Raw genomic sequence first — 143,826 nt, 5'->3', positions numbered from 1 at the left:
ACACACACACACACACACATATGAGCTGAATAAAGCACTGCACATGAGCACTACTTATTGTGAGTCTAAGGGTCTTTAAGGTAAAACAGGACTTTCAGAGCTAAATGCAACCTTAAGGGTGCCTGACACTACTGGGATCACTCTGGATTCTGGATGTCCATCTTCTCAAGCAGAGTTCTTCCCATGTACAGCCTCTAAATACATAAAGTAGCAACAACATTTAACCCTCATCAGAAAATGCAAGGACAAGGCCATGGTCATGTGTCACCTGACATTACTGGACCCAGAACCATCCTCTGGCTTCTCTACAAAGTAGCCCAAGAAGGGGATGGAGCTCCTTTCCTTCTGATACAGGAGGCTGTGGTAAATCCAGGTTCCTCAGGTCCCCCTCCCCGGAGGGAGGGAGCAAGGAAAACACACTGTGCCCTTTATCCTCAGTTCACATGACTGAGCTTAACCAAGAGAACATCAACATCAGTATCAAAGAATCAAGGCATGTGGTAATGAGGACGTTACAATAGCTGAAAATTCAGCCACAGGGGGGAAAAATGTGCAGGAGAACCACAAGCCCTGCCACCCACTTCCTCCTGATGCCTCTCCTATGGGCAGATGAACGATACCACCAACGACTCGAGCAACCGTAAGCTTCACAAGGATTTATTCCCGCTTCTTAAGCCTTAAAATGCACTCCAAATGTCAAAGATAACAGTGAAGGCTGACTCCTGCACAGAGTAGGGAGTGTTGAGGAGCCCAGAATGCAACCTTAAACAATTTAACCAGTAATTCTGTGGATTGCCTTTTTCTCAGAGGCCCTCTCTACCATCCTGTCTGTCTGACCACAGGTGGCTCTTCATTGGCTCATATAATAAATGAATGTATTTGCATCCTATAGCCACTAATAAGTACTTGGTAGCCGTAACAGACCTACTATTTTTTGCACATCATGTCAACAAATCCCATCTGCATGCTGTAGCTAAGAAAATGGAGGTCTGGAGTTAAGTTGGTCAAGGTCTTAGAGCTACTGGTTGCAGAACCTACAGCTTAGGCATCAGGCCACTGTCCTAAGTCCTTTTACTGCAGGGCTACCTGCAGCAGCATCCTGAAACACAAAATAGCAATCCAGGCATGCAGAAAGTACTCTGCTAGGAGATTGGAGCTATAGTCCTTGGCCACAGTGCATGCCTTTGTTAAACATTGGTTTTTCTCTCCACCCCGGTCTAGGAAAACCCCTGGGGTACCTCAAATGTGCCCCAGAAACCACCCAGCATAGGTCAAGGAAGGGGAGCCCAGCAGGTGGGCTCCAGGGCTCCCCCTCCCTCTGCAGTGTGCAGGAGCTTTTCCTTCACTGGGACTTGGGAGAGAAGAAGGGGGGAAGGAGGTAGAAAAGCACTAAAGTAGACAGAAGCTAGAGGGGAGGAAGAGAGATGAATCAATAGAGAGGGGACATCTGGTCACCAAATCCCCAGAGAGGGCTAGTAAAGGACTGTGGCTTGTGGGAAGGAGCCCTCCTGGCAAGCACAGAAGAACATAGATTGTTTTATCTTCTCCCCTGGTTGAAATAGTCCTTTACTCCAGATGCAGACTGCAGACGCTTCTCTGCACACAGTTCTCTTCTGATGCATTCGATTCAAAGGGACAACTACACCCCTTTTTCTTATCCCTGATGCCCACTCCTCTAAGGCTGCCTCCTCTAGGACCAGGATCTGTGGACTCCCAAAGACAAACACCACTTACACAAGTACACACACATGCCCAATCTAGGTACCCTGTGCCTCTTCTTTGATTTAAAGATGGAACCAGAAATTCTAAGTGAGTATGTGGGCTCTCAATGGACACCCAGTGCTCTCTGTTGCTCCACTGAAGAGTCAGATGACCCTTTGCCAATGCCCAGTTCTCCCAGGGACAATTTTCTTCACTAGCAAAACCGTCCTTGAGAGCACACTTCCTCTTTTCACTGAATTTCGTCTTCTGCAATACCCTTGTCATATGAATAAAGAGGAAATGGGCAGATAATGATACCTCATGCTTTTCCTTTCAACATCTTGTTCTAGCTGAGCAAGTGTAGACAAAATAGTGGCCCTACCTGAAAGGAGGCGACATTGAGGAATAAAGTCATTATCACATTAGTTCAAGACCAGCAAGCCAGATGTCAAGAGTCAAAGTCCCTGAGGTCTCACTCCATGTACACAACAATGACAGTAGATAATATATAATATATATGTCACAGGCACTTCCATGACTTCAAATGTGTTATTTAAGTCATACATCAACCCTCTGAGGGATGAATATTACTTTCCTCACTTACAGATATGGTAACTGCTTATTAGGTTAATTAATTCATCCAAAGCAATTTAGCCATTAAATGGTATCATTAGGACTCTACTCTAGCAGAGCCATGGAAGCCTCTGCCTGTACCTTCTGTTGTGCCTGTAAGTGCCTCTCCACAGCCTCAATGACAAATCATCACTTATTTTGGAGGATGCTACAACATAAACAAATCCAAGCTAGATGAGCCTATATGCTCAATGAAAGAGATACTATGTGTCTATTGCTACCTCTGTTCATGAGTATGTTGACACACTGGTACATTTGACTTCTGTGGTGAAGACCCAGCAAGGTACTTCACAGCTATGAACTACCACCTTGAACAGGTTACTTCTCTCTGCCTCAGTTTCCTCAGATGTAACATGACCAGAATACTCTGCTCACAAAGTTCTTGTGATGATCAAATCAGCTATTACATACTAAATGTTTAGAGCAACACAGGGCACACATTACATGCCAGTGCTCAGAGGTGACAGAAGAGGAGGGAAATTTATACAATCAATTTATTTCGCTTATTGTAAGACTTTCATTTTTCTACTATATGATAAACACACACACACACACACACAACTCTGATTTGTGCTCCAGCTACACTCTCACAAATTTACTCTTACTATCATTCATTTAATTCTACTGGGAGACTACTACTGTATTGTTACTCTAAGACTATCACTGACTCATATCTTGTGGAATTGAACATTCCTTCTGTCTTAGTATAGGGTTAATATTTCTTAATCTATATGTTTCAAACTAGCTTCCATGCTGCTTGTTAAGACAAACACTGAAATCCCATCCCCACATGTGGTTACTGCCTACCTGGTTTTGATTCTCAAGACCTAAGCTAGATCCAGAGTAGAATAGCAAACAGTCTTATGAGAGGAAGGAGGTGAAGGAGACCGTATGTATAGACGCAACCGCTATAAATAGTCGGGAAGGTTAATGCCTTCAGTCGCCCAGCTAATTAGGAACAATGCTCATTCTGGACTTCTCTTTGATATGATCTACGCTTCATTACTATATTAACTTGGAGAAGGATCTCAAGGTTTCATAGCAACCACCACACCCAAGACTCTCCTTCTCCCTACAGGCTTATGTGTTCCTTCATTCATCCAACAAGGAGAACATCGAATGTTTGCCAAGTAATGGCCCAGTGTTGGAGACTCAGAAGGCAAACTCAGCATCTGTAGCTCTCCAAGTTCTCTTCCTGCTAAACTTGGAGACAGCTGGACAAACAGATGATTACAACACCACATGGGGGGGACAGCAATTATGATGAGAAATTATAGACAGAAGGCAGGGTTCCCAACCTCACCCAAACACAGAGAGTTTCAGAGACGGGTGTGCAGGGCAACATTTGAGAAAACTGAGCGGATTTACCCAGAGGAAATTTCCAGCAAGACCAGTCTGAGTGAGATCACCACACCCTGCATCTGCTCTCATCCTTGAAGCCAGGAGAGAAAACTCACAAAATACCTTCTTCTTCCTCCTTCTGAGCTCAGCTTCCTTTAGGTCTTTCAACCCCTGACCCAGCCTCCTGTCCCTAACTTTCTCTCCTTCCTCCGCCTCCAGTCCTGGCCCCTGCATATCTCTCAAGGATACAGGAGAAAGGAACTGACAATGCCTTGTTTCCTTTCTGCTGCATTTTTCCTTTGAGCCTGTCCCCTCACCTCTTTCTCGGGTTCTTCTATAATCCTTCTACAATACTCAAATCACAGCTGCAGCAGGTAGCATTGACTGAACACTCACACTCGAGAGGAAGGCTCTTCTAAGGTATACAGCATTTATATTTACCACAGCATTTAATCCCTGCACTGATCTTCCAGGAACTAGAGCGGAAAGATGCCAGCTACCTACCCTGCCAACAGTGTGTGCCCCAGCCAGAGGAGCCTGTTCTCAACCAACTTGAAGAGATTCCCTACCCCCACTGCCACTCCAACTGTAGCATGCAGCCCTGGTCCAGGGACATGCATTGCCAAAGCACTATAAAGGAGATGTCATGCCAATGAAGTCATGAAAAACCAGGAAGGACCAAGAAACTATGTTGGGACAGAGGAAGCTAAGGCAACATGAGAAGTGGATGCAATGCGGTGTCCTGGCTTAAATTCTAGAACAGAAAAGGGATTTTAGTGGGATAACGAAAACACCCAGATACAGCCTGGTTTTTAGTGAGGAATCTTGTGTCAGTTTCTTTGTTTGATGAGTGTACACTCAAAAGTGAGATGTTAACAGCGGTGAAACTGGATCTCTCTGTACTATCTTTGATAAAGCCGAAAGTATTTTAAAAGAAAGAAATTATTTAAAGAACTAAGCAAACCTCATGTCATACCAAGCTGCCCTAACCCAGACAGCTGGCATACCGAGACAGTACACGCTCTACTAATCTCTTTAGGTGGGAGCTGAACTTCACTCTGTCTCCACACACGCTGGGAAATGTTGCCATAGAAACAGCCAAAGGCCACAAAGCAGGGTAACCTAGCAGGAAAGACAGTGGTGGGAGAAAGCAGAAGTGGGACCATACATAAAGGAGACTAAAGACAAGGTCTGTCTGGGACTACAAAATCTACGTGTATCAAATCCATCAACAGCATAATTCTGTTCACTTCCAGAATGGCTTAATATTCAGCTTTTTAATGCTTCAACTGGGAAAAAATAAGTGTTGTATGTGTGGTCTGCTTCCTTCCAGACCTAACAGGACTGGATGCATCTGAAACTGCAATACTAACACCATATGGCTATGTTTTGTATCAACAAAATAAAGAACCTGTGGGGGCCAGGGAAGGCACAGTTATGTGCTTAACCTGGGAAGCTTTCCCATGGTGATGACACAGGAGCCTAGCCTTAGAGGATGAGAAGGATTTTAGCCAGGGAAAAATGAGGTAGCTAGGTTTTCACTTAGGTCTCCACATGTCCGTCATTGTTTTTCTGATCAAAGACCACCTCCATGACATCCTGGAGTTTTTGACAAATGAAAGAGCCTTGGGATTAATTCATTTTATATACCTTGGGGATGAACCAGTGACTTTTGGCTTCATTAGCAAAGTTATGGATTCCCTGAGTAAATGTTCTACTCCAATCAGGTAATGTTTCACCAACCACAGGGAGCAGAGCAAGAAAAGTCAATCACAATAATGAGTAAGGGCCAGCAGGCAGAGAAGGTGTGACATGCGACTACCATGCAGAATGCTGGGTACTGGGGCCCCAGAGGCCATTCACTAGCTCCTATTGCTTCCGGGAAAGGGGCAACACAGCACAGGGGGAGGTGGTCTGACACAGTGTGGGAAGGTAATTCCAAGAGGCAAAACAAACATGCTCATTCCTAGCTGAGGATGGATCTCAATCAAATCCAAGCCTCACATCCCTCACCTGTAAAGGAGAAATGACAAACATCACCGCCTCACCTTGTAGAACTGAGAGGACTGGAGAGAAGGTGTGCCAGGCATCAAACCAAAATCCTACCCAAGAATAATCTGCTCAATAAGTGATACTTACTGTAGTTAACACGACAAGCATTTGAGTCACCAGCCTTAAACAGAAGATATAGAATACAAAGAGTAATTCATTGAGGTGCTAGTGAATCTGGTGCAGCAACTCACAACTTTAATCCTAGCAATTAGAAGGTAAAGGCAACAGCAAACAGATCTCTCTGAGTTCGAGGCCAGCCTGGTCTACACAGTGAGTTCCAGGACTATATTGTGAGACCCTGTCTTGGGGGATGAGGGGGGGAGATAATGAAGTTAGTGGACAGTGGTTTCAAACCTACTCCATGGTAATTTTTTTTTTTAAAGCACTAACTTGCTTGGTTGCAAAACAACACAGAGCTAATACAAGTGGCTGGACTGGACAGAGAGTATTCTAGCTGCAGTTAGGGAATAATTAATTGCCTGTAAATAATGAATCTGGGGAGGAGGGCGGGAATATCAGCAGTAGGAAGGAGGCACTGGGAGGGAGAGAGGACAGCATGGACAAATTCCTGCCAGTCCCCCAGCCTTCCCCGAGCTCATAGGAATAAAAATAAAATTAATCCCCTTCTCTCATCCAAGCATTTTCTCTCTGGCCTCCAGCTGATGGGTCTCTAATCCCTACTCAATCCCTATCACTCTTGTGTCTGCTCCTGTCTAGGGGCAGCAAAACAGCTCTCCCTGGAAATGAATCCTCCCTGGTATAGGGAGGAGATGACAGGATCCAGACTGGGGAGAAATCCCATTACTAAAGAAAGACGGAATGTCAACAAAGGGCAAGTTGGTATGATAAGATTTATTATGATCCAAAGCACAGGGTAGGGACAGGCATACAGTCACTCTCTGACAGAAGCACAGCCCCTTACTTCTGACAGGATTACAGCACAACATTACCCTAAGGGCCTCTGCTCACACAGAGATCCAAACTTCTGGTGGGGACAGACATGGCAGGCCTTTAGGTAGCAGCTAGACCAAAATAGGCAGATGAAAGGTTAAGCCTGGGCTGTAGAGCGGCTAATTCATTACTGTCCCTTAATGGTCCTGGTCCAACACATCCAAGTCATTTTAGTTTTGTTTATAGGTGTCTTGGGGGGGGGGCCCAAATCTTGAGCTCGATTCTATGCATCACTGGCTACTCAGTTTTCTTTATTAGGTTTTACTTTGTTTCTTTCCATGAAATACATTTGTTTTTCCTACCCTCTAAGATAAAAACTTTGTACAATAGTACTGCCAAACCTCTTATGCGGCAGGATACAAGCTAAATTCTGATTATGCTGGACAGGGTGTACCGGAAACATACACACATCATACACCACCACACCATACCCCTCTTTTGATGTTAGCATGCATGTTTTTATTCTTGATATGTTATATATGAAGCACTCACCAAAGGGAGAGAAAATCTAGGATCCACATTTTCTTCCAAATAAATTCTACTTGCATCTAAAGAGACTATATTAGATTTGAAGAGGACCTCTATTGAAAACACTACTGCTGACAATAGCACCCCCAGACTCATCTATCTCCCGGAGGCCAGTCAGCAGGGTCTTCCTGTAGCTGGTCCTCTGTTCTTTCTACCCAGCTGTGAATTTCCTGAGTGCCTGAAACAAATGTTGCTCCATACTACATCCCAGCATCTACCTTGGGGCCTGACACACAATAGGCACTTAGTAAATGTTTACTGAATACAAACAGGAGCACACAAAAGATTTCTGGGCCAGGAATTGTCCAGCAGATTCAAAGTTCAGCCAGTAGAAAATGGGTGAGAAGAGCAGAAGAGCAGTCACTGCACATTCCCAGCAAATTTCTAGATCAACAAGAAAACGCTGATGGGAGCCCCTGAGGAGGAGCAGTCAGGAGATAAGGTAAGCCAGGTCCTGTGACTAAAGCCTTAGACCCCGTGGTTTAGGGAGGACATTGCTCCCAGGGAGCTAAGTATGGACAGCTCACATGTGCTATAGTAGATAACCATCACAGATTGTCACAGATTATCTCTTTTTACCTGCATGGTGACCCTGGGGGAAAGACTGAGATCACCTTGACAGGTGTGACTCTCGTACCTTGTGGACTCCAGAATGGTAACACAATAAAAAGCATCTCACTGGAACCAGACACTCCCAAGGTTCCTGGAGGCCTTCAATCTCACACTTCTTCCCTCCCTCAAGAGATGCTCAAATTCCTATAGCACTCAACACCTCAACAATCTTCCTGCTTGCCTCTCATGCTGGAGGATTCTGTACCTGTTCAGCTGCCCTGCCCAATCCTTGAACAACTAGTTACATTTTTTTTTTCCTGAGCTGTTTCTGTGTAACAGCTCTGGCTGTCCTGGAACTTGATTTGTAGACCAGGCTGGCCTCGAACTCAGATCTCTGAGATCACTGCCTCCCAAGTGCTGGAATTAAAAGCGTGCACCACACCTGGCTGCTAATAACAATTTTTTAAACTACTTTCTTAAAGATTTCTGATTTCTACTCATCAACCCCACATCTTCCCCTCCTATCGGCTCACAGCTAAACTAGTCTCAAGCACATGGGGCAGCCCCAGCTATCTGATAGCAGCCATCACCCTCTCCCCTTGGGGTTTAGAAAGACATTGCACAGGCTGCTCAATGGGAAATGTATTGCATGCAGGTTAGCAAATGTTTTTTTGTAGATAATAGGAATCAGAGAGAGACCGTGCCCTATCTTGTTAAAAAAAAAAAAAGTTGGTTCCTGGGATAAGGGACAAAGAGGGGTGGAAGAACCACAGAATGGTTGATAATGCACAGAAACCTTAACATCCTTCGCAGAAAACATTAATAAGGGCAGAAGCATCTTCTGAGACCAAGTGATTTTTGCTCTACAAAGAGAGCATCAAGAAGCTTGGAGGTGAAGGTACCTTTCCTAAATGGTCATGCTGTCAAAGTGTCTTCTAGATGTTTATGCTTATGCCCATAGATCAGGGCTGCTTTCAAACGTAATCAGGGAAGCTTCTTGGTGCAGTGGGCAGCAGTCAATACAGAGACTCCTAACTGGTCAGTGCTGGAAGTGGGGGGGGAGGGAGGGGGCAGCTGGGTGCTCAGCCCTAGCAGGGACATTTGTATCACCAGCATCCAGACTCAGGGGATACAGTGAAAGAGGCGGCAGAAAGTTTCTGAGCCAGGATGGGAAGAACTGCTATGAAATGCTATCTTCTGGACATGACATGACTGTAGCACTCATGAACCCACAGACTAGAATCTAGTCAGTCGGCATTCCATGACAGATGGGCGAGGGTTCATGAGGCTCCGGCCCTAGATGAGGAGCTATTGGCAGTTGATGGCTTCTAGGACAGAGGGAATCTTTTTTCTTCCTTCTGGACCTGGTAGCCTGCCCGTGTTCTCGTAGATGGCCCCATACTCATTTGCATGCATACTTATTAGACTCAGTGGTTATATAAGTTTTTTTTTTCCATTCATTTATTTAGCTCATAAATAAAGTCATGCACAATTATGATACATAATACAGTATGTTCACAATGGCATGGCTAAATTAAACCAATTAACATGTTATATCACACATATTCATCATTTTTGTTTTGAGAACACTTAAAGTATACTATCTCACAAGAGGGTATATAAGATTGTTAAAGAGGAAAATAAAAGAAAAAAAGAAGACATGAAGGTGCAAAGGGGGTAGTATTAGAGGCTACATGATGATAGTGGAGGGAGGATATGGGTCAAATATGATCAAGATACATTGTGGATGTGTATGAAACTGTCAATGAATAAATAGAGATAACCCAGAAGAAGCAAAAGCCGTGGCAGCGACACAAAGGTGAAGTTGCAAAAGGATCCCAGCTATTAAGCGCCAAGGCCTCAATTAGAGAAGTCTTTGAACCTCAACCCAGTCTTCTTGGCATTGCAGGGCTCCAAAAGGGCAGCAGCCTGCCTGTGGTTTGAGAACACTGCCATAATAACAGCATCATCCAGCATCTCACTTTCACTACATACCAGGGTAGCCCTGTTTTACAGTGGTTAGCCCCGAAGGACTGAAAGGCACAAGGATTTGCTCCGGTCCCCTGGAAAATGCCTTCTTTCTTGGAACTCAATGCTCACGTAAGACTGCTCTGTTGACAACCCAGCTACCGAAAAGAGCCAGGGAGTACCTGAGTCCAGAAACAGATCTCCTAACTAAAGGAAGGGAGCTGCCTGTGACTGCTGTTCGGCTTTGAACTCTTCAACAGGGAGCATCCCCCTCACCTCACTCCCCACCCCCACCCACCACCAGAGTGAGCTCCAGTTTCCCCACCTATAAAGCAGAGACAAGTAAATTTTGCACTTTAGTTAACCAGGATGCCCCGAGGCTCAAGCATAAAAGAGCAAATTGGGGCAGAAGCTCACTCCCACTACATAAGTGACTGCCCATTCCTTCTCTGGCTTCTAAGCCTACACTGCAGCCCAGTACCCAGAGCATATGACCAGTGTCAGGAAGACCTCACTCTAGCAAGGGAGGAGAAAGTAAAGCAATTACAATACCAACCCACTGGTCTCCAACATTTCTATTTTCAAAAGAAAAAAAAGCAGTCATTAGCATAACACTTACTACTTATTAAGTCCTAAATCATACAAAGGGCTCCCCTGTGGGCTTGCTTGCTTTTAGCTGATACAACTACTCATTTTACAAATGACAAAACTTAAGCTTGGAGTTTAAAGGGTAACCAGTAAGCAGCAGGGCCAGGCAGGACAAAGCCCCAGTGCTAATGCAGACTAATACTTCCCAACTCTAAGGAGCTCACTAATCACCTAGTTAGATTCAGTGAGACCTTCACCAGGTCTTGACAGGGGGTGAGGGGAGGGGCCTAAGCTGATGCACTTCTAGGGTGGCAGGTAGATAGGACTTCGAGTATCCAGGGCTGGGCTTTACATTCCATTAAGGGGCATCCTGTATCACTGGATGGGTCTCCAAAGTTTCACACTAGCCCAGTCCCGTAGAATGTACTCAATGACTTACTAATTGAATCTAGATCTCAAAAATTCATACTTCAGCACTTCCCTATATCAAGTCCCATTGTGTCATTCAGTCTTCCTAACAGACCTATAGGAGGTGATTCTCACTTGACAGACAAGGAAACAGACTGAAAAGAGTAAGCGACCTAAGCTTTTTAGCTGTTGTGCGGCAGAGACGACCACAGCTGTCTCAGGGGATGTAAGGAAAAAAAAAAATTAGAGACCACCGGATGGCAGGAAGGGAGCCCATCCCAGCACCTGACAAGCTCACAGCTCCAGAGGTCACCCGGAACTCTCAGCTACGCCGGGGATGAGGTAGCCCTGCCCGGTGCTCCAGGAGGGAAATAAGGAAGAGGAGAGGAGGCCGATTTGGGGCACAGTGCCAGGCGGCAGAAGGCAGCTGGTGAGGTTGAGTCCCCTGACTTCACCATAACATAAGCCCCACTGATTTCAATTACCGGGGTGGATCCAGCTATGGAGGAACCCTGTCCAGCTTGAGGGGGGAGGAAGGGGAGCAGGGATGAGAGGGTTACGGGCGTAGAGGGAAATCGCTGCTAGGTGATGAATCACCGAGCACATGACCCTGCAGGAGAGGGGAGGGTACAGAGCTCCGCGGGATGAGGCGGGGGCTTAAGGAGTGAGGCCTAGCTCGCAGAGCACCCCTGCGGCCTGGATGAGGGGCTAAGGGAAGCCCCCCTCCCGCGCCGCTCCTCCTGGCGGCGGATCTCCGCAGCCCCCAGGCGCTCCAGATCCCCAGGCGCAGCAAACTCACGGCCTTCAGCTGCTCCAGCCGGTCCTTCATCCTGGCCCAGGTGCGAGCGGCGGGCACCGCGTCCCAGGTGAGCGCGTCCCAGGTGAGCGGCAGCGGGTGCCGGCCGGGGCGAGGGAGCTGCTAGCGCAGGCGGAGGCGGGCGGCGGCCGCTCACGAGGAGGAGCGTCCGAGGCCACCGAGGTCCGCCGCGCCGCCCCCTCCGGCCCCCGCCGGCGCCGCGCTCCAAATCCGGCTCCCAGACCAGCGCCGGCTCTGCGCCCGCCCGCCCCTGGACCCGCCCCGTACCTGGGCCGCGCCCCGCGCTCCTGCTTAAAGGGCCCGCGCGCGATCCAACGTCACCGGCCCGGTGTGTCATAGCATCCACGGAAGCAGAAGCATTCGGGGTTCCCGGCCCCGCCCGCCGGGCAGAGAAAAGGAGAAGGGATCTGTCCGGCTTCGATTCCGTATTCTCTGTACTGCCCATGTTGTCCAACCCTTCGCGGACTAGTCCGGTTAAAGACAAGCTGGCTCCTGCTCCCTTTGATGGGGGGAAATGTTCCGATGATGCTCAAGAGATACTCTGCCTCAAAGAAAGGAGCTGCGAGGTACAGAACTGCAAAGTCCGGGCTCAGAGACCTGGAGATGAGACGCAGTGGGTTGGGCTGCGGCGAGGAATTTGGGGGAGTTATGCTGTTGGTGGCCACAGGGCCTCTTGGAGACGTGTAGGCGGTTCGGTCACCTTTTACTAACAATTTGAATAACTGTTAGGGAAGTCCTGTTCCTTTAGAGGATTCTGTTCCCATAGCCATAAATCAGAAACCACTTAGCAGTTTGCTGCGAAGCCTGTGAGAGAAAGAAGCAACTGACTTGTAACTGCAGGACAGGGTTGGTTTGGAAAACTTAAACTCCACCCATCCCCTTGCTGTAAAGAGGCTCCGGATTTGAAGAACTTTTTTAGAGAAGTGTGGTTCCTCTCACCATCCTTCCCTCTTCAACCGTGCCCCTACCCCCGTCTCCTCCCTGTCTGATTTTGGGCATATCAAGCGGGGTGGTGGTCAACAATTGGAGCCAGCGAAGACTGGGAAGGATCTTGCTCTTTGCGTTCAGTTTTAAAGGTCGTAGATACGTCAGTTCTAACCGAACTTTGCCCTCTGCGATGTGCACTCTCCTACTGATTTCCTCCGCTGCCATAAAGACCGTCAAGTAAGGCAGGGCTTGGGCTGTGTGGGCCAGCCCTGCAGTTCTCAACTCTAATCCCTTTTCTCGCGTCCTTCTGCCGCTGTGCCCCATGCGGACTGCGAGGGCTTTCACGCCCCCTGGCGGTCGTAAACCCTATGGCTGGGGTTGAACCTCCTGCCTGGCATACACCTGGAAAACATTCTACCACTGAGCTCCCTCTAGCACCAGTCCTTTTGTTTTCTTCTAACTTTCAGACAAACGCTCCCTAAATTGCCCAGGCAAGCTTTGAACTTGCCATTCTCCTGTTTTAATCTCTCCAGTAAAAGGGATTACAATGAAACACTCTTATTGAAGTGTAGACTTCTGAAGTCTGGGCAGAAGTGTAGCAGTAAGGAAGGAGGAAGGATTCATTTTGAAGCAAGAACCAAGGAGTCCTGTTAATACATAATTGCTTTCGGGCGGAGATGGCTCAGCGGGAAAGATCACTGACGGAAGGACCTAGATTCAATTCCCAGCATCCACATGACTCTCAACCTCCTGTAACTCCAGTTGCAGGGGATGCATCGCCCTCTTCTGGCCTCTACAGGCACTGCACAATGTGGTGTACAGGTATCTGGAGGCAAAAAACACTCACACAGGTAATATTTTTTAAAGTCTCTCAACCCCATACCCTGCAAACCCCACCTCCCCATCTCATCAACTGTCGACTCAGCACCTCTACTCTACTTCTCAGGGTCAGAGAAGGTCATTCAGAGTGCTCATTGTTTTTCAAGCAGGAGGAACCTCCTGACCGCCTTCCTCAAAGCATCCTTGAGTTCTCTGTTCCGCATGCTATAGATCAAGGGGTTCAGCATAGGGGTGATGAATGTGTAAACCACAGAAACTACTTGACCCCGCTCAGGAGAATAACTGGAGCTGGGACACAAGTAGATGAGACTCGTGCAGCCATACTGCAGGAGGACCACAGTCACGTGGGAGGAGCAGGTGGAGAAGGCTTTGTGCCTCCCCTCAGCTGAGCGGATCTTCAGGATGGCATCCACGATGAAGACATAGGACAGAGTGATGAGGAGGAAAGGGATGGTGAGGACGATGACACTGACCACAAACAGAGTGGCCTCGTGGACATGGGTGTCTGCACAGGCCAGCCTCATGACAGGGAGGACATCGCAGTAGAACAGGCTGATTTCCTTACTGCTACAGAAAGGCAGACGGAAGATGAGCACAGTCAACTGCATGGCCAAGATGAAACCCAGAAACAGTGAGCCTAGGGCCAGCTGGACACACAAGTGCCAGCTCATGATGAGGGTGTAGCGCAGAGGGTAACAGATGGCCACAAACCGGTCATAGGCCATGATTGCCAGCAGAATACAGTCAGCACTGCCCAGGAAGATGAAGAAGAACATCTGGGCACCACAGCCTGCCAGGGAGACCACAGTTCTCTCTGTGGACAGGACGCTGGCCAGAGTCAGGGGAGCTATGGTAGAAGAATAGAAGATCTCCAGGCTAGCCAGGTTCGCCAGGAAGAAGTACATAGGGGTGTGGAGACAGCGATTGATCCAGATGGTGAGGACGATGGACATGTTTCCTCCGATGCTGACCAGGTACATGATGAGAAAGACCACAAAGATCAGCATCTGCACCTCGGGGAGTCGGGAGAAGGGGCGGAAGTGGAAGAGAACCATCCCAGTCTGATTCCCTTCTTCCATGTACTTAGTGCATTGGGTCTGCTACTGGCACAGGTGACGCCCCTGAGGATAGACAGATGTTAGGACCTGATGATGTTCCTGCTGAGTGATGTGCTAGACTCCCACCCTCACCCACCCTTGTCACTTCAGATCCAACTGTTTTTGTTTTTTCTAACACTGAGCCTACATTCAGCAGCTCACTCCTGTGACTGTTCTAATCAAAGAGTAACAGCTAACCACTGAAAGCTTTTGTTGGAATAGGGCGTTAACTACATTCTCACTTTATAACTCTACCTCTATCCTGTCCTCCCAAAAGTCTAAGCTGACTATACAATAACCCTACAAGGTCCTCTACAGTCCTAGTGACCTCTGCTTTTCACTCTGTCTCTGTGAACTTGCCTATTCTAGGTACCTTAATACACATGAAATTATTCAATTTATTAAATATAACCTTTCAAGGGCTATCAAAATGCATTTTTTAAAGTTTGAACTGAGGTGCCTTTTATGGCCAGTTAACGATGCTTGCAGAAGCTATAGGCATTAAAATGAAAATCACAGCATCAGGTGAGGGATCCCTCCCTATGAAGTGTTGGTTAGGGAGGCCCAGAGGCTCTCAGAACAATACTGGTCTTAGCTGCCTACCAGAAAGATATCGGTGAAACTCTATGGCTAAAGACACGGCACACACTCTGGTTGCAAGAAACAGAGAGATCAAGCCAGAACTTCACAGGAAGCTTTCTCCCTGCTGGCTAAAGTTCATAGTTCCAGAAAGTCAAAAGCCTGTGGTTGGGATTGTCACAAACTTTTTAGGTGGGTGGGAGGTATAGTTTACTACTGATGTTTTCCTAAATGGGCATATAGCAAAATTACATTATAAAAAAATTTATACTTCTATTCATTGAAGTTCTCAGCCTTGCTCAAAAATTTTTTCCTTTGCAGAGGGCAAACAGCTAATGCAGAGACTGCTTATAACAGATGACTGTGGAGTGCCTAGCCCTAAACAAAACATCTATCTGACCACTTTAGAGGTCCAAGGAGCATTGCAGAAAAGGGGGCACGAGGATTTTAAGAGCCAGAAGATAGGGAGGTGTGCTATGAAAAGCTGTCTTCTGGATGTAACATGGCTGTTGTTGCACCGCAAACTCACAGCAGCTGTGGCTACCTGCACAAGATAAAGTCATTTAGCATCCCATCATAAATGGGAAGGAGGGTGTGAGGTCACTCCTCCAGTAAGAGCTATAGACATGTTGCCAGAGGAGCTGGAGTCATTTTGTTCAGTGCCACCAGGAATTTGCCAATGCTCCAGCAAATAGTCCCTACCCATGTTTGTAAAAGTGACTCTCATTAAACTCATTGCACACAGAGAGACAAAGAATGAGAGACAGAGATGGATGAGGTAGGAGAAAAGCTAAAAAGGATGTAAGAGATGATAATAATAATGAATATGATCATAACACCTTCTATACATGCAACTTGTCCCAGATTTTTCAATTACATTACTTTCATGACTGAATAACATTCTATTGTATATATATGTTACATGGTTGTTTTTATCCACTCATCAGTTCATCAACAAAGCACAATTTCTCCCTTCTGTGGCAATTAAGAATAATGTTGGAATATTCAGCATACCAATAACTTTTCAAGCCAAGTCAGCAGAGAAATCTTAAACCAGAGTATACCACTCTCAAATCACAAACCCTTCCACTTTCGTGATCCTTTTCATAGTAGCCAAGAGTGTCTCTGGAGTTAAATTGTATAGGTGATAGTGTTAGGATGCACAAACCAACAATGGAACTTTAGGCAATCTGTGGAAGCTTTCTGCTTTAATTTCTTCATCCATGAAAAGAACAGTTAGACTCTACTCTTAGAAACATTAGGAGGATACATCTGCCTGGGCCCTAGTAAGATCTCTATGAATATTAGCAATAGTCTGTGAAACCTATGTTGTTCTAGAGGTTGAATCAATGGTTAGGTTGTTAAGAATACCGACTGTTCTTCCAGAAAACCTGGGTTCAAAACCACATGTGGTAGGTAGTAACATGGTAGCCAATAACTCTGGTTGCAGAGGATCCGACACCCTCTTCTGGCCTCTGTGGGCACTATACAAATGTGGTACACAGACATACATGCAGACAAAACATATACATAAAAAAAACAAAAATAAAACCTAAAAACAAAATGTTTTTTTCTATCTCTGATTTTCTTCTGTCACTTCAAGACCTCCTTGATGCCTCCATCTTCCCCCAAAAGTCTCCTATGAGTTCCTCCTGGTCCTATCCAATCGAGAAAGACATCAGGCATAGCTCTTCTTAATCTTCTGCCAATATGCAAGCTAATACAATACCTAAGCTCTTTGACTTTCTGTAATCTTGTTACCTTCTCTGACATCCAACAACATCTCTAATACAGATTAGACAGGACAAGATCACAACAACCTATGGATGGGGATAACAGACATTGAGTGGTATTATCAACTCCAATAGTACCATCTTCTGGGTCAACTCCTCTCCAAGGCTAATTCAGAATTCCCAGGTGTCTTCAAATGTTCCATTCCACCTCCTTCACTAATATCTTGGTTATTTTTTTATTGCTATGATAAGGCACCGTGACCAAGGCAACTTACAGGAAAAAAAGAGGTTTATTGGGGACTAGCTTACAGTTTCAGAGGGTGAATCCACGGTCATCACAAAAGGGAGCATGGCAGCAGACAGGCAGGAATGGTGCTGGAGCAGTAGCTGGTAGCTGAGCATTTCCATGTGACACCAAAGCATGAAGCAGAGAGAGAAAGGGGAGAGAGAGAATTGGAAATGGTGTGTAAATGTGTTTGAAACTTCAAACACACCCCTGGGGACACACCTCCTTTAACAAAGACATGCCTCCTAAGTCTTCCCAAACAGATCCACCAGCTGGGGATAAGTATTCAAACATATGAACCTATGAGCCTGTGGGGCTTTTATCATTCAAGCCACTATAACTGATGATCTAGCCTCCAATGTCCTAACAAGCTACCCGGAAGACACTTAATATCATTCTCATCAGTTTTAGACATAACATTCTCTGCTGACCTTTGAGGACATCACACATTACCATATTTCTTGGTATATGGATTCTTTATCTACTGCCAAACTAACTTCTCAGACCTTCCTGTTTCCTCTGGGAATTTCCTACCCCCAAAGTTTTTGATCAATCCAATATCTACACCACTGTTCGCCATTCTACAGCAACTCTATCTCTGCAGTTACCAGCAGTGTTACCCTTCAAGATGTCATGCTGGGTTTGGTAGAACAATCCCACTGCTTAGGAAGTGGAGGCAGAAGAAAGAGGAATTCAAGGTCATTCTTAGCCACATGGTAGGGTCTGAGGCCAACCTGGGCTATATCAGATTATGAGATTAGGTCTCCAAAGTGAAAAAAAAATAAACAAGGGAAGGAGAAGGAGGAGAAAAGGAGGAGTAACAAACAAAAACTCTCAAAAACGCTCTCTTATCTCTTTGCCACAATGGCCATTATCTGTTCTTTATTACAAGCAGACAAGCAATCTGGTTATATTTAATCCCTCTACTCTTTGAGACCATCTTAATGAAGGTTGCCAAGGACCTTCCAATTTCTGGATCAAATAAGTAGTTTTGAGTCCGTCTATGTTGCAATCAAATCCATTCCTTTCTTGGAAATTCCTGGCTTCTGGTCTCAGTGGTACCATTATATCCTCCCATCTCTCTGGACACTCCATTTTCAACACTTGAAAGCCTACTCTTCCTGCTCAAGACTCACTCAACTTGCCCCCCAGATCTCTCTTCCACCCTCCCATGTCCTGTGGAAGGCTAGTCTCCAAGGACTGCATCAGCTGGGACCATCACCCTCTGGCTTCTAATTGGGTTTGACCAAAGGCAGGTGCTAGCTGGAGAATGAAGAGCTATGTAATAAGATGCAGAGTGTTCATCTCCCACAGACCATCTCTCTCCCCAATCCTGTGGTTCAGTCACCACAACTCTGATTGAGTGTCATACCCTCCATAGTACAAGGTGTGGCTGAGCTCCAGTGGCTGTTTCCTTAACTTGTTACTCCTTCCTCAAGGAGAGAAGCAGTAAAGAAAACACAAACCAAGGGAATTCGGGAAACAGAAAATCTGGAGAAGTGAACAGTAACCACAGATGCAAGCATCACCAACAGAATGCAAGAGATGGAAGACAGAATCTCAGGTGTTGAAGATATGATAGAGGAAATAGATTCATTGGTCAATGAAAATGTTAAATCCAATAAATTCCTAACACAAAATATCCAGAAAATCTGGGAGACCATGAAAAGACCAAACCTAAGAAGAATAGGGATACACTTGAAGGGATGCACTCTGTCTCTGAACATATGGGGAGGGACCTAGGCCCAGCACAGGAAGATTTGGTGGACTTGGTGGAGCCCCGGTTGGGGGCCCTACACTGCCTGGGGAGTGGTGGGTGGATGGGGTGGGAGGTAGGTTGGAGGTGGGGGAGAAGGAATGGGGTAAGAGGAGGGAGAGGGAGAGGGGAATTACATGTGAAACAAGCCTGTTCCCTAACTTGAATTAATAATAATAAAAAGAGAGAAAAAAAAGTGATTGCCAAGGGAAAAAAAAAAGAAGAATAGGGATAGAAGGAGAATAATCCTAGCTGAAAGTCACAGAAAATATATTCAACAAAATCATAGAAGAAAACTTTCCCAACCTAAACAAAGACATGCCTATCAAGATATAAGAAACTTACAGAACACCAAATAGGCTGGACAAAACAAAACAAAAAAAAAGTACCCTTGCCGCACAATAATCAAAACATTAAATTAGAGAATAAAGAATTTTAAGAGCTGCAAAGGAAAAAAGCCAAGTAACATATAAATGCAGACCTATTAGAATTACACCGACTTGTCCACGGAAACTCTAAAAGCCAGAAGGTCATGGGCAGATATTCTACAGACACTAAGGGACCATGGATGCCAGCCCAGACTACTATACCCAGCAAAACTTTCAGTCAACATAGACTGAGAAAGCAAGGTATTTCATGATGAAACCAGATGTAAACAATGCCTATCCATAAATCCAACATTATAGAAAGTACTAGAAGGAAAACTACAACCCAAGGAATCAGTTACATCCATGAAAACACAGACAAAAGATAATCTCACGCCAGAAAACCCAAAGAAGAGAAACACACACACACTGCCATCACCACCACCAAAACCAAAATAATAACTGGAATTAACAATCACAAGTCAATAACACCTCTTAGTATCAATGGACTCAATTCATCAATAAAAAGACACAGGCTAACAGAATATATACAAAAACAGGATCCATCCTTCTGCTGAATACAAAAAAACGCACCTCGACCTCAAAGACAAAGAGTTCCTCAGAATAAAGGGTTGTGGAAAGGCTTTGCAATCAAATGGCCCTAGGAAGAGCACGAGAGTGATGTGGGAGGTATCTTGATAGACGGGGGCATTGTAGGGTTAGGGAGAAACCTGGTGCCAGTTAGGCTCCCTGGAACCCACAACATGACCCCAGCTAAGACTACCAGCAACGGTGGAGAGGGTCCCTGGACTGCCCTACCCTTGTAATCAGATTTGTAACTGCCCTAGTTGTCAGCATGAAGCCTTCATCTAGTAACTGATGGAAGCAGATGAAGAGATCCACAGCCAAGCACTAGGCTGAACTCTGGGAGTCCAGTTGAAGAGAGGGTAGAAGGATTGTATAAGCAGGGGTTGGGGTGGGAGGATCGTGATGGGGAAACGCACGCACTGACATTAGACCTGAGTTTATGGGATCTCATGGACTCTGGACAGACAGTTTAACAGTGAGCCGGTATGGGAGGAATTTAGGCCCTTGCATCTGAGGGACAATTGGGTAGCTTGGTCTTTTGTGGGGCCCCTGTGGGCAGGATCTGTTCCTGATTTGTGATCTGGCTCTTTGGAACCCATTCCCTATGGTGGGATGCCGTGTTCAGCCTTGATGCAGGGAGCTTGGTCCTGCCTCAGTTTGATGTGCCATGCTTTGCTGATTCCCATGAGAGGCCTTACCCCATCTAAGTGGTGATGGAGGAGGAGTGGATGAGGGGGAGCTAGGAGAATGCAGGGGGGGGAGTGGGAGGAAAGGATGGAGGGGAAACTGGTTGGTATGTAAAATAAATTTTTAAAACTGATTGAAAAAAGAGAAAAAATTATGAGTATATGGGACAGGAAAGTAGAAGCAAAACTGTTTAGGGAAACAAAGACAATTGTTGGGAGGGAAAGACACGAGGAAGGGGACATTAGAAAGTGGGGGTAACAAATGTTCAACATACAATATGTACTTGTATAAATACTTAAAATAACTTTTAGAAAAAGGAATACAAGAGAACACATAGATGGGTAGGTTTTGTCTGGGAGTTTCCAGATATTGAAATTCCTCAGCTGTGAGCAGAACTGTGGTACACACTCGCCATCTTCTCTGTGTGCAGGGCACTGAGAATAACTAGCAGACTTTCCTTCCCACCTGGCATCTGGTCTCCATGATTAAACATGAAGAGAATGGTCAGTGACCATAAAGATAACAGCTGTATCTAACAGTTCTCTTTCCCCCTTTAGTGACATGTTTACTTCTTGTTCATTTGTTTACAGCCACACCTCTAACAGCTCCCTAACAGCATTAATGACGTTGCTTGACACTCAGTGATGCTTAGAGCCTAAACTAGTGCCTGACAGTCTAAAACCATACAATGACCAATACATAGAAGATGTACTAAGTGAGATTTATAGAGCAAGACTGGGAAGATGGCTCAATGCATAAAGGGGCTTGCTTTGCAAGCTTGAGAGCGTGGCAAGACTGTCTAACCAAAACAGCAAGTTTTCAATGAAGTGAGAGGTCCTATCTCAAGGCAATAAGGAGGCAGTAATAGAGGAAAATGCCCAATGTGCTGCTCTGGCCTTAGCATACACACATAAGGGCACCTACACCAGTACACCAGTACACCAGGACTCATGTGCATGCAGCAAATACACACCCACATGCACACACTACACATGTGTGTACAGAGAGAGAGAGAGAGAGAGAGAGAGAGAGAGAGAGAGAGAGAAGGGAGAGAGACAGAGAGAGGAGAGAGACAGAGAAACAGAGAGAGAGAGAGAGAGGAGAAGCAGAGACAGGCGTAAGAGATTTTTTTAGGGCCAATGAAAAAGACAATCTTCACTTTAGCACTGAAATACTACTGCAGGACTCCCTTTCTGCAATTCTGTAGTAGAGTTTTACAGTTCTGTCAACACTTCACACTACAGAAGGCAGGGCTGGTGAGATGACTGTGTAGCCACCAGGACTGGAACCTAAATTTGATTCTCAGGACCCATATGGTAGGAGAAAACTGAATCCCCCAAATTGTCCTCTGTCTCCACATCTCCATACTCATGACACAACACATGAACATACACACACACACATACACACACACACACACACACACACACACACACACACACACACCAATGTAATAAAAACAATTAACCCAGGAGTGCTGTGAAATGTGAACTTGTGGACTTTGCACAGCTTCTGACCTCACAGCAGCTATGGCTACCTGCACAAGATCAATCCAACCTAGCACAGATGTGGAAGATGCCCTCTACAACCTCTCTCTCTCCCTCTCCCTCTCTGTCTCTGTCTGTCTCTGTCTCTGTCTCTCTCTCTCTCTCTCTCTCTCTCTCTCTCTCTCTCTCTCTCTCTCTCTCTCTCTCTCTCTCTCTCTCTCTCTCTCTCTCTCTCTGTGTGTGTGTGTGTGTGTGTGTGTGTGTGTGTGTGTGTGTGTGTGTGTGTGGTTTGTTTGTTTGTTTCAAGACAGGGTTTCTCTGTGTAGTCCTGGCTGTCCTGGAACTCACTGTAGACCACTGTGGCCTTGAACTCAGGGACCCTCCTGCCTTTGCTTCCTGAGTGCTGGGATGAAAGATGTGTGTCACCACCAACCAGACACAACCTATCCCCTATTGAAGTACTGGCAATTGATAGCTTCTGGGGGAGTTTTAGGTTTTATTTGTTTTTTTGGTTTTTTGTTTTTGTATTATTTAATGTATGACCACTGGTAGATTTCTCATGGTGTGGTGGATGTCCCAACACCCATGCATATGAGCTGCACTAAATGGATTCACTGGGTTATATTTTAAAAAGAGAACATGAAGTTTAGGGGGTCCATATCAAAGAGGATTTGGGGGTAGCCATGACCCTATTATATTGTATACATGTCTGAAATTCTCAAAAATAAAGAAAAACTAATATTTAAAAGAATCCCATGAAGCTAGGCGGTGGTGGCGCATGCTTTAATCCTAACACTTGGGAGGCAGAGGCAGGCGGATCTCTGTGAGTTGGAGACCAGCCTGGTCTACAAGAACTAGTCCCAGGACAGCCTCCAAAGACACAGACAAACCCTGTCTCGAAAAACAAAACAAAACAAAAAAAGAGCCCCATAAAGTTTAACTCACCATTCCAGACTTTTGAAATCCTGGGGAAACTTCCAATTTTTGACTCAATATATAGCCAAGTTCTCCCCACTGGTGACAATCCCTCACTCAGGCTCCTCTATCCAACATATTTCAAGTAATTTCGAAAATCAGAAGAGTAAAGAGGAAAAGGATCAAGTGTAGACTCTGACCAGGACTCAAACCCTCAGTGAGTTTCATGTCTATAAATAAACACCATTTACTAGAAGCAAGAGCACCAGGGTCCCATTGACACACACCACACACCCTTTTGTCCCTTTTCCTTTCTTATAGTTTTCTTCTTAGCTGGTTTTTGTTGTGAATTGTGTTTAAAATTTGTGTTTGTTTGTCTGGGGGGTATTTTGTGTTTTTTTTTTTTTTGAGTCAGGGTCTTACTCTATAACATATATCCCAGAATGACTGAAACTACACATGTAGGCCAGGCTGGCCTCAACCTCATGAAGAATTTATTGCCTCACAAGTGGTGCTATTACAGACATGAGCCATCACATACAGGTTTGTTTTGAGGCATATATTGACTACATAGCCACTGCTGGTCTTGAACTCATGATTCTCACACCTTGCCTCTCAAGTGCTGGTATTCCGGTGTGCACCACACTCCTGGAGTTGCACACACATTTCTCTGAGTAGACAAAGATACATATGTAATCCAACTTGACCATGAATACTATGTTTTCCTTTTTGTTGTAGCTACTAGGAAACCCAAACTAAGCTTGATACTTGGTTATTGAAAATGTTTTGCCCCAAAATGAAATTAAATTGATATTTCTATTTCCATATTTTACTTTTATCCTATGCATTTTATTTTGTGAGTTATTTTATTTTTAAGAGTATCCAAAATATAATAAACATATAAACAGAAACTTACTCTTGCCTGTTGTGACTTTATCCAAGGCACTGATGAATAACTGAGAAACCTCTCCACTCTCCACTCTTCCATTCATTCCTCTTCTGGTGGCTTTGCCAAACAATAAAAGTGAAATACTGTGATCTTCTGCTATAGGTAATGGCACTCTTCTTCTGAATTCCCAGCTACCTTTGTGACTGCACAATTCCCTACCACTTGAAGGCTGGGTTGGTAGACTCTGGGTGTCTTCTCACATCTCTTTAGAAATGTATCAGCCTCCGATGCATCACTTTAAAGTGCCAGTACAGCCTCCAAAACCATCAGCCAAAGCCTCTCCTTTTCCAGAAATTCAACTTTGACTACATAATGTAGACACTGTGTAGACTGCAGTATACTTTCTGGCTGTGCGACAAAGCATTCATTCCTCAAGGGAGGGTAGATTTCTGACTACCACCAGGCACACTTCAAACTGACATTTCTAGGGAAATGGATCTCTTCTCTGGTACTTTGCAAGGGGAATGTTTTCTCTACAGACTGGATTGTGGTGGTCATAATTTGTACCTAAAATGGTGATTCCTCGTTAGCTACAGAAGATTAAACTACACTCCAGCTTATCTGTGATTCAACACCAGAAAGCCCCTCTTAGGAGATGCCAAGGTCAGGAGCATTCATTGTCCCAGCCCCAGGGTCTAGAACACACAGCAGCTCACACAGGTCTCCTCTGCCTCCTTCCTTTCTTCTGCCTGGCACCACATCCTCAACCCAAGGCTGACTGAAACTCAAGCTGTGGTCCTTCTAATGGCTTGGCAACCACGGAGCAGAACCTCTGAGACTTCCCTTTCCTCTAAGGATGGCACACACTTCCATACACCAGCTCTTCCCCACTGCCCCTTCACCAGGGAAGAACACGGGACTTGGGATTTGTGGAGCTGGAACTCTGGGCTGTTTCTCTGTTCTCACTCTTCATCTCATTTCTGGAGAATTCCCTGCCCACTTTGACTCCACCAAGCCCCAAGAGGCTGACTTGGCTTTCCACTGGACCAGCCCCAGTAGGTCTTTGAACACAAATAGGAATTGTTTGGGGATATGATCTTGTAAACTGGTTTAATTGCTTGCTACTAGATTTGGCTATGTTTTAATCATTGGCATCATTGGCTCAGTGACAGAAACAGAAGGCATAATTTAGTGGTACCTCACCAATTCCAGCCACACAATATACAGATATATTTCAACCCTTCTATTTTTAGGTTCCCCATTTTTCTTCTCTTAATGATCTCTCTCTCTCTCTCTCTCTCTCTCTCTCTCTCTCTCTCTCTCTCTCTCTCTCTCTTTCTCTTTGTCTCTCTCTGTCTCTCTGTCTCTCTCCCCCCCTCTGTGTGTGTGTATTGCTCTGTGTGTCCTATTGATCTCCCTATTTTTCCTATTCCCTTATCATTTTACAATTTCTTGATTTAATGTGCTTTTGATCATATAGAGGCTAAGAATAGAGTCATATTTTTATAGTCTTGGAAGGAAAGATCTACTCACTCCTTGGCAGGAGTTCTATCCTATAGTGAGTCACTTTCTTATTATGGGAGTTTGTAGAGAGGGAGCTTGGTCTCAGGCAATATCTACAAGCCAAGCTCAATACACCAATGGAAGGGATAAACAATAGGGAAAAACACAGAAGGTATTCATCCTGTGTGGCCCCACTGGGGAGTCCTTGCTGGTATTAGGTTTACATGTCTTTTCAAGGTGTGGTCTGATTGATCATTGTCTCTTTCTGGGTCTACAAGATATTTGGGTCTTTTAAGCTTGAGGAGACCAATCTAGTTTCTACAACATGATCACTTTTCTGCTCTAGATGGAGGAGGCCTCCCTTCTAGGAAAATGACCCCTGCCCCGGTGGTGTGTTATGCTGTGCTGTGCTGTGCTGTTCTACTGCTCTGGAAATCCTCTGTGACTCAAGAGGAAAGGCTAACAATAATATCTCCGTACCTTCAGTAAAAGTAAAGGAGGCAGACACAAAGTGAAGGCAGAGATCCTGGCTTCCATCCTGCTTCAGTCACCCCATGGACCCAAAGTGAGGAGCCAGTGGTTTTTAGAAAAGCTGCTTTTAATACCTATCTCATTCTGGCCTATCTTCTAGACCAGACTCCAAGGAATGCATAAATGATAGTGACCAACACATCATTTTCTCCCAGGACGTTCTCTCTATACTCCCCCACCACTGATTCACCCCACTATTACAACTTATTAAGTTCAACTGCAAAATACAATGGGCATAGAAGGCAAGTCTACATATACATACACATATGCACACATTGTGGGATATTATTTTAACTATGAACAGATGAGTTACATTTGCTTATGCTGCAGAATATTACTTTAAGTGTATAAAGGTGTGTTACTTTGATTTATGCTGCATTTAATTATGTAAAGGTATTGCATTTGTTTCACCTTGCCTGCCTAAGGTGCCTGATTAGTCTAATAAAGAGCTGAGTAACCAATAGCTAAGCAGAGAAAGGGTAGGTGGGGCTGGAGGGCAGAGAGAACAAGTAGGAGGAGAAATCAAGTGTCAATGAGAAAGAAGAAGGAGAAGAGAACAAAGAGAAAGAGAGGGACATTGCCAGGGCCAGAAGTCAGGCAGCCATCAGCCAGCCCGGCAAAGAGATAGCAGAAAAATAAGGCATACAAAAAGAAAGTAAAAAAAAGGTAATAAAAAAAAAAAGAGCAAAGACCAAAACTACAAAATCCCTGAGTTTCATTGGCTTCAAATGATAAAATTAATCTTTGTGGCAGAACTATTAAATAGCATTCCCTTCCTATAAAAGATAGGTGATACCAGGTGTGGTGGCACACGCCTTTCATCCCAGGCTGGGAGGCAGAGGCTAACCTGGTCTACAGAGTGAGTTCCAGGCAGACAGGAGTACACAGAGAAATCCTGTCTCAAAAAACGGAAAGAAGACAAAGAAAGGAGAAACCATAGCTCTCATACAATTATAAAATGAACACCCATCACAAGTTGTATTTAACTCTTTAATTAAGGAAGAAATAAATCAGAAATTAAATTTGTCCAGAAGATATTCAAAGTAGCAGATACACATATGAGCAGCAGGCATGAATAAGTTACCTGGTACCAAACTAGGGAGATGGAAGGTGAGGTGTATTTCCTGCAGGGAGGATGGATAACCAGAAAGATGCATTCAGTAAGACTATATGATACGTGCCACAGAATATTTAATAATCTTGCTTTGTGGGGCATTTTGTTGTTACTCTTGGTTTGTGGTTTGGGCCATTCTTACCTTTCCAGTTTTCCAAACACTTTTAACCACTTCTCGCACTTAAACACTAACAACTGTATTCAATTTTTCCATTAATAAAGGGGTGGCCCCAGTGACCTGGACCGACCAGCTCAACCACCACCCAGGCCCACAGCCCAGCCTGGGGTTGGCCCACCCTAACATCTTCCCTTCCCAGGACCTGAACAATACCTGAAGGATCCCCATGACTGGGAGCTGCCAGGGCATATAGGAGAGAAGTTTCAGTGCAGATCCAGTGATGATAGTGTAGGAGAAACCAGAGGCCTTGAACCAACCAGTGAGAGTCTCATTGCAATGAACATCTGCAAGGAAAGGCGATGGAACAACAGGGTGCACTGTGTGACACACTGCGGCGCCCATTGCCACCGGGGTGAATGAAGAGGTGTTTGTTAGAGAGGAAGAGCACGCGGAGGAGTTTGTTGTTTTGTTTTGTTTTGTTTTGTTTGTTTTCTTGTTTTGTTTTGATTTTTTTCATTTTTGTTTGGGGAGCCTCTTGGGGGAAGGATAGGGAAGCACTGGTAGATGAGCTGAATTGGGATGCATGGTGTGAAATCCCCAAAGACTCAATAAAGAAATCATGTTAAATATAAAAAAGTCCTAGAGAAAGTAGGAATAAATGGAACATGCCTCAACATAATAAAAGCTATAAATGAGAAAAAAAGCTTCTTACTATAGAATGAAAAATTTCCTGCTTGTAACTTCAACTTCCACCATTATTTTCTTGTTCTTTGCCATTATCTAAGTTGTTAATAGACTTGATATTTCCCTCACAGGACTTTTTTTTTCCATGAAGGACATGTTACTATCAGGCAATAGGACATATAACTAGAAGTCCTGAGGACAGACTTTACCACCAAGTCTTGTCATCTAATGTGATGATACCTTTTTCTGAAAATATCTTTTGTCTTCAAAGAGACTGAACTTTTGCCAGACCTTGCAAGCTAATAATATTCCCTGAAGACATTTAAAAACTATGTACCTAAATTGTTATCCTACTGTGTACCCAGCCTGTTTATGTTTTAAAGCCTGCCTTTAAAAAAAAATCACCATTCCAGGCGGTGGTGGCGCATGCCTTTAATCCCAGTACTCGGGAGGCAGAGGTAGGAAGATCTCTGTAAATTTGAAGCCAAACCTGGTCTACAAAGTGACAGGACAGCCAGAACTGTTACACACAGAAACCCTGTCTCTGCCTGAACTGGCCTTCCCCTATAATCAGATTGATGACTGCCATAATAGTCATCATAGAACCTTCATCCAGAAGTAGATGAAAGCAGGTGCAGAGATCTACAGCTAAGCACTGGGCGGAGCTCCTGGAGTCCAGCTGAAGAGAAGGAGGAGCCATAATAAGAGCAAAGGGATCAAGACCATGATGAGGAAACCCACAGAAATGGCTGACTCAAGCTAGTGGGAGCTCACTGATTCTGGACTAACAGCTAGGGAACCTACACAGGACTGAACTAGGCCCTCTGAAGGAGGGTAGCAGTGGGTGGCATGGGCAGTTTGTGGGGCCACTGGCAGTGGGACCAGGATCTATCCCTAATATGTGAACTGGCTTTGTGGAGCCCATTTCCTATGGAGAGATACCTTGCTCAGAGATACCTAGACACAGAGGGGAGGGCCTTGGTCCAGCCTCAATGTAATGATGGGACAGACTTCATTGACTCCCCATTGGAGGCCTTACCCTCTCTGATGAGCAGATGGGATGAGGAGAATGTGAGGGATTGGGAGGAGGGGAGGGAGGGGGAACTGGGACTAGTGTGTAAAAAATAGATAAATTTAAAAAGGAAAGAAAAAAAGAGAAACCCTGTCTTGGAGGCAGGGAGAACCTTTTTTTATTTTTTTATTTTTTAAAAAGCACTCTTCATCCCCTTACCATACCATGCTTTCTGTGTTGCTCTATAAACCCAGAACAAAGCCCTTTGTTACAGATAGGCATCGGGGATAGATACACAATAGAGAGGCCACAGAGCACAAACCACAGAAAGAGACGAGGAGAACCCTAATTTGGGTTGTTCTTGATCTAAACTACTCCAACAGGAAGTCTCTTTTTCTTCATTTCTCAATGTAACATGGGACACAATCTAACATTGCATACTTTTCTTTTTCTCCTTTCAGAGAAGAAGACTGATAACAACTAATAATTCTCAAACTTACCAAAGTCAAGGATATCACATATGGGGCCTGGGAGATGGCTCAGTAGTTAAGAACATGCCCTGCTTTGCAGAGGACCCCAGTCTGGTTCCCAGAGCAAAGAGCCTATATCCATCAGGCAGTTTAAGATTGTCTGTAACTCCACCTCCAGGAGATCTGAGCCCTCTGGCCTCTGGGGGCCACCTACACTCACATGCAAATTCCCACACGCAGGTATACACACATACACATAATTTTAAATAATAAGAAAAAAATTTTAAAGAATATCATTTGTTGTGGCTTTCAAATCTGCTGGGAAAGACCAAAGACTTACACTCAATTCAAATTTACATTAAATGAATGTATTCTTACTGCCAAGCAGGACTGCAGCCTTAGAGTCAACGTGCTGAAGGGAGCTAAAGGAAGGGCTTATTTATAAGGTTGGTTTCAAAGGTGTGCATTCCAATTATCCATGGAATCCATGGCCGGACAAGAAAATTGTTTTATTTCCCTCTGTTGTTTCTCTTTCCCATTATATAGGAATAGAAAGACCACTTCATCCTAGTCCTACAGTGATAAGCAAGTTTACAGAAGCAAACATAAGTGGTTAATTTTTTTTTTTCTGAGACAGGGTTTCTCTGTATAACAGCCCTGGCCGTACTGGGACTCACTTTGTAGACATGGCTGGCCTTGAACTCACAGAGATCCACCTGCCTCTGCCTCCCAAGTGCTGAGATTAAAGGTGGGGGCCACCAAATCTCACCTGTAGGCCACTAGGACGTTCCAGGGCCAAAGTCAAAGTCCCTTAAGGAATTCCTGGTACCAAATTTAGTTTCTTTAGCCATCACAGGTGAATTATATGTGAATTATTACACAGGTCTGAGACTGGAGGAAGTCTCCAATGACTGGGATAGAGCAGTTTATTTCTGGCCTCAGGTTAGGGCTTGCTCTCACATCCCTACGTTATTCATTGTTTTTTATTCATGGGTCTCTTATATCAAACAATCCTATAAAATATTTGCAAGTTAGTAAATTTGCATACAACTCGATGCTTTCTTTTTTTCTTTTGAGCAACAATCTGCCTCAGCCTCCTGAGTGCTAGGATTAAAGGTGTGCACCACCACACCTGGTTTGACAAGATGTGTTGATACAGAAAACAAAATTATCTTTGGTTGATCTGTGGCTACACTAGAAATGGCTGTATGATCTGCCTTAACACTTTTTCTTCTTGTTTTCATTTTGAGATTATAATATAAATCATTTTTCCCTTACCTTTAATTCCTCCAAATCTTCCCATATTCTCTTCCTTGCTCTTTAAAATTCGTGGAATTTGTTCTTCCAGGACAGGCAGAAATCAGAATTTTGTCTGCTAGTCATGTACACAAAGCTGAAGAAATACAAATGACTAGAGGACAAAGGATCTGAGACGCAACATCCATGGCAGGAGGACTGATCTGAGATCAATGGAGCTTCTTGGGTTCTGATGTGTTGTTATTTTTATGCCCCCTCAAAGATACTTCCTTCTCCCCATACTAAGTCTATATGCAGCTGTTTCCCCAGTAACTCAAGTATTTGTGTCTCAGTTATTCATTTCACCTTTCCCAGCAAACCAAGACAGAATTCTGTGACTTGGAGGATCTCCTCTCTCCTCCCTCTGTACCAGCTTATGTCCCACTAGAAAGGACAGACTCTTACCTCATGTTGATGACCAGGGCCCAGACTGGGACTGCTTGAGGCAGTGTCTGAAGGGTGTGGAGTGGAGTAACAACAAATGAAGCAAGCCACAAACTTGAAGAGGGAGAGCTTTTACATTCTCACTCCCAGCCCAGTCATTCATGCCTCAAGTAAACAGAGAGAGAGAGGGAGAGAGAGAGAGAGAGAGAGAGAGAGAGAGAGAGAGAGATTGAAACACAAGCATGTGTTATCTAGTGGGAGGTGTATGTAGCTTAGCTGGTTGCCTCAGTCTCGAGGTCTCCTATAAGATTACAATCACCAAGCCAAAGCCAGAAGCTGGGATCTCACCTCAAACTTCAGTGAGGAAGGATCTGCTTTCAAAGTCACTCATGGCTGTTGTCAGGTTTAGTTTCTCTGGTGCTATTGAGGTAGGGAAACAGGTCCCTTGCTGGTCACAGCTGGAGATGTCCCTGTTAGGATTCAGGCATTATGCTGGCCTGACTCCTGTCACTTAACAGAATGCACTCAGGCAGTACCCTGGCCAGCCCCTGAGTCCTATGGCTGCTTTGTCACTATCTGTATGAAGGTGCAAGGGACCCTTTAAGAGGAAGACTCCACCCACTTCCCACCCCACCTTGTTCTTCTGAAGGGGCAGACAGGACTTTTCCTTTCTTTCTTTTTCTTCCTTCCTTCCTTCCTCTTTTTTCTTTCTTTCTTTCTTTCTTTCTTTCTTTCTTTCTTTCTCTCTGTCTCTGTGTGTCTTTCTCCCTCTCTTCTGCCCCCTTCACTCCCTTCCTTTTCCCCAATAAAACTTCTCGCTTCTCTGTCTGCCTGGCATGTTTGTTCCTCACCCGCCATGGAATCCACCGAGGTCCTCCTTGTGCCGTATGATAACAATCCCTCTGTTCCTTGCCATGCTGTCCTCTCCATAGGAAAGCTTTCAACATAGCAACTGACATATAGAACAACAAGATGGGGACAGGGAGGGAGGGAAAGAGAGAGAAAGAGAAAAGGAGAGAGAGCACTGGACAGGAAGAAAAACATGCCCCAAAGACAATGTGGTTTTCTAACAATCTCAGATGTGACAGTTGGTCATGTTTGCTGTGTTCTATTATTAGAACTGGATAATCAGTCTTGACACACACTCAAGACAAGGGAACTGCACAGGGGCATGAAGACCAGAACCAACCCAGTGGCTACAAAGCACATAACTCAAAACTCAAATTAATAAAGGATTATGCAAATTAACCTTCTTACAGCTCTCCTCTCTTCCATAGAAAGCAACCCTTTTTCTTAGTTTAAGAGGAGCTACTTTGGGGCTGGAGAGATGGCTCAGAGGTTAAGAGCACTGGCTGCTCTTCCAGAGGTCCTGAGTTCAATTCCCAGCAACCACATGATGGCTCATAACCATTTATAATCAGATCTTGTGCCCTCTTCTGGCCTGCAGGGATACATGCAGGCAGAATACTGTATATGTAATGGATAAATAAATAAATAAATATTTAAAAAAAGAGGAGCTACTTTAAGGAAAAGTATTTTGTCTCCCAAGATTGCCATATATTCTAATATGCTTGATACCCTACATATCCCCATTCAGGTTACATAATTACGTAGTCATTGGTCTGCCTCCAACAACTTTAGTAGGCCTTGTGAAGGCATCAGCCTTGTTTCATGATCCCAGACCTGAGAAAAATACCAAAATACAAAGTCCAAAAAGACAAAGTAAATGTCCACATAATTTGTTAAGTGAGCCTTCTCAAAATATGGTATTTATACCTTTCTTCTTGTTAAAACTCATCAATGACTCTTGTTACAAAGAAGACAGTGTCCACACTCTTAGAAAAGTGGTGAAGGTCCTGCCTAGCTGGACCTACCCAGCCTTGTACTCTATTACCCCAAGGCACAGAGCTCCACCATCAATTAAATCATCCCTGAACCTAACTCATCCATTTGTTAGGTTCATCTGGATCATGAAACAAGGCTGATGCCTTCACAAGGCCTACTAAAGTTGTTGGAGGCAGACCAATGACTAGGTAATTTAGCCCTCTGCCTCATATGTCCCTCTTTGTGTCATATCTGTCAATTCCTACTTGTCCTTTAGCTGGGGTGTTTTCTGAAGTACATCCCAGTGGTCTCCTGCCTGGTCCATCAACTTCTTCGGGTCACTTACTCTATGTTAATCTTATACCCAATGGCATACACAACTGTCTCCCTGATCATGAACTGCTTCAGAGTATCAACTAGGTGTTGTTCATCCTCCATGCCTATTATAAATTAGCTCTGTCTTACTAAGGCATGAAGACAATCCCTCCTAGATCTGTGCTGTTAAATGCAATTGCAAGTCCATATGTCTTCAGTGGTTAACTGTATGTAACTGTACTTTGTACTATATTTAAAAGAGTGTATTTTATTACAAAGTTTGGTATTATGCTGTTCAGGGTTTTCTTTCTTTATCCAGTCTTCATATACTGTGACTTTTACCTATGACTTTTATATCACAGTGTTTTGGATTTTCATACAAACTCTCAATCCTTGTATTGTAAAACACAAAGGGCCTGGTTAAAAAAAAAAACAGAGGAACTCTCTTACCAAGAAGCCTGCTATCATTCCAGACCTGCAGAAAACAAAGCTGTTTTTTGAAATATATTTGAATACATTTTGAGGAGTAGCACAGTGAGACTCCTTGGACTCACGGTGGCTCAGAACATATAGTAATAAATAAAGTATGCCACGAAGTATGGCTCTTACCCCATTGGGTGTTTGAATACCAATGTTCAACCTTTAATTTGTTTCAATAATTTTGTGATTGATATCTCTCAATACCACAAAGAGGGGAGTCTCAATAAATATTATCCAAATTTTATTATCAATTAAATCAAACACAGAGAATTAAGGTTCTCTTTGCAAGTTAACAAATGACACTGATATACATGAGAGTTCATATTTGGATGGCCTGCTGTGGAACCAAACTTCCTGTGTCTAGTCAACTCTAGTATTAGCTGTTTTATGATCTTGGCTTAATTTAATCACTGGGTGCATCCATCTCCTTATCTATCCACAGAAGTAAAAACACATCTCATGGGTTTTGTTGAAGATAAATGAGTTATATGGAAATCACCAATCCCCTTACACAAGGCCTTGAGGAGTTAACTACTAGCCAGAGATAACTGCACTGCTTTCTAAGGAACATCTGGAATTGAGAAATGGTTGAACATTGCAATCTCGTATGAAATAATAGTACCCAAGTCAATATCAGCTACTGGTGCACTTTTCAGAGGAAATTCAACAGGACTAAACACTTCCAACATGGCTCAAAGGACAAAAATGTTGGAAAAGATAATGAGATGCATCCTTCTAACATCATCATCATTGCATCTTTGTCTGCCATAAGTTCTGGTACCCTTGCAGTCACCAGCTGCCAGGACTTTGAGCATATACTCTGGAGTACGCAGTAGTTATTCCACCTAATCACATAATCACCTATCACATAATATCCAGACTAATGTCTCACAGACAGCACAGACTGCATTCCAGAATAGATGTGACCAGCAAATGTCTCTGAGGGACCCAAAGATCCCTTTTGGGTTATTATCTTTGCAAAAGTGAAGACAAACCTTCAGTTAAATTGAAGATGAATTTTGGTTGTGACGTCTGTCTTTCTGGCCTATGTAACTCTTTCAAACAATACAATAAAAAGTTTCGTGGGAAGGATTTCTGGATCTTATGTCTTTACAGTTCTGTAGTTGGGCTTTTGGGGTTTTGTTGTTGTTGTTGTTGTTGTTGTTGTTGTTGTTTTTATACTCTTTGGGGGCTGCCACCCAAATTATTCTGTTTCTCTTTAACTACATTTGCCTCTGGTCATTTAGCTTTCTTTTTCTTTTTAAATTTAAATTAGAAACAATTTCATTTTATGTATCAATTCCAGTTCCCTCTCTGTCCCATCTACCTTTCTTTATGCTATTCATCTTTCTTTCCTTCTCACTCCACGGCTGGCTATGTGACTGGGTGACTGGACCCTAGCATCCTCCCTACTCCTTTTTTTCTCCTCCATCCTCTTCTCTTTATTCTCTCTACATGCTAGCCCTGCTTCTTTCTCTCTCCTGCCTAGATACTAGCCATTCGGCTCTTTATTAGACCAATCAGGTATTTTGGGCAAGGTAACACAGCTTAAAGAGTTAAACAAATGCAACATAAAAGAATGCAACACATTTTTGCATTATTAAACAAATATTCCACAGCATAAATGAATGTAACACATCTTACACTAATATTCTACAATACAGTTCCCTCCTTCAGAAATATTTTTCCTGTTCAAGCACCAACAAATCCCCACCCATCCTGGTCATTTTTACCCACCATAGTCATAGCCTCAAAAACTGTTATCAGTCAGCCCTTGATGTAATTACTGTTTGAGCTGTCAAATCTCATTGGATTTTTCCTTCAAAATCCAATTTTTCCAGCAGAAACTACTTCCTTCTGGCTCTCTTCTGCTTCCTTTCTACTTAAAACAAATGGCTACATAGTGGATATGAGAACAATAAGTAGTTACTTACTGCTGAGTTTTTTTGTGTCATTGAGTGAGTCTATCACTAAATAACTGGAGAATGGTAAAACTAATGTGTACCCCATCCCTTATGAAAATGGTAAGCGATCGATGGTCTGATATCATTGCCTTGAGAGAAATGATCATCAGGAAAGTGATTATCATCCCAGTGTTGTATAACACCCTCCCACACACACTCCAGGCTTGAAATATTCCATCATAAAAGGATCTCCTTAAGCAGAAAGGTAAACAACTGAAAATAGCTTCAGAAAGTCCCTGAAACTGGCCAGAATCACTAGACCTTTCCCAAGTAAATAATAAAACTACTGAGAGTCTCTCTCCGAAAAGCTAAGCTACAAAGAAGACTCATTTATGCTCCAGTAATTAACCTTTCACCCATTTTCCTGTACGTAACCTCAATAAAACTCATTGGTTCATCCAGATGGACTTTGGTGGTATCCATATTTCTGTCTGTTGTGGGTTCCCTATCTGGGGTGAGTAGATGTGTATGTTGTATCTCCTTGGGTACAATTTTGTCACACAACACCTACTAAGAATCATAATAAAGAGCCCTTCCCTCAAAGTGTCCATTCTGTGTCTATCTTTACAGATTAGATTTGTTTTATGTGGCTCCAAAATTGAACCAGCATTTCCTCTCTCCAACTCCAGAGGAGCTCAAGTAACAAAGAAGGTTTTCCATGTTGTGTAGATACAGCTAGTGATAAACAGGGGAGGAGGAGGAGGAGGAGGAAGAAGAGGAGGCAGAGGCTGGAAGGAGGGATGGGGAAAAGAGAAAGAGAAAGGGGGAAACTAACTTAAAGGACAGAATTCACAATTTAGAGACAAGTTGAGATGAATGTATGCATTCTCCAAATAAAATGACTTAAAAGGTGAATGCAATAGAAATGGAACTCCATGGTTTTCCCCAGAATCTTTCCCATGAAAAGAAATTAGGAAGAAATATTAATAACTTTTAAAATTCAAATTTTACACAGTAGCAGTCATTACAGAGACTGGAATGTTCTCAGTTTGGGTCTTGTCTTACTGTGGCTTCAACCCTTTCCAGAGGTACAATATTTGAGATTGATGACAATCTGAGAATAGTATCTACAGAAAAGTTCAGAGTAAGACACAGATGTGACATGGGATGTCTGGGAAAGTAATAATAACACTGTTATATCTTTATTTAACTCCAAGGTTCGGGGAACACCCTGGAATAAGGGGCAGAAAGAACATAAAAATGACAGGATGGGGAGGAGTGCTGTGAAACACTTGTTTACTGGATATGACATATCTATGGTGTAGCCACTGGTAAGTTTCCCATGCTCCAGTAAATAACTGCACCCACATTCCTGCAGGCAACATAAAGTAAAATTAATAGCATGAGCATGCATTCACACACACACACACACATGCACGCACGCACGCACGCACACACGCACTGTGAAAGTAGGACAGGAATTTATTGGAGAAAACAGGTTCAAGGGGAGTGGAGGAATAAAAGAGGGTAATGTGAGTGAATATGATCAAAATAGACAATATACACATGCATAAAATTATTAAAGAACAAATTTTTAAATACTTCTAGAGTCTGGAGAGATGACGCAGTAGTTAAGAGCATTAGCTGCTCTTTCAGAGGACCAAAATTCAATTTTCAGCATCCACATGGTGGCTCGAAACTGTCTATAACACCAGTTCCAGGGCCTCCAGGGCAACAAACACACAAGATGTACACAGATTTTTATGCAAACAGAACATCCATACACACTAAATAAATAAATATTTAAAATACTAAGTAGTACATTGGCAACTCTCTTTAGAAAAGCCCTTACCTCTCTTTCAGGTGTGCCTTAATCTTTCCCTTAGTGTCCTTCTTTCTATATTTAATAAATTCCAATGCTTCTTCAAAAAAAAAAAGAGAGAGACCAACTGTTTTCTCTTAGTGTATTTCTTGATCCTTGTGACTAGTTTAGAATTTAAATAGTGGAGGTATTGTCATCCCCACTTTCCAAAATGACTAACCTGAGGCTGAGGAAAAGAAACTAGCCTTTAAAACAAAGCTAGCCATATAAAACATGAAATTAACAGTAGCAAAACAATGATATATCAGCCCCCACTTCCTCATACTGCATATGTTCAACTCGGGATTTTTAGACAATTATTTAGAATGTTTCTTGTGTTTGGACCAAAAGCAATTTCATTATCACTCTCCTCAAAGCATCTTTAAGTTCTCTGTTCCTCATGCTATAGATCAAGGGGTTCAGCACAGGGGTGATGAATGTGTAAACCACAGAAACTACTTGACCCCGCTCAGGAGAATAACTAGAGCTGGGACACAAGTAGATGAGGCTTCCACATCCATATTGCAGGAGGACCACAGTCAGGTGGGAGGAACAGGTGGAGAAGGCTTTGTGCCTCCCCTCAGCTGAGCGGATCTTCAGGATGGCATCCACGATGAAGACATAGGACAGAGTGATGAGGAGGAAAGGGATGGTGAGGACGATGACACTGACCACAAACAGAGTGGCCTCGTGGACATGGGTGTCTGCACAGGCCAGCCTCATGACAGGGAGGACATCACAGTAGAACAGGCTGATTTCCTTACTGCTACAGAAAGGCAGACGGAAGATGAGCACAGTCAACTGCATGGCCAAGATGAAACCCAGAAACAGTGAGCCTAGGGCCAGCTGGACACACAAGTGCCAGCTCATGATGAGGGTGTAGCGCAGAGGGTAACAGATGGCCACAAACCGGTCATAGGCCATGATTGCCAGCAGAATACAGTCAGCACTGCCCAGGAAGATGAAGAAGAACATCTGGGCACCACAGCCTGCCAGGGAGACCACAGTTCTCTCTGTGGACAGGACGCTGGCCAGAGTCAGGGGAGCTATGGTAGAAGAATAGAAGATCTCCAGGCTAGCCAGGTTTGCCAGGAAGAAGTACATAGGGGTGTGGAGACAGCGATTGATCCAGATGGTGAGGACGATGGACATGTTTCCTCCGATGCTGACCAGGTACATGATGAGAAAGACCACAAAGATCAGCATCTGCACCTCGGGGAGTCGGGAGAAGGGGCGGAAGTGGAAGAGAACCATCCCAGTCTGATTCCCTTCTTCCATGTACTTAGTGCATTGGGTCTGCTACTGGCACAGGTGACGCCCCTGAGGATAGACAGAATGCACCAGGAGGATACTTGTCATTATTCTCATAGGTTCTGAACATAGCATTTCCTGCTGACCCTTAAGGCCATCTCATTTTCTCATATGCCTAGGTTTTACTTCTTTTCTTCTGTACAGATAATGCTCTCAGTCCCCTTGCTTAGTCTGGGATCTTGTTTAATAAGGTGTTTGCTCAGCCTCCAATATCTAGTGCTGTTTTCCATTCTAGAGCAACCTTATTTCCCATAATATAAATCAATTGTGCCACTGTTACGTCATCCTTCAAAGCCTCTTGCTATGCGTGGTGGTCTATGCCTGCTATCCCAGAGTTTAGGAAATGGAAACAAGAGGATTAGAAATTTAAGCTCACCTTCAGCTGAAGAGTGATTTTAAAGCTAGCCTGAGCTAAATGAAATCCTGTTTTAAAAACAATGACCAACAAAATCTCTGTGTCGCCTTTCTATAACAACTATTTCCTTTTTCTTTTCTTTTCTTTCCTTTTTTTTTTTTTTTTTTTTTTTGGTTTTGGGTTTTGGAGACAGGGTTTCTCTGTGAGGCCCTGACTGACCTGGAACTCACTCTGTAGACCAGGTTGGCTTCAAACTCACCGAGATCCGTCTGCCTCTGCCTTCTGAGTGCTGGGAGTAAATGCCTGCACCACCACCACCCAGACCATTTCCTATTATTTATTTCAAGTAGTCTATAATATTGAATGTCTCTGTTCCTTGAAACCATCTTACCGAAGGTCACAAGGACCTCCCAATTCCTGAAGCAAACAGATAATTTTGACATCTATGTGTATCCAAACCTGTTGGAAATTCCTCACTTCTGGATGCAGTGACACTAGCCCATTCCCACCTCTCTGGTCATGACTCAGGCAAGGCTTTTTTGGCTACTCACCAGCTGGCCTCAGATCCATGCTCTACCTTCCCATACCCTGTAGCAATCTCTAAGGACTGCATCAGATGGGTCTCTCACACTCTGGCTTCTTATTGTATTGGCTCAAAGAGAGGAATAGGCTGGAGAATAAAAAAGAGCACAGAGAGACAGAGCATCCATCCCTCACGTAGGATGCCACATCCTCCTCTAGGCTGGAGCTGCATAACACAAGAGTCTAACTCAAGAGTCACCTAAATCAAGAGTGAGCCTGACCAGTCCTGGAGTTCTGATCTCTGAACAACAGCTCTCCTCTCTGTTTATTGAACAGCATAGCAAACAGATAAGGAAGGAGAATCTTTTGCCTTAATCCTTTACAGAAGTCTCATAAGGGAAGAAACTGCGTTTTTTATTATTATTATTATTTCAGACCCTACTAACACAGATTAGTACACAAAGCCACAAACAGATGTCATCAGCTTTGTTGCTTTGAACATTTTTGTAGTAGGCCTCGTTTTCAATGGTAAATGGACTTAAGTCAAATTGCCACATCTTAACACGTACATTGTTCTGAGATAGGTGCATGAATACGTCACAAAGGAGAAATGGGAAACACCATACAGAACACAGTACAAGATTAAAGCTATTTATTCATCTTAACTTGTAAAAGTTAGTTACACTTGGAGCCCAAAGCATAGTTAAGATTGATCACATTGTCCCCCCACGAGGTCAGGTGATTCTAAACAGGTTGAGTACATGATGTGTAAGCAGAAGGAGTACATGGTTCTAAATGATCTCAAAGCATATTGTTAACTTGGTTCCAGTTTTGGTGATGTCTGATTTGTAGAGGTAAACTGTAAGAGGCATTTCCCTGTAAAGTCACTCTTACATTTCTCTCTCTTTCCCTTGCTTCTATGACCACAGCTCTGAGTGAGTAAGCTATCTACCTAGGCTGGGTATGCCTAGGTTTCAATGACATGTTTCTCCTCCCTGTTACTTGAGGCTCAAGGGGGAAATAACACTTTCCATAGTCATGGTCCCTGTGTGCCTCATCATCCCTCATGGGTTCCTTGAATTCTGCCCTTGCCTCTGCAAATGAACCCAACACTAATTCTTGTCCTTAGTGAATTACAGCAGATTTTTATACACAACTACAGAATTCTTAAAGGGGTAAAGTTCCTATATTTTAAATTTTTTAAGCTTTCTTATTTATGGATTTTTCCCCATGACTGTAACTATAGAAATGAATTTCACTGCAAGTTTACACAGTTAATAAGTTAGACATAAGAAATACACAAAACGTAACAAGTCAGTATGCATATACACACAACGTTACTATCCTATTTCCTGTGGAAGTGAGTCAACCCTTGTCTTAGTTCAGGATATTTTTTAAAAATCATTGACTGAGGGACTTAGACCATAGATTTCTATTGCTCACAACCCTCAAGGGCAGGGATCCCAAGTTTAAGTTAGCCATAGGTTGGGTCACATGAGGACCCTTGTTCTGGATGATAGATTGCTGCCTCCTTCTTCTGTATCCTCACACGGCAGAGAAGAAACTGTACCCACTCTCTTATCTAGAGGAGCACTAATCCCTTTACAGGGCTTTTGTGCCATGTCCTCATCTAAAAACCAACTTTAACACCAGCATTTGGACATGCTGGATGCAGACACTAAACGCTTGACCTGCCACGGCAGACAGAAAACACTACTGTGTACTTGGTTCTCTGAATTAACAGTGAAGCCACACAAGATGTCAGGAGCATTCCAGAAGAATGTGTCTTTGCCTATATTTGCTGCGCTCCTACCTGAAGACACACCATGACCTTTGCACATGCGACAATCGTGGAAGGCCACTGCTCCTTTGCATAATGGGGAATTCCTACTGATTGCTGCTTTTCCTTTAAGTATTTACTGTATAAGTATTTACAGTGTTCAACAAGCCAGTCCTCTTATAGTATGACTCCAAGCCTATATTTGAAGTGATGTTGTTTCTCCTTTCTAAAGACATTCACCTCTGTGCTGTCATCTGATGATAACTTACCTGTGGACAGGGTTAGAATATGGCAGGCCTCAGCCACACTAGCAGATCAGCAGGAAAGTCTCCTGCAGGCAGGCTACACCAACAGCCCCCTTACTCTGCCGCCAAACCCACCCATCCCCAGTGACCTCAGCAACAACAATCTGGGACACACACATCTACTGCACATAGAGGACTAAGAGAGAGGACAGAGAGGATAGAATTAAGAGGCAAATACACTGCCTACACCAAAAGGAAAAAGAAATGGGTAGATTTCAACACAACAATACATTCAACAACCTAAAGAACAATATGGCAACACCAGAACCTAGTAGTACTACATCAGGAAGACCTGAACATTCCAAGGCAGAAGAAGCAGAAGAAACTGACCTTTAAACAACTTTATGAAGATGATACAAGCCCTTTAAAAAGAAATGAAGAATTCCCTAAAAGAAATGGAGGAAAAGGCAAGCAAAAAAATTGGAAGAATTCAATAAATCCCTTAAATAAACCCAAGAAAACAACAATCAAACAAGCCCAAGACTTGAAAATTGACATGGAGGCAATAAAGAAAACATAAACTGAGAGAATTCTGAGAATGGAAAATCTGGGTAAATGAACAGGGATTACAGATGCAAGCCTAGACAACAGAATGCAAGAGATGGAAGAGAAACTCTCAGGCACTGAAGATACAATAGAGGAAATAGACTCATAGGTCAAAGAAAACATTAAACCAACAAAGTCATAACACAAAATGTCCAGGAAATCTGAGACACCATAAAAAGACCAAACCTAAGAATACTAGGGATGGAAGAAGGAGAAGTCCAGCTCAAAAGCACAGAAAATATATTCAACAAAGTCATAGAAAAAAAACTTTCCCAACCTAAAGAAGGAAGTGCCTATAAAGATACAAGAAGCTTACAGAAAACCAAATAGGCTGAAAAAAAAAAAAAAAACAGTTCTTTGGCTACAATAACCAAAACACAAAATATACAGAATAAAGAAAGAATATTAAGAACTGCAAAGGAAAAAAGTAAAGTAACCTATATAGGCAGACCCATCAGAATAACACCTGACTTCTCGATGGAGACTCTCAAAGCCAGAAGGTCCTGGACAGACATTATGCAGACTCTAAGAGACCACGGATGCCAATCCAGACTACTATACCCAGCAAAACTTTTGATCACCATAGATTTAGAAAACAAGATATTCCATGACAAAACCAAATTTAAACAACACCTATCCACAAATCCAGCTCTACACAAAGCACTAGAAGAAAAACTCCAACCCAAAGAGGTTAGAGGTACCCAGGAAATAACAGGAAATAGATAATCCCATACCACCAAATCCTACAAAAAGGAAACACACACACACCACCACCACCACCACCAAAAATAACTGGTCATTGATATCCCTTAATATCAATGGATTCAACTCACCTATGAAAAGACACAAGCTAACAGAATGGATATGAAAATAGGATCCATCCTTTTGCTGCATACAAGAAACCCACCTCAACTTCAAAGACAGACATTTCCTCAGAATAAAAGGTTGTAAAAAGACTTTCCAATCAAATGGACCTAAGAAGCAAACTGGTGTAGCTATTCTAATATCTAACAAAATAGACTTCAAACTAAAGGTAACCAAAAGGGATGATGAAGGACATTTCCTATTCATCACAGGAAAAAAAATCCATCAAGAAGAAGTCTCAATCTTGAACATCTATGCCCCAAATACAAGGGCACCCACATTTGAAAAAGAAACATTACTACAGCTTAAATCACACATCAAATGCCCCACACTAATAGTGGGAGACTTCAACACCCCACTCTCACCAGTGGACAGGTCTGCCAGACAGAAAATTAACAGAAAAATAAGGGATCTAACAGATGTTATGACTGAAATGGACTTAACATCCATAGAATATTCCACCCAAACACAAAAAAAAATACACCTTCTTCTCAGAACCCCACGGAACCTTCTCTAAAACTGACCACATACTCAGTTACAAAGCAAATCTCAACAGATATAAAAATTGGAATAACCCCCTGTATCTTAACAGATCACCATGTCTTAAAGCTAACATTCAACACGACACAAATTCTAGAAAACCTACAAACTCATGGAAACTGAATAATGCCCAACTGAATCACCCCTGGGTCAAAAAAAGAAATAAAGAAATTAAAGACTTCCTAGAATTCAATGAAAATGAATGCACAACATACCCAAATTTATGGGACACTTTGAAAGCAGTGCTGAGAGGAAAGTTCATAGCACTAAATGCCTACATAAAGAAGTAAGAGAAATCCTACACTAACGAGTTAACAAAACGCATGAAAGATCTAGAACAAAAAGAAGAAAATTCACCCAGGAGGAATAGACAACAGGAAATAATCAACTTGAGGACTGAAATCAATAAAATAGAAGCAAAGAGAAAAATACAAAGAATCAATGAAACAAAGAGTTGGTCCTTTGAGAAAATCAACAAGACAGACAAGCCCTTATCTAAACTAAACAAAAGGCAGAGAGAATATCCAAATTAACAAAATCAGAAATGAAAAGGGGATATAACAACAAAAACTGAGGAAATCCAGAGAATCATCAGATCATTCTTCAAAAACCTATACTCCACAAAATTGGAAATTTTAAAAGAAATAGACAGTTTTCCCTATAGGTTCCATATACCAAAATTAAATCAAGACCAGATTAACAATTTAAATAGACCTATAGCCCCTAAGGAAATAGAAGCAGTCATTAAAAGTCTTTCAACCAAAAAAATAAAGTACAGGACCAGATGGCTTCAGGACATAATTCTATCAGAATTTCAAAGAAGAGCTAATTCCAATACTCCTGAAATTATTCCACACAATAGAAAGAGGGAACATTGTCAGACTATTTTCATGAGGCTTCAGTAATCCTGGTACCCAAACCACACAAAGACACAACTAAGAGAACTACAGACCAATATCCCTCATGAACATTGATGCAACAATACTCAATAAAATACTGACAAACCAAATCCAAGAACACATTTAAAAAAATCATCCACAATGACCAAGTAGACTTCATCTCAGAGATACAGGGATGGTTTAACATACAAAAATCTGTCAATGTAATCGACCATATAAACAAACTGAAAGAAAAAATACATGATCATCTCATTGTATGGTGGAAAAACCATTGACAAAGTCTACCACCCCTTTATGATAAAGGTCTTGGAGAGATCAGGTATACAAGGAACATATCTAAACATAATAAAAGCAATATACAGCAATTCAACAGCAAACTAAACTCAGAGAAACTCGAAGGAATTCTACTAAAATCAAGAATAAGACAAGGCTGTCTGTCCACTCTCTCCATATCTCTTCAATATAGTACTTGGAGTTCTAGCTACATCAATAAGATAACAAAAGGAGGTCAAGGGGATACAAATTGAAAAGGAAGAAGTCATACTATCACTATTTGCAGATGATATGATAGCATACATAAGTGATTCCAAAAACTCTATCCAGGAATTCCTACAGCTGATAAACACCTTCAGTAATGTGGCGGGATACAAGATTAACTCAAAAAAATCAGTAGCCCTCCTATATATAGATTATAAACAGGCTTGAGAAAGAAAACAGAGAAACGTCACCCTTTACAATAGCCACAAATACAAAATATCTTGGGGTAATTCTAACCAAACATGTGAATGACATATATAACAAGAATTTTACGTTCCTAAAGAAAGAAATTGAAGAGGATATCAGAAAATGGAACGATCTCCCATGCTCTTGGATAGGTAGAGTCAACATAATAAAAATGGCAATCCTACCAAAGGATCTACAGATTCAGTGCAATCCCCATCAAATCCCAATACAATTCTTCATAGACCTTGAAAGAACATACTCAACTTCATATGGAAAAACAAAAAACTAGAATAGCCAAAACAAACCTGTACAATAAAGGAACTTCTGAAGGCATCACCATCCCTAACTTCAAACTCTACTATAGAGCTATACTAATAAAAGCAACTTGCTATTGGCATAAAAACAGACAGGTGGATAAATGGAATTGAATCAAAGACCCTGACATTAATCCACACACCTATGGACACTTGATTTTTGACAAAGAAGCCAAAATGGTACAAAGAAAAAAAGGAAAACATTGTTAACAAATGGTGCTGGCTCTGGGAGTTGGTGGTGCACACTTTTAATCCCAGCACTCGGGAGGCAGAGGCAGGTGGATCTCTGTGAGTTCGAGGCCAGCCTGGTCTCCAGGGCGAGTGCCAGGATAGGCTCCAAAGCTACACAGAGAAACCCTGTCTCAAAAAAAATGGTGCTGGCATAAATGGATATCAACATGCAGAAGATTGCAAATAGATCCCATATCTATTGCCATGCACAAAACTCAAATTCAGGTGGTTCAAGGACCTCAACGTAAATCCAACTACATTGGATGGAAGAGAAAGCGGGAAGTAGCTTTGAATGCATTGGCACAGGAGACCATTTCCTAAATATAACACCAGTATCATAGACACTGAAAGAAACCATCAATAAATGGGACCTCCTGAAACTGAAAAGCTTTTGTAAGGCAAAGGACACTGTCAATAAAACAAAACAGAATAGGAAAATATCTTCACCAACTCCACATCTGACAGAGGGCTCATCTCCAAAATTTATAAAGAACTCAAGAAACTAAACATCAAAATACAAAAGTCCCAACTCAGGGCAGAGGTGAGTTGCTTTGGCTCCTGCCTTGAGCCCAACTTCAGCCTGGCCACTCTGGGAACTCCTGTCATGGGGTCTGCAGGCAGGTTGACTCAGCCCCTGAGGACCAACCAACCCTGAGTCTGCTTGATGAGATCGCTGGGCTACTCCTGCCCCACACTCAGGGCAGAGGTAAGCTGTTTCAGCCCCTGCCTTAGGCCCAACTTCTGCCTGCCCACTCAGGGAACTTTTGTCCTGGAGTCTGCAGGCAGGTAGACTTAGCCCCTGAGGACCAAGCAACCCAGAGTCTGCTGACATCTCTGTGCTATCCCCTCTCCCAACCACCTGGAAAGCAAGGGCCTCAGATCTGCCTGCACCCACCTTGAGACCCATCAGAGTATCAGACCCTCTTGCACCCACCAGAAGAGAAACTTGGACCCACACACACCAGAAAAAGGAAGAGACACCACCTGCACCCACTGGAAGAAGAGATGGGAAGACGACAATATAGGAACACATCCAACAACAGAGAAACCAATATGACTCCACCAGAGTCTAGGAACTCTACGCCAGCAAGACCTGAACATCCCAACACAGATGAAGCAGAAGAGAGCAACCTTAAAAACAACTTCATGCAGATGATAGAGACCCTACGAGAGGAAATGAGAAAATCCTTCAAAGAAATGGAAGAAAAGACAAACCAAAAATTGCAAGAAACAATTCAAACAGTGCAAAGCTTGAAAGCCAAGATAGAGACAATAAAAAAAATGGGAATGCTGGAATTAGAAAAGATGGGTAAATAATCAGGAACTACAGATGCAAGCATAACCGACAGAATACAAGAGATGGAAGAGAGAATATCAGGCATTGAAGATACACTAGGAGAAATAGAGTCAATGACCAAAGAAAATCTTAAGCCCAACAAATCTCTAACACAAAATATCCAAGAAATATGGGATACCGTCAAAAGGCCAAACCTAAAAATAATGGGCATAGAAGAAGGTGAAGAAATCCAACTCCAAAGTGCAGAAAACATATTCAACAAAATCATAGAAGAAAACTTTCCCAACCTAAAGAAAGACATGCCAATGAAAGTACAAGAAGCCTACAGAGCACCAAATAGAGTGAACCACAAAAGAAAGTACCCTCGTCATATAATAATTAAAACACCAAACATACAGAATAAAGAAAGAATATTAAGAGCAACAAAGGAAAAAGGCCAAGTAACATATAAAGGCAAACCTATCAGAATTACACCGGACTTCTCCATGGAAACTCTGAAAACCAGAAGGACCTGGGTAGATATTCTACCAACTCTAAGAGAAGGAAAATTAGATGTTCTACAGGGTAAACTGGGAGTGGGGAAGAGAACAGGAAGGAATGAGATGACTGAGGACAGGAGGGATACAGTGGAAGAGCAACAAAAGAGATATCTTAATAGTGAGAGCCACTATGGGCTTAGGGAGAAACTTGGTGCTAGGGAAACACTCCCAGGAATCCACAAGGAGGACCCCAGCTAGACTCCTAGCAATAGTAGAGAGGATGCCTGACCTGGCCTACCCCTGCAAACAGATTGGTAAATACCCCAACTATCATCATAGCACCCTCACCCAGTAATTGATGGAATCAGATGCAGAGATACACAACCAAGAACCAGGCCAAGCTTCGGGAATCCAGTCGAAGACAGGGAAAAGGCAGTATATGAGCAAGAGAGGTCAAGATCATGATGGAGAAATCTACAGAGACAGCAGAACCAAGCTCATGGAAACTCATGAACTCTAGACCTACAACTATGGAGACTCCAGGGGACCAAACTAGGCCACTTGTATGTGGGAGACAGTTGTAAAGCTTGGACTAGCTGAGGGATCCCTGGCAGTAGGACTACAATATTATCCCTGTACATGAACTAGCTTGTTGGAATCCACTCCCCATGGTGCGATGCCATGCTCAGTCTTAATGCATGGGAGAGAGCCCTGGCCCTGCCCCAGTCTATTGTGCCAGACTATGCTGACTCCTCATGAGAGCCCTTACCTGTGAGGAGATGTGGACTGGGGGTGGGCTGGGGGGAGGCGAGAAGGGTGGAAGGAGGTGAGGGGAACAGAGGAGGTGCCGGAGGGAGAACTGTGGTTGGAATGTAAAATGAAATAAAAAAATAAAAAATGGTAAAAATAAAAAGTATAGGGCTTGAGAGATGGCTCAGAGTTTAAGAGCACTGACTGTTCTTCCAGAGGTCCTGAGTTCAATTCCCAGCAACCACATGGTGGCTCACAACCATCCATTATGAGATCTGGTGCCCTCTTCTGATGTGCAGATATTCATGGAAGCAGAATGTTGTATACATAATAAATAAATAAAATCTTTTAAAAAATAAAATTAAAAGAATATTACAGGCATAGTGGCAGACCAGTCTTCCTCTGCAATTTTCCAAGAGCATGCTATTTTGTGAGTGTCCTTCCTGTGAGCAGCAGTGGGAACACACACTCCAAACTATATTATACACATTATATATCTGTGCAAGATATATGATGATAACTAGCACACTGTTTGCATCAAGCATCTGGTCTCTGTGGTCAAACACAAAGGGACAGTCAGTGACCAAAAAGAGAACTGTTGTACCTAACAGGAGCCTCTCCTTTCCTTTAATGATGTATTCACTTCGGTGTTCATTTGTAGCCATTTCTCCATGGCTCTAAGATCCCTACCAGCAGCAATTAACTTTGAGTTTTGCTCATGCCCACAACTGAAACCAGTGTCTGGTAGTCTATAAACATGTACCCATTCATACAAGAGTTACTGAGTGACAGCTAGTGAGAGGGCTCTACAGGTAAAGGTACTCATGAACTGAGGTTAATCCTCATGTCCCACATGGTGGAAGGAGAAAACCAACTTCCACGAGATGCACACATACACAATAAGAAAATAAATGTAAATAAAACATTTATTGAGTGATATTTATAGGGGGCAGTGATGTCCAATGTCTATGAAACAAATCACTTTTATTTCAGTACCTAGATTCTATTGGGATACTCCTTTTGTGGAGATTAAAAATAAAAAAAATGTATTCTCCACAACAATGTTTTAAAGTGTTAAATGCATTGAATAAAAACTCTGTGCCAAAGAGGATTTCCTAATGACGTAATCTAAACATGAAGCCAGGTGCATACATATGCAGTGTGGCTTCTTTTTTGTAATATTTGTAGTGTGTGTGTGTGTGTGTGTGTGTGTGTGTGTGTGTGTGTGTGTGTGTGTGTGTGTGTGTGTGTGTTATGTGGGGTATGTGTGTGCCTGAGTATATGTATGTGCACCCATGTGAAAGCAAGAGTCTATGTAGATTAGAAGAGAGCATCAGATCCTCTGGAATTAGAATTGTGGGCAGCTGTGACCCTCTATGTGTTGTTTGGGAACAGAACCTGGGTCTTCTGCAAGAATGGTGAGCACCCTTAACCGCCAAGCCAAGAGACCATTGGCTTCTTTCTTAAAATCAAAATAGAACAAACACTAACACAAGATAACATCACAGGCATTTTGTTGGGCAAGGGTGTTACCAACCATTATATCACCATGACAATCTTCATGTTTCAGAAGCAGAAGGAGTCCTTATTACATAATGCTGGCTAGGAAAGAGTTACACAAGTTACGTACCTAGCCTGCATCACTCACATCACCACTCTGAAAGGAAATTTCAGACTCTCAATGGTGTTTTTGAGAGAATTGGGACATTGATATTTCTTCCTGCTTTTCTTTATTTTTATTCTATGTATTTTAAATATAAAAAACATGATTTAAATTCCCATTTATAATGCCTAAGACTCAGATTCTCAGCAAGTTTCTTCTGTTTCAAGAGGGATGCTTACGTTTGTTCCCATTGTACGCATGTCTCCATCAGCACAGGCGTCTCTTTCTTTTTTTATTAGAGTGGTTTGGTTTGATTTTCTTAGAGTTTTCTTGTTGAGGTTTTTGTTTGTTTGCTTGCTTGTTTGGGTTGTTATTATTTTATTTTGTTTTAGACAGGGAATAAAGCACAAGCTAGCCAGTAACTCAATTTGTAGCCCAGGATCACTTCAATTTTGTGGAGATCCTCAGCCTCCCAAGTTCGGGTATCATAGAGACAAAATACTACATACAGCTTATTTTGTGTACTGGCTCCAGGGTGTAGTGATGCATATCTTTAATCATGGCACTTGGGATGCAGAAGCAGGAGGACATCTGTGAGTTCTAAGGCCAGCCTGATCTACAGAGCAAGTTCCACGACAGCCAAGTTATGTAGAAATCCTGTCACCAAAAAGAAAGGAGAAGGAAGAAAGAGTGGGGAAAATAAGGGGAGGAGGACAAGAACAAAGAGGATATACTAGCCATGTGGCTGAGGCTGGTCTTGAACTCAAGATTCTTAATTGTTTAGTGATTGCTGAAATTACATGTATGTACCACACTCCTGGAGTTACAGCATACTTCTTAGAGTGGATATACATACAACATCCCATTTAACCATGATTGCTATATAACTTGTCTTTTCCTTTTTGGGTTAGTTGCTGGGACACTTAAAATAAGCTTTATAGTCAATTGGTGAAAATTCCTTAGCCCAGTGATTCTCAACCTGTGGCTCACAACCTCTTGGGGGTTTAGTGATCCTCTCACATGGGTCACCTAAGACCATCAGAAAACACAGATATTTACATTACAATTCATAACAATAGCAAAATTACCATTATGAAGTAGTAACAAAAATAATTTTATGGTTGAGGTCACCACAGCATGAGGAAATGTATGAAAGAGTTGCAGCATTAGGAAGGTTGAGAACCACTTCCTTAACCCAAAATTATCACTAAATAGATACTATTGTTCTCTTTATTTTTATCATATACAGTATATTTTTGGTTTTGAGGTTTTATTTCAAATGTTCTAGTTTTAAAACATTTGAGTTACAATAAATTAACAAATATATCTTACTATTTCTAGCTGCAGGCATCTGAGGATGCCATTTCTCTTTAATACTCTGTGCTTGGTCCTATAATGACTGCTATCCAACAAAGCCCAAAAACATAGCTGATCATTATTATTCCTGTCTGCAAAGAAACAAATAAAAATTTTTAAAAAACTTACTCTTGTGAGTTCTGTCTTCATTTAAGGCATTGATGAGTGAAAGAAAAATCTCCCCACATTCACAGTGACAAAACTGGAGACTCCTCGTTAGCTATAGGAGGTTAAACTACACTCCAGGTTATCTGTGATTCAACACCAGAAAGCCCCTCTCAGGAGCTTTCATTGGCCCAGCCCCAGGGTCTAGAACACACAGCAGCTCACAAAGGTCTCCTCTGCCTCCTTCCTTTCTTCTGCCTGGAGGACCTGGCACCACATCCTCAACCCAAGGCTGACTGAAACTCAAGCTGTGGTCCTTCTAATGGCTTGGCAACCACGGAGCAGAACCTCTGAGACTTCCCTTTCCTCTAAGGATGGCACACACTTCCATACACCAGCTCTTCCCCACTGCCCCTTCACCAGGGAAGAACACGGGACTTGGGATTTGTGGAGCTGGAACTCTGGGCTGTTTCTCTGTTCTCACTCTTCATCTCATTTCTGGAGAATTCCCTGCCCACTTTGACTCCACCAAGCCCCAGGAGGCTGACTTGGCTTTCCACTGGACCAGCCCCAGTAGGTCTTTGAACACAAATAGGAATTATTTGGGGACATGATCTTGTAAATTGGTTTAATTGTTACTAGATTTGGCTATATTTTAGTCATGAAATTATTTTTATTCTCCCTGAGTAACAGAAACGGGCAAGACGGTAACATCATCCCTGAATTATGCAGAAGGCAGGGTTTGGCCAGTTCTCTATTATTTTTCCTACACCCCTGTCATTTTATGTTTGCTGAATTTAATATGTTTCAGGTTGTGTATACTAAAAAAATGCCCATTTTTGAAAGCTTTGTATAGAAAAATCCAGTCACTCCTTGACAGGTAATACCACCCTTCAGCCATCTTCTTACCTATCTTCAAGAGTCAGACTCCAAGAGATTCAGAAGTGGCAGTGACCAATGCATTATTTTCACCCAAGGTACTCTCTTCAAATTCTCCACTGGTTCACTGTGGTTCTGGATCACCCTACCATTGCAAACTTCTTTTCCCAAAACAAATGCCAAACCACAGTAAACACAATATACAAGAAGTTGCTGTGTCTCTATAATCTGATATGGGGTAGGTAGCCTGTATTCCTGTCATTCCTTAGGAACTTGATCAAAACCCATGTCTCATATCTTTAGGAAGACTAAGTCAAAATGCTCCAGTACCTGATGTGTGGTCCAAAGATCAGTTTTCTTGCTAATAATAGAGACATGGACTTAAGAACATTGAAGGCCTATGGGATGGCTCGGTGGGTAAAAGCCAATAACCTTTACTTTGGTGACTGAAATATACAAAAATATAAATACAGTGACTTGCATCTGCAGTCCCAACAATCCTACAGGGAGATGGGGGGCAGAGGCAGGAAAATCACCCAGAAGCATTCTGGAGTGTTCAGGGCAATAGAAGCAAAAGATAACTCTGCCTTGACAAGGTGCAAAAAGAAGTGGACTCCCAAAAGTTGTCCTCTGGCTTCCACATACACATCATGGCATGAATACCTACCTGCTCTTATGCACAGATCACACAGATCTCTCTCTCTCTCTCTCTCTCTCTCTCTCTCTCTCTCTCTCTCTCTCTCTCTCTCTCTCTCACACACACACACACACACACACACACTGATAATAATAATAATTGATAAAATATTTTTAAAAGACTAGTGGAGCACTAAATTTCACAACAAAAACAATTGATTATATTATTGGATTTTTGTTATTTTGCTTTATTATCAGTACATGTGAGTATAGTGTGTGTGTGTGTGTGTGTGTGTGTGTGTGTGTGTGTGTGTGTGTGTGTGTGTATGACTGCAAACTCAAATGCCATGGGTCATATGTGAACATCAGAAGACAACTTTTGGGAATCAGTTCCCTCCTTCCACTGTGGGTCTCAGGGATCTACCTAAGATCATCAGGCTGGCTCATCAAGCACTCTACTGTTTCAACCTTCTTATTGATACATGTTACTCTTTTAATTCTTTTTAGTTCCAGTGGAAACTTGGGAACCAATGAAACCAAGGTATCTTTCTATCTACTGCCATTTTTCAAGTATTAGTTTATTATCATATAACCTTTACTCTGAGTATCTGAGAAAAACATTTTCTTTATATTCAAATAACACATAGTAAAGAAAGAAATTTTTCTTATAACCAAATATTCTAAGAAATTCTGGAACTTCTAAAGTATATGTTGTAAGTGTTTAAATAGAAAGTGAAGCCGGGAATTGGTGACTCATGCCTTTAATCCCAGCACTCGGGAGGCAGAGGCAGGTGGATCTCTGTGAGTTCGAGGCCAACCTGGTCTCCAGAGTGAGTGCCAGGATAGGCTCCAAAAAGCTACACAGAGAAACCCTGTCTCAAAAAACCAAAAAAAAAAACAAACAAACAAACAAATAGAGAGTGAATTAGTCATTTTCCCATCTTGGCCGTGGAATTAAATTTTCTATGTTATATAAGGGAAAATTACCTTATCTAGGATTTTAAGAAATGCTAATTTGTACTGTAATCAGAGAACATACAATGCAATTCCTAATGGTATCTCAGCAACATTTGATAAATCTGAAATCTTAGTGCCACTGGAACATGGCAGTGTTGATAGATGTTTCTGTCCTGCCCAATCCCGCAGCCATTTAGTCCCAAATAAACACATAGAGGCTCATATTAATTATAAACTGTTTGTCTGATGACTCAGGCTTCTTATTGCCTAGCTCTCTCTTAATTATTAACCCATTTCTATTAATCTGTGTATCTCCACATGGTCTTGGCTTACCGGCGATGCCCGGGTCTCTTGCTTCATAGGCAACTACATGGCATCTACCTGACTCTGCCTTCAATCTTTCTCTATCCCTGTTTAGATTTCCCACCTGGCTAAATCCTACCTGTCCATTGGCCAAAACAGCTTTATTCATCAACCAATAAGAGAAACATATATTCACAGCATACAGAAAGACATCCCCATCATGGCAAAATAATCACCTTAGCTTTACTCTTATCTTTAAAAATGAAGGGCTGTGGATGTAGTTCCCTTGGTATAATGCTTGCCTGGAGGGCTCTAAACCCTGGGTTCAATCCCCAGCATTACATAAACTGGTTCATGTCTGCAATCCCAGGGCTCCACCAAGGAGGTGGAGGCAGGAAGATCAAAAGTTCCAAGTCATCCTTAGCTACCTGGAGGATTAGAGGACAGTCTAAGATACATGAGTCTTGTCTTAGAAAAATGTAAAGAAATTTCTGGAAAATCAAGTACTGGATCTCATTTCTAGGGGAAAATAGAATCAAAGGAGCCCTTGATTCCTGAGATCAGATTCTGCAGTGAAAGAGACCTTTGCTATCTATATCACTTGGTTGTCCTTTCTGTTGACCTCACAAACAGATCACTGTGGTGCACGCCTTTAATCCCAGCACTCGGGAGGCAGAGGCAAGTGGATCTCTGTGAGTTCGAGACCAGTCTACAAGAGCTAGTTCCAGGGCAGTTTCCAAAGCCACAGAGAATCCCTGTCTCAAAAAAACAAAAATAAATTGTTTTAGCTTTAAAACAAAAAAGAGAGATATAGCAAAGAAGAATAGCAATAGAATTTCCAACAGTTCCTGAAAGTAGAGGTCTTTCTCCCCTTAGATTCTTGCCTTCTGTACAGTTCGCATGTGTAAAAATAATTCTTGATTGACTCAGTACAGAAAGACTCATTGTGTTCTGAGCAGCAAGAAACTTGCTATTTGAGGCTGGAGAGGTGACTCAGCACGTACAAGCATTTACTGCTCTTTCAGAGAACCTGGTCCAGTTGCCACATGATGACTCACAATGATCTGTAACTCCAGTTCTGATGGAATCGTTACCACTTCTGGCCTCTGCAAGCACCAATCACACATGAAGTGAGCATATAGATATTTAGGCAAAACACCCATACACATAAAATAAAAATAAGTAAATCTAAGAAACAAAAGAATCTTGTGATTTCTTTCTTTCCCAAGAGCATTCTCAAGCTGTTTTTCTCAAGCAGAGATCAGGCAGTTCAACAGAGGGGTGATAAACATGAAAACCACAGAAATCACCTGGCCCTTCCCTGGAGCGTGGCTGATGTCAAACCCAGTACCATGAAGTTGGTGCATCTGAACTGGAGGAGGACTATGTTTCTGCGGGAAGATGGTGGAAGACTGTGCCTCCCTTTGAAGAGCAATATCAGGTGACAAACAAGATAATGACAAACAGATAAGACGAAAAGATGGATAGTGAGGACAATAACATTGTCCTTGTCATTTACTCCATAATTTTATGTTTATAAATGTCCGTTTATATTTCGTTTTCATTTAGAAAACTTCACTGTGTGAATTTGCTCAAGACTTCAAATAAGGAAACCCCAGTTCACAGAAGTAAACTGACTTGTTGAAGCTTGTACAATTGTTCCTTAGATGACCTGGAATTTTTATACCAGGATTGTTGACTTTATCACATCTTCCTCCACCAAACACAGAGGTGTCAACAAGAGGCTGTCTAATGTTCTTCCACAGCCTACCTGAAAATTTCACTTTAAAATCCTAGTGTTCATGTTTCTCCCAGAAGCCATAGGTTATCAGACAAAAAGGTGTGGGTTACCACCCTTTGAGTTGTTGGCGGAGGGGGCAGGATCTCAGAGACCTCCAAGTGTAGCAAGTCTTTCTCAAAGTCCCACAAGCTCCCAAATAATGACATGGAGACACATTAATTATGAAAGAATGGCCTTAGCTTAAACTTGTTTCTAACTAGCTCTTCAAACTTAGCTCATTTCTATTAATTCATATGCTGCCACAACATGGCTCGAGGCTTGTTACCTCATCACCTACATGTCATGCTTCCTCTGCATCTCCTGGCAACTCCCCCTTCTTCTTCCCGGTGTCCCCTGGGCCTGGAAATCCTGCCTAGTTATTGGTCATTCTGCTTTTTATTTAACCAATCAGAGTGACACATCTTCACAGTGTACAAAAAGATTATTCCACAACATCCAAGACAACACCACTTACAGTCATTGTTCTTGTTTGCCACTAGAGCCTGAGGATAAGACACTATAGCTGGACACGCTTTGGTTGCCTTTGGTCACAGGATTTGGAGAAATCAAACTGGTATTGACCTGGAATCTTCTTCCCTGATGGTTTGCTTGCATAGTACTAGAAGGTGCTATGCAAGCATTTGGCGGGGGAGGGAGGTGGGGTCATCAGCAGTCTCACATAGCTGTGAATCTTGTGAACTATAACAACCAGCCAGGCAATATATGGGCATGTGTGCAATAACAGCATGAAACATAGGTATATTCAACTGCTTTTTCATTAGACTTAAGACTCAGTCCACAGGAGGAAACTCTTACTTAAAATCTTGTCAAGAACCCATGGCCAGGGAGCTCATAGGCTCTGGGGTGAACATACTACTATAATTTTACTGAATGGACATAGTACAAAATGCCTTCTAAATACTTTTCTCTATGTGCATGGGTTAGTGCAGCTCTCAGTTGTCATCAGAAAGGCTTCTTTGTGTAGTGGATGGCAGTTAATACAGATACAACTGATCAAAATCCAGAACAAGTATGCGTGTGGAGTGATCCACCCTAAATGGGATGTTTACATCATACCGCCTCCCCAAGTCTCAGGGAACATCACAGAAGAGGGGGCAGAAAGACTGGTAAGAACCAGAGGTCTGGTGAAATAGTGTCTTCTGGGCATGACGGAAACCGTTGGACTCTGAATTCGAAGCAGCTGCAGTTGCCCACACAACACCAAGCCGACAGCATCAGCACATGGATGGGGAGGAGCTCAACATCCTCTACCCTTGGCTAAGGAGCTATTGACAGTTGATGACTTCCAGGGGTCAGTTTTCTTAGGAGTATGGTCCCTGGTAGGTTGACCATGCTTCAGGGACGGCCCTAAATATATGCACATACAGACATCGCTAGACTCCTTGGACTATTTAACAGAAAAAGAAGAAGAAAAGAAGGCATGAAGTTGGGAGGTGGGACAAAGAGGAGAGGAGGGAAACAGAGGGTGAATATGATCAAAATACACTATAAATGTGTGTGAATTTCTCAGAGTAGATAAAAACAGATTTAAATTAAATAAACAAATATCTAGTTTCCATAAATAACTGCCTTCTAAAAATTAATTAGTAACAGAGTCATTTCCTTCACATAGCTAATACCACCATAAATCACTCCAGCAAGCTCAGACCACAATTTTATTTTTGAATTAAAAATAAATTAAATTAGAACATAATGTCATTATTTCATGGTGTTCAAATGTAATCCCATTAAAACTCCATTATGAAACTGGAGCATGGCAATGGACGTGTAATGAAGGAAATGAAACTGATCATATGTAAGTCTTACACAGTGAATGTAAACCAGCTTGGCTCATTATTATTGCAGAATATATATGTTCCAACATTTGAGTGTAAGCTAGCCTGGGGGTTCTCTTCTCTACTGCTACAGTCAGTTTTGCATAGAACTGTTGGTGAAGCTCTTCCTGGCAGAGATGCTACCACATTCGTCTTTCACACTTCAGAGTTCTTTTCCTAAAAACTCTACTTAGAAAACCTTTCATTGATTGTGAACCATGGCTGAACTCCCTTAGTGACCCCCTCAGCCCGTGCTGAAAACTAATGCTAGAAAATTCATTTTGTCTTGAAGCCATTGGCTCTGGGACAAGATGGTGCTACCACTTACTAGGTAAAAGATTCTGGGAGAATTATTTAACCTCTGTATACTGTGGTTCTTTGCAAGTAACATGAGGGTGATTTTGTGATGATCAAATGAGTTAGCACTTACTAAGTAGCTAAGATATTATCAGTTGCATACGTAAACGTGCAATGAATAATAGCTAATGCTATGAATGTTGGTATGTAGTATCCTCTTTGAAAACTGTGGGAAATGATCCTGTTAAATCTGAGTGTTACCCAGCAAAAGTATGTATGTCTCCATATAATTGTTTGCTGTTAGGTGAATGCTAGTATCCTCAAATTTAATTGTATTTTATTGTTTCCATTGGCTATTATGAAATACAGAGACATGTAGGAGAGCACTCTCAAATCTGCAGAAGTGTATTTTAAAATAGCAAAATTACTACTGAGTTCTTTAAAATCCTGCTTGAATTTTCTTCTTTAACCCAATCCTTTTGATTTTGTCATTTTAACTTTTATAGAAGTATTTTTGAGCTACTTCAAATCTTATTTGAAAAGCTATTGAGGATATAGTGCCCTAAAGTAGACTTCATTAATTTCAACAAATAGCATGGCTAGTGATGAAGTGTTCATTAGATGTCCTTCTTATTAGAATTAATGAAAATAGTTGCATGGCCCCATGCGTCTTGGTGTTTTCACCTGGCCACAGACCCAGGAATTCTTGCCATTGGGCTTTCATATTGTTCTTCCCTGTTCTCCCCCTGACTTGTGTGTTTGCATCAGACAAGGGATAGTGGGTCTGTTACCATCCATTGTGATGTATTTGTAAAGTTAAGAGAAGAATGGGGTGAGGGCTGGAGCGATGCCTTAGAGGTTAAGGACACTTGCTGCTATTGCAGAGGACCCAAGATCAGATCCCAACACCCATGTCAGGGACCCATAACTACCTGTAAGTATACAGGTGTGAACACCAATGCATACACACTAAGGCCAATTGTTCTGTTCTACAACTCTCCACCTTATTCCCTTGAGACCAGGCTTTTCTCAGAACCTAAAGCTAGATGGCAGCCAGCAAGGCTCAGTGATCCACCTGTCTGCCCCCCTTCCCCCGCCACAAGCATGGAATTGCAGGCACACATTGGCCATGCCTGGATTTTTATGTGGGTACTCAGGATTCAAACCCAGATTCCCATAGTTGCACAGCAAGCACTTGAACCCACTGATACGTTCCATCTCATCTTTTTAAGAAAGATATCTTGAGGCTGGGCAGTAGGGGCTCATGCCTTTAATCCCATCACTCAGGAGGCAGAGGCAGGTGAATCTCTGTGAGTTTGAGGCCAGCCTGGTCTACAAAGCTATACAAAGAAACTTTATCCTGAAAAACATATATATATTCTGTATTCCCAATCCTCCATCTAAGGCCTCTCCTCCAGTCTCCTGAGCTTAAGCTATTTTCTTGTCTCAGCCTCCAAAGTGCTAGAACTAAAGGCAAATGTAACTTTGTCTGTTTCCAAAGATTAGATAGGTAGGTAGATAGATAGATAGATAGATAGATAGATAGATAGATAGATAGATAGATAGATAGATATTATTACTGTCTACTTTTAAGATAAAGGAGCGATTAGGGGTTAGAGAGAAGACTCAGCAGCTAAGGGCGCTTGCTCTTGCAGAGGACCCAGTTCCCACTCTTAGCACCCATATGATGGCTCACAAACATCTGTAATCCTAGTCCCAGCAGATCTGATACCCTCTTCTGACCTTGAGCACCAGGTATGCACATGGTATACATATATACATGTGTAGGAACCACCCAAACACATAAAATAATGAAACAATTAAAGAAGGAGAGATTAGGACTCAACTTTGTTTGATGGACCCTAATCCCTTACTATGCACTTAGCAATGGGCAAAATGCAAAGAATAATCCATTTTTCTGTCTCAAGAAGTTTTTTATTACAGGGTTAATATGACATATTAAACTCATTATTATAAAGAGAAGTATAACTCTGGTTTTTTTTAATGAGCTCTACCAGATAGAATGGCAAGATTGCATTAAGGAAGTGGGATGTCAGGAGACTTTTAAAGTCAAAAAGCAAAGTCAAAGGAGCATTTATGTGTGTAGATGCATTGGTGTCTATAAGACCTTAAAAATGTGACAGAAAGACAGCATGTGTCACCTACTGTCACCACTCCATTCATTCATTCATTTCCTCTTTTCTTCTCTAACATTCCTCTGCCAGACCTTATTCTAAGTCCTGTGGGGGAACAGTCAGCTCCTTAGAGCAGCCTGAGTCAATCCAGGACTTAGTCATTGAAAATCTAATACAAGTAGGGGATGATGGTGAGATCAGCACTTCACAGACCAGGGTGATAATGAGCACAACTACTGCTCCATTGTCACTGTTTATTAAATATGAGCTTCCTTTCCATCAGTCCCTCCTTGTTTGGTGAATAATTTTCCTAGGAAGGAATGTTTCTGGCTTCCTGAGCCAAAACATTCTTGCCAAAAGTCTTTTTACTGCAACAGTCACCTCTTGGTTCCTTATGCTGTAGATTAAGGGATTCAGCAATGGAGAGAAAAAGGTGTAGACAACAGATACTGCCAGGCCTTCCTCTGTGGTGTAGCTGGAGCTTGGGCGAAGGTAGATGAGAGTGCAACACCCATATTGCAGGATAACCACTAGGAGATGTGAGGAGCAGGTGGAGAAGGCCCGACGCCTCCCCTCTGTTGACTTCATCCTTAAGATGGTAGCCACAATGCAACCATAGGATAGACAGATAAGGAGAAAGGGAATGGCCACTGCAGCCACACTGATGGCAAAGAGAGCTGCCTGGTGTATGCGGGTGTCTGTACAGGCCAGGCGCATGACGGCAGGCATGTCACAGAAGAAGTGGTAGATTTCATTGTGGCCACAGAATGGAAGGTGGCAAATCAGAATGGTCACAGGCAGTGACAACAGGAATCCCAGACCCAGAGAACCTAAAGTCATCTGCCCACACAGCTGCCAACTCATAATGAGGCTGTAATGCAGGGGATGACAGATGGCCACATACCTGTCATAGGCCATGACGGCAAGCAGGACACAGTCAGATCCCCCTAGAAGGATGAAGAAGAACATCTGGGCTCCACAGCTGGGCAGAGAGATAAGCATCTTCCCCATGGAGAGGATGCTGGCCAGAGTCAGTGGAGCAATGTTGGTGGAATAGCCAAGCTCTAATGTGGCCAACGCAAAAAGGAAGAAGTACATTGGGGTATGGAGGGAGTGATCCTGCCAGACGGTGAGCCCAATGGTGAGGTTTCCAATGAGGCTTCCTAGATACAACAGCAAGAAGCCCACAAACACGAGGGAAGCTACTGTGGAGTTGGTTGAAAAGGGGCGGAAGTGGAAGTATACCACTCCTGTCTGATTTTCCTCCTCCATTATACCTGGTACAAGGAAAGAAATGAGGGGAAAGTTACTGTCTCATGTCACTGAAAAATATGGACTCCAGAATTTTCACTGTAAAATTCAGAATGTATAACACCTACCTCAGAGTTCTGGTGAAAATTAAATGAGAGCCCATGTCTACAAGCACAGAGACCAATGCCAGACATGGATGAGGTTCTCAATATATGTTTCCTTGTGATTTCCATGCTGTCCTTGGTCACCATTCCTCTTCTGGAGCAAAGCTTTCTTACAAGCGTCATGCCTCTTTATTTCTATTCCATTGGCCAGAAGAACAGCTCACCCGTACAGATCTCTATGGATGCACCATATTGCATGCCCTTATTGTAAATGTGGGCATCCCAATCCCAGAAAAATTAAAACAGGACACATTGTCACCCTGAGTAGTCCTTTAACTTGGAATTTTGTTACTTTTTTTCCTAAATCTTCAACAATCCAATTTCATAGTTGTGCTGTGTCAAGTACCAGCCTAGCTATGGCTTCGTCTTCTTTCACATTTTCCTTTAGCCATGTTCTAATAGCATCTACTTTCAAAGGATTTGCAACCTCCTTGTACAGGGCTCACACTCTCACCTACCAAAATATCATAGGCCCAGTGTGGTCTCTTTTAAATGCTTTTTAAGTTGTGTTGCTCAGTTCTTAGAGTTCTAAAGAATAGCTTCTTATTCTTGCATTATCATACCCAATTATTAAATCCTGATTCACAAAATAATTTTTATATGAAAATGAAGTATTTTTCTGAATATTTTTACTTCAGGAATAACTTTTTGGGGTTTTTTGTTTTGTTTTCTGCTTTTTTTTTTCCAAGACAGGGTTTTTCTCCGTGTAGCTTTGGAGCCTATCCTGGCACTTGCTCTGGAGACTAGGCTGGCCTCGAACTCACAGAGATCACCTGCCTCTGCTGGGATTAAAGGCATGCACCACCAACGCCCGGCCAGGAATAACTTTTTAAAAATCTCCATTGCCCTGGTCACCAGTCATGCCCTCATTGACACTTCAATGTCTCTGAACTTGAGTTTGTCACAATCAGGACTTACAGATACATGCAAACATGTCCCTGTGACTGAGGTTAACCTTTTCAGTTAGATGAAACTACCAAACATGGCTGCCAGAATGCTCTTTCCCTACATGTTTGCAAAGGGTACTCAGAAAAGCCAGGTTAAGAACACTATTGCACTAAAAGAGAAGGAGGGAGTCAAAGAACAAACTCAAATAACTATTGGTTTGTGTTGGTTTGATAACCAACTAAGCTTCAATATGTGTTTGACTTTTCTTTGTTTTCTATGGTGGTCAGGCTGCTGGAGGAGGAATCATTTCCTTTAGAAGTGTGACCACCAATGGGTTGCTTATGCTTATACAGCCAATGCTAACTGGACTCTCCAGGTTATTAAGAAGAAAAGGGGACATAAAGGTGGGAGGACGGGGCACATGTTAGGAGAGTCCTGGGGGAAAGTGAGGAGGACTTGGGGTGTATATGATCAAGATACATTGTATATATGTATGAAAATCTTAAAGAATAAATAGCAATATTGATAAATAAATAGTGACCCTCCATGCTGGGAACTCTGTAGAGAAATGAATACTTGCAAGCTAGTTGCTAGGAGAGTGGAAGTCTTAAAGATTTGAGAAAAAAAAGTTGTTTTTATTCTTTAGTTTATCAGCTTATAAACAATTAGATTTCATTGTGACAATTTTCAAACAAAATTTGTTTTCACTGTTGCTAGAAAAATTATTTAATAATACCTTCTAATGCTCTATTTTGTCAAGATATTGACAGTTTTCCAAGCTGGCAATGTTCCCATAAGTGTTCATTACACCACTTCTTACTGGTGTGGGTTACATATATTCCAAATAAAATAATTAACAATTTAATGCAAATTTATTCATTCTACTCCAGGAGTCTAAGATCAGAAATCAATCTAAAACAGCAATGAGAGTTTCATTTTAACAAAAAATATGCAAACAATCAAATTTAGAATACAAGGTTAAGCCGATGCAATATAATTGTTTAAAATTATATTTTTAAGTTGATGCATTTGTTACATAATAGAAAATAAAAACAATACAAAAGTTATTTCCAGTGTCAACAGAATCCAAATTTTAAATTATAAGCCATATTTACTGTTTTATAATATTTTATTCTTTTAGTAAACAGCAAGACAGAATTTAATTAATTATGACTATAGCATAATTTGTAAAATAAATAAATAAATAAGATTCAGACATCTTGCCATTTCACACCCTGTGCCTGGTCAGCCCAGCCCTTCACTCCACTGCATTTCCTCTTGATCGTCTGTGCACATGTTGGTGTCCCTGTCTATATCCTAGGTACGAACTTCTAGCTTGGTTGAGGACAGCTCTTTTTTGCCCTAATACCCACTCACACACAGTTTGCATACAATAAATAAAACACAACTTTCTCTTAATAGTTATGCCAGCTCAACAAAAGCTAGTAGCTAACATGAGCTGAGTGCCTGCTGTGTTTCATGTATTCAGAAGTGACTCGTGTTTGTTGGATGCCTGGCACTATTCTAAGTATTTTCTATTAGCTAACTCATTTATTCCTCATAGTAAACTGACAGAGAAGGTGTTGTTATCCTCTCTTTATGGATAAATGCAAAACCTGCATCCTGACTCCAGCCAAGAGGCTGCAGGTTGTGTACACTTACCCACTGCTCCACGCTGACTTGCCACAGCCTCGTCGTCCCCACATCTGTCACCTTTTTGGCTTTCAGCTTTACATACATGCACTGCTAGGAAAATAATGATTTACCACATTTTATCTACAGGAGAAAAACATGTCACCTACAGTTGAGAGCGAGAAATACTTTCTTCTTAAGTGTACCTAGTATGAAACCATAGATAGCTTTAATATGTAATAAGAGAAATAAGAAGCCTTGGCTGAGGCTGGAGGGATGGCTCAGCAGTTAAGAGCACTGACTGCTCTTCCAGAGGTCCTGAGTTCAATCCCTGGCAACCACATGGTGGCTCACAACCACCTTGAATGAGATCTGGTATCCTCTGCTAGCATGCAGGCAGAAGACTGTATACATAATAAATAAATAAAATCTTAAAAAAAGAAAAAGAAGAAGAACCCTTGGCTGTTGTCATTTTTATTGCCCAGTTGAAAGGGGGAGGGAGACAAAGACAGAATCCATTTTCACAGAAACTCTTTTCTAAACAAAAGGTAAAGCTTACCTTGACTTAATTTTTAGAAAATCACAAGAATACTCAGTTATTAGATGGCTTTTCAAGCATTACCTCCCCCCAGAGTGTTGGACATATCTCATCTTGGAGACCAGAGAAACAGAGTTCCTGGAGGCTCCAGAGATGTCTCTCTGGGGTATAGTACAGACCAATGTTACCCACATAGAGTCTCTTCTCAGGAATCCCCAGTGAGTTCATTTATTTAGTAGTTACCTACTGAGTTCCCACCACCTTTATGCTTCTTGTGCTGTTCCTGGACATGGAGATACAGAAGAAGAAGAAGAAAAAAACAGAAAATGTCCTTGACTTGAAGGTTATATTCTAGTGAGAAATAATAGATGATAAGAGAGAAATAAGTAAACAGTATAATAATAGGTAATGTGTGCTATATGAAAAATAAAGCAAACAATAAAATGAGGAGTGATGAGAGCAGGAAGTGGGCAAATTTTACTAGAGTTAAGAAGGCTCTGTCTAGGAAAATGGCCTTTGAACAGAGACATAAATATATAAAAGATCCAAAAATAGAGCATTCTGAGAAAGAAAACAACTTGTAGTGATTTAAGGCAGGGACTGGTTGGTGGTCCCAGGAAGCGGAAAGGAGGATGGAGAAGTGCAAGCAATGCAGAGAAATGAAAGAGAAGGTTGCATCAGAGAGAGCCTGCAGGATGATCAGGGCTCCAGATATGCCTGGGTTGCAATGTAAGTCTTGTGGAAACTACTGGATATTTTAAGTAGAGCAATGTCTAGTCTTTGTGTTAGAACTCCATACTTGACCACCACACAAAGTTGGAAGTGAGGTGACAGCCAGGAGGCTAGGGATGTTGCTGAACAGAGTCCTTGCCTCGCATCCACAGAGCCCTGGTTCAGTTTCCAGGCATGATGGCACATCCCTATAATAACTGTATGTAGGGAATGGAGGCAGGAGGATCAGAAGTTCAAGGTCATCCTCAAGTATATATGAAACTAAAGGCTAGCCGGGGCTATATGAAACTGTCTCACAATAACCAAAAAAGGTCAGTAAGATGGCTTAGCAGGTAACAGCACATGCTTCCAAGCCTGATGATCTGAGTTCAATCCCCAGAATCCACATGTCACATGTCTCTCTGAACGTCATGTCACACACACAAAAAAAAAAAAAAAACCACACACACACACACACACATACGATTACTCATGGATAAAACATACTAATTTAAATTTTTAATATAGTAAAATAAAAATAAACGGTTGGGCTATTTTGTCTGCTCACTTCTTTTATTAACATAGAAATTCAGTTAAAAATTTATCTTGCAAAAGATGTTAATAAGTTAAAAATTATTGGGTCAAATTCTTTGCTTAGTTAGGCACTTATGGTGTTACTCATCATTGCTTCCATGTTCCAGGAGAAGAAACTGAGGCTTTAAGAGTTAACTGGAGACTAGAGAGATGTCTCAGCACTGCTCTTCCAGAGGACCAGGGTTCTGTTCCCAGCACCTGTATCTGGCAGCCCATATCATCCTGTCATTCCAGCTCCAGTGAACCCAATGCCCTCTTCTGGCCTGCAATTGTGGGCTATGGCATACATTTACACATAATTAAAAATAAAAATGTTAAGAAGTTAAATAACTTGACCAAAATTGGATATCTTAAAACAAGTATCTGTAGAACTAAAGTTCAATGTGATGGACATCTATGCTGTATCCCAGGGCACTGTGTTTGCGATGGACATGGTATTTGTGCAAAGTTAGGTTCAGGGACCAACAGTGGCAGCAGCAGCTAGTGTAGTTCTCTGGACACACCCAGCTCTCCAACAAATCCAGTATGTTTGCTTTGTTTTTTGAAATAACTTTTGTCAGCTTCTCTCAAACTCACTATGTAGCTGAGAAGAACCTCTAACTTCTGCTTCTCTTTCTTTATTCAGAGGTGTGTGTCTATAGGCCTGCATGCTAGATTTAAGTATTAATAGATTTTATATTAAAATTCCTTACCATTGTTAGGTGTAAATTTATAATCTATGAGGCCAAGTCTCCTCTTTTTGTATCTCCCAGTATTATTGTGGTGGTCAGGGATAACCCATCTAGTGTCTGGTATTTTACAAGCTTGACTCTGTTACTTGCTATTTAAAAATGAGTCTTGCTATGAGTTTTTTTTTAAGATTTAGTCTATTTTAAGTTCTGTGGGTGTGGGATATGCACATGTGATCTCCTGGAGCTAGGGTTACAGGCAGTTGTGAGCCATCCTTTGAGGGTGCTGAAAACAGCACTCAGGTCCTCTGCAAGAGCAGTATAGTATATGCTTTAACCTACAGAGCCATCCCTCCAATTCCTGCTATGAGATTTTAATATAGTTTTTCTTAATTAAGCATCTGTATATAAATGAAGACTGGCCCCATAGCAATGGTTAACACACTTTTTTTAATTCCAGAAAATAGGTACATAGTAAACATCACAAGCCACACAGTCCCTGTCATAACCACTCAACCCTACTGTTATAAGTGAAAGCAGCCGTAGACAACAGCTAAAAATTGACTGTAGCAGCTGGGTATGGTGGTGAACACCTATAATCCCAGAACTCAGAAGGCAGAGGCAGGAAGATCTCTTGTGAGTCTGGGGCCAGCTTGATCTATATAGTGAGTTCCAGGCTTGCGTAGAGAGACCTGTTTCAAAGACCAACAATGCCGGGCATTGGTGGCACACGCCTTTAATCCCAGCACTTGGGAGGCAGAGGCAGGAGGATCTCTGTGAGTTCCAGGCCAGCCTGGTCTCCAGAGCAAGTGCCAGGAAAAGCTCCAAAGCTACACAGAGAAACCCTGTTTAGAAAAACCAAAAAAAAAAAAAAACCAACAACAACAAATGACTATAGTTGTGTTTCAATAAAGCATTATTTATACAAAGAAGCACCCTGCAGAAGCCTGGGAGCTGGACTCTGCTCCTGACTGCTCCCACAAAGGACTGTTAGCGTTGAATTTTGCCACCATTAATTAGTAGCTGTGTAACCTTGCACTAATTAGTTATTTTTGTTCTCAATTTCCTTATCTGGAGAATGTGGGTAGTAGCAGTCCCTCCTTCATAATTTCATCATGAATGCTGAATGATTCCCGTGAAGTATCCAAAAGGGTCTTCTTCCCAAGAACCATCCAGTGATGTAAACACAACAAGCAGAAATCTTTTCTGACTTATTTACCTTTGTACAACCAGTTTTAAGCCCATAAAAGCATGCATTAAATACTTTCAAAATTGAGTATGTTAGCCACCATGTATTTTTTTAGCCACCATGTATTTTTAAAATCTAGAAATTATTAAATACCTAACATAGACACAGTGGAATTTTATTCAACCTTAGTGAAAAATGAAATCATGACATTTGCAGGGAAATGGATAGAACTGGACATTTTTATACTAAAGCAAGTAGCCCAGACTCATAAGACAAGTACCTCATGTCCCCACACATGGATTCTAAATGCTTACGTTTGCATATGTGTATATGGTGCTATGGGTACAGCACATGAAACCAGGTGGGAAAAGAGGCTTTCAGAATGGTAGGGGGCTAAATAGTAGGATAACAGAATGCATGGGAGAGGAATGAAGGCTTCTGGGAAGAAGAGACAAGGAGAGGAAAGGGGGACAGGAAAGGTGACTGGGGGAGGGGGTTCGACAAAGCAAAGTATGTGTAAAAATGTGATGCTGAGATCTATTACTTTGCTACTTTAAAAAATTAAATAAGTATGAATAAGTAGTTTGTTTCTCATCCTAGTTTATTCAGAACTATAAAGATTTCTGCTGACTTTATGTTCCTGTATAGGGCCCACAAATGGGAGAAAACGTATAAGATTTGTCTTTCTGATACTGGCTTGATTTTATTATGTTTATCTTCAGTTGCATTTATTTTTCCTGCAAATGATGTAACCTCTCTCTTCTTTATGGGTTAAAAAAAGTTTGTTGTGACATGAGCCACATTTACTTATTGCATTCTTCTGTTGATGGACAGCTAGGCTGGATCTGGAACTCAGCTACTGTGGTGTAGCAGCCTCTTGACTGTGAACTTGTAACAGTGGCTACACCTCTTTGGGCATGGCTTCAGGAATCGGAAAGAGGAAAGCATGAGGCATGGTCTTTCATTCTCTCTCTCTCTCTCTCTCTGTCTGTCTGTCTCTCTCTCTCAGGTTCAGATCAAATTGGAAAGGCAGAGACAGGCTGCCATGGCTCTTTATTGTTCTCTGTAAATTATTCCCCAATAAAACACCCATTTATCATTCAACTTGGGTCTAGTGAAATCATTACACCCATGCCTTCACTTCGGAGAGGTGGAGAGTGCTATATGCCTGTGAAATGTCCTTGCTAACCACATTCCCCACAGTGAGTATATCAGTGACTTGGTTGTCCAGCATTTCTTAGAAGAATAACTACCTGGAGGAGCATGTTACTCCCTCATCAGCTACATGGCATCTCTCTGACTCTGCCTACTTTTTCCTCTGTATTTTTATTTGGATTTCCCACTTAGCTATATTCTCCCTGGCCACTGGCCAAATCAGCATTATTTATCAACAAATAAAAGCAACACATATTTGCAGCATACAGAAGGACATCTCACGTCACAGAATTCTACCAGACTTTCAAAGAAGAGATAAAACCAATACTCCTCAAATTGTTCCACATGATAGAAACAGAAAGAATAGTGACAAACTCTTTTTATGAGGCTACAGTTTCCCTGATACCCAAACCACACAAAGATGCAAAAAAGAAAGATAGTTACAGACCAATCTTCCTCATGAACATTGATGTAAAAATACTCAATAAAATAAAGTTCTGGCAAACCGAGTCTAAGAACACAAATATATATATCAAGTAGGCTTCATCCCAGAGATGCAGGGATGGTTCAACATATAAAAATCTGTCAGTATAATCCACCATATAAACAAACCGAGGGAAAAAAAAACACACAATCATTTCATTAGATACTGTAAAAGCCTTCGACAAAATCCAACACCCCTTCATGATAAAGGTCTTGGAGAGATCAAGAATACAAGGAATGGAACATTCCTAAACATAATAAAGGCAATTTACAGCAAGCCAACAGCAACATCAAGTGAAGCAATCCCACCAAAATCAGGAACAAGACAAGGCTGCCCACTCACTCCATATCTATTCAATATAGTATTCAAAGTTCTAACTAGAGGAATAAGACAACAAAAGGAGAACAAGGGATACAAATTAGAAAGGAAGAAGTCAAAGTATCACTATTGCAGATGCTATGATAGTATACATAAGTGATCCCAAAAATTCTACCAGGGAACTCCTTTAGCTGATAAATATCTTCAGTAATGTGGCTGTATACAATATTAACTCAAAGAAATCAGTACCCCTCTTATATACAAACAATAAACAGACTGAGAAAGAAATCAGGGAAACATCACCCTTCACAATACCCACAAATAATATAAAATATCTTGGGGTAACTGTATTCAGACCTTTTAGTTGGCTGCTGGCTCCCCAAGAATGATGTGAAGATTTGTTAATTATAAAAGCTTAGCCGATAGCTTATGCTTCTTACTAAATAGCTTTTACAACTTAACCCATTTTTATCAACCTGCCATCTATCTCATGGTTTTATTGCTTTTACTCTGTACTGCCCATGCTGCTTCCTCTCCATCTGGCTGGCAACTCTCCATTCTTCTTCCTAGTGTCCTGTGTGCCTGAAAATCTTGTCTAGCTAATGCCCATTCCGCTTTTTATTAAACAATTCAGAATGATACATCTTCACAGTGTACAAAAAGATTATTCCACAACAGGTAACTCTAACTAAACAAGTGAAAGACCTGTATGACAAGAGCTTCAAGTCTTTGAAGAAAGAAATTGGAGAATATCTCAGAAGAAGAAAAGATCTCCCATACCCAAGGATCAGTAGGATTAATATAGCAAAAACGGACATCTTACCAAAAGCAATCTACAGATTCAGGGCAATCCCCATCAAAATTCCAACACAATTCTTTACAGACATTGAAAGAACAATACTCAACTTCATATGGAAAAAAATACCAGGAAACCTTAAAAACAATCCTGAACACTAAAAGAACTCCCAGAGTTATCACCATTCCTGATTTCAAACGCTGCTACAGAGCTATAGTAACAAAAACAGTTTGGTATTGACATAAAAACAGACAAGTGGATCAATGGAATTGAATCAAAGACTCAGATAAAAATCCAGACACCTATGGACACCTGATTTTTGACAAAAAAAAGGCAAAATTATACAATGGAACAAAGAGGGCATCTTCAACAAGAGGTATTGGTCTAACCGGATGTCAGCATTAAAGCAATACAAATAGATCCATATCTATCACGATGTACAAAATCCAAGTGGATCAAAGACCACAGCACAAATCCAGTTTCACTGAACCTAATAGAAGAGAAAGTAAGAAATAGCCTTGAATTAATTGGCACAGGAAACAACTTCTTGGAAAGAACATCAGTAATACAGACACTAAGTTCAATTAATAAATGGAACCTCACGAAACTGAAAAGCTTCTGTAAAGCAAAGGACACTACCAAGACAAAACAGCAGCCTGCAGAATGGGACATCAGACAGAGGGCTGATGTCCAGCATATATAAAGAACTCAAGAAACTAGACATCAAAAAAACAAATAATCCAATTTTAAAATGGGGTACAGATGTAAACAGGGAATTCTCAACAGAAGAATCTCAAATGCCAGAGATGCACTTAAATAAATGCTCAATATCCTTAGTCATCAGGGACATGCAAATCAAAATGACTCTGAGATCCCATCTTATACCTGTCAGAATGGCTGAGATCAAAAACACAAATGAAAGCCTGTTCTGGAGAGGATGTGGAGTAAGGGAAAAACTCCGACATAGCTAGTGGGAATGCAAACTTGTACAGCCACTTTGGAAATCAAAAAACTGTGAGTCAACCTACCATAAGACCCAGATATACTATTTTTGGACATACACCCAAAGGAAACTCAATCATAGCACAAGGACACTTGCTCAACTATGTTCAAAACAGCTTTATTCATAATGCCCAGAATCTGAAAACAACCTAGATGTCCCTCAAGTGAAAAATGGATAAAGGAACTATGGTACATTTACACAACAGAGTATTACTCAGCTGTTAAAAGCAATAACATCATGAAATTCGAAGGCGAATGGATGGAACTAGAAAAAAAATCATCCTAAATGAGCTAACTCAGACCCAGAAAGACAAACATGAAATGTACTTGCTTATAAGTGGATATTACCTGTAAAGTAAAGGATAACCATGCCACAATCCACAGACCCAAAAGGACTAGGTAACAATGAGGTCCTAAGGGGAGATGCAAGGATCTCCTGGGATAGGGAAAGTAGAAGAGATCTCATAGGTGAATTGGGTGTGGGTGGAGATGGGAACATGAGATATCAGGTTACAGAGTGAATGGATGGAAAGAGTACTGAAAGAGATGACTGGAAGGAGGAGGGCATTTCCGGGTCAAGTAGAAACCCAGAGCAAGGGAAATTCCTAGGAATCTAAAAGGATGACTAAGACTTCTAACAGTGATGGATGCATAGCCTAAACTAACCATCTCTTGTAACCAGGCAGGACTTTCAATGGAGGGAGTGGGAAACAAACCCAGCCACACAACCTTTGGGCTACAGTCTGTCCTGCCTACTATTTGACAGAGTCAACTATCATAAAAACTAGTTTGTAGTGAAGCACTGACTGTGCAGACATTTTACTGAATTCAGTACCTGGCAGACCACAGAAGCAGCTGCTTTCCTTCACAGTCCTGTAGTTGGCTGGACTCTGTGGTTTCTTGCTACTGTTTCACAGCACAAGAGTATCATGCTGGGAAAAAACAAACCTTTAAATTTCAAATTTCTGTTCAACTTGTTTTTAGCCTCTATTGCACTATCATAAGTTGAAAAATCATAATTTGAACCATTATAAATCGGGGACCATCTTGGCATGTGCATGTGTACATGTATCTGACTTCAACACTTTGTCATAGTTTGGATTTATTATGAAAGAGACAAGTCAAACATTGAGCCCTCATTTTTTCTGAGTAAATAAATCCATTTCTCTAACAAAGTTATACATTGTTTCGTGTATTTTCTTGAAGTTTCCAAAGCAGATGTTTTACATTACCAGGCAGTAAACTTTGTGCTGGACAGTAGAGTGACATGTTTCTACCATGAATTCAGTCACTTGAACATACAAACAGAGTATATTCCAATAAATGTAACTAGGGGCTTCCATGTGAATTCTTCATTGTCTTTTGGTCCAGTGCTTGTCTACCTTTCTGTCCCTGTACACCCTTTCCATCCCAGAAATCTTCCAGTATCAGTATGAACTCACTACAGTCACAAACACTCTGAGTAAGTAAATAGCATTTTACACAATGTGACTTCATGGAAGAAAATAGTCACTTTGTTTAGTGTGGTCTCATCTCCAGACTTTTTCCCCTTACAGAGCACAGCTCCGTAGCTATGTCAGAGAAAATGTGAATAACCCAATTTCATTTTTAACTTTTACAATGATGTGCATGGGATGGGCAGTGGTGGCTCACATCTTTAATCCCAGCACTCCAGAAGCAGAGACAGGTGGATCTCTGTGACTTTTGAGGCTAGTCTGATCTACAGAGCTGGTTCCAAGACAGCTGGAGCTGTTACCCAGAAAAACCCTGTGTCAAAAAAACAACAACAAAATGTCCTTGGAATGATGTGAATCTGTTGGGAGATGTTGATCAAAGTGTGATAGCCTCAGTCTTTATTATAGACCCCTTTATCTCATGCCTTTGTGTGATACTCTGAGAAAGTGAAGTTGCATGTCAGATATCATGATTATTATCAAGTTTTCCTCAAGGTTTTATGATCTGAACCTGATGATAATTCCCTAGAACTATTTCCTTTGAAGTCTTTGCTTGCTGTCCTCTTATTTCATTTCCCATTGTGGATGATCTACTTAATTTCTGCCCAAAATAGTGTGGATAAATAGCAGTGTGGTTTCTTTTTTTTTTTTGTAATATTTATAGTGTGTGTGTGTGTGTGTGTGTGTGTGTGTGTGTGTGTGTGTGTGTGTGTGTGTGTAGCCCAGATGTTGACATCAGGTGCCTTCCTTTGTCAGTGCCTTATTTTCTGAGACAGCATCTCTCTCTAACCCAGAAGGTTTTCAATTTAGCTAGACTGTCTGGTCAGCAACAAAGATCCTACTGCTTCCACCTTCAGTGCTGGAAGCACAAGTGCTTTATCTCAACATTTTACATGGGTACTGGGGATCAAAACTCCCAAACACTTTGCCAACTGAGCCATCTCCCCATCACAAGACCTGTCTGATCTTTTAGCCATTCTTGTACATTGCCTCAAACCCCATTTTGAAAAGTAATCTAACCAGTTTAAACCTTTAAAAACAATAGCCAAACAAATGATTTTTCAGGTAAACTGAGTGGAAACAGTAATTTTTCTTCCCCCCAACTGACCTCATCACTGAAAACATGAGCAAGCTAACTAAAATACAGTCCTTAGGGAAATTGTACCAGTGGAATAGCCCTGATGCAACCTAACTCTTGGGTAGTGTTTTTTCATCTTGCCAATTTATGCTTCCCAAGCTGACCTCAGTCATCTCAGGGGACCAACAATGGCTTGTTAGCCAAGGTAGTTATGATTGTTGTTTAATAATACTTTCAAGTCTGAATACTAGCACAACTTCAAGCTACAAAGATGTCATAAGTAAAAGTCACTTGTCACCTTAAACAAAGAAAATGATAGAATGGAATGTACACTTAGAAGTACTAATGGGATAGGAATTATGTCTGGTTTTTAAATGCTTTACCATCGTGCTGTCAGTTAGCAACACGTGTGATCTGGAAGTGGTCAGCATTGCAGCCTGGAGATTTTGCAAGAACACAAAAGCCTTGGGGCACACCCCTTGAGCTCTGAGAGTTTTGTCAAGGATTCTTGTAAATTCATAATGTATAGAACTCCAAAGGAGTCCATCAAAAGGTAAGAATCTCATCCCTTATCTCAGATTTTATATTAGAAAACTCCTGTGCCATCCATCATGCCAACGCTTGGGTAACCATTGGCCAGGGAAAAGTTGTGTGGAGCTTTGCAAAGAAGGCCATTGTGTAGTTCCTTCTCAGAAGCAGCATTTGATATCTGGAAGCTTTTCAGGAACTCAAGAACTATAAAACCGTGCTTGTCAAACTGATGCCAGGCAGAGAGAAGCTTCTGTTCCCAAAGAGCAAGAGTTCACAATCCTAAGTCAGATAATATATGCTCAACACTAAATCAGCCCTGAAACAGAAATATTAATGTGTTCAAGGAGTTCTCTACTTTTTAAAAATATCCCCAATTTTAATTTCACAGCAGTGGAAAATAGAAAACACTTGCTATATTAAAAAATAAATAATCAGAAGCTTTCTTCACATGAATCTCCCTTATGAATTAAAAAACAACTGTGACAGCACACATTTTGTTAAAAAGGCATTGCTGCAAAGAGACAAAAATGCCTGGCAACCACAGCACATTGTCCTTTTAGAGCAGCCCTCAGCTAGATTTGCCTGGTGTGCTTTTTACTGTCTTTTGCATTCAATGTTGAGCTTTATCGTTTTTTCAACTCTTCTTTCCCAGAAACTAGAGTTAGACCTTGTTTAAGATAAAGTCTCAACAAAAAAAAAAAGGAAAGATAAGATAAAGTTTCCATAATGTTTGTTAAAATAAAGCTAGGTGTTGTGATGCACATGTTTAATTCTAGCACTTAGAAGGCAGAGGCAGGCTGCACTCTGTGGGTTTGAACCCAGCTTGGTCTACATAGTAAGTTCCAAGCCAGACAGAAATAAACAGTGAGAACCTGTCCTCCTCCCTCCCTCCTTCCATCCCCTCTTCTTCCCTCCCCTCTGTGTGTGTGTGTGTGTGTGTGTGTGTGTGTGTGTGAATTTTCCTGGAAACATCACTCGCTCCCCAAGATGTATGTAATGTATGTACACACATACACACACACACACACAGAGAGAGAGAGGGGGGGGGAGGGAGAGAGAGAGACTTGTCAAAATTATTCATGAAAATAAATATTAAGTAAGTGGATGATGAAAGAGAAAGAAGATCGGAAAGGAAATAGAGTTTCAAACTCAGCATGTTTTTTTGGTTACTTACTTTTATTATTTTTATGTGTGTAGGTATTTTGCCTGCATGTATGTATGTGTATCGTGTGCATACCTGATGACCATGGAAACCAGTAAGGGGCATTGGATTCTCTAGGACACTAGAGTTACGAATGGTTATGAGCTGTCATATGGGTGCCACAAGTACTCTTAACCACTTAGCCAACTCTTTAGCCTGAAAATCAACATAATTTTGGGATGCATGTGGTGCACTACTTGACAGTGGCATAGTTTTTTAGTTTAAAAAATCAAAATTAGAATTAAAGGACTTCCCTTCTCTAGGACAGCTGTCATTCTGCACCTAGTACATTGTCCAATGAGCTGTCATTTATTTATGATAGACTTAATTCCAGGTTGGTTTAAGCATTAAATTCTGCCCTGTCATTTATCAGCTGGGCAAGGTAGTTAAACTTTCAAACCCTAGTTTCTTCATTCAAAAAATATGAGGGGCTGAAGAGATGGCTCAGCAATTAAGAACACTGCCTACTTTTCCAGAGCAGCCAAGTTCAATTCCCAGCATCCACATGGTGGCTCACATCTATAACTCCAGTTCCAGGGGAATCTAACTTCCTCTTTTGCCCTCACATGGGCATTCACATGGTTCACATGCATTCATGCAGGCAAAACACCCATACATATAATAATAATAATAATAATAATAATAATAATAATAATAATTTTTAAATTATACATCAACAATAAAGTTACATGTTTTATGTGATAGCTTCATGGTTCACTTGTAAACATATCATGTCAACCATATTAAATTGCCTGGATACGGGCTAGAGAGATGGCCTAGAGGTTAAGAGCACCGGCTGTTCTTCCAGAGGTCCTGAGTTCAGTTCCCAGCAACCACATGGTAGCTCACAACCATCCATTATAAGATCTGGTGCCCTCTTCTGGTGTGAAGATATACATGGAAGCAGAATGTTGTATACATAATAAATAAATTTTAAAAAAATTGCCTGGATACTGCTATGGTTGAACTTCAGGAGCATGCTGTCAGTAGAAGGATCCAGTTTTGCTTCTCCTTCATTTCTAGATGCTACTGACAAAACAAACAAATAAACAAAACTAAGCAAATCATACATAACTGTTATTCAAGAATGCCACAGCTGAAACCTGGAGGTTAACTCCTTTAACCCCAGCACTTCAGCCTATTCTATAATTTCAGGTCAACCTAAGCATCATAGCTACAATAGTTCTTGTTTGAATGCATCTAACATTGAAACCTGTAGTGTTGCTGCTGCTGTTGCTGCTGCTATTGTTGTTTGGGAAGATCTTGTGTTTTTGGTTTTACAAAAACTGAGGCCAGAAAGATAAAGGGATTTTTACTGAAACAAAATTGTATCAATCCTTTTCTAACAAGATCATTATAAAACAAAAGCATAATTAAACAGGCTAATGAATAGCAGAAGGGTTCAATTTGTTTTATCTCCATTTTCCCAGCCTCCTGTCCTCTCTTGCTGTTAACTAGACTTCAGCAGCTCCTCTCTGACAGCAGCAGCCAGTGTGTCTCCTGAAGCTACCATGTGCTGTGTTGCAGGCAGAGCTTTTGCCCCGGCTATTATGGTTATGGTGTTGTTCCCTCTTCTCTGCTCATCTCATAATCAGAATCAGCAAACTAGTCTTTTACTCCCCCCACTAGGGTGAGTCCATATCTATGCTATAGCCTTAGAAATAGGTGAGATGCTAGTCTAAGGAGATAAGGTAAACTGGTTTACAAGATTACAAAAGTAGTTAAGTAACAAAGATGGAATTCTAACACATCCCATGTAATTCCATCATAGCCTACTTTCTGCCATGTCCCCTGGAAACATCACTCCAAAATTTATATAATATACAGGAACATACATATCACACACACACACACACACAGAGAGAGAGAGAGAGAGAGAGAGAGAGAGAGAGAGAGAGAGAGAGAGAGAGAGCTGGAATTACATTATATAATCAAGAAGGTGGTTTTATTGCCCTAAAGCCACTGAGATTTTCTCTTGAAATGTTTGGGTGGGATTATGCAAACATATTGGCAAATGGTGTTGCCCCATCGATCCCATAGAGGAGATGGCATCTCTGTCATCTTTGAGTCTCCTTTAGCATACTGTGTACTTAAATGACTTATTTTCAAACTGATCCATTATAAATGTTGGACAAATCAAACACTCTCTTCCTTGAAGAGATAGACTGGGTGACCTACAGAAGTCTCTCTCTACAGGCATCTAGGAGTTTCTGAGGCCACGAGCCAACTGTTACATGGGTGAAACGACCAGCAAAGAACTTGTAAACTGTTGTTCTTGGTTCATGCTGGTGAATAGTCTCAAAAGATAATAATAAACTATCTTTCTTTTTAAAAAGGAGAGGCCACTTGGGAGTTTTTTTCTGAGCTGTATCTGTCTCAGAAGAAATTGCCTGCTACTTTAGTTGTTTTCTTTAAAAATAGTAAGAGAGGAGCTATTTCAAGTGAAGATTCCGGACTTGAAAACTTTGGGGAATGGTGTCTTGCACTAGGTGATAATTAATCAATGCTCTAAACCAATGCTCCTAAAACCTTTGCATTCAAGTGCCCTAGTCAGCAGCAAGATAGTTTACACTAAGAATTTAGTCATCAGCCACCAGGGAAAAAAACAAAACATTTACTTAAAGTCTTAAAGTTTTTATCCTCCCAAAGTTCCACAAACAAACCAATGTTTGTTTTGATATAAAAATTATTGCCCCCAATTTTTCAAATTAAAAATGATCTTTAGAAGATCCTGTAACTTCAGTTTTCTAGGAACACAGCTTTGTACCGTTTAGATCCTAGAGCATAATACATTCCAACTGGGTAAGGATGCATGTATTCATTGTTGCCTCAATTCTTATGTGAAAAATGAAATCAGCACTGTTTAGAGCTCTGCCTTTTCAAATTGCCCAATGTTTGACTCATTGTTTTGCCATATATGGTTAGAATTCTGTGTCTGGGAAGGAGTTGGGATGGGGATCGGTGGGGGGCGGGGGCAGGGGAGGAGGGGAGAGAGAAGAAACTGAGATTGACAAGTAAAAGAAGCTTGTTTCTAATTTAAATTTCTATTTAAAAAATAGAAAAAAAGAATTCTGTGTCTAAACATTCTGGATCATGTTTCAAAGGCTGCTTCTAGATTGCCTTTTTGTTGCAATGGCAAAATCTCTTCATAGATGCTAAAGTTAACTCTGCTTCCATATATGACCTAACTTACAGTTTTGCCTCATCTCCAGGTAGGAGGGGAAATGATGAGTGTGAAGCATTTTCATAAAGAAATTAAGATGGGTGATATACCAGCATTATGATGCTTGGGGTTCTATTTTGTTTAGTGAAGTATCCTGGATTGTGCAATATTTTGCAATGATTGTCTTCTCCTTTTCTCTAGGCTTTGTAAGGAAATGAAACCTATATAGTCACTGAAACACAACTGACTTGAAATTAGGTACATTTTTGCCTAAAAGGGGACTTCCTGAGCCTAAGAGGGCTAGAGAGAACATGATAGAAGCTACCACTGAGACCTCTCATCTCTAGAGTCCCAGTGAACTAGGTAGTTCATTGTGTGTGGATTAGCTTTAATTTCAAGATACTGTTCTGGGTTTTGAACTAGAATCTTAGCAACCAGGAGGCATGCATTTCAAATCCTAGACACCTAATGAAAATTCTTGGGGCATCGAACAAGCCATCAGGTCCTAGCTCACAGAGAATTCTTTTCTTCATTACCGTTCTGTCACTCATGAAGGATAAATTAAACCACTCTCCCTCTGCCCTGAAACAACATAGCCTTTAGACAAATACTTTCCCCTCAATCATCAGGAGACAAAGAACAGAGGTTCTTTCTGCTGCATTGGTGGGGAGACCTTACTGGATAAGTCACAGTCTAGGTTGTGGCAGTATCTTGAGTCTAAAAACACTGTAGCTTAACATTTTTGTCCTTAGCTTTATCTTAGCTGTATTTTCCCCACAATGACCACCCAGAGTTCTTCCTAAGGCTGAACTGTAGTCAACCACTCAATAAAGCAACTTAACAGATGAAGAGTAAGGCAGAAATGTTGTGTAACCAAATTGATCAAACCATGGCTTTCCTGTGTTACTGTTCTGGATTTGCAAGACCTTCTTTTTCTTTCTTTATTCCTATTTATTTGTTTAGAAATAAACATAAAGACAGTTTATTGACAAAGGGAATGTGTTCTTGAGAATGGGAGTGGGATAGTGAAATGAGAGAAAAGCCGGTGTTCAAGTGCTGGGCCACGCCTTATTTCATTTACATGTCATTTACGTTGTGCCTCTCCCACCTTTGTATGTCACTAACTTTCTTAATTTAGAGTTAAGTTCTGCAATGAAGGTCAGTCACACAGCAGAAGAGCACCAGCATGACAAAGGGGGACTAAATAAGAGGTCAAGAGAAAGAGCAAGGAAACCAAGAGTGTCAGGGAAGCATGCATAGGAAAGAGACAGAAAGAGGAAAGGGAAGTTATGCTTTTCTGAGTTCCTGACTTCCTTAATCTCCTGTGGGTGTCTCCACCTGTGATTGGTTTGATGTCAATTATATTTGCCTACTGAAGTACTGTTATGGATTAAGTGAGAAAATTCTTAATAAAACATATTTCATCATGCCTATTTGTCATAAGAACAAAATCCTGACCTCAGAACCCAGTCCCAATTTGGGAAAACCAAAAAATATAATTGGGAGCTGGGTGGTAGTGGCCCATGCCTTTATGCCAGCACTTGGGGGACAGAGGCAGGCGGATCTCTGAGTTCGAAGCCAGCCTAGTCTACCGAGTGAGTTCCAGGACAGCCAGGGCTACAAAGAGAAACCCTGCATTGAATATATATATATATATATATATATATATATATATATATATATATGTGTGTGTGTGTGTGTGTGTGTGTGTGTGTGTGTGTGTGTGTGTGTATTTCATATAATTATGTTATATGTATTATATGTCCTGTACCAAATTATAAATATATATATATATATATGATACAAGATAATGATACAAGAAGAGGCAATGTAATGTCATTTAAATCACAGTCATAAATAATTTCAGAAGGAGAACTTTGAACTACAGTACTCTATGGTAGTTTCATAGAAGAACAGAACCTAGAATTTGAAAAATTGGATGAACTTTAGACTATGCAGAAGAGAGGAGATTGAGAGTGGAAGTGTATGGAGTTAGAAGCAAGACCCAGATTAGACTAAATCACATGGTACAAACATGACTATTTCAGTGTCAACATGGAATTGGACTAGAACAGTGAGGTTCAAGAAAGATTAAAATAATTGGCAGACGTATATGAAGATTGACATTTAAGCAATAAAAAGATAGTCACATTTTCAGGAAAGTTAATAGAACTAGAAATCATCCTGTTAAGAAAAACAAGGCATGGGGGCTGGAGAGATGGCTCAGAAGTTAAGAGTACTGACTGCTCTTCCAGAGGACCTGAATTCAATTCCCAGCAACCACATGGTGGCTCACAACTATCTATAATGAGATCTGGTGTCCTCTTCCAGCCTGCAAGCAAACATGCAGGCAGAACACTGTGTACATAATAAATAAATAGTTTTTAAAAAAGAAGAAAATTCCCTCTTTGGTTATGAATCATACCATGGGAACAGAGCCCCATGAATGCCCTTTGGCTGTTAATAAATTAAACAAAAAGAAAAAGAAAAACAAGGCAGACTCAGGGCCAGTGATTCAACTTTCTTGGTAGAGTTCTTACCTAGCAGGTATGAAACACTAGTATGCCATAAAACTGGGAATAGTGGTCCACACCAGTAATCCCAGCATTCAGGCGGTGGAGGCAGAAGGACAGAAGTCCAAGACCAGGTTCAGCTCCATAGTGAGTCTGAGGCCATCCTGGGCTACAGGAGAACCTTTCTCAACAAACAACAACCAAAGCAAAATGAAACAATAAAGACTCTAGGTTTGAAAAACACAAGAGATATATGATAGAGTATCATAAAATGCCAGTAGCATAATTCTCTCTAAATTATGATGCACATTTGCCTATATAGTTCTAACGTTTTTTAATTTTCATAGAATGAATCAATATCCTGTTTCTCTATCTTGCAGCTTTGAACTATAAATTGGTCTTATTCATTGTTTTGTTCAGCACATACTTTGGGGCACTCCTCTACGTACACACTGCATTCAGATGTCATCAAAGCTCCCATCACTGAGGATTTCTCAGTCTTTGGTACCTGGAGAGAAAAGAAAGTGAGATGAGAGGATGGCAAATGTATAGGTCATTTGTTCTGTGGACTCCTATGAAATAAACTATGCATGCTGTTGCTGAGGTGCCTTGGAAGGTTATCTACCAGTAAATGGAGGATTTGGGGGATATCATATTCAATGAGAGATACCTTGAGACTGCTGTCATTTCTCTTTGAGGTAGGTCTTGTACACTCCCATGGAAACAATAAACAAAACAGCCAGGATCCAATTCTTCTTTCGTCCATTCTCACCTGACCCTGGGGTGCAAATAGTGATTTTTGTGGCCTTCTTAGTGATGTACCTGACCAGCCTCAGTGGAAATGCCACAATTGCTGTGATTGTCCATATTAACCACTCACTCCACACCCCCATGTACTTTTTCCTAGCTAACTTAGCAGTTCTGGAAATCTTCTATACATCATCCATTGCACCACTGGCCCTGGTAAATCTTCTCTCTATGGGCAAAACACCTGTTTCCATCACTGGCTGTGGCACCCAGATGTTTTTCTTTGTCTTCTTGGGTGGAGCTGACTGTGTCCTGCTTGCAGTCATGGCTTACGACAGATTTGTCGCAATCTGCTATCCTCTGAGATATACACTCATCATGAGCTGGTCCTTGTGTGTGGAGATGATGGTGGGATCCTTGGTGCTGGGATTTCTGTTGTCATTGCCACTGACTATTTTAATCTTCCATCTCCCGTTCTGCCATAACAATGAGATCTACCACTTCTACTGCGACATGCCTGCTGTCATGCGCCTGGCGTGTGCAGACACACACGTTCACAGGACTGCCCTGTATATCATCAGCTTCATCGTCCTAAGCATCCCCCTATCTCTGATCTCTGTCTCCTATGTCTTCATCATCACAGCCATTTTACGGATCCGGTCTGCCGAAGGGCGCCATCGCGCTTTCTCTACCTGTTCTTCTCACATCATAGTGGTCCTCCTGCAGTATGGCTGTACCAGTTTTATATATTTGTCCCCCAGGTCCAGCTACTCTCCTGAGATGGGCAGAATGGTGTCTGTGGTCTACACTTTTATCACGCCCATTTTAAACCCTTTGATCTACAGTATGAGGAACAAGGAACTGAAAGACGCTCTGAGGAAGGCACTGAGAAAGTTCTAGGGAGGGTGATCTTGAGGTTTGTTTAGATCAAGGCACTTCTGAAAGTGAAATGGGATGCTATTACTAATTAGGAAGATTCCAGGCATATGGGTGTGATCATATGATTCCAGTACTCGGGAGGCAGAAGGATTGCAAGTTGGAAGCCAGAACAAACTACATAGGAAAATCCTGTCTCACAACAAATAAACCAACTAATTATAATAAGGTAATGGTGGAATGACAAGCATAGAGCACGAATGTCCTTAGCATTTGGAGACACGTGGTCTGATATCTTAAGTCTGATTTGACTTCCAGAGAAAAATGCATGCTTCTGTCTTTCTGAAAATAAAGCTGTATCACATAAAGCAATGTTATGCCCTGGGCAGGAATGGAGAGAAGCCGAGCTGGGCAGCTATTATAGACCTATTTGGATAGATTAACTCATGTACTTCATACTAAGCATCATCATTGTGATTATTCAGAGAAAAAAACTGTAAGTTGCTAAAAATTAATATATCCAATATGAGAACATAGTATCGACAAATCTAAAGACTAAACACTGTCCATATGATGTTCTTATAATTCTGGGCTTGCTTTACCAATAGAACCATATGTAATAGTAGAAAAGGCTCCCCAGCTCTGTGGGCTCCAGTTTCCTTATTGTACAACCAGGTTATGAATGGAAAAAATAATAATAATAATGTTTTAAGCTTTATAGTTGGCGACATGTAGAATTTTTCTTTTGTATTTTGTTGTTGCTAAGCCAAATGAAAACTCACCACAGTGCTCAGAATTTTTTTAAAGATTTTATTTATTTATTTATTTATTTATTTATTTATTATGTATACAACATTCTGCCTCCACGTATGCTTGCAGGCCAGAAGAGTGCACCCGATCTCATTACGGATGGTTCCCACCATGTGGTTGCTGAGAATTGAATTCAGGACCTCGGGAAGAGCAGGTTGATAGTTGAATTCTGGCTTCTCCATGCATACACACACACACATACTCCTGTACACACATGTACACACATACATACTTGGTGGGGGGATTTAATTCAAAATGTATTAAAGACTAAGGGCTGGAAAGATGCCTCAAATATTAAGAGCACCTGCTATTCTTCAAGAGGACCGCAGTTCAGTTCTCAGCACCCCTGTTCAGTGGCTTACAACAGCCTTTAACTCCAGCTGAAAGGGATCCAATTGTTTCTTCCAGTATCTGTGGGCACCTCCACACATATGTGTACACACACATGTACACACACACACACATGCACATAAGTAATAAAAAATCTTTAAAATGGATTTAAGACTTAAACATAAGATGCAAAATGATAAAAGCCCACAAAAAAAATAAGAGGAAATATTCCTGATCTTGGTGTGGGCAATGGAATCAAGGGCTGACACAAAATACATGAACCACAAAGCAAAAATAGATAAGTGAGGCAGCATCCAGCTAAAAATCTTATGCATAACAAAAGAAACAGCAGCAGAGTAAAAACATAGGCACAAAATCAGATGTTATGTTTGAAAATTATACATCAAAACTCGGGTAATCTCTAAAACATTAAGGAACTCACACAACTAAATACTAGCAATTTGATCTAAAAATTAAATAAGAACCTGAATAAGCATTTCTCCCAGAAGACAAACAAATAGCCAACAGGTATATAAGATGCTCAGTGAAAATAAGTTGTCAATGACTTCGTAAATCAAAACCACAATACAGGAGCACAGCCATGTTAAGATAGCTATTATCGGGCTGGAGAGATGGCTCCGAGGTTAAGAGCACTGACTGCTCTTCCAGGGGTCCTGAGTTCAATTCCCAGCAACCACATGGTGGCTCACAACCATCCGTTATGAGATCTGGTGCCCTCTTCTGGTGTGCAGATATACATGAAAGCAGAATGTTGTATACATAATAAATAAAAAATATCTTAAAAAAAAAAAGATAGCTACTATCAAAAACAAAAGATAGTAAAAAAACAAATAGATAAACAAAAGCAAAAGATAGAGCTGGAGAGATGGCTTAGAAGTTTAAAACATTGGCTGTGCTGGGCATTGGTGGCGTAGCCAGGCGTTGGTGGCACACGCCTTTAATCCCAGCACTGAGGAGGCAGAAGCACGAAGATCTCTGTGAGTTCAAGGCCAGCCTGGTCTACAGAGCAAGTTCCAGGACAACCTCCAAAGCAATGCAGAGAAATCCTGTCTCAAAAAAAAAAAAAAAAAAAACAAGCAAACAAAAAAGAAAAACCATTGGCTGCTCTTCCAGAAGACCCTGGTTCAGTTCCCTGCACCCACATGGTGGTTCACAACCTTTTGATAACTCTGTTCCAGGGAATCCAACACTCACTTCTGACTACCTCAAGAACACACACATGGCACACATATATACATAGATGGAGACAAAATACAAAGTGTATAAAATATGCAAATATATTAGTATTAAAAACTAAAGTCAATGTTCTTGTCAAAGATACAAAGAGGTATAAACACTTACCACAATGTTGGCTGAAAAATGATGCAGCCACTGTTGAATACAGTACATATCTGGGTGGTGATGGCACATGCCTTTAATCCTAGCACTCAGGAGGCAGATCACTGTGAGTTTAAGGCCAGCCTGGTATACAAAGAATTAAAAAACTTGACACCACACACACACACACACACACACACACACACACACACACACACACACAATCCAATTAAAAAATGGAGAATTCTCAACAGCAGAATCTCAAATGGCCAAAGGCACTTATGGAATTGCTCAACATTCTTAGTCATCAGGGAAATGCAAATCAAAGCAACTCTGAGATACCATCTTACACTTGTCAGAATGACTAAGATCAAAAACACTAATGAAAGCTTATACTGGAGAGGACATGGAATAAGGGGAACACTCCTCCATTGCTGGTAGGAGTGCAAACTTGTACAGCCACTTTGGAAATCAGTATGGCGGTTTCTCAGAAAATTGGTAACCAATCTACCTCAAGACCCAGCAATACCACTCTTGAGCATATATCCAAAGGATGCACACTCACACCACAAGAACATCTATTCAGCTATGTTCATAGTAGCATTATTTGTAATAGCCAGAACCTGGAAGCAACCTAGATGCCCCTCAACCAAAGAATGAATTTAAAAAATGTGGTACATTTACACAATGGAGTACTACTCAGTGTTAAAAAAAATGGCATCTTGAAATTCACAGGCAAATGGATGGAACTAGAAGAAACCATCCTGAGTGAGGTAACCCAGACCCAGAAAGACAAACATGGTATGTACTCACTCATAAGTGGATACTAGACATAAAGCAAAGGACAACCAGCCTACAATCCACAACCCCAGAGAAGCCAGGATAAAAGGAGGACCCTAAGAGAGACATACATGGACACCCCCAATAAGGGGAAATAGACAAGATCTCCTGAGTGTTGGACCCAAAAGTGAAGTCCAACTCCGTGAGATGCACCCCACAGAGTCACTCACAGGACACAAGTTCGATGCAAAAGCAAAAGGATTTTATTCCAATACATTGGGGTCATTCCCTGGGAAGAGAATGGCCCCGAGTTTCCAAAGCAGGCAGTTTTTATGTCTTTTTGGTCACTAGGCAGTAGTATAACAACATATTGATTGGCTATAACATACATGAGTCATTTACTGATTGGTTGGGTACTGAACTTATAATTTTGCCCACGAGGGGTTTGGAATGTTATTTTGGTTTTTACACCTGCAAGGCTATGGGACAGCTAGTGGTTTTTCTGGGAACAGAGTGACTTATACTTATTTTCAAAACTTGGGTGCTCTGGAGCAGGGTAACCCATAACAATGTTTAGAAACCAGACAGTTGTTGAAGATAATAGAAACTAGTAATAATAATTTCCAGAGACTGGTCATCATGACCGACCATTTCATATGTTCTTTGTCCCAGAGCTGTGTGTGGACAGAGTGATTTTCAAATACATGCTAGTGAGTATCAGGCTAGGCTATATTTTTCGGTCTTTCACTGAGTAAATTGGGAGCATGGTGGTAGTGGAAGAGACCAGGAGAGAGAGGGGGTGGGGGAAGGAGTACAGGAGAGATTGAGAAGGTCAAGTTAGGGAAAAGACAGAGAAGGAGAGCAAGAAAAGAGATATCTTGATAGAGGGAACCATTATGGGGTTAAAGAGAAACCCAGGGATCCACAAGGATGACCCCAGCTAAGACTCTAAGCAATAGTGGAGAGGGTATCTGAACTGGCCCTCCCCTGTAATCAGATTGATGACTACCTTAAATGTCATCACAGGAACCTTCATCCAGTAACTGATTGTAGCAAATGCAGAGATCCACAGCTAAATACTGGGCTGAGCTCCTGGAGTCCAGTAGAAGAGAGGGAGGATTTATAATATGAGCAAAGGTGTCAAGACCATGATGGGGAAACCCACAGAAACAGCTGACCTGACCAAGTGGGAGCTCACTGACTCCTGACAGCTGGGGAATCTGCATGGAACTGAACTAGACCCCCTGAATGTGGGTGACATTTGGGTGGCTTGGTCAATTTGTGGGGTGGGGCTTTATCCCTAGTATTTATCCCTAGTGCATGAATTGGCTTTTTGGAGCCCATTCCCTATGGAGGGATACCTTGCTCAACCTAGATACAGGGGGGAGGGCTTTGGTCCTACCCCAAATGATGTGACAGATTTTGATGATTCCCCATGGAAGACATTTCCCTCTCTGGGCAGTGGATGGGTGTGGGGTGGGGAGATGGTTGAGGAATGGGAGGATGGGAGGGAGAGGGGACTGGGATTGGTGTGTAAAATAAAATTCTTTTAAAAATAAATATTTTTAAAAGGGAAGAAAACAGTATAAAATTTACTCAAAAAAAAAAACTACAACCAAAATTAATGTTGTGGTTCAAGGCTCTGAATCAACCCAAGCAGACCCAAGAGGTTATCACAAAGTAAGACTTAATACAGGGCCACACAAAAGAAAGTAGGAAGGAGAGGAACTGATGGATCAGGGCTGCAGAACAGACTTGGGAACTGAACTGAAACCTTGAATGTCAGCAAGTATTTAAGCACAAAAATCATAAACATTTGTTGCCAAGTTATAGTTACAAAATTCAAAAATCAGGGGCTTTCCTGAAGTGTTCCATCATTGTCAAAAACTGTATTATCCTTTATATAAAACAATGATCCTGATGTACATTACAGATTATGAAAATCATAACTACTATGACCTCATACTTAGTACATGGTAGATTTATGTTGGGCAGTGTAAAGGTTCAGAAATGCAGAGCTTAGTAATTTAGCTAATTTTTAACAAAAACAAACCAAAAAATGAGGTCAGTGTCTTGATTTCAATCGCCCACAGGGGCAAACTAATTTGACTTATCCGTGGTGATGAGATTGGTAGTTAAATTTAGTCAGAAGTGTGACCTGAAAAATATAAGTTCATCTTCAGAATTGTATTTTTAATTTATTTTTAGGTGTTTTAACTGCATGTATATCTGTGTACCACATGCATGTAGTGTCCATGGATGCCAGAAGAGGGCATCAGATTCCTGGGACTGGTTATGAGCAACCCTGCGGATGCTGGGACTGGAACCTGAGTACTCTGGAAGAGCAGTAAGTGCTCTCAACCACTGAGCATTCTCTGCAAGCCCAATTGTCAGAACTGCTAACACTACACATGATAAAACCAATATCTTACCTCTTATCATTTGGAGCTCCCAGCTGACACCAACAATACTTTGTTTCTTAAAATGCATTTTCTTTTGTTTAGAAAACCAAATGTATCATATTCGTGGGGAAGAGAGACCAAACTAGAGAGACCAGCTCCATTCGCATTATCCTGAAAACTCAGACATTAGGTTTTTGTTGGTTTCCTGCTAAGGTATACTGACAGTATCACTTGAAATGCCAGTCTTTCTGGGTCTGGGTTGAGTGGCTGTTCCATTTCTTATGTATTCCTTTCTGGTCAACATGGCAGCTCTAAAACTCTTTCACTCTTCCACTGGTGTCCCTCAGGCTCCTGTCGGCTTACTGACCATGAGAATAATATTATTTTTTGTGGTGATATTTTATGATCAAATAAAGCTTGCCGAAGGTCACAATGCAAAGCTAGCCATAGCCATAGAGGCCAGGTAGTGGTGGTACACACTTTAATCCCAGCACTCAGGAGACAGGCAAATGGATCTCTGTGAGTTCAAGGCCATCGTGGGCTACATGAGAATAAATCAATCTAAAAGAGAAACAGAGCTCATACCTTTAATCCCAGCACTAGGGAGGTGGAGACAGGAGTGGTAGAGAAATATAAGGTGGGAGGACACAGAAACGCATTGCAGTCTCAGTGAGTCTGAGTGGCAGTGCAATCGGGAGCAGTGTGAGGTTCAGTGGACCGCCCCTTTGGTCTGAGCATTGCTAGAGATAAGAACTCTAGTGGCTGGCCGCTTTGCTTCTCTGGTCTTCAGCTTTAAACCCAATACCTGTCTCTGGGTTTTTATTAGTCATGCTACAGTCTTTGTTTCAGACCTAGGTGGTAAATGTACATCTCCTCACTGGCTCTTTGGAGACTTGCTCTTGGAATCCAGCCATCACTGCCAATAAATTTGGGGACCATAACAAATACCCACAGCTGAGTGTCTCAACTGAGAACCTTGGGTCTCCCAACTACAGACTGAACCAACTTCTAAATACTTCAAACTTCAAGTGATTCCCACTCCCAACAACTGACTGACTCAGCTTCCAGGTGACATCAGATAATGGCCCATGATGTGGAGATGAGCAGTTCCCATGGCATCATGGTCAATTTTTTTAGATTCATTAGCAAAATAAAACAATCGTATCATGCACTAAATCCAGGATGGTATGTTGCACACCTTCGATAACTGAAGCAGTCCCCAAAGTTAGACACCAAAGTTATATAATGGCTGTCTTAGGTTTCTATCGCTGAGAAGAGACATCATGACCACAGCAACTCTCATACAGGAAAACAGTTAACTCATACAGGAGTCTGGGGAATTGGTGAAGCCTTGCTCTACAGAACAGCAACGATCACCAGACTATAAACAACATCTATTCCAGCCCTTTGGATGGAAAGTAGGTATAAATCCCTTCTACCTCGTACCCCCTACACAGTATGTTACTTGACATTGAAGAAGAAATTTGGGGGGCTAGAGAGATGGCTCAGTGGTTAAGAGCACTGCTGCTCTTCCAGAGGTCCTGAGTTCAATTCCCAGCATTCACATAACTGCTCACAACTGCCTCATGCCCTCTTCTGGACTCTGTGGGTACCAGGCATGCACATGATGCACAGACATACATGCAGGCAATGGGGAAAACCTCTTAACGGGTTGCAGTGTGTTTAACAATGTGTGTAAGCTTAAGCAAAAAAATGGGTATAGGCGGTCATAGAAAAAATAAATAACTATAAAAATAATAAAGTCTTTAAAGAGAGAGTAAAGTAACAAAAAAAAAAGCCATGCAAGGATGGGAAATACGCAGGGAGTCTGGATCCTGTATGGTGTTTTGTTAACTTTGAATTTTTTAAAATGCCAATGTACAAAAACAATAGCTGATGAGAAACATTGGATTATGAAAACTACTAAATTAACCCAACCTATATATTTTTTTAAAAAATCATAATTTCAAAATGGAAGTTGGACAATGTGTTGGTTGGTTGTGGAAACAAAAGGCTGTGGATTCCTTCCAGATTAAGAGAGATCAGATTTGACTGGGTGAGACCTCCTCAGTATCTTAGCTACAGACATGGAGGAGGAAGCAAAAAAGCCTACAAGACAGGTGATGCAAGTTGATCCCTTGACATGGGAACATCTCTGAGATGGACATAATAAATCTTGTTGTCTACAGAGTCCTCATGACTTATTATTACTAGCCATCTTTTCATATGACACGGATAGAGATTTATATTACAATTCGGTTATATGGTTCAAATGAACTTATAAAGTTGACAAATGCCTTTTACCTGTTCAAACAGAAAACAGAAAATCATCTTTAACTGACTTGTGCACACTACTCATCCATACTTGTGCTAATGCAGATATGTATGCTCCCTTTCAAAGTTTGTGTTTTCAGAGCAAGGGGACCAGACACCAATGAAAATGGGTGGTTCTGGTGATGGAGCATCTCAGAGTGTCTCTGTTGCACTTTCCTCAGAGTTATGCATTCAGAAAAACTTCAAGGCTGCTGGCTAAGATGGTCCAGATTCACAGACTACTCCAGCCAGGACTTCAGATAAGCCTTACCACTTCACAGAGACTAAACAACAAATAATACAGCTAAATGTCCCAGGACTTGATGGTTATCCCAAAAGTCCCAGGGTCTCCTAAAGATGCCAGCACCTCCATACAACATGAAGCAGTCTAGAGAATACAACACCCACATTCCCAAAAGGTAGGGTAGAAGGCTTTTGGTCCTTTGATGGGTTATAGATGTTTGTAACCATTTAGGAGGGTTGGCCATGTCAGGAAAAAAGCTAAACAAGGGAGTTAGATTCAAGGATCTCTTTCTAAAGGAAAAAGGAGGGGGACATAGTATAAAAATAATGAGATAAAAGGGTGGATTTTGTTTTGTTTTGATTTGTTTTGTTTTGTTTTTTTGAGACAGGGTTTCTCTGTGTAGTTTTGGTGTCTGTCCTGGAACTCACTCTATAGACCAGGCTGGCCTCGAACTCACAGAGATCTACCTGCATCTGCCTTCTAAGTGCTGTGATCAAAGGCCTGTGCCTTCACCACCTGCTAAAAGGGTGGATTGTTGAGTCTACTTTTAAACAACCACTAGCCTCAAATATTTTACATTGGTATGGGTTTTTGTGTATTGATACAAATTTAAGGTTATTTTTGTTATACTGTATATGTGCTCTATTCTTGTACCTATGTCCCTCATTTTAAAAAGTTATGTAAAGTTTTAGTCTTTAAAAGCTATTTAGGATAATAAATACAGGTTAATAGTCATCTATAACTATCAAACTTACATTCATGTTAAGTATGTTTTCCAGGTCATACAGAGATATATTTTAGATAGATAGGTGTTCTTCAAGCACATCAAATACCTACAGAATATGGTGTTTAAAATGTTTTAATAACATAAGGCTTTGCATGACAATAAGACACATCTGCTCCTGGTGGCACCAATCTACTTCAAAAAAAGGATGATGAGCATCAACAAACCTCTGATTGAAGTTTGCTTTCTTTATAGCAAAAGCTAGCCAATTGGTCAAGGAAACTGCCCTTGCCTCAACTGCTGACAGTATGCTTTCCAAACTGGACAAGCAAGACACAAAGAAAAGTGACTGCTGAACTTTACAAGACAGGGTAGGATAGTCCTTCAAAAATTCTAGCTTCACAAAAAAGTCTGCCAGATATTCTAGGCCTGTAGGACAAAGATGGATGCCCCAATGTTGCAAACCTTGGGTGACTTTCCTGGCAGCTGTTGCTGTCATTTCTTTTAGTTTTGGAAGTTGCTTGCTCTGCACTTCCTGTTTACTCAAGTAATATATCCTTCTGGTGTCTATGATGGAATTGAAGACTAGATAGTCATAGTTATAGCTTTCCTTGGTTATGATAAAAGGTAAATTATGTACAAAGCATTGAACTCATCAAGATGGATAAATAATGCAGCATTTTCTCCAAATGCCAAATACAAATGGACTGGACATTGTAAATGTAATTCTTACCTGATAATTGTTCCTATTCATTATAGTTTTAATATGTCAGAGTTAAAGCCTATCCTTTTTATTTAGACAAAAGGGGGGAAATGTTGTGGAATAATCTTTTTTACACAGTGAAGATTTGTAACTCAGATTGGTTTAATAAAAAGCTGAATGACCAATAGACAGGATTTCAGGGCAGGGAGGACTATGGTGACATATTTTTTATGAATTAGTAAAGCCACTGGAGATCAAAATAGCAAAGCATCCATACTAGTTAGCCATAGAAGCCAGACACAAACCTTTAATCCCAGGACTCAGTATTAAGAGGTAGATGGATCTCTGTTAGTTCAAGGCTACACTGACTACACGAAATTGATCCAATCCTAAAAGAAACAGCTCACACAAAGGTGATCTCAGGATCTGGGATCACACACCTTTAATCCCAGAATTAGGGAGGTATATAAGACAGGATCAGGGTCACAGATCTTGCATTCAGGCTGAGAGTTAGTGTCTAGCCATGTTGAGAAGAGCATAGCAGTCTGAGTGAATCTAGAAACAGTGAGGTTGGGAGCAGTTTGAGGATCACCTCTTTGGTCTGAGCTGAGGGAGCGGTAAGAGCTAGTGGCTGGCTGCTTTGCTTCTCTGATCTTCAGCTTGAAGCTTGAATCCCAATATCAGTCTCTGGGTATTTTATTTTTCAAGTTACAGAGGATGCTGTGAAGAAGAAAGGCAGAGTCACCAAGCCAGAAAAGGAGGAAGCAGGAAAGCAGCATGGGCACTGCAGAGTAAAAGTAATAAAGCCATGAGGCAGAAAGTAAATTAATAGAAATGGGTTAATTTAAGTTGTAAGAGCTAGTTAGTAACAAACCTAGGTCATCAGCTGAGCTTTTATAATTAATAATAAACCTCCATGTTATTACTGGGGAGCCAGTGATCCTGATAAAAAAGGCCCAACTACACAATATGGGTAATAAGACTAGCAAGCTTAACAGCCCTCTAACCTGTGTTCTTAAGAATTCTGGTAAACTTTACCCCCTACATTCAAGGAGGATTATGACTATCCTATCACCAAGCATTATCTCCAAACACTCTGTGAAACTGTATGGCCCACATTCAGGGTTGATCAGCCCTCCCAGCATACTTTTGATTGTCAGATAGCCTGGGCAAGGATAAATGTCACCCTCAGTAAACCTAGCCACCCAGATCAAATTGGATACATATTGCTTTGGGCTGAAGCAAATTCCAACCTGTTCCCATGGTTGAAGGTCTGTGTGGTCCACAATTGGTAAAGTGGCTGTCTTAGGTACGTTTTTATTGCTGTGAAGAGACATCATGACCATGGATACTCTTATAAATGAGAACATTGAATTGAAGCAGCTAGCTTACAGTTTCAGAGGTTCAATTCATTATCATCATGGCGGGGAGCATGGTGGTGTGCAGGCAGATGGAGCTGAGAGTCCTGCATCTTGACTCAGAGGCAACAGGAAGTTGACTGAAAGTCACACTGAGGGAAGCTTGAACAAAAGAGACCTCAAAGCCCACCCCCACAGTGACACACTTCCTCCAACAACACCATACCTCCTGATAGTACCACTCTGTTTGAGGGCCATCTTCTTTCAAACCATTACAGTGGCCAAGCCCTGGTTGTCAGCAGATGGACCCTTCAAGGGCCTACAGCAGAGATCAATAAGCCCCTCTCTGAAAACCATTCTGCAGGACTCCCGGGAAGAAGAATCCCTCCTCCCTCCATATAACCATCTTTACCTGCTACTGTTGCGGAGTATTATTTTATCTAGGCAAAGATGTGTTACATTTGTTTATGCTGTGGAATATTACTTTAATTGTGTAAAAGTCATGTTGTAGCACAAGTTCTAATAGGTCTTAATAATAAAAACCCAGAGTCAGATATAGGAGGAAATGATGAAAAATCAGAGAGATGGAAGAGAAAACCACAGCCACACATTACCTCAATAACTTCCAGCCAAAAAGAGACTGAGCTCCTGTCTCCTCCCGAATTATGGATTCTTCTCTCTGTCCAGCCATACCACTTCCTCTCTTTCTGTACAGACCCTCCAGATCTCTATGATTAACTAGTGGCTAGCTCTGCCCTCTAATCTTCATGCAAGCTTTATTTGCTAGAGTATAAACAAGATATCACTACACTGTGTTACCTTTGTTTATGCTGCATTAGTTTAACAGTGTAAGAATGTGTTAACTATCTAAAGATGTGTTTGTTTCACCTTGCCTGCCCTAGGCACCTGATTGGCCTAATAAAAAGTTGAATGGCCAATAGCTAGGCAGAGAAAGGATAAGCAGGGCTGGCAGGCAGAGAGAATAAATAGGAGAAATCTAAGCTCCTGAAGAATGAGAGAAGATGAAGGGAGAAAATGAGGAGAGGGGCATGACAGGGGCAAGAAGCCAGGCAGTCACCAGACAGACAGACAGAAAAAGCATTAAAATAAGATATACAGAAGGAAAGAAAAATAAAAAAGCCCAAGGCAAAACGTAGATAAACAGATTAATTTAAGTTAAAAGAGCTAGCCAGAAACCTGTGGTGATATATTATTATCTAATAAAGCCACTGAAGATCAGAATACAAAGCTAGCCACGGACATAGAAGCTGGGCAGTGGTGGCACACACCTTTAATCCCAGGGCTCAAGAGACAGAGGCAGATGGATCTCTGTGAGCTCAAGGCCACCCAGGGCTACATTCAAATGAATCAGTCTAAAAGAGAAACAGATCATGCCTTTAATTCCAGCACTAGAGAGGTATGTAAGATAGGAGCAGGACATTCAGTCAGTCTTGGGCAATTAGTCTCCAGTCACGTTGAGATCAGGATCACCTCAGCCCAGGTAGAGGTAAGAGCTCTCTGGTAGTTTGACTGCTTAGCTTCTCTGACCTTCAGCTTGAACCCCACTATCTGTCTCTGGATTTTTATTATTCGTATTACATGAGCCTAAGCTAGGCCAAGCTTTCAAACTAATAAGTCTCCATGTCATTATTTGGGAGCTGGTTGGTGGCCCCCCAAAAATGAAAGCCTAGTATATCTTGCTTCCCTGGTCACCTGAACCTCCACCCTTGCCACCCCAGTCCCCACCAAGTCCTTACTTTGCCGTGTCCACATCTACCCCTACCCTATTATACACCTCTTTTCTACCCACACCTATCTCCCCACCAAGCTCCTCCCTACCTCCTTGTCTTTCCCCCTCCTCACCAGGGGAACCCATATGACCGTCCTGACTCCTCTGCTTCTGGTTCTATAGTGGTACCTCCTTCAGTCTTCACTACCCTACAGCTATTTCCTGATGATCACTACCTGTATGTCCCTTTCTCCATCACAGATATCCACAACTGGAAGAACCACAACCTCCCTTTCAGGACTAACTCGGATTCCTTAATTTCTGTAATTGATTCTGTATTTTTAAATCATCTCCCCACATGGGTCAACTGTGAGCAAATCCTCTGTACCCTCTCCTCACTACCGAAGAAAGGGAACAAATTCTCATGAAAGCAACTGAAGCACTTCCCTGGAATAGTCAATGACTGAACTATTGACCACATGGCAGAGGCAACCGACCATGCTCTGCCAAGGAGACCCCAATGGGACTACAACAAGAAGGAAAGTAGGCCACTCATTGAGTACCACCAGGTTCTGTTAGAACTGATGAAACGGACAGCCCAAAAGTCTACTAGTCTATCTAAGGTAGCAGATGTAAAACAGACCAGATGAGCCACCTTTAGCTTTCCTGGAGCACCTCCTGGATGCCTATTGGTTGTATATCCCTATAGACTCAGAGGACCTGGTAAATCTCAAGTTAATTAACCTGGCCTTTGTTACTCAGCCAGCCCCTGACATACATAGAAAGATACAGAAGATGGATGGGTTTGCAGAAAGAACAGATCAGAACTATTAGGAATAGCCCAGAAAGTGTTTCCAACTGAGACAGCAAAGATTATCTGATAAAGAAGACGGGGTGTGCCACCATGACTGTACTACAAACCCCAGTCACTTTCAACTCTGCCCATGAACCCCATGATAAAAAAGAGGAGTCCTTTACAAAAGGACCAACGTGCTTACTGAAAAGAAATGGGTCATTGGAAAAACAAATTCCCACAACAGAAACAGGTAAATGCCCTCACCCACCCATGCCAATCCTAGCTGTGGAGGATTAGTCAAGACAAGGCTCTTTTGAACATAGTCCCCAGAATCCTATAGTAAACTTTGTTATGATAAAGCATAAGGGGGACCTTGGGTGGGGGACCATGGCAGATTTCATGGCAGGCGAGGGTGACCTACGCGGGAACAAACATGCCAGGCAGACAGAGCTTAAGTGAGAAGTATTCTTAGAAAGGGGAAGGAGGGGGAAGCAAAGAGAAAAGAGGTAAAGAGACACAGAGAGGGGACAGAAGAGGGAGACAGGAAAAGTCCTGTCTGCTCCAGGGGAAGAGCAGAAAGAGAGAGGTAAGAGAGCTGGAAAAGAGCAGATAAAGAGGAGAGCAGAGAGGGAGAAGAGCCAGAAAGAGAGCGTGAGTGAGTGGGGGCCTTTCTTTTAAAGGGGTCCTTTGCACCTGCTGCAGACTAGTAGTCATGGAACCCTAGGCTGACCAGAGTACTGCCTGAGTGCCTTCTGCCAGGTGACAGGGGCAGGCCAGCATAGTGCCTGAATCCTTACAAACTTCACTGTTGTTTTCCTGTTGACTTAGCAGCAGCCACACCTGAATCTACTGATGTTTTTAATTACCATCTGCTCCCCTTGGCCAAAAAGTCAGCACCCTGCTGCTCAGATTGCACTTGGCTAGATTCCTGGTCCTGCCAGCACCAGCTCGGCCATTGCCACCAAATTTAAGTTTTATCTAAGTCTCTATTGTTCTATTTACCAATAAAGACTCAGGAGTCAGATGTTGGGGGTGAAAATTTGCTTGACCAAAGAAGCAGAAAAGAAACCAGCTAGCCTTCCTTTTTGGCTGGAGACCCAGCAAGAGAAGTGTCTCTCCACTCATCCCAAACCACAAAGGACCAAGAATCCCTACCCCTTCCTATGCATCTCTCTACCCACATTCCAGCTCTTCTATCCTCTCTATGGCTAATTCTATCGAGGGTTCAGGCAGGAGGCTTACAGCAGGTGGGTTGGGGTTGACTAAAAGGTTCTGAGGGCCAATGAGTCAGTCCATACATGTATCATTCTTCTCATAACTCTTTTAATTTTTCCAAAAATGTTCTCCCCAAAAGTTCTCTCAAAATCTCTAAGATTTCTCCTCAAAAGTTCTTTCTCTAAAAGCTCTCTTAAAGTTCTCTTCAGAAGTTCTTTAAAATTCTCCTAGAGTTCTTTCTAAAAATTCTCTAAAAGTTTCTTTTCATCCCACAAGGCTTCTAGTTTTTATATCCACAGACACATTAAAACAACTCTCTGGCAATAGGGCATGCATCTCTCTCAGAACCAGGAAGGCAGTTAAAACCTTGACAAAAGCAGGGAGCCTCATGTCTTATCTAGGCAAACTCAAGTCTCAGCGGGGATACAATTTGCAACACTATTGCAACACTATTGCACAGTGCTATTAACTGATTAAAGGGGACTTCTCACACTATATCAAAGGGAAAAAACTAAGGCTATGTAGTGTGAGACCCAGTGGCTGCTGCTTCCAGCCTCAGTAAGCAGCAGGGTGCTCTTACCACTGACACCCAGGTGAGAAGGGATTCCTTTCTCTGAGGCCTAATTGAGAATACACAGCACCCAGTATATATTTTATACATAGCCAATTTTGTAGTAACAAATATTCTGGAGTTGATACATAGATTATTAATTGCTACCTCTGTAATAAATTATAAAGGCTTCCAGCATAATTATTATCAACTAGTCACTGGCTTTGCCCCCTGATCCAAGGTTAATTTTATTAACACAACCTAAAGAGTTTCACAGTGAGATCAAATATTCTGCAACACTTCACCATAGAGGGTCAAGCTGTAAATTTTCTGCTGGACATGGTGCTACTGATTAGTTATTAGAGGAGTCCCTAGGACCCCTTACCAACCAAGCAATGGAAGTAAAGGGGACAACGGGGATGTCAAAGGACACAAATGGACCCGACCAGACTGCTAACTTTGGACAAGGAACTGTGACTCATTCTTTTGTTGTTATTCCTGAATGTCCTTACCCTGTAATGATACAGGACCTCTTTTTTTAATTTACAAATTTTTATTTAAGTTAGAAACAATCTTATTTTACATACTAATCCCAGTTCCCTCTCCCTCCCATTCTCCCAGGTCCCCACCAAACCCCCATCCCACCCCATCTACTCCTCAGAGAGGGTGAGGCCTTCCATGGGGGATCATCAAAGTCTGTCACATCATTTGGGGCAGGACCTAGCTGTCCGTCCCTGTCCCCCGCCCAGTTGAGAAGCCCTGTCTTCAAAATGACAAAAAACAGGGCGTTAGTGGGGCACGCCTTTAATCCCAGCACTCTGGAGACAGAGGCAGGCAGATCTTTGTGAGTTCGAGGCCAACCTGGATAGGCGAGTGCCAGGATTGGCTCCAAAGCTGAACAGAGAAACCCTGTCTCAAAAAAAACAAACAAACAAACAAACAAACAAAAATAAAAAAACAAACAAAAAACAAAAACCAGCCCTTGAGGTGGGGGAGGAGAGCTGAGCGAGGACAACACCAGAAACACTAGATGCAATAAAATACCAAAGCACCAGACTTATAGAACCAGGGTACCGAAGCTTGTAAGCTGGACAAACTCTCCCGGGCTTGTTCCCCAACGGAAGTGGCTGTCGCCCTACTGTGCGCCCAGGCTTGCCGAGCTTGCTGCGGTGATCTCAGCCCCCAGGCTGCGTCGCCCTTTTTAGTTATCTCCCGCTTCCCACCAGCCCGAAGAGTCTGGCGCCTAAAATCACCTTAATTAACCCTCCTATATGTGCTTCCGGTGACCGCTTATCAATCACAGCCTCGGCCTCCCGCTGATTCAGCCAGCGACTTTCTTTTCCCAACAACACGGACTTTCCACCTTATTTTACCCCTCACTGGCCAAGTCAAGTCACCCCGATAAGGACGCTGGACGTTAAACAAAATCACCCAAGAATATGCCCGATTTCCTCAAGCAAGACGCTTCAGGGTCGACCCCTATGACAATCACAAGGCTTTTCTCCGCCCTGTCACTGACGGCAACCTCGTGACTGTGAGCACAGCATCAGGCTGCCGCTGGGAGCACGGAGGCGGAGCCGCAGGCTCAGGCTCCCCAAAGCGTCGCCGATCGCCCGCGCGTGCGCAGTGTCTCTCCTCGGGACCTCCTTCCCGCCGCTCACACTGGGAAGCCCAACGCCAAATCTGTCCCGGCGCAGCCGCCGCCGCCGGGGCGCCCGCCCAGCCCGAGGCGCGCCTGCGCACGTCCCCACGCACGCTCCGGCGTACGGCGGCGGCCAGGGGTCGCGAGCCGGTGGAAGACCCGCGCGCGCGGAGCAGCCCGGGGAGTCGGCGCTTCTTTCCCTCCCTCCCCCCCATTCCCCTCCCCGCTCCCTTCCCCCCTCCCCAAGAATGTTCCGCTACGAGGTGAGTGGCTGCGGCCGGAAGTGACCCCTCCCTCGCCCGCGCGCCCCTTTTTCCTCTGCCGCCCGCCGCGTGGGTCTGTTCCGCTGAGGAGGGGGCAGGGCGCGGGTGACTGGGGGACCCCCGCCTCGGCCGTGGGGCTCGGACGGGGCCCGAGCGGACCTCGAGGGGTGGGGGCGGGACTGGCGAGAGCCGGCCGCTGGGTTGCGGCGGGGAGGGCCCGTTAAGTGCGGTAACCTGACCCCTGCACTTGCGCCTCGGCTCCCGGAGCTGCCGAGGAGATTAGCATTGCTCCTACCCGGTGACTTTTCCTGAGGCAAAATCCACGGGGAATGCCCACGGAAGTTTTTCCCGCCCTGCACCCGGAACCCCTTCACCCCTGTTACACACAGCGGGCTCTCTGCACGCGGGCAGCCGTCAGGTGGAGGGGCCGGGACTGGCCTTTTGGCTGAGACTTTGATGGGCTGGGGAAGAAGGCTCGGAGTGGGGAGGGGGGCGTGTCCAGCAGAAGTTTCTTCTGGGTGAGTGGAGGAAAAGTGTGGGTTTGGTGAGGTTGTCCGGAGAATGTAGCTGTTTGCTGACCGTCACCCATTGCTTGTGACCTTGAGCAACTCCCAATCTTGGGACGAAACAGATTCCGGATTTATAGTTTCAGGACTGAACCAGGGAAATCCTTACAGAGTCATCCTGATTGGGTCAAGTAGATGATTGTGATTTCATAGAGAGTTGCTAATAGTTACTTCTGGTGTGGAGGCTGGTGTGGAGGGCTGGCTCTATGGAAGTTTGAGAGGACCGTAGTGTGGGTGGAAAGGGCCTTAAAAGTTCCCACTTGAGATATATCACAAGCAGTCCCACTGGAGTGTGGAATTCCAATTTGGAATCTTTGAACATTGGAAACAGTAGGATACTTGATTTTACACTTTGGACTCAACTCACTGTGTAAACTTGAAGAGAGATGATGGGATACAGGGAATACAAATTGCCAGAAGCAGCAGTGGCCCACACCTTTAATCCCAGCAGATCTCTGTGAGTTCCAGGCCAGCCAGAGCTGTTACACAGAGAAACCATGTCTCAAAACAAAACAGTTGCCAGAAGCAACAAAAACTTGGTAAACTGAATATAGACTGAAGTGAGAGAAAGCATTGAAAGTAGAATACACCAAACTCATTTGGTGACCTTTTATTTTCTCACTGGAAGGTGAGGCAGGAGGATCAGCAGTTCTAAGCTAGCGTGTACCTGAAGAAATAGTAGGACATACCCAAGATACAGGGATTCTAGCTTTTGTTCAGCATTCTACAATCTTTGCCTTTTTTGATAGTCACACAGATTTCTTTGAACCAAGTTGTATTTGGCTCAGAAATTACAGTTTTAAGGCATTACGGTTTAGTACCTAGCACAGAGCATAAGTAGACTAAACATTATCGCTGAATTTAAAAAGTGAGTTGTTGGGGTTGGAGAGATGGCCTAGCTGTTAAGAATGAAGGCTGCTCTTCCAGAGAAGCCCAGTTTAATTCCCAGCATCCACATGGCAGCTCACAACTGTTTGTAACTCCATATCCAGGGGTCCTCGCACCCTTACACAAACATACATTCAGGCAAAACACCAGCGCAAATAAAATAAAAATAAATTATTGAAAAGAATTTTTAAAAGTTAATTGCCTGTGATTAGGCACTTTTGTAAGAGTAGAACAAAAACCCTTGTTTGTTTTCCTAATGCGCAACTGAATTGTGGGTGAAAATGTTTTGAGTTCTGCATTCTGGCTAGAGTTTAGTTCCACAGGAAAAAGGAAGAAAGATGGAACGATTTCAAAGGGTTGGGAAAACCACATGGCTATAGTGAAGAAAATGTAATTTTGTTGAAAAACCTATAGGAAACTCAAGATAATCAAGAGTTCATTTATAATTTCCATTGTCTCTGCCAGTGGTGTAAAGTGCTTACCTACAAAAAGGTTTTAAGATGTTACAGTCATTAAAAAGAACCAGTGTTAGGACTGCATAAATGCCATGAAAAGTTAACTGTCTTTCTCTTTTTTGTAGTCTTTAGAGGATTGTCCTCTAGATGAAGATGAAGATGCATTTCAAGGCCTGGGAGAAGAAGATGAAGAAATTGATCAATTCAATGATGATACATTTGGGTCAGGTGCAGTTGGTAAGTGACATCTTTTTATGGCGTCTGTTGATCTTACCAGGTGCTTTGGTCTTAGTAAAGTCTACCTCTAGTTAAGTTTTGTTCATTCTCTGTGTGTATGCCTGTGAGGGTAGGTAAGCATGTGCTGGTGCTGGCTGTGGAGGTCAAAGGACAACTTCAGGAGTTGGTTCTCACCTTCCACCTTGTTGAGAAAGGATCTCTCTTGTTTCTGCCCTGGAGCTACATATTCCAGACTAGATGACCCAGGGATTGAAGTCATTCTTGTGTCTTCATTCCCTGTCCCAAAGTAGGAATGTTGAGATTACAGATGTGGACCCAGTGCATCCAGCTGTGCTCTGGGATTCAGACTCCGGTTGTCAGACTTGTGCATGAAGTGGTTTTATCTGCTGTGCTAAGCCTTCTTCCTGACCCAGTTCTGCTCTTTATATAATAGTACAGCCTTTACTCAGTCATAGTAGTTTACCTTCTGTTCTGTTCACCTGGGCCTCTTTGTCTTACCTATAATAACAGGTATTCTCAATGCATTGTAGCTCTAGGTTGCCAGTATAAGGAATTTAAATAATTGGAAAAGTAGACATTTAAATGATGTTGAAAATAACTATAGACAAAGGGAGTACTTGTAGAACATGCAAGGAAAACTAATGGACTTGCAGAAAATTCAGTTTCTATGTAAGACATTTTTAAAATTCAGGCTACCAATCAAGTGGAGGAAGGGGGAAAGATCTTGAGTTCTAGGCTAGCCTGGGCTACATGGAACAAAAACTGTCTCAAAAAAGGAGAAAACATTCTAGGCCATCTCTTGTATATTGCATAATTTCTGTTATCTCAAGGTTTCTTCAGTACAGTAAAAACACATTCTATACAAAGAATTTTGGTGATAGAATGTCTTCATAAATTAATAAAGTATCTAGAACAAGTTCAGAGAAAGTAACCTAATGAACTAAAGTTTATGCTTTAAAAAAGGAGCAAGTAGAGTATACAGGTAAGAACATGAACTGTAGGTATTCCTGCTTTAGCTGTTGGAATGCAGCAGTAGCGGTGTGGTGTTTAGATTGGGGTGTGTGTAAATATTTGTGATTGTTTGGAATTACTGAAGTTTAGTCTGTACATGTGTTCCAAGTTAAATAAGAAAACCAGGAAAAATAAAGCAGTAGTGGATGATTCTAAGGTGTTCAGTATCAAAAAACTTTAAAAATATTACAGTGGTTACTGGTTTTGCAATAATTTAAACAGCTTAAATTCTTCAAAGCTCACAGATTTGAATGAAATGTGAAAAATGGAAAGGTTTGCTTTTGTCTATCATTTACAAAATTCAGTAGAAAACCAAAATTATCACAAGGGAGAGCAACAAGAAATATGCTGAAAGTAGAAGCAATGCTTAGTAGAGAAGGGAATTAAAGAACTTTTGAAGGATAGCCAGAGTTCAGGAGATGAGATTGTCCAGGAGAATGGCATGATCCAAGATGCTGTTGTCTGTCTCCATGGAGATAGCAAAGGAAGCTATGTAGAAGAGAATCACAAGCACTGAGAAGTGATATGAATTGCAAATCGTATTTAGGAGGTAGTTTAGCAGTAACCCCTAAAATACAATAGAAGCTGCAGACAGTGTATACTTCTCTCTAGATTTTTCTATTACTAGATTTCTATTGTTTCTAGATTTACTAAGATGAGACAGCATAGTAATATGTTCTCAATTTTGAACCTTGATGAATGATTTTTGCCTTCTCACTGACATTCAGAGTTTTGACAGTATCCCCCTTCTCCCCAGCCCTTACATTTTTGTTTGCTGTCACAAGATAGGAACACTTACTTGAAAAGGATACTAGAATATATAGAACTATTTTATGTGATCCAGTAAAGGTTCTTGGATTGCATAGTAGAAGTACAGTTGGTAGAATTTAGAGGCAACAGAGTAACAAGGCTAGCTTACTTTGCACTTGAGAACAGAAGGGTGATTAAGGACTTCTTTGCCTTTGCCAATGAAGGTTATAATAGAGAATTTCCAAAGGTCTTCTCTTTCCATTCAGAGTTTGATATGCTGGAATTGTAAACTGAAATTCTTAATTCCTTTACAACATCTTTGTTATGGAAAAAATTGCTAAGTTGATCTGTAACTTCTTTGAAAAAAACATTGTAGATACAGATGATAAAGAGTTTAAACCACTTGGTGAAGTGTTGATTTGATGATTTGTTAGCACCTTGAATAATACCTGTTAATAGAATGGGGATACCTTAGGTCACTGACAACAAAAGTTCTGATGTCACCTTTCTGTAAGAAACTTAACCTTTGTCTTCTGCATTAAAAAAAAGTTTACATCTTCTCAGAGCAACAAATGGTGTTAAGTAATCCCTATCCATTCTCTAAAAATAAAAGCTTAAACTTACCTGATGGTCATAGACTCCATTCTTGATAGTTAATGTATATTAATCTTTACAGCAGTGTTTTGTTTCCCCAGTACTAGGGATTGGCCTCACAGGGTGAGTATTGTACCACTGAGCTATGTCCCAGCCCCAATATTGTACTAATTTTAACAGCTAAGCACAATGACCAAGGGGTTCAGAAACTATAAATACAATTAGTGTGACCTACTGGTTGTAGTACAAGTATATTTGGAAATCTACTTTTATTTGGAAGAGCTCCTTGTTCCTTCTCCTCTTTTCTCATTAGCATAAACTCAATGACTTAGATGATCTCTACTTTTTGTTTTTGTTTAGAAATAGCCTGAAGATGGCCTTTAAGTGTGGTAAAAGTTTATGGAAAAAGTTCATTCAGGGTTTACAGGTTAATTAAGTGGAGGAACGTCTCCTTCCTTATTATTCTTTACTTCTTATCTATTTGACCAATAGCTCAAACATTGGCATATAGCTAAGCAACTGTAATTTTAATTTGTGTTCATGTTTTAGTTCATTTGTGTGTGCCTGTTGTGTGTGTATTTTTATCATGTGTATTTTCTGTAGTGTACTTGTGTATTCATGTTGGCATGTGTGCAGAGGCCAGAAGTTAATGTCAGGTCATTTCCTTAATCATCCTCTCAATTCATTTACTGAGACGGGGTCTCTAGCTGAATCCAGAGTTTCCTATTCCTTTTAGCCAACTTGGCCCCAGGATTTCTCCCCATTCCTCCATCCCCGCCCAACCACCGTACCACTGGGATTACAGATGGTACACCCACACAGGTTTTTATGTGGATGGTAGGGATTTGAACTCCTGACCTCATGCTTGTGTGACAAGTGCTGTATCCACTGAGTCATCTCTCCAGTTCAGTTACACATTTTTGTTTGTTTGTTGTTGTTTTAATTTATTTTTATTTTATGTTCATTAGTGTTTTGCCTGCATGTATGTCTGTGTGAGGGTTGTCAGAAGCCCAAGGAACTGGAATTACAGACGGGTATGAGCAGCCATGTGGGTTCTGGAAATTGAATCTGAATCCTCTTGAGCAGCCAGTGCTTTTAACTATTGAACCATCTCTCCAACCCCAGTTACCCTCTTCTTAATGTTTCATGATTAGCCACTAGAATTCTATAATTTTTTATATATATATAATTATATATATTTATAAGTAAAACACAATTTTATGTATATGTATGTGCGTGTGTTTTCAAAATGGGGTTTCTCTGTGTAGCCCTGACTGTCCTGGAACTGACTCTGTAGACCAGGCTGGCCTCAAATTCAGAGATCTGCCTGCTTCTGCCTCCTGAATACTGAGAGCTAACTTCTGTAATTTTTATCTAAATTCTATTTTTTTCCCTTTGAGCACAACATGGTATCTTTCAGAGTATTTCATAATAAAATAGCTCCTTAAATTCATTTCTATAAGATGACACTTCAAGAAAAAGTATCACTTGGCCATGCATTTAATTAAGGGGCTGAAACCCCCACATGAAAGATGGCCTATGCTTTTAGAGGCTTGGATATGTTTACAACTCTTTCCTCCAAGCTTTTCCTAGTGATTTAAAGTAATCCACAAGTTTTTGTTTGTTTGTTTTAGTTTGGTTTTGGTTTTTGGTTTCTCTGTAACATTCACTCTATAGACCAGGCTAGCCTCCAGCTCACAGAGATCCCTCTGCCTCTGCCTCTGCCTCTGCCTCTGCCTCTGCCTCTGCCTCTGCCTCTGCCTCTGCCTCTGGGATTAAAGGCATGCACCACCACACTGCCCCACATGATCTATAATTTTATAACATTTTTCCTTAAGTCTTCTGTTGACTTTATGCCAGAAAAGGGCATCAGATCTCACGATAGATGGTTGTGAGCCACTGGGAATTGAACTGAGGACCTCTGGAAGAGCAGCCAGGGCTCTTAACCACTGAGCCATCTCTCCAGCCCCCATGATCCACATCATTTTAAGAACACATTAAGAAGACTAATGTGTTAAAATCTTTCACAGAGTTCTGAAAGAGCAGGCCTTGCATCCTTTGACACCAAAATCTTGAATTTGAAAGTCCTACATGCTTTGCTTTTTGGATCATTAGTGTTATGTATGTGACACATTTCTATTTGATAAATAGTAAGTTTTGAATACATAGCCTGACCCTAAAAAAAACGAGTTAGCCTATGTAAATACTTAAGAATCTAAGATATACATCATGTTTCCTACAGTATAGTTTTAAATCGTCAGAATGTTTTTCACTATGCAATAAGCAAAATTAGTATGTTGATAGAATGGGATCATATATAGTCGTAAGAAGAATGAGGGAAAAAATCAGTGTTTTTATATATATATATATATAATATATATATACATATATATAATATATATATATACATATGTATATATTATATATATATCTCCAAGGTACATTATACAGAGGGAGAGTTAAAAATCTTGGCTTTAAAAGAGAAAAGCCCAGAGGCACAAGATAGACGGGACAATGAAAAAAAAAAAAAAATCTTGGCTCTGTTGTCATCTTCACAGTGTGGCCTGTCTTTGGCCATCCATTTAATTACATTTTCAGGCTGCTTTTCTTCCATGTTCCCAAAGAATTTTCTTCTAATGCAGTGTGTCGTTTCCTTATTCATTGTGTTTATTTTCTTTATGTCTTCCTGTTTGAATGAAGGCAATGTGAGGGTAGCATCCTTGTGGTGTACATTGGATCCTGTGTTCCTAAAACAGTCCTTGTCATACAATAGAAGCTTTAAAAATACCGAATGAAATTAATAGATTCAAAGGCTTAGATTCTGAGTGGTTCTCGCCCTTCCTAATGCTTCGACCCTTTAATGCAGTTCCCCATGTTGTGACCCCAAATCATAAAATTATTCTCATTGCTAATTAATAACTGTAATTTTGCTATTGTTAGAATTATAATGTAAATATTTTGGAAAATAGGTTTGCCAAAGAGTCTGTGGCCCAAAGATTGAGGACTGCTGGCTTAGAAGAAGATGGCAGTTAAAATTTAAGAGAAAGTCTTGTGTTAGTACTATTGGTTTTCACTTTTTCATAAAGGTTTTGCCTGAAACATCTTCAAATCCCAAAGCTAGTCATGTACCCCAAATAGTATAAAGATCTATCACCAGTTTAGAAGTCAGTTTCAGACTGGGATTCAAACACTATTAATACTTTAAACTTTTGACCAAAAGCTTGGGGGGGGGGGAGTGTGTGTGTGTGTGTGTGTGTGTATCCACATGACATGTGTGTCCAGGTATGTGCCCTTTTGTGTGTGTGGAGGCCAAAGCAGATGTCAGATCCCTTGGAGCTGGTGTGCCAGGCATATGCAGGTCCCCTGGCTTGTTATGAAGGTGCTAGGATCTGAACTCTAGTCTTCATGATTGTACAGCAAGTACCGTTATCCACTAAGCCATTTCTCCAGACCCCCCCACCCCAGAACTTGTACTTTATTCCTAATATTTTTTTTTCTTTTTAATAGTGGAAATGCCACGTATGCTTACAGAATCTTAAATTCCATAAAAACCCTTTTGTTATAGACAGATAGGAAAGAGAGAGAGAGAATTTTTTGAGATAGGGTCTCATTATGCTACTCTGGCTGCTCTGGAACTTGGTAAGTAGGCCAGGCTGACAGAGAGTTCACAGATATCTGCCTGCCTCTGCCTCTGCCTCCCAGGTGCTGGGATTAAAGACATGCACCACCCTGTGCAGCTGAGCTACATTTCTTATATGAACTGACCTGTCTTACAGATGATGATTGGCAGGAAGCACATGAGCGCCTGGCTGAGTTGGAAGAGAAGCTACCTGCGGCAGCTGATGAGCAAACAGGCAATAGAGAGAGGGATGAGATGGACTTGTTGGGTGACCATGAGGAGAATCTAGCAGAAAGGCTCAGTAAGATGGTGATTGAAAATGAGCTAGAAGATCCAGCTATCATGAGGGCAGTGCAGACCAGGCCGGTTTTACAAGTAAGTTACTTTGATTTGGGAACTAACAATAGCTCAGATAATAACAGATTAATAATTAAAGTACTGAGCTTTGTCATTTATTTTCTGTTTAATAACAGAATTACATGTGCCATAGAAAATTATTAATTGGCAGGTGGGGTGACTCAAGCATAAAATCCCAGCACCGGGGAGGCTGAGGCATGCAGATCACTGTGGGTTGGAGTTAGCCTAGCTACTTAGCAAGTTCAAGGACAGCTTGGGCTACAGAATAAGGCCCTATCTCATGAAAGAAAACAGTCCAAAGGTTGATAATTCCCGATGTTAGCAATTTTGTAGATAAAGTTGAGGAATCGTGTATTCTGGAACACTGCGACTACTCATTTCCAAGTAGTCAAGGTTCAAGTCTGAGAGCCACACTATTCTGGACTCTGTGTATGTATGTTTCCTTTTTTGGCAGCCTGAACCCAGAAGTCTGAATTCTAGCATCTGGGATGGATCTGAAGTTCTGAGGCGAATCCGTGGACCACTACTTGCTCAGGTATTAGATATTTTCTCTTTGTGTAGAATGGCTTGTATCCGCAAATACGTTGGCTCCAGTTATCATCCTGGACAGCATATTATTAATATACTGTAATAATATAGAAGCATGTCTCACTCACCAGTGTTAACCTTGACTGCTGCATCCAGCTCTTGACAGTTGTATTGCTGATGCTCCCTTCTTCAGCCCTCAGTTTAAAGGCCGAAAGGGCGTTGTTAGAGCTCCTAGACTTCAGTGTATGATTTAAGCTAATTAAATTCTAGGCAAAACTGCAGATGAGGTATCCCTGATTGTTGGACAGTGGTGGGGCACAAGGCCAAGGGGCTGATTATGAAAGGATAATGTAAAGGAATTTTATGGGAATGATAAAATTGGTACATATTTATCAGAAGTCAGAATTGTATGCTAAAGGATGACTTTTTACTGTATATGAGTTAAAATTAAATAAAAATTAAGATAGTTTCTCAAGGTATCTTTGGTATCTATAGAGACTATTAAAACATTACAAATTAGCTAATTTCTCTGTATGCTTTTTAACCACTTCCTCAATTAGGAAATGCCTACGGTGTCTGTATTAGAATATGCCTTGCCTCAGAGGCCCCCACAGGGCCCAGAAGATGATCGAGACCTTTCTGAGCGAGCTTTACCAAGGCGTTCTACATCACCTGTCATTGGAAGTCCTCCTGTTAGAGCCGTTCCTATAGGCACCCCACCTAAGCAGATGGCCGTTCCCAGCTTCAACCAACAGGTACCTTTCCTTAACGTACACAGCCCAAGATATTGGGAATCTGGGCAAAATTATTTGGGATACAGGGAGGAGGGTGGACATTGTGGGTAGGCATTAAAGAATAGCCAATTAGAGAAGAAGTTAGTACAAATGAGACACATTTCCCTAATACAATTGCTGCTGCTGCTTCTGATACCTTTTAACTGGGAGAGAAGAGAGTAGTTAGCCACATTAGTGCATATATCCTTTTTTAAGTGTTTTGCTGGCTGCCGGGTACATTAGCAGAAAGATAACTGAAAGCTGGGGGGAGTGGGAACACTCAGCATTGTCCACATCCCTTTTTACCTTTAAGATATCCCTGCTTTCCCTAGAGCCTGTGCAGTCCTGTTCCATAGACTTTCCTCCACCTGAAACCAGCAGCTGAAAAGGAAGGCCAATTTGGAAGGTATGGGGGGAGGGTGGTGTTGGTATGGCCTAGTTAGGCTCAATATCCTAAGAAATGGTGGAGTCACAATGTATCCCAACATTGCTGAGCATGGCGGCCATATCACTGAGGCTTCAGAATAAGGACTTAGTTAATCCTCCAGCTTTCTTATCATTCCTTGTCCCTCACTATAACCAAAATATATCCTCTTGGAGAAAATTTTCAAGTCAGAATGTCTGCTGGTACTTCCCTCAGATAGCATGGAAGGGTGGGGATACTGGAGAATTAGCTAAATCTTCCTCAGTTAAGATGAAACTGATTTGTGAGAGGAAATGACCAAAGGTTCAGTGTTTGAACCCATAGCCAGAGCAATTTGCTTAGAAATAGGGCTTTGCATTGAGTTCTGTGTCTCTACCAGTACTTGAGGGGAGGGAGTGTAGGAAGGCAAAAGACTGATTTCATTCAATGTAGTTGTGTATATTTGTCTTAATAGATTCTGTGTCCGAAGCCTGTTCATGTACGACCTCCGATGCCACCACGTTATCCTGCTCCCTATGGTGAGAGGATGTCTCCAAACCAGCTCTGCAGTGTCCCGGTATGTCACTTTACACATGTTTAATGTGAACTTCATGATCACCTTTAGTATGTAGTAGAGCTGACATTTCCTATATTATATGAATTTCTGGTAATCTCTCCTTGTTTTCTGGGGTTTGTGGTCCCAAGATCAAAGGACAAAAATTTACTGTTTTGTGCCACTTTAAGATTCTTTGCTCGACTGGGAATTACTGTATATGCCTGTAGTCCTAGCACTCAGTAGACTGAGGCAGAAGGATCCTTAATTCCAGGCAAGCCTGGTCTACATAGCGAGTGAGTTTCAGGCTACCAGCTTGAGCTACTTAGCAATACTCTCTCTCAACAAAAGGAAAAGCACACAAAGAATCTGTGTTCATTCCTATTTTCAGCTGCTTAAGTCTTTCATTCTAATGCTGTCTTTTTCTTGTTCTATGGAAGTAGTCTTTCATAATTTCTAGCCTTCTTTTCTGATACAAGGAAGTTTTTGCATCTAACTTTATGCTAAATTTATATTGAGTTTGCTTAATTTATTGATTTGCTTGATCCATAATATGAACATAATTTCTCTTTTCTGTGTCCTTAGAATTCGTCCCTTCTGGGCCACCCTTTTCCTCCTAGTGTTCCTCCTGTACTCAGTCCCCTGCAGAGAGCACAGCTTCTTGGAGGAGCACAGGTAAGCCTACAGTTAGCCATACCCATAAAGATGATCCTACTATCCTAAGAGTCATTGCTTGACACTGTTTTCTTTCACTGTTAGACACATCTCCCCACTCCCACCTCACCCCCACTTTGTTATCTCAAGTGGAGATATTAATGGAAATAGTATTTACCTTTTTGGTAGTGCATGCCTATAATACCAACACTTGGGAGGGGTTCTGTTAGGATCATGTATTTGAGACCAGCCAGGGCTACACAGGGAGTTTCCAAACAGCATGAAGTACATAATGAGACCCTGTCACAAAGGGAAGTGGGGCCTGTTGGAAATGCTAATTCTATTACATTAAAGATCTGTTCCTCTTTGCAGCTACAGCCTGGTCGTATGTCTCCCAGCCAGTTTGCACGAGTCCCTGGATTTGTTGGTAGCCCCCTGGCTGCCATGAATCCTAAGTTGCTACAAGGGCGAGTTGGACAGATACTTCCCCCAGCACCAGGCTTCCGTGCCTTCTTTAGTGCTCCACCCCCTGCTACACCCCCTCCCCAACAGCATCCTCCTGGCCCAGGACCTCACCTGCAAAACTTAAGGTATACAAAACATGCTTCTTGATCATTGTCAGCCAAGTCCATTTTAGTTTTATAGTGTGAAAGTTTCATTTCTCATTTAGTTTTATGATATAAAACTCTTGTGATACTTGCTAAGAAGTATAGTTCCTGGATCCCCAGGTTGTCAGAGAACTGCTTGAGTCTTCAGTTTCTACACTGTTCTCCGGAGTATCATGCTTCCTTTGCATTTGATAAATTAACTGCTTCTTTTACTTTTACTGGAGTTGCACTTCATACCCATTTTTTGAACATTCATGCAGTACAATGCACAGTGCTGATGACTGAAGAATTACCACAGTTGAGTAACAGATAGAAACAAAGGCCAAGAAGCTAGCTGATCTGAGTGCCAGCTGAGTTGCTGGTTTTATAAAGAGATAAACTTGGTTTCTGCTTTGGTAAAATTGTGTCATATTATGTAAATCGTGTCAGTTCATGTTCTGAAGAGAAACATCAATAGAAGATACATATAAGTGGAAAAAGTTAATTTTAATCCGAGGAACTGACTGGCAAATTGGAAATCCATTTAGTAGGCTAGAAACTTAAAGAGTCACATTGCAGTCTTGACCTTGAAGTATGTCAGCCATTAGACTAGAGACCCAGCAGAACATCATTTCCCATCTTGATACAGGTTTCTTCTCTGAGTAACTTCTCAGTTTTGGCTGTTGGGCCTCCCAGATTATGGAGGGCAATTTCTTAAAGTCAACTGATTGTAAATGTAAATCATGTCTATAAAATGTTTTCATAACAGTGTCTATACTAGAGTTTGGTTAAACTTGGGTATCATGGTTAGATTGACATGTAAAATAACTACCATACATAAAATTTCTATGTCATTCCCACAAAAAAATTGAAGCTAAATGAATTAACCCTGTTAGGAACAAAAAAAATTATACTGCTTACTACTAAAGCACTGAAGTAGTCCACTGAAAGAACCCTGAAGGTGTTTCATAGTCATCCAAGAAATTTAAAAATAACAGTTGGAATAAACTCTGGAAATCCCTTGAGTGAACCTTTGACATTATCCTGTATTGACAACCTTTTTTAAAATGAAGTCATCAAGATGAGATAACCAAGAACCATTTTCCTTTTTTTCTTAGACCTCAGGCCCCAATGTTTAGACCAGACACAACTCACCTTCATCCACAGCACCGGCGCCTGTTGCATCAGAGGCAGCAGCAGAGTAGAAAGTGAGTACTCTTCGCTCTCCTGACGTAAAGTCATGTTGACCTTAAGTCATAGTTAAAGTTGAGCTCTGACATTTATATCCCTTATCAAATTTATAATCACCATCTGAACTGCCTTTTTCTTTTGGTATTTCAAGACAGGGTTTCTATGTGGCTTTGGAGGCTGTCCTGGAACTTGATCTTGTAGACCAGGCTGGTCTTGAACTCAACAGAGATCTGCCTGCCTCTGCCTCAGACTCCCGAGTGCTGGGATTAAAGGCAAGCACCACCACCGCCCGGCTTAACTGCCTTTTTCTTTGTCTTCGAGTTTAGAAGTAATCTTAAAACACAGCAGCCAGCTCTAAATGTAGGTGTTATGTGAGCATAATGATAATTCTTTTCTTCACATTATTTCATCTTCATATAAATGTAAACACATTTTTGTATATACTGGCTGTGTGGCCAAACTGTGGCAGGCTTTGAAAACCAAAAACAGCAGGGTACATAAAGCCTCTCTGCCTTCAGTGTCTATATCAAGTCATTCTGTAATTATTTACCTAGATAAATTAAGGAAACTAGGTATAGCTGTAAGGGGTCTCAATGTCTGTTTTTTTGTTCTGTGTATAATTCCTTCTCACCTTCAAAAATTTCTATAATTTTGCAGGAGAGAAAAAGGAAACCAATGTTGACTTACACACAAAACTCCAAGTATAAGCTATATAGAGAAAGATTAACATATTTAACTGCATTAATGTATTAATACATTTAAAATATCAGTCCTTGAAGGTGTTGTTGGTGACACGTGGTTGTAATTTTATCAATTGGAGGCAAAAACCTAAAAAAGGAAGAAGCCAAGCAGTAATAGACCACTAAATATAAATCCTTTGAGGAAGATGTGAAAGCACTAACAAAACACATATGCCCAAATATTCAGTTCTCAACAGAATAAAATTTACTGGGTGGTTCCTAAAACTGAAGAGATAATCAAGCACACTTCAGAGTAAAGATTAAAACTAGATAGAAGTTACCATCCTTAGTCAAGCAATACTTGAAGTGTCTTACTACTTTATTTGGGGCGAGAACTGAGTATGTAACTCCTGGAGAGGATTTAGGCAGTAGATAATGAAGTTAAAAACATGGCTAGACAGCCAGGTGTTGGTAGCGCATGCCTTTAATCCCAGCACTCGGGAGGCAGAGGCAGGCGGATCTCTCTGAGTTTGAGGCCAGCCTGGTCTACAGAGCGAGTGCCAGGATAGGCTCCAAAGCTACACAGAGAAACCCTGTCTCAAAAAAAAAAAAAAAAAACATGGCTAGACAACATCCTCTCAGTTCACTTTATAGTATTCCCAGGATACATTTGTGACATAAAGAAACAAGGAGTAGAATTATGCCCATTGCCATTTATGTAATCAAAAACATACAAAATAATACTGCATAAGAACAAAGCCTAAGCGGTGGTGGTGGCACACGCCTTTAATCCCAGCACTCAGGAAGCAGAGCAGGCGGATCTCTGGTCTACAAGAGCTAGTTCAGGACATCCTCCAAAGCCACAGAGAAACCCTGGCTCTAAAAAACAACAACAACAAAAAAAGACTCAAAGCCTAGTGGTACCATACACATTTGATCCCAGCATTTGGGAGGCAGAGGTTGGCAGATCTTTGTGAGTTCAAGGACAACCTGGTCTACAAAGTGAGTTCCAGGACAGCCAAGGATACACAGAGAAACCCTGTCTCAAAAAAAAAGACTGAAAGACAAACCAAGTGTGATGGCTCTTGCATTTAATCCCAACACTGAGGAGGTAAAGGCATGGGTCTCTGAGTTCCAGGGCAGTCTGAACTACATAGTGAGGTAAGGCTAACCAGGTGTGCATAGAGAGACCCTGAATCAAAGAAAAGAAAGAAAAAAACGTTCAAAGACAGATGAACAAGCACTATAAAAGTACGAACATGTTGAAGAGAATCCATGTAAAGATGGCATGGTGATTCTTCTTTGAAAAGGAAGCTGTAAAAGGACCAGCATTCATTTCCCAGCAACACCATCATTCAGCTCATAACTACCTATCACTCCAGCTCCGGAGATCTGATCCTCTCCTCTGTCCTGTACGTGCACGTGACAGTTTTTAAGCTCCCACCTGTGGTTTTTTGGTTTGGTTTGGTTTTTGGTTTGGTTTGGTTTGGTTCTGGTTTTTGAAACAGGACTGGCCTCAAACCACAGTAAGCCTTGAGTGCTGGAAATAAAGGTTTGTATCACCATGGTTGGCTGTGTGACTTCAAAGTGAACCAAATTGGCCAAATACTTTTTAAATCTGGACAATGGGTAAATATTTCTTACAATATTTTGCTTGAGCTAGATACATTAAGATGATTTTCATTGAGTTAAAGAAAAATTATACAGACTTCAGGATCAGATTGACCAGTTTTCAATCTTATCACCTGCTGAATAGCTTTGATTTCTCCTGGCCTCAGTGTATTGTCTTAAGTGAAGAAAAGCACTCTACCTCCTCTGTGTGGTTATAATTTGCACAAAAGTCATGTTATGGAGGTGCTTAACAAATGGGAAGGTACTCAAGTCTTAGTTTTATTTCTGTGATTATTACATATCACACAGCTTTTTGCCCTTTGATTCTGTTAGGGAACAGTTCTGTTTTTCTTCACAAAGGCAAAGGGGAATATTTTTGAACCAGTGTTATTATATTCCTATATTTTGAAAAGTATGGCTAATGCTGACTTGGCCTAAATGCAGCCTGTGCTTGCCTTTCAGTCAGCATCGGAATCTCAATGGTGCTGGAGACAGAGGAAGTCACCGGGCCAATCATCAAGATCATCTCCGGAAGGATCCATATGCTAATCTCATGCTGCAGCGGGAAAAGGATTGGGTTTCTAAAATCCAGATGATGCAGTTGCAGAGCACTGATCCCTACCTGGATGATTTCTATTACCAGGTAAATAGCCAGTGCTTGATTTGAGAACAGCTTGTCTGCTTATGCTAGTAATAGAATTTTCTATTGAGATACTGTCCAGTGAATACAAATTGATTAAGCAGATTCTGTCTGTTTTTTAACACTCGATAGTGTCAAGCTGTATGTGCTCAGATTGATATTATCATTTTGGCATTAATAAGCTAGTTCTTCCAATTAAGAATATTGGTTGGGGGGAGGGGTGGGCTAGGGATGTAGCTTGTGGGAGAGTACTTGTTTAGCATGTGCAATCCCAAGCTTCAATTCCTAGGACCCCATACACACCAAAAAAACGAAAGAAAAGAATGTTAGCAGTCTATCTTTTAAAGACATCTTCTTTAATTCACATTTTTAAAAATTCCTTTTAAAAACATTTATTTTGTGGACAGTACAGAACAGCTCTTAAGGTCCACATGTGGATATCAAGGGGAATTAGTTTTTTCATTTCACCAGGTGGATCCCAGAAATTGAATTTAGGCCATTATTAAGCCTCAAACCCCAGGACAAAAAAGGCCAAGGTGCCTGTTTACTATATCAGAGTGTACCTGGTTCTCTCAAAATCCTTTCTTCCCTACTTGTTACTGGGTGTGAGTGGTTTGACTATCATACTCCACCCTTTATTCCTCCCAAAATCCCCACCCCTCCCAGAACACTCTAGCCCAGGACTTGGACTGCCCTTCTTCCTGAGGCTCTTTCCCACCTTTTTTTTTTTTTTCTGTCTTTTTCCTCTTGGCTGCTGTACTTGGTCCTCTTTTCTCCCCTCTCTCTTCCCCTCTGCCTCTCACATGGTTCAGCATCATGCCCCCTCTGGACTTTCCCAGATGTCCCTGTCTCTGCCTTTTATCTACAATAGACCTTCTCCTCCACCATACCCTGGAGCAGTGTCTGAGGTACCTACCTATTAAGCAGTCATCATGCTTAAGTGGCAAGTGCCTTTGCCCACTGAGCCATTTTACCAGCCAGTTAATGGGTTTTTTTGTTGTTGTTATTGTTTTTATTTTTATTTTTATTTTTTTTATTTTTTTGGTTGTCCTGGAACTCGCTCTATAGACCAGGATTTCCTCGAACTTACAGAGATTCGCCTGCCTCTGCCTCCTGAGTGCTGGGATTAAAGGCGTGCGCCACCAACGCCTGGCTGCCAGTTAATGTTTTTAAAGACTAAGGGATTTGAGCATATGTGTCAGGTTTTGTGGTACTGGGCCTTGAACATACTATAAACATACTATCATACTATAAAATGCTACTGGCCAGGCAGTGGTGGCACACGCCTTTAATCCCAGCACTCAGGAGGCAGAGGCAGGCAGATCTCTGAGTTAGAGACCACCCTGGTCTATAAGAGCTAGTTCCAGGACAGCCTCCAAAGCCACAGAGAAACCCTATCTCGAAAAGCAAAAAATAAACAAGTAAACATGCTACCAACCTGTTGTTGAGGTATACCCATAATTCATAGATTGGTTTTTAATAAAGCCAAGGATGGGTGTGTATGCCTTTAATCCCAGCATTGTGGAGGTAGAAACAGGAAGATATCTGATTTCAAGGATAGCCTGGTATACATAGTGAGTTCTAGGACAATTAGGGCACATTGAAAAATAAAAATAAAAAAGCCTGTGGTGGTAGTGAACGCTTTTAATCCCAGCATTTGGAGGCAGAGGCAGGTGGATCTCTAAATTCGAGGACAGCCTGGTCTACAGAGTGAATTTCAGAACAACCAGAGCTCTTACACAGAAGCCCTGTCTCAAAAAACCAAAAGTAAATATGTAGTAAGTTTTCTCATTCTTGGACCACCAGCCAGCAAATAATGACACAGAAACTTATTAATTATGAAAGCTTGGCCTTTAGCTTAGGTTTTTCCCAACTAGCTCTTATAGCTCAGATTAGCCTGCTTCTGTTAATCTGTTTTCTGCCACGTGGCTTTTACCTCTCTTCCATTCTGCGTGTCTGACTTGTTCCGCATGTTTCTGGCTTCTCCTTGCATCTAGATTCATCTCCTCTTCCTCTCTCTTCCCAGAAATACTGCCTATCCTCTCCTGCTTAGCTATGGGCCATTCAGCTCTTTATTAAACCAATCAGAAGGTGCTTTGGCAAACACACATCTTCACAGTGTACAAAAAGATTATCCCACAACATAAATGAAATAAAGTTAAAACTAACAAAAACTAGACATCAGTGTATTTCTAGAGTCCTAGTTTTATTACAACTTACTACTATAGTGTTATTAGTGTGACGAACCCGGGTGGTCTGTATTTGCTTTGCAATGTGAACTGTCTTCTCTTGTGGTAGAATTACTTTGAAAAACTGGAGAAAATGTCAGCTGCTGAAGAAATACAAGGTGATGGTCCTAAGAAGGAGCGTACCAAGCTCATCACCCCCCAGGTGGCCAAACTGGAGCATGCTTATAAGCCTGGTAAGGTCCCAGCCCCTTATTAAGAGAAATTTGGAGCACTGCTGTTTTGATAAATGAGATAATTATATGTGGAGAGAAGAGTAGCCTGACAGATGAACTCATGGGTCCTTTGCTTACATGATAAGTAAATAAATCTTTTAAAATGGGGGAGAGGGGCGGTTGCTTCACTATATAGCATTCTTGTGGTGAATTACTAAACCATGGGTACAGAACAAAGAAAGGCTTTTTGAATGCTGTCTGCCCTATTCCAAGTCTTTATTGGAGTCTTTTTTTTTTTTTTTGTCCTTGCAGTGCAGTTTGAGGGCTCTTTGGGTAAGCTTACTGTCTCTAGTGTGAACAATCCTCGAAAAATGATTGATGCTGTTGTGACATCTCGGAGTGAGGATGACGTAAGTGCCAGCTAATGGGGTATTCATTTTGCAGTCATTGGAATGAAATGCGACATGGTGGAATAGTCTATAATCTAAACTAACCCGTTGTGTCCTGACTTTTTGGTTTTTCACACATATGCTGAAATATAATACCTTCATTTAAAAAAAAAAAAAAAAGTGGACTGGAGAGATGGCTCAGCCATTAAAGGCTAGGCTCACAACCCAAAATAAAAAAAAAAAAGTATGTGTGTCACATATGCCATGGTGTACTTTTGGAAGTCAGAGGACAATTTTCTAGAGAGTTACTCTCCTTGCAACAGGTACTCCAGGGATTAAATACAGATGGTTGGTTACATCCATATAGCAAGCACTATTTACCAATTGAGCAATCTTGCTGGCCCTAATGCCTTTCAGGCAGCCAGCCAGGGCCTGCAATAGCAAGAGTCTTTGGATCTGATACTTCTGGCTGCAAGTATCGTCTGTTTTTCTCCAGTTTGCTGCTTAAAACAGTATGTGTTTTTAGATTTATTAGTTTAGTTTAATGATTTGTGAGCTGATCAATCAATGGCCTTTGTTTCATACTGTTGTTATTTTGGATTATAAACTTTTTAAGGAATGAACATAAAGGTGCATTCTTAGTAAAATGTTCTCAGTATAGGTAAAGCATTTATACTGAATAACCTTTTTTCTTTTTTAGGAAACAAAAGAAAAACAAGTTCGGGACAAGAGAAGAAAAACCCTTGTCATAATTGAGAAAGTAAGAATAGAATTTATTCCTATATTTAGTTTTAAAAAGCTAGCAAATGTATGTGTATCTAAGAAGTAGAAGAGTGAGCAGTAAATCAGTGTTCTTTTGTTTGTTTTGTTTTGTTTTGTTTTGTTTGAGACAGGGTTTCTCTGTGTAATAGCCTTAGCTGCCATACAACTAGCTCTGCAAACCAGGCTGGCCTGCTTCAAACTCACAGAGATCCACTTGCTTCTGCCTCCCAAGTGCTGGGATTAATGGCGTGCACCACCACTGCCTGGCAATCAGTGTTCTTTGATTTTTTTTTTTAATTGATTTTCTTTTTACATAATTACAATTTATGATTGAAGGTGGCATTGTTCATGCATGCCAGAGGACATCTTGTATACAGGGGTGGGTTTTTGCCTTCTACCATGTGGGTTCTGAGGTACTAACTCAGATTGTCATGCTTGGGGGGAGGTGCCTTACCTGCTGAGTCATCTCACTGGCCCGCTTGCTATCTCTTACATTACCTAAGAATTGATTTTTGTTTAGTGCTTGTTGTTTACCAGAGCATTCCAGAAATGATTGTGCTACACCTTGCCTATGGAACCCTGGAAAGAACACTACACTGAGGTTTTATTCTCCATTGTTCAACTAATAGATAATAGTTATCTTTGAGCAGGTCACCTTTTTTGTTTGTTTGTTTCTGTTTTTGTTTTTAAAGACAGTGTTTCTCTGTGTAGCTTTGGAGCCTATCCTGACACTTGCTCTGTAGACCGGGCTGGCCTCGAACTCACAGAGATCTGCCTGCCTCTGCCTCCTGAATGCTAGGATTAAAGGCGTGTGCCACTAACGCCCCTCCAGCAGGTCACCTTTTATATATATATATTCATTTATTTATCTTATGTGTGGGTGTTGGTGTCTGCTGCAACTTGTGTGTGGAAGTCAGATGATAACTTGAGGGAGACAACGTGTGGCTCCTTTCAACACATGGCCTCCATGAGTATAACTCAGCTGTCAGATTTGACAGCAAACACTACCCACTGAGCAATCTCATCAACCCAATTTATCTTGAGCCAGTAAAAATAGTAGTAAAGGTTTTGTTGTTACATGAACTAATTTAGTTTTATAACATTTATTAGGCATTCCTTGTGTGCTAAGGAAAATGAGATGGTACATATAGACAGTCTGTAAGTTCACATAGCACAGTGCAATACTACATACATGATACCATTCTCCACTACTTAGCACAGCAGTTTAGAACACAAGCTTAAACGATCCCTTTTCTGAGTCTATAAACCTGAGGCTGAGTTATTTAATCTTTTATGCTGTCCTCAGTTTCTTCATGATTGTAGTAGTTTTGTTTTGGGATTACGTTTGCAAATGAATTGAATACGTGCAAAGTGCTAGATGACTGGCTGACACCGATAGTCAAGTTAACTTTAAAATATTGCCATATCGTACTGGAGAGATGGCTCAGAGGTTAAGAGCACCTACTGTTCTTTCAAAGTACCCTGGGTTCAGTTCCCAGGACCCACATGGCTGCTCACAACTGTCTGTAACTACAGTTCCAGGGAATCTGGCATCCTCACACAGATATATGTGTGGGCAAAATCCCCAATGTACGTACGTACATACGTACATACATACATACATACATCTTTTAAGAAAAGTCTTGCCTGGCCTTTTGTTGTGAGTGTATATCCCTTTAATCCCAGCACTTGGGATGCAGAGGCAGTTTGAGGCCAGCCTGATCTACAAAGCTAGTTTCAGGACAGCCAGGGCTACACTGAAAACCTGTCTCAAAAAAAAAAAAAGAAAAGAAAACAGAAAAATTGCCTGGTTAGCAAAATATTTATCAGTAATCCAGTGTGGTAGATTTTAATCACAGGCAGTTTCTGAATGTGAGGACTACATAGATAGTAAATTCCAGAAGAGCTATATAGTGAGAATGTATCTCAAAGATTATCAGGGCTAGAGAAGATGGTAAAATGTTTGCTGTGTATGTAAGTTTGAGGAACAGAGTTTGCATCCTTAGCATCCACATAAATGCCAGACAGGTATGACAACCCTCCCAGTTCTCGGGGCAGAAACAGGATCCTTGGAGCAACTTGGTTATTTGGTTGAGCCTAATTGGCAACAGGTGGGAGATGCTGTGTCAGTACAGAAAGCACTGAAAGATGAAGGAAAACATGTGACAGTCAAGCTCTAGCCTCTGTTTACACACACACTCACACTCACTCTCACTCACTACTGGAAGGTGACCCTGGTGGCATTGTTATGAAAGTTGGGTGTTTCAGCCTAATATTGCTGCTAGGAAATTTGGAAAACATAATTACTTCACTATTATTACTACCTGACTATCAGTCCAAGAGAGAGAAAGAATGATGCTTGAAGGATTATTATTTCACCATATTTCCCTGCATTTAATCAAGCACCTTTTTAAAAAGCCAGTTTTGTTAGAATTTGTACTTTTATTTTTGTTATCCCTAAACTGTGAAGATGAGTATCTAATACTCCGTGGTCCTGACCTAGCCTGTTCTGTTTTTGTCTCTCCCCTAGACCTATAGTTTACTCCTTGATGTGGAGGATTATGAAAGGCGCTATCTCCTAAGTCTAGAAGAAGAGCGGCCTGCCCTGGTGGATGAAAGAAAGCACAAAATCTGTAGCATGTATGACAACCTGAGGGGCAAATTGCCTGGACAAGAAAGGTAAGCATTGTGCACTTGAAGGAAATGGGAGACCCCTTCCATTGCCACTAAACTCTATGTACTTGGGATTATGGTCTACCCTCTCCTACCATTTCCTTAACTTAGCATCCATCTTTCTTGGGTTTTATTGTTTTTGTTTTGAGACAGAGGCACACTGTGTAGCCCTGGCTGATCTTGAATTCTCAGAAATCCAATTGCCTTCCAAATGTTGCTATTAAAACTATGGGCCACCACACCACACTACTGTCTGTCTTTTTGTTCAGACTTGGGTGCTATTTCATGTAAAACATTCCATAATCCTTTTAAATTATTGCTTGGATTCATTTATTCAGCAGTATATATTCAGTGTCTACTTGGATTGTGCTGGATTTTGGTTTTGAGGGGACATTATCTGGAGTATGATTACTAGTGTGTTCAACTTTGTAATCTTTATGTATTTACTTCCCTGCTAAAATGTCACTTACCAGCATTTGTGCTTTCTTGGGATTTCTATAGAGTGTGTATGTGGAAGCCAGTACATCTTGCAGTGAAGATTTTTGTTGTTGTTTTTTTGAGACAGGGTTTCTCTGTGTAGCTTTGGAGCCTATCCTGGCACTGGCTCTGGAGACCAGGCTGGCCTTGAACTCACAGAGATCTGCCTGCCTCTGCCTCCCGAGTGCTGGGATTAAAGGTGGGCGCCACCAACGCCCGGCTTGCAGTGAAGATGTTATCTCTTTCTGTGTCATTTTTCTACTGCTCATTGTCTGATGCAAACCTAGTTGAGATAATGTCCTATAAATCCCAGATATGTAATGCAAGAGGACTACATCTACTGACAGCTCCTTTCCCTTCGCTCAGATTCTCCTGGGCCAGAATTGATAGGAACATAAGAATAGACTACTTTACAGCACACTTTTGTGCTGTTGGTCTGATAAATGTGGTTTATCCATAGATAGGCATGTTATGTAACCACCAAAAGCATTTAACTGAAGCATATTTTTTGATAGAGAAAAGTGTTTAAGAGGTTAACAGAAGTTGGAGATAACTAGATTAGTGGGAGAGCACTTGGCTAGCATACAGGAGGCTGTGAGCTCAATTCTCCAGTTTGGGAAGGGAAAGTAAAAAAAAGTCAAATTACAAAACCACATAAATTCTATGTGCCTTGTTAACACTTATAAGTTACCATTTAATTTTTACTTAAATCAAATTTGATCACATTTTTACATAGAGTATGGGAAATAATTTTCCATATTTGTAAAACTTAATATTTTACCTTTTATTATTTGGTTGGAACTAGAGAGTAATCTTCAATATTGATAGCACAGATGGTTGTGAAGATAGGGTTGCATATTTTTTTAAACATGAGAGTTTTCTGTATTGCCCTTGTTGACATTAGGTGGCATTCTTCTTGCAGGCCAAGCGATGACCACTTTGTACAGATCATGTGTATCCGAAAAGGGAAGAGAATGGTTGCCCGCATTCTCCCTTTCCTCTCCACAGAGCAAGCAGCTGACATTCTTATGGCAACTGCCAGGAACCTCCCTTTCCTTATCAAGAAGGACGCACAAGATGAGGTACACACCATGTAGGGCAACTCTTACTATGCTTCTCAAGTTGGAAAACTTTGGCTTTTGGTTACTTTTGTGGATGTAAACTATCCCTCCCTGCTCCATTGTCAGTAGCTTCATGTTAGCCTAGAGGTTTGGTTGAATGGTGTCCCACAGGTAAATGTTAAAAGATCTCTGCTTATCCTTGCAATAGCTTTTCAAAGATTAGCAAATTTTCTTGTACTTTTTCAAGTTGAAGACAGGAAATTGCTAAAGAAATAGTATTAGTGAGTATGGGATTCAGAATAGTGAGATGCTTGTAAGGAAACATTGCAGTTGACTACAAATTGAGTAGTAACTGCTATGAACCGAAGTTTCTGTCCCTCTTGGTCCTGCATTCCATTAGTCCCAAATGAACACACAGAGGTTTATATTAATTATAAACTGTTAGGCTGATGGCTCGGGCTTCTTATTGGCTAGCACTCTTGATTATTAACCCGTTTCTATTAATCTATGTATCTCCAGGTAGTCTTGGCTTACCATAGAATGCCCAGGCATCCTATCTTCCCGGTAGCTCCATGGCAACTCCCTTGTAACTCACTCCCTGCGTTCCTCTTCCCAGAATTCTCCTAGTCTGTTAGCCCCCACCTAGTTACATCCTGCTGTCCATTGACCAAACCCGCTTTAATCACCAACCAATGAGAGAAACATATTCACAGCATAGAGAAGGACATCCCCCATCAGTTTCTGTGCAGAAGACATGCCTGTATACCTTAAAACACAAAAGAGCTGAAAATTACTATTGTAGCCTTTGAGATGTTGATTTTTATAGAAAGGAATGAAAAATTTAGGTCTCATTAGAAAAATGCAACAGAATGAAACAAATGACATTTTTTATTTTATTTTTTAAATTTTACTTATGAATCGTTTGCATGTGTGTCTGTGCACTATGTGCATGATTGATATCCATGGAGTTCAGAATAGGGCATTGGATCCCCTACAGCTGTAGTTAGGGTTTGTGAGCCACCATGTGGGTGCTGGGAATTCAATCTGGGTCCTCTATAAAAGCAACAGGTGTTCTTAACAGCTGAGCTATCTCTCTAGCCCCAAAACCAGTACTTTGTTTTTTTTAAGACAGGGTTTCTCTGTGGCTTTGGAGACAGTCCTGGAACTCGCTCTTGTAGACCAGGAGGCTGGTCTCAAACTCACAGGAATCCGCCTGCCTTTGCCTCCTGAGTGCTGGGATTAAAGTTGTGCACCGCCACCACCACCCAGCTAACCAGTACATTTTTAAGAGACTCCAAGAATGAAAAATGGGATGGAGGAAAATTTTAAAGATTTGAAATTTATCCTAGAGAATAAAAGGCCAGAGTAAAAGGGCATGCCCATTTTAAAGCATAAATGCCAAAGAGAATGAAGCAGTGGACACTCTTGTCAATCATGGTCTCATAGAAACTCACGATGCAAGCAGGTTTGGAAGAATCTTAACACTTGGCAGATACTTACTGAATACATCTGCATATCAGGCACTGTTTTATATCACAGAAATAAAGCTAGGAATACAAAAGTATCTTCATGGGGCTTACTTGCTAGTAAAGAACACTTAGTTAACTATGTAGAAAAGTTGCATGTGGTAACTCACACCTGATTTCCCCACACTAGGGAGGCTAAGGCGGGAGGGTTGCCATACTTGAGGCCAGCCTAAAAATGTGTGTTTGTAGAGTTGTAGTTCATTCTCTCTCCTCCCCCTCTTTGTCTCTGTTTGTGTGTATGTATACATATGTAAGTATACATGCATGTGCTTAGTTGTTAATATATGTAAATTAAAAAGTAATCTACCATGTCTCTAGAATCGATTTTTCTTGCAATAATAACTGGATCCAGGTGTAAGAAGTACATATAATCCTCATCTTAAACCAGAGGCAAGGGAACTAATAGGTTATTAGGGATGCATAAACCAATTTGAGGGGACTCCTGTTTTCCAAAAGTGGTATACTTAACATCAGAAAGGAAAATTACAGCAGTAGACTGAATTAGATTTCCTTTAATGAGTTCATAATGATACCAAAAGTATATCAATCATTTGTAGTAAGTGCTGGGTCAGTAACTCATCCTGCCTTTTCATTACAACCAAATGTGCTGGCACACAGTAATATCATGATTTTGTATGTGGTGAGCATCCTGCTAGCCACAGCCACCAGTGGGATGTAAGTGAAGGAACAGTTGGTAGAGTGTAACGTTCTTGTTTGTTTTGTAGGTGCTGCCATGCTTACTGAGTCCCTTCTCTCTTCTCCTCTATCATCTTCCTTCAGTGACTGTCACCAGCCTTCTGCAACAGCTAATGAACCTACCTCAAAGTGCAACTGCACCAGCACCCTCCAATCCTCACCTCACTGCTGTGCTCCAGAACAAGGTTGTCTTGTCCGTTAGTGTCCTTAACTTATGTGGCATCTATATTGACTTAGGAAAATTAGGACTACTGTAGCTTTATGGAATTTGGGGCATCAAGCATCCAGTCTTTTTTACAATTATTCCGGTCCTCTTTAACTGTAGATTCCCATACTCATGAGGTCCCTGCTTCAGGTTAGTTCTGAAAATTAAAACTGTCTTGACATGAAGAACAAAGCTGGGTATGGATTATTAAAGTGTAGATTAACTACCTGTCTTCTTTGTTAGGGCTTTTCCCAAGAAATTCTAGCAAGCTTCTGATGAGTAGCAGTGACCAGGGTTTAGTCACATGGCATACCTAGCTGCAGGAAGGATGCATACAGCTTTCAGTTATGTCATATTAAAGATCCAAAGATTAAGGCAAAACTTGGTGCACTTGTGTGTAACCCCACCACTCAGGCCAGCCGGGCCTATGTGAGTTCAAAGCCAGCCTAGTTTACATATTGAATTCCAGGGCATAACCCCTACCTCCAAAAAAAAAGGGGGGGGGAGCTTTTTTTTCTTTTTTAGTTTAAAGCCCCTTAGAGGAAACCTAATAAGGAAGGAGGATCGTGAGTTTCTAAACAGGCCATGTCAGCTTGCCTGCCCTTTTCCAGCATTATGATCCTGAGTATTTGCTCAGCCGGTTTCCTGATCTGTGTTATGCAAGTGTGGGTGCAGGCTTTGCCCAGTGTTCTGGTATTTAGATGATACCTGGTAGATAGTAGGCGCTTGTTTAGGGCCATGACAAGCAATAGAGGTGAAGGCTCAGGACCTCTTCCTCCTTTTATCTGCCAACAGTAACAGGCCATCAGAGATAGAAAAGCATGCCTGTATCCCTCAGGATATAGGGAGGCTCTCAAGTGACCAGTCATGGTCTTCCTGTTACTTAGTCACTCTTAATTTGGAAAGAGCAGTAAAAAACCAGGAAGTCATACGAGATCCTGAGCTGATGAAAATTTGCTTGCAAATAGCATGAAGGGAAATTTTGTGGGGGGATTATCCTCTATAATATAAACCCAGGAAAGTAGAATGAAATCCCAAAATATACATCTATTTATGATCCATTATAGATATGATTTACACATTTAACCTAGTGCTGTTGATATTTTTATTTGATGCCCCTTAAGTGTTTTATTTTGTGCCGGTCATGGCGAAACAAAAAAGTCATGTTGTTGATTTTTTTTTAAATGCCTATTAACAATTTCAGATAAGAATATACTGTGTGTACACACTTGCCCTTTTAGTGGTGTGCATGCAGAGGCCATATGGCCAGAGGTTAACAACAGGTGTCTTTCCTTGATTATTCTCCACCTTTGCTTTTTGAGATAAGTTCTGACTACACTTGAAGTTCATTGATTTGGCTTCGGGTGGCCGGCCAGTGTACTTCAGAATCTGCCAGGCTCTATCTCCCAGAGCTGGAGTCACAGGCACACACCACCATACGTAGCTTTTTGTTATTTTGTGGAATCTAAGCTCAAGAACTTTACCAACTGAGCTATCTTCCTAGCCCCCGGAGTTGTTTATTTATTGTTGGTGGTTTTTTGTTGTTTTATTTCTTTTGAGCTTTGATTATTTTGTTTGCCCTGTGTGTATTTTCATTTTTGTTAATGTGTTTTGTTTTGCTTTTTGAGGCAGTGTCATGTATCCCAGGCCCCTAACCCTCTGCACAGCCAAGGATGACATTGGACTTTTGTGGGGGGGTTTTGATTTTTTTGTTTGTTTTGGTTTTGGTTTGGTTTGGTTTTGGTTTTTCGAGACAGGGTTTCTCTTTGTAGCTTTGGAGCTTATCCTAGCACTCTCTGGAGACCAGGCTGGCCTCGAACTCACAGAGATCTACCTGCCTCTGCCTCCCAAGTGCTGGGATTAAAGGCGTGCGCCACTGACACCCGGCTGACATTGGACTTTTGATCTTCCTGAATGCTAGGTTTTAGGTATGCACCATCACACCAAATTTATATGGTGGTGGTGATTAGACCTGGAGCCTTGTGCATTCTAGGAAAAAATGCTACAACTGAGCCCCTTGTAGTGTAACAGCCGTGGCTGCCCTGGAACTCACTCTATAGACCAGGCTGGCCTCAGATTCACAGAGATCTGCCTGCCTCTGCCTCCAGTGCTGGAATAAAAAGTGTACACCACCACTTTGGGTTCCATGTAGTTCTTACTATCTTTTTTTTTTTTTTTTTTTTTTCCCAGCCAGGGTTTCTCTGTATTGTTTTGGAGCCTGTCCTGGAACTGGCTCTGTAGACCAGGCTGGCCTTCAACTTGCAGAGATCCGCCTGTCTCTGCCTCCTGAGTGCTGCTGGGCTTAAAGGCGTGTTTCACCAACGCCCAGCTTACCAACGCCCAGCTTACTATCTTTTTTCTTTACAAAATAATTTTACTTGCTTTTTCTTCTAATTTTCCATGAACTTAGACTTTCATTTTTAATCTGCTTTGATTCTTAAAAATAAAAGAAATGCCAAATCACAGATTATCCATGACTAGGGAGAAAATCTTTTCAAAACAGAATAGGGTAAAGAGAGGACTTTCTGTGCTTTGTGTCTGCTGTGCCAGAAACAACATCTTAGAGGAAATACATACCTCTAATTCCAGGCTTGCCTGACCCCCTCCACCTGGCTATACAAAAACTTAGATGTAGAGCCATTCCCATCAGTTCCTGGGTCCCATCAACTGAGGTGTAAGAGGTTTAGATGTATTGTTTTGGATTTTGCTGTTGTTGCTTTTAGGTTTTTTTGGTTGGTTGCTTGGTTGGGTTTGTTTTTCAAGACAGGGTTTCTCTGAAACAGTCCTGGAACTCACTCTGTAGAACAGGCTGGCCTCAAACTCACAGAGATCCTCCTCCCACTACCTCCAGTGTGCTGGGATTGAAGGCATGCGCTACCATGGCCTGGCTAGATTTGTTTTTTGTGTATTAATGTTTTGTCTGTGTGTACACCCTGTAGATATCAGTGGATGGGTGTGAGCCATTATGTAGTTTCTGGGAACAGTACCTTGATCCTCTACAAAAAAACAAATGTCTTAACCACTGAGCTGTCTCTCCAGCCTCTTAGGTACATTGTTAAAATTTGATTCCATCTGGCCTCTCTTACAGTTTGGCTTGTCACTGCTCCTAATCCTTCTAAGCCGTGGAGAAGACCTACAGAGTTCAGATCCTGCTATAGAATCAACGCAAAATAACCAATGGTCAGTACTAATTGTTTATCTTCTATTTTAAATTCTTTTAAGTAGTCTTTCCTCTCCTTTCTCTTCCCCTTCTGCTTCTCATATTGTTTTGGGTTTTCTCTGTCAGGACGGAGGTGATGTTCATGGCAACCCGAGAACTTCTACAGATCCCCCAAGCAGCCCTGGCTAAGCCAATCTCTATACCCACAAATCTAGTGTCCCTTTTTTCTCGCTATGTTGACCGGCAGAAACTGAACTTGCTGGAGACAAAACTACAGTAAGTTCCAAATACATTCTTCCTTGGTTATTTTAGACATCATACTGTGGGGGGGATGGAGCTGAATGGGAGTAAGAGATTGAGACCTCCATTAAATGTTTGCATGTGTGCTAAACCAAATCACTGTATTTTGTGCAGCAGTGCCCCAGAAAATGACAGAAGCTGAGAGAACAGAAATACCTAGGGTCTTTTATTATGAGAATTCTTGTAAAGATGTGACGTGAATGCAGAAGATTCATCCTATTTTAACTTACTTATACAAAAAGTTGTCTTTCTCTTCATATCCGTAGGCTGGTTCAGGGGATACGATAAAAGCTCTCCAGTGTGTCCTGTACCTCCTGTTGGCTGCCACCTGCACTGCTGCCATCACCAATGGAGTGTTCTTAATGAGGGAGGGGAGGTAGCTTATGACCCAAAGGAAAGTCTTGTGGGAGCAACCTGTTTTCAGAGGTTATCTCTGAATGCCAGATATTTCCCCACTGCTCTGATACTTCTGCTGGTTTCTTTTATCTTCTGTGTTACACTTTGCATGTCCTACTTTTACTCAATTCTTCTCAATTTTGCATTTTCTTTGCCCTAGAGACACAAATATAATATCCCTTTATCCCATCACCACTATTACAGTTCAAAGTAGGTTGTAGTCTGCCAAAGGTTCCCTCCACCCATTGAAGTCTTTTTTCATCTTTCCTTATTAGTATGACCATAGGAGAGCCAGAACTAAGTAGAAGTCAAGGTATAAGGTATAGGTAAATATACACACACCCCTACACATGCATTCATGTGGTCTCCAAAGGGTTCCCCCCCCCCTTTTTTTTTTTTTTCTTGGTTTTTTGAGACAGGGTTTCTCTATGGTTTTGGAGGCTGTCCTGGAACTCATTTTGTAGACCAGGCTGGCCTCGAACTCACAGAGCCTGCCTTTGCCTCCCGAGTGCTGGGCTTAAAGGTGTGTACCACCATCGCCTGGCCCCAAAGGGTCCTTAAAGAATGAGTTTTAATTTGAAAAATATTTAGTTAGCATATACCTCTAAAAATAAACCAGCTGATACATTTTTAGTCTGTTTCTGTTCCATCTTGTAATTTGGTGGATTATACTTTTTTAATATATAAATAACAGGGTACACAGCACATTACATTAAATCAAACTTGTTAATTGGCTGATGCCCAGCTCTAAGCTGAGAAGTATCTTTCTCCCTATCTGTATTTTCTTTGTTCCTGACCACTGTAATGGAAACAGCACACACACAGTTAAGCCTTTTCCTGTGATGACTACAGCGTGCTTGAGCCTGTCCCTCAAGTGCATTCAAGAGTACCCAAGATGAGCCTCACGTAGAGCCTGCTTCTGCAGTGTAGCTTTTGCACACGTGCACTGTCTTCCTGACGTGACTTCTGTAAGCCATGCTTCTGCTTCTCTTCCCCATTTTCATTTAGTGTCTTGGGTAGAAGCCTCCAAATGTAGCCGTGGCTGCTAAACTTGGGCTGCTCTGCTCATTGGTCTCCTCTACCCTGCAGCAGAACGCTGTCCTGGCTGCTTAGTCTTGCCTGAGCCCTATCCACTAGCAGCCGGGACCTGGGTTTGAATGGTAGGGACACTTTCCTTTGCCCTTTCTTACCTTCAGCAGTTAGCCAGGATAAGGGACTTTGCTCCCTAGTAGTTGAATTTATTTTATATTCCCGTCCTGATCCTACTTTCTGCTCTTCTAGCCTTTTTGAATGTAGTCAGTGGACAGGCTATGATATTTAAAGAGAATAAACATTTTGCACATACATGTATTGTATAACAGTAAAGCTCTCCGTTACAACCAGCTGTCCTTGTTCTCATCTCCATTTCTTCTCATTCTGTGGCCTCAGGCTCCACCAGCTGCTCCCCAGTGACAGTCTTTAGCTTCCCTTTGCCATCTGCTGACTGTCTCCACTGAGCCTTTCCTACCTTCCCTTCACACCTGATCAAGTAAACACTTGATTATTTTTTCTTCCTTATTGTGCTTTTTGTTCAGTTCTAATTAATAAAAATAAAAGTTTCTAAATTTACATTTTTATAGGGTATTGTAAATAAAAACAAATTGTATACTTGAAAAACGTGTACTTGTATACTTTTTTGTTTCTGAATTTGTTTAATGGGTTCTCCATCATACTTGGGTTCACGAGCAAAACTTTTTTTTAGAAGCACTCTTATTTTACATATCAATCCCCCCATTCCCTCACCCTCGAATGCCCCTCCCACCTCCCCCAACCCACTCCCCAAGGATAGTGAGGCCCTCCACAGGGGACCATCAAAGTCTTTCACATCATTTGGGAGTGGGCCTAGGCCCTCCTTGCTGTATCTGGGCTGCAATAGTATCCCTCCATAGGGAATGGGCTCCCAAGTCCATTTGTGCACTAGGGATAAACACTGGCTCCACTGTTAGAGTTCCCATAGACTGCCTAGGCCTCCTACCTGGCACCCACATTCAGAGGGCTTGGTTAGGTCCAACTCTGGTTCCCCAGCTTTACGACGAGGGTCTCCATGCTCTCACTAGATCAGGTCAATTGTTTCTGTGGGTTTCTCCAGCACCATCTTGGCTCCTTTGCTCATCCCTCCTCCCTCTCGGCAACTGGATTCCAGGAGTATGGCTCAGTGCTTAGCTGTGAGTGTCTGCTTCTGCTTCTATCAAATACTGGATGAAGGCTCTAGGATGGCAACCAATTATAGGGGAAGGGCATCAAAGGAAGCCTCTCCACCACTGCCTAGATTCTTAGTTGGGGTCATCCCTGTGGATCCCCGAACATTTCCCCGGTGCCAGACCTTTCTCTAAACATACTGGCTCATCTATCAAGGTATCTCCTTTCTTGCCCTCCTCTATTCCTCCCCTGTCTCAGTCCTCCTGATCTCTCCTATTCTCCACCCCCCCCCCGGTGCTCCCAGTTTGCTCAGGGGTTCTTGTCTCCCTCCCCTTCTAGGGATCATGTGTTCTTCTCTTGGGGTCCTCCTTAGCAAAACTCTTGATATTGGAGAAATACCACTTTGCCCTGAACACATTCACGTACTTCTAGATAGATGCCCATCTCTCCTTGCTTTTAAGGGCTTAGGTAGCTCCCTTAAGCATTTAGCTAACCTCGTGGTTTGTATTTTTCTTAGCTCTAGCCCTGTAGCTTTGTTTAATCTTTTAAAACAAAACAAAATCTTGCTAGACACATACCTGTATTTCTAGCATGCAGGAATGTGAAGCAGGAGGATCATTCATTTTTATTAAAGTGAGCAAGATTGAAGATTCAGCAAACTAGTAAAGAACAGCAGAAGGGCCGGGCGTTGGTGTTGTACGCCTTTAATCCCAGCACTCGGGAGGCAGAGGCAGGCCAATCTCTCTTGAGTTTGAGGCCAGCCTGGTCTCCAGCTAGAGTGCCAGGATAGGCTCCAAAGCTACACAGACAAACCCTGTCTCTAAAAAACCAAAAAAAGAACAGCAGAAGAGGACAAGAAATGGAGAGATGGTTCAGTCACTTGCTGTTCTTCCAGAGGACCCGAGTTCAATTCTCATCACCCACATTGTCAGTTTATAGCCGTCTATAACTCCACAGGATCTGATGCCTCTTCTGATTTCTGTGGATATAAAGGCATGGTGCCAAGGTACATACAGACAAAGCACCCATACATAGACTTTTTTTTTTTTAAAGGAAGAACAGTGGGAAAGTAAGTTGGATCTAAGAACAGACTACTAGGTGGAATGTTACTGTTATTAAGAGTAGAATATATTGTGAGAGGTTTTTTTGTTGTTGTTGTTATTGTTTTTCAGAAAGGATTTCTCTGTCAAGCCCTGGCTCTCCTGGAACGCACTGTGTAGACCAGGCTGTCCACAAACTCTCAGTGGTCCGCCTGCCTCTGCCTCTTGACTGCTGGGATTAAGGGCATGAGCCACCACCCCTAGAGATTTTTTGTTTCAATCTATTTGTTTTACATTCTGACTGAAGTTTCTCCTCTCCCCTTTCCTCCCAGCCCCTTCCCCAACCTTCCTTCTGCCTCTCCCCACCTCATCCAACCCTCCACCATTTCTATTCAGAAAATGGCAGGCCTGTGGATATTGACAAATCATGGTATATCAAGTTATAGTAAGACTGAACACCTTGCCTTGTATTAAGGCAACCCAGTATGAGGAGTAGAATACCAAAAGTCAGCCAAAGAGAGACAGCCCCCACTCCACTGTTAGGAGACCCACAAGAAGACGAAACTGTACAACTCTCACATATATGGAGAGGGACTAGGTCAGTCCCATGGAGGTTTCCTGGTTGTTGGTTCAGTCTGTGTGAACTGTGAACCCAGGTAAGCGGATTCTGGCCTTCCTCTCTTTATCAGGATTCCCTGAGTTCAACCCAGTGCTTGGCTGTGGGTCTCCTCATCTGTTTCCACCAGTTGCTGAACGAAATGAGAGATGTAGTCTTAACTTTAGCATAAACCCTGTTGTTAGGTGGATGACCTTGAGAAAGGATCCACAAGGCTAAAGTCAAAGTGTCCAGTGAGAGAACATAGTATGCAATACTTCCCAACTTAGAGACCCGGAAACTGAAGTTCTAGGAGGAGCCAGGCCTTGCTTGCAGCATGGGTTGACTAATAGTAAACACCCAGAGAATGTCCTATTTACTTTAAAAGTGTGTTTTAAACCTAAGAATAAAGAATGTAGTCAATTATATTAGGTGATAAGAATGTATGGTATAACAGTTAAAAACTGGCATCAAGCCGGGCGTTGGTGGCGCATGCCTTTAATCCCAGCACTCGGGAGGCAGAGGCAGGTGGATCTCTGAGTTCGAGGTCAGCCTGGTCTCCAGAGCGAGTGCCAGGATAGGCTCCAAAGCTACACAGAGAAACCCTGTCTCAAAAAACCAAAAAAAAAAAAAAAAACTGGCATCAAGATATTTATGAATTGTGTCTGCAAATGTGTGTGCAACCGCAGGTGGGATAGTGCTTGCAGAAGTCAGAAAAGGTGCCAGATACCCTGAAGTAGTTACAGATGATTGTGAGCCACCATGCTGGGTGCTGGGTGCTGGGATCTGAACCCAAGTCCTCTGAAAGAGCAAGCGCTGTTAACCACTGAGACATCTCTTCAGCCCCAGAAAAATTGCTACATGGTGAAATACAGTAAAAAGAACATACCAGCTGAAAGGTCAAAGACCCGCTTTAATAAGTCCAAGCTGGACGTACTTAGTAAGCTCCCATAGTACCCTAAGTTGCATTTTTTTCCAAAACTGTAGCTATTGAATCACTGAAGTTGCCTTCTTAAACATTAGGCAGACAAGACATGGTTTATGAATTTCTACGTTGGGGAACACAGTGAGGTTTTCTGTGTGGAAAGGCCAAAGTGGTCTTAGGCTTTTCCTTCAAGCTATGATTAAGTAGATTGGCATTGTGATCTCTGAGAAATGAGTAGGTCAGATTTCAGCAAGCAAGCCTTTAATCTGACAACTCAGCATCTTCAAATGATCTAATAGCATTATTTTCACTTTCTTGCCTCTTGCATTAGAGACACAGTTATGAATAGCTTGCAGGTCTCATGACAGCCTCTGCCTTACTTTTTAGTTTGCAAGTGTTGCAAGGAAGGCTGTTCAGAGGAACTTGTTCATTATTCAACGTGACTCTCCAAGCTCCCAATTTAGCTGAATTCATTCTCCAAAGTGATGCTAACCAAAATTGGACTTGAGGTCTCCAAAGTATGTAGAAGAGGAAAACTAAGTGATGAATAATATGTGGGGTTTTTTTTTGTTTTGTTTTGTTTTTGCCAATTGTGAATATTGCATCCTTAAAATTGCTTAGATTCTATCAGTTTGAAGAACAAGAAATGCTGGCGATACTCCTAACTCAGCATACACAAATCCCTGGGTTTGATCCCTAATACTGCATAAAACTGGGCACTCCCAGCCCTGGGGAGATGGGGCGAGAAATCAGAAGTTCAGTGTCATCCTCAGCAGCAGAATGAATTCATGGCCAGCCTGGGATATATAGCAATACAGGAAAAAACATCTGATACTTGATAAGCCAGTCAAAATAAAACTAAAAGTTACAGGTCATCAAATGAAAATCCCAGTGCCATGGGTGAACTACCTCATGATCTATTGGTGAGGGAGTTCCCTAAGGCCCCAAAACAGTCAATTGCCACCTCTGTTGGTTGCCACCAGAACTAGGTAGTAAGACACTATTTCTGAAGGGCTTTGGTCTCAGGACATAAAGAAATCAAGCTGGAAATTTCATATGTGTTAGCTAGATCTTACAGTGCTGGAAGATGCTATGCAAGCTGATGAGAACTGTCATCAGTAGTCTTATTCAGCTGTGGACCATTGCTACAACTATACAGACCAGATAGGCCAGCTGAGCCCACTGGTACAATAGTGGCAGGTGTGTTATGGGGATAACCAACCACTTTCTACATGGGATTGGTGCTTGCACCACAAGAGAATATTCACATCTGATACTGTAAACCTAGTCAAAAGCCCATGACTGAGCTGGGCATTGGTAGCTCACGCCTTTAATCCCAGCACTTGGAGGCAGAGGCAGGCGGATCTCTGAGCTCGAGGCCAGCCTGCTCTACAAGAGCTAGTTCCAGGACAGCCTCCAAAGCCACAGAGAAACCCTGTCTTGGGGAAAAAAAAAAAAAAAAAAAAAAGTCCATGACTGGGGAGGTCATAAGCCTAAGGCAGAAAACTACTGCTGTTGTCTTGCTAATAGGTATGATATATCCATCAAGTTGCCTTCTAAGCAGCGATGTGCTTATGCCTATAACTTTTTTTAAGATTTATTATTTATTATGTGTACAGTGTTCTGCCTGCACCTATCCTGCAGCCCAGAAGAGGGCATCAGATTTCATTACAGATGGTTGTGAGCCACTATGTGGTTACTGGGAATTATACTCAGGATCTCTAGTGTTCTTAACCACTGAGCCATCTCTCCAGCCTGAGAAACTTTTTAGCAGTGGTCAGTGGTGACTTCAGAGACTCTTAACAAGTCAAAGTACTGAGAGGAAATGATGAATGTCCATAAACTGGGAATCTTTATCACTCCTTACAACTCTTGGGGCACTATTGAAAGAAGGGGTGAGAAGAATGTAAGAGACAGAAGTAGCAGGGGGAACAAGGTAGAATACTGACTTGTAGGTATGATATGACGATTGGAATCTTGAACTCATAGCATCTGTGATCACTTGTGCAAAGTTAGATCAGCACCCTGTTATGGAAGAGGGAGGGGCTCATGGGCCCCCTCACACCCTGTGGCTTATGTGCAGCTAATGGTTGACAGGGTGTCGTCAGTAGTAAAGTGTCCATGCTTCTGTAAACAAACCCTACCTATATTCCTAGAAGAAACCATGAGACTTTCTGAGTCTCACATGCACAGACAGAAAAGTAAAAGGGTGACAAGTTGGGAAGAGGAGGGGGTTAGTGAGAATCGGAAGGAGGCAGAGAATAATGGAGGGATGAATGTGATCCAAATAGATAACACACAAGTATAAAAATGCAACCAAGAGCCAGGCAGTGGTGGCGCATGCCTTTAATCCCAGCACTTGGGAGGCAGAGGCAGGCAGATCTCTGTGAGTTCAAGACCAGCCTGGTCTACAAGAGCTAGTTCCAGTCCAGCCTCCAAAGCCACAGAGAAACCCTGTCTCGAAATTCCCCCCAAAAAAAATGCAACCAATTTTTGTGTGGAATATATGCTAATAAAAAAAAAGCATCTTGGGGCTGGAGAGATGGCTCAGAGGTTAAGAGCACTGACTGCTCTTCCAGAGGTCCTGAGTTCAATTCCCAGCAACCACATGGTAGCTCACAACCATCCACTATGAGATCTGGTGCCCTCTTCTGGTGTGCAGATATACATGGAAGCAGAATGTTGTATACATAATAAATAAAATCTTTTAAAAAGACAGAAATGAAAAGGAAAAAAAAAGAATCTTAAAAAAAAGCATCTTGAGCCAAGTGTGGTGCACACCTTTAGTAAGAATTTAGTGGATTGCCCTTGAAGTGATTCTACCATAAATACGCACGCACACAAAGATATCAATTAGAGACATTTTGCATTTACATTTAATATACTATGGCCATCTTTCTGTATCAGTGCAAAGAGAGCCACCCTGTTTATGGTTGTGTGTCCCACTGTGCTAACAGTTTCAAGTCAATAAGTTTCAATCTTCAAATATTTCTTGTCTGCCACCATTTCCCATGAAGAATAAGCAAGGATAAGGCTATACAACTTTACATTTCTGTAGTTATTTTATAATGTAGAGAGAATATACTTTGTTTCTTTTTTGTTTTTGTTTTTGTTTTTTGTTTTTTGAGACAAGGTTTCTCTGTGGCTTTGGAGGCTATCCTGGAACTAGCTCTTGTAGGCCAGGTTAGTCTCGAACTCACAGAGATCCGCCTGCCTCTGCCTCCTGAGTGCTGGGATTAAAGGCGTGCGCCACCAACACCCGGCCAAGAATTTACTTTTTAAAAAAGATTTACATGCATATTGTTGTTTTGCCTGTGTGTATGTGTGCCATGAGCCATATTTCCAGCCCCATACAAAACTTTTCTACTTTGATCCTCTAGCCTTTTGAAACAGAATGGCCAACTGTAATTGTACTGGCAAAATGGCCATCTAGACCAGCTGTTCTCAACCTGTGGATCTTGAGCCCTTTAGAGTCAAACATCACATATCCTGCATATCATATATTTACATTGTGATTCATAATGGTAGCAAAATTACAGTTATGAAGTAGCAAGTAATTTTATGGTTGGGGGTCAGCACAACATAAGGATCTGTACTAAAGGGTCGAAGCATTAGGAAGGTTGAGAACCACTGAATACCAGACCATCCAGCTGGTAAGGGCTAAAGCTGGGATTTGTGTCCTAGCTGGAAGATAGTTTCTGATCCTAGATCTGAGCTCTGTGCAAAAGCGGCTGGAAAGCTGCACAGCTTGAAGGCAACATCTGCAGCCTTCCTGATTGGGTCTTAATGACTTCACTTTCAGCAAGCAGATTAAGCAGTTGCCTCTTGGGAAATGTCCAAAAAGGGAACTGGGTTTGTGATAAAGATTTGAATCACAGAGATGGGTGCCGTCCTGCAGGTGTGGATCCTGGGAAGGAGAAGCAAATGGGATTACTTCCATTCTATTGATGCTGTGATACACAGGTCACAGGTGGCTTGTTCCTTCTGTGGTTTACTGCATCCACATCTGAGCTGCACAAATGCAGAAACTGCCATGTTTACCCCAGAACTCAGCACAGGGCTGACACAGCCAAAAAACATTGACTGTGAAATGACTGTACAATGATGAAATCGAGCTTAAAGGTGATAGTTCAAGAACCCCTTTAAACAGACACAAAGTGTGAAATCTGTTTCTGGAGGCCTATTTCTAAATACATTGTCACTCATTTTATCAGCAAGTCAGGAACAATCATGTAAGTCAAACCTTATTGTTTTGGTACAGCTTCCAGTCCTAGTGGGACGCTTGTAGTGTAAGTACTAGAAAGAAGCGGCTAGGGTGGTAATGACTTTGAATGGGGTTTGTACATGGCAGGATGGGGGTGGGACTTTGAAGTGGGTGTTTTTCAAGCAAACACGAATGAAAAGAGAGCAGCTACACGAAAGAAGCCCATGAGAACTTCAAGAAATAGTGACGCAGGCTTGTAATCACTGCATCTGGGTGGCTGAAACAAGGGGATCACTGTCTGAATTCAAGGCTAGACTGCGCCACAGAGACCATGTATTTAAAAAAAAAGTTTAAGAAACCACTAGAGGGGGCTGGAGAGATGGCTCAGAGGTAAGAGCACTGTCTGCTCTTCCAGAGGTCCTGAGTTCAATTCCCAGCAACCACAGGGTGGCTCACAACCATCCCTTATGAGATCTGGTGCACTCTTCTGGTGTGCAGATATACTTGGAAGCAGATGTATACATAATAAAAATAAAATCTTTAAAAAAGGAAGAAAGAGAGAAAGAAAGAAAGAAACCACTAGAGGAGGGGCTGGAGAGATGGCTCGCTCAGTGGTTAAGAGCACTTGCTGTTGAAGGATGGCTGAGTGGTTAAGAACACCGACTGCTCTTGAAGAGGCCCAGGGTTTAGTTCCCAGCACCCACATACTAGCTTACAACCATCCATAACTCCAGTTCCAAGGGATCCAGTGGCCTCTTCTGACCTTTGCAGGCACCAGGCATGCAAGTGGTGCGCATGCATGTTAAACAGTCAACACATAAGATAAAGTAAGTAAGTCTACAAGCAAGCAAGAAAGGAAAGCACTGAGGGTCAATGCCATTGGAGTAATGGAAGTGGCATCATGAGACAAGCATTAGAAAGTGAGCAGAAGAGACCACAAATGCTGGAAAGGAATCTAGCTCACTGCACTAAAAAGACAGCATTTCTAAGAGCAAAATGAAAATAATAAACACCAGGTGTCCATTAGCAATCACCAGGCATGGAAGTAGAAATGGACCTATGAACTAAGTAAGCTATTGCTATAACAAAGTTGCTAAATTAGTTAACTTCTTACAAAGACACAGGTATTTTGGTCTGCTTTGCTGAGAGTCTAAGAGCATGGCTCCAGAATCTGGTTGAGAGCCATGTGCTGTTCCATGCATGATGGAATGGCTAGAGGAAGTGAGTGTGCAGAACTGAGGAACAGAGCAACTGACCCACTGCACAAGCCCTCCTGATAACTAACCCACTTTATGGCACTTTATTAATTCCTTCATGAAAATGGAGACCCTATAACCTAATTACCTCTTAAAGGTCCCATAGCCTCTTAATCATCTCACGTGGGCAACTGAACTTCAACATAAATTTTACTGGGAAGTCACACACACAACATAACAGGTACCTTAATAAAATCTCACACCCTTTTCCCTCTTCTGCAGGATGCAGAATCTGCACCTTTAAAAGGTAAGGTGATGGAGCTCTTGGTCCCCAGACTGATAGCTGGGATACCAGCATGGGACTAATCCAGACCCCAGGAATGTGGGTTTCAGTGAGGAGATCTTGGAAGTCTACAGGACCTCCTATCCCTAGCATAGGTGTGGACTTTGGGTGACCATTCCACATAGAGGAATACTCCCTGAGCCAAGACACACGGGGGTGGGCCTAGGCCCTATCCCAAAGGATAGGATAGACTCTGATGGAAGTCATATGGAAGTCTCACCCTCCCTGGAGAGCAGAAAGGATAGGTGATAGGTCGGGTTTTAGCTGGGAGGTGGTGATAGGGGAGCAGGGGAGGGAGAGGGAACTGGGAGTGACATGTAAAACAAGCTTGTTTCTAATTCAAATAAAAAAATCTGCAACAAAAAAATAAATAAAAGGTAAGGTTGTAAAGATGCTTCCCTATAATCTCAGCACTTGAAAAGTAGAGGCAAGAGGCCAGGAGTTCAAGACCAGCCTAGCCACATGAGACTCTGTCTCAAAACAAAGCAAAGCAAAACAAGGTGAAATCATTGAGGAAATAACTTTAAAAATATTTACTTTGGCCAGGTGTTGGTGTCCCACGCCTTTAATCCCAGCACTAGGAAGGCAGAGGCAGGCCGATCTCTGTGAGTTCGAGGCCAGCCTGGTCTACAGAGCGAGTACCAGGATAGGCTCCAAAGCTACACAGAGAAACCCTGTCTCGAAAAACCAAAAGAAAAAAAAAAATTACTGTGTGTGTGTGTGTGTGTGTGTGTGTGTGTGTGTGTGTGTGTGTGTGTGTGTGTGTGTGTCTACATGAGTGTCAGTACTCTTGGAGGCCAAAAGAGCTGGAGTTATAGGTAGCTGTGAACTGACCAAGTAGGTGCTAAGAACTGAATGATGCAGGACCTCCTGACCCACAATTGCAAATGATCTTAACCACTGCATTTGTTTCACCTTGCCTGCCTAAAGCACCTGGTTGATCTAATAAAAAGCTGAATGGCCAATAGGCAGTGGAAGGACAGGCAGGGTTGGTGGGCAGAGAGAATAGTCAGAGGAAACAATTAACTTTTAAAAAGTAAAGGCAAATAAGAAACAATGACATCTTTAAATTTGCAAGCAAATGAACAGAACTAGAATAAAAACATCCTGAGTGAGGTAACCCAGATCCAGAAAGACAAATATAGTATGTACTCACTCATAAGTGAATACCAGACATAAAGCAAAGTATAACCAGCTACAATCCACAACCCCAGAGAAGCTAGATCCCTCTTCCAGAAGCATATGGAAGCAGACATGGAGTCTAAAACTAACCATTGGGCCAACCTCCCAAAGTACAATCAAGTTGAGGGAAGAGTGACAATGTGAGCAAAGGAGTCAAGACCATGATGGGGAAACCCACAGAACCAGCTACCCAGAGCTAGTGGGAGACCACTGATGACTCCACACTGTCTACTGGGGAACTGGCATAGGACAGAACTAGGACCCCTGAACACAAGTGACAATGGTGTGGCTTGGGCAGTATATGAAGCCACTGGCAATGGGACCAAGATCTAACTCTAATGCATAAACTGACTTAGTGGAGCCCATTCTGTATGGAGAGATACCTTGCTCAGAATAGACACAGTTGTGGGGAGGGTGCCTTGCTCCTGCCTCAACGAGTTGATGGGACAGACTTAGTTGACATCCTAGGGGAGGCCTTACCCTCTCTGAGGAGCAAATGGGAGGTGGGATGGGGGAAGGAAAGGAGAGCAGGAGGAGCAGAGGGAGGGGGAACTGGAATTGGAATGTAAAAAGCAAATTTAAAAAAGTAAAGGCAAATAATAAAATAGATATAACTCAGTACCTTATGTTTTCCTGAAAATTGGAGTCTCCTTGTACACATATCCTCATTCATGAGTTCCATCCTTGCCTGCCTTGTAAGTGCCAGCTCCTGGCCCTCCTCAGCCAACTTCTTTGCCTTTGTGTCCTCTAGTGTTCGGTCCCATTTTCTCCTGAGCCATTTCTTCCTTTCATTGCTACATTACATAGTTATAACATGCCTTCTTTTCTCTTGCCGTGACTTCTCTCATTTGCTTATTTTTATCTGCACCCTTTTCTAAGTCTTGAAGGGCCCATCCCACAAGTTTCTTGCTCCAGCCCCGTCTTGTCTGTGCGCCTGCTGCATAGACTCTATCTTCTCTTGCTTTTCTTAGTTTCCTGGTGCCTTCTGTTTCTGGAGCTTCTCTTTCGGTCCTCTAGTTTAACCTATGCATTGCTGTGCTGCAGGAGGCAGGCCTCCTCTCCCTTCGTTCACTGTACAGCATGCCTTTGCTCCTGGATGCTGGTGACAGAGGCCTTTGGTCCCAGGTGTGTGTTTTTCGCCAGGTCTTTCTGTTTCCTCTCTTCTTGGACTTCTCACTGTTCCTTGTTTAATCTGTTTTCCTCCCAGAAGAACCTTGTGAACATCTGCGTTTGCACCAGTTTTTGCCTCTTTAGCTCCTTGCTGAATGCTCTCCACTCCTCACCCACGTTCTCCCATGGACACAAACCAACTTAGTATTGAACTCTTCAAAGTGTCTCCTCAATTGCTGGTCCAATTTTTTAGCCATAAAAATCTTGCCTCTCTTTTTTCTTCTTTACTCTTAATAACTTGGTTTTCTCTCTTATTCTCTCTCTTTTCTCTCCAATGCTTCTTCTTTCAATTGCATTTTCTTCTGATGCTAAAAGTTTACATAGCTTATTATATCTCTTTTCAGTGTTGATGATAGAGTCTTAGCTAGGGTTTCTGTTGCTGTGATGAAACATCATGACCAAAAAGCAAGTTGGAGAGGAAAGGGTTTATTTGACTTACACTTCCACAGCACTGTTTACCATAGAAGGAAGTCAGGACAGGAACTCAAACAGGGCAGGATTCTGGAGGCAGGAGCTGATGCAGAGGCGGCCATGGAGGGATGCTGCTCACACTAGCTTGCTCTCATGGCTTGCTCAGCCTGCTTTCTTATAGAACCCTCTCCCATTGATCACTAATTGAGAAAATGCCTTACAGCTGAATCTCATGGAGGCATTTTCTCAACTGAGGTTCCTTCCTCTCTGATGACTCTAGCTTGTGTCAAGTTGACACACAAA

At 41.9% G+C, this 143,826-nt stretch overlaps 6 protein-coding genes across 10 annotated transcripts in view; 2 read left to right on the top strand and 4 right to left on the bottom strand.

The window, feature by feature from the left end:
• Positions 1 to 11,701, bottom strand: part of Stx3 (syntaxin 3) — a 38,425-nt gene extending 26,724 nt beyond the window's left edge. The window contains exon 1 of one of the 2 annotated variants that reach the window (XM_027406642.2): positions 11,522 to 11,701. In XM_027406642.2, coding sequence (XP_027262443.1) covers positions 11,522 to 11,551 — 30 coding nt within the window. In that variant the 5' untranslated portion in view covers positions 11,552 to 11,701. The remainder of the gene's footprint in view (positions 1 to 11,521) is intronic. The other variant, XM_035441972.1, reaches the window with a different exon arrangement.
• Positions 11,702 to 13,382: 1,681 nt separating this feature from the next.
• Positions 13,383 to 14,385, bottom strand: LOC100763657 (olfactory receptor 10V1). The gene has a single exon (XM_035441971.1). It carries the CDS (start codon positions 14,383 to 14,385, stop codon positions 13,438 to 13,440), a length of 948 nt encoding a protein of 315 aa, XP_035297862.1. The 3' UTR covers positions 13,383 to 13,437.
• Positions 14,386 to 37,505: 23,120 nt separating this feature from the next.
• LOC100758720 (olfactory receptor 10V1) lies at positions 37,506 to 38,462 on the bottom strand. Its single transcript, XM_027406818.2, has one exon. The coding sequence runs from the start codon at positions 38,460 to 38,462 to the stop codon at positions 37,506 to 37,508; it is 957 nt and encodes a 318-aa protein (XP_027262619.1).
• A 21,580-nt stretch (positions 38,463 to 60,042) lies between these two features.
• On the bottom strand, positions 60,043 to 61,258 carry LOC100758143 (olfactory receptor 10V1). The gene has a single exon (XM_027406817.2). It carries the CDS (start codon positions 61,256 to 61,258, stop codon positions 60,266 to 60,268), a length of 993 nt encoding a protein of 330 aa, XP_027262618.1. The 3' UTR covers positions 60,043 to 60,265.
• A 20,775-nt stretch (positions 61,259 to 82,033) lies between these two features.
• Positions 82,034 to 82,963, top strand: LOC100758429 (olfactory receptor 10V1). The gene has a single exon (XM_027406816.1). The coding sequence runs from the start codon at positions 82,034 to 82,036 to the stop codon at positions 82,961 to 82,963; it is 930 nt and encodes a 309-aa protein (XP_027262617.1).
• A 17,015-nt stretch (positions 82,964 to 99,978) lies between these two features.
• On the top strand, positions 99,979 to 131,887 carry Patl1 (PAT1 homolog 1, processing body mRNA decay factor). 4 transcript variants are annotated; one of them, XM_035441969.1, is made up of 19 exons: positions 99,979 to 100,136; positions 102,171 to 102,282; positions 108,414 to 108,631; positions 109,068 to 109,151; positions 109,702 to 109,896; positions 110,793 to 110,894; positions 111,456 to 111,545; positions 111,897 to 112,114; positions 113,230 to 113,319; positions 116,056 to 116,236; positions 118,532 to 118,655; positions 118,947 to 119,044; positions 119,724 to 119,783; positions 122,316 to 122,464; positions 123,858 to 124,017; positions 126,248 to 126,403; positions 129,512 to 129,603; positions 129,710 to 129,859; positions 130,150 to 131,887. In XM_035441969.1, the coding sequence occupies exons 1-19, from the start codon at positions 100,122 to 100,124 to the stop codon at positions 130,169 to 130,171; spliced, it is 2,316 nt and encodes a 771-aa protein (XP_035297860.1). In that variant the 5' UTR covers positions 99,979 to 100,121; the 3' UTR covers positions 130,172 to 131,887. The 4 variants fall into 4 exon arrangements, with proteins under 4 accessions (XP_035297860.1, XP_027262439.1, XP_027262440.1 ...); XM_027406638.2 differs by having other exon boundaries at positions 99,980 to 100,136; positions 109,068 to 109,148; XM_027406639.2 differs by lacking the exons at positions 99,979 to 100,136; positions 108,414 to 108,631 and having other exon boundaries at positions 109,068 to 109,148.
• Positions 131,888 to 143,826: the final 11,939 nt, after the last annotated feature.

This window comes from Cricetulus griseus, chromosome 3 (genome assembly GCF_003668045.3).
Source record: "Cricetulus griseus strain 17A/GY chromosome 3, alternate assembly CriGri-PICRH-1.0, whole genome shotgun sequence".
NCBI classification, from domain to species: Eukaryota; Metazoa; Chordata; class Mammalia; order Rodentia; family Cricetidae; genus Cricetulus; species Cricetulus griseus.
This window is presented reverse-complemented; position numbering and strand designations above follow the sequence as displayed.

Coding starts and splice junctions, on each gene's coding strand:
- LOC100758720 (XM_027406818.2), bottom strand. CDS start 38,462: ATGGAAGAAGGGAATCAGACTGGGATGGTTCTCTTCCACTTCCGCCCC.
- LOC100758429 (XM_027406816.1), top strand. CDS start 82,034: ATGGAAACAATAAACAAAACAGCCAGGATCCAATTCTTCTTTCGTCCA.
- Patl1 (XM_035441969.1), top strand. Junction 102,283..108,413: donor ATTTGGGTCAGGTGCAGTTG/GTAAGTGACATC, acceptor CCTGTCTTACAG/ATGATGATTGGCAGGAAGCA. Junction 113,320..116,055: donor AGGCAGCAGCAGAGTAGAAA/GTGAGTACTCTT, acceptor CTTGCCTTTCAG/TCAGCATCGGAATCTCAATG.
- LOC100763657 (XM_035441971.1), bottom strand. CDS start 14,385: ATGGAAGAAGGGAATCAGACTGGGATGGTTCTCTTCCACTTCCGCCCC.
- LOC100758143 (XM_027406817.2), bottom strand. CDS start 61,258: ATGGAGGAGGAAAATCAGACAGGAGTGGTATACTTCCACTTCCGCCCC.